Consider the following 140,425-nt stretch of genomic DNA (forward strand, 5'->3'; position numbering starts at 1 on the left):
TGCAAGTGCAGGGCCTCCATGGCCCTTTTTCTTTCTTGCTTGCTTTCTGCAAAAGATTATTATGCAAATTTTCACCACAAACCACCGCACCACGACAGGACTGGAGGGACTGTTTATGGATTAGGAGCTACTATTCGTACTACCCACGTGGGTGGTGAATTTTTTTTTCTAAAATCCAAAAACACTCTTTTAATGGAAATATAATTGTGCAACTAAATCATATTTTGATTGTAATTATATTTTCGTTGTAAAGTATGGGAATAAGAAAAAAATATCAATAGAAATATAATTTCATTACATAGTTGTGCAATGGAAAGGTATTTCTATTGTAAAGTATAGGGGTGGGAAAAAAATAACAACGAAAATATAATTTTGTTGCATAATTATGCAACATAAGCATAGGATGTTGAAAAATTATGCAAAAATTTTTATAATCAGATTTGTATGAAAAAAAATATATGTAGAATATTTGTACACAAGCAATTAATAACAGAGTTTGACTAATTACGTCTATGTCTTCGAGCAGATATTTTATTGTAAAGAGAAAATTATAAACAAATGTTTACAAACACTCACTCAACTTACAACCTTGTTATACTCAAAATAATATTCAAATACATATTTTCTCTCTCTTTTTCTTTTCTCTCTATCTTTCTTTTATTGAAGTTGGAATATTTATGAAGGGAAATAGATAACGTATTTATACAATTTATCCTCCATTTATTTAGCTTTGTTATTTCTTCTATTGCTTTTCTTGAATTTCTCTCAAGCAAAACATTATACGCTTCTCTTTATTTAGTGTTTGATCATTTCCAACAATCTCCCACTTGAAGACTAACTTCAGTTTGTCTTCACACCTTGATCAATATAATAGCCCTATCTAAATTGTTATTCTAGCATGCCAACTGAAGTTGATCACAACTTCAGTTTGTCAATAGTTATGACCTTTGTCAACATATATGTTGGATCCTTACTTCATCGAATCTTCTACAATATTAGCACCTCATCTTCAAGTAGAGATTTGATGAAGGAATAACAAAGTCCAATGTGCTTCATTTTATAATGAAATGCTAAATTCTTTGCCAAATGTATTACACTCTGACTACCATTATGCAAAACACTCTTCCCCTAGATGAACCCAACTTTGTCAACAATCCTTGAAGCCATATCAATTCTTTACTAACTTTTATTATTGCTATGTACTCAACCTCTGTACTCAATAAAACAACTATCTAATGTATCCGCGATATCCAACTAACAGTTGTAGTACCAACAGTGAAAATGTAACTGATAGTACTTCTTCGGTGATTGACTTCACTTGCAAAGTTTGCATCTACATAGCCTTGTACTTTCAATTCTCCTTTGCTAAAGTACAAACACTTCTCTGTAGTGTGTAACATCTCATTTTTCGTAGATTAATTAAAAAGGTTTTCATTTAAAATAAATAGAGTTTTTAAAAAAATGACGAGACTTTTTCAATTAAATAAATAAGGAGAAATAATTTTATTAATTAAAATAATGGTTTGAGAGAAAAAAATATATTTTATTTATTCATTTGATAGGTAATAAAATAGATTTTTTTTATAAAATAATAAAAATAAATAAATAAAGTAAATAATAAGTTGTAAGTACCCTAGCTATAAATATAGATGTGTTAGGTCAATTTTCAACGATGTTTCCTCTTACTCTCAATTTCGTTTTTCCATGTCCTCCTCTCAAAACCCTCTCTTTTTCCAGCATATCACCAAACCCATCTCAGAAAAATGACGATCTCAAACTCATTCATCGTTGGATCGTTGTGAAATTTAAACACCAGGTACGTAACTCAATTCCGAGCCTTTTCACCGTTGGGAATTACAAAAAGATGTCGAAGCTGATAGAAATGCCCTTGACTTTGTAACTTTTTCTTTTCCCCAGAAACCCAGAATTATCTCGGTAAAACTACAATCCTGAACTTGTTAATTGTTGGATTGTCGTGAAATTTTGATATGTGGTTCGTGATTTAATTCCGCACACCTTCAACATTGGGATTTACAAAAGAATACCTGGTAACAGAGAAAGATGCATCACACGTAGGACCATGAAATGGAGGCTTCAATCCTTTCTCCTTGTCTCTAACATATGGGAATCCTAATAGAGCAACCGGAGGAGAAGCTCTAGAGAGCACCAAAAACACCACAATTGATAACAGAGAATGCTTGAGTGACTATATCGAGGTAAGGGACGAGTTATTCACAATTGGGGATTAGTGAGAACATGTGTAGGGATCCTTAGAGTATCAATTGGAATGAGTTTTGGGGTGTTTTTGTAATTTTTTATTTTATCCTTATAATCATAACTATGAATTATATATGTTTGGTGAACCAGTTGATGTCCCAATGAGAAATTGTTGTGAAATTGATGTGCTCTTGTGTTAAGTGTGAACCCTTAAAAAAATGAACTCTTTTTATTAACATGAATTATATTCTAAATAATATTATTCAATGACTTATTTTATACAAATTATTATCTTGTTCTAATTTTTTCCACGACGATGATCAACATGTTATGTGTATATATTTATTGTAATACTAAAATAATAAATTAAAAAAAGTTGTAAGGTTAATGCCTAGTGGTAATTTCTTTTGATGTAATATTAAATTAATTATTATAAAAACTCTTTTACTTAAAAATAATGTAGCTTGATTTACTATATATATATATATATATATATATGTTTTTTGTCATGCAAATATAATTACTGTGTGATGTGTATATGAGTTATGAGGTATTATAATGATATTATAATATTATTATGGAGATTGAGTAGTACAAAGTGAAATGTGTCAATTTGCGAGATACATGTAAACATGAGATGATTGATTGTGACATTATGAGATGTTAAATTGTGGGCATGATATTTGGTTGTGAATAAGTGTGTGTGTGTTTAACACTTACGTAACAATAATTATGTTGTGAACTGTGAATCATACAATAACCCGACCAGTATTGATATTGAGAAACTGTTTATGCGCAGTGTTAAAGATAAAGTATAGGTTTTCTATTTAAGAACCAGTGGTAAATTGTAGCGTAATGTGTTAAACGTGTTTAAAACCCGAGTGTGAGGTCGAGGGTATTGTATAATTCATGAACAACGTCTGCATGCAAAAAATTATTTTAGGGGTTGGACCTGAATCAGGAGGGAGAGACCATGACGGACTTTTCGGAGTGTAGGCCTTGGGGGTAAATACACCCAATTTGAGTGCTTATTTAAGCTTGTGTTGATCCCACATGGTTGGAGCATTCTCGAAAACAGCGTGACCCTAACTGATCTCCCTATGATTTTACTTAATGAGAGTAAGCTGACATACCCATGTTGTAGTGTGCCTTGTTATGTACTCCTAAGCGCCCCAAGGTGGTTTTTTACTGACATGGTACCACATTGCATATAGGCTTGAGTCTTAGCATAACTGTTGCATACGCTTGCTAATTGTCTATTATGAAATTGATGTGTTCTTATGTCTTGATTGAAGTGTGTGATTCATGTGTAATATGATTGATAATTGAAAAGTGAATTTTAAATGACAAAGTGATGGAATTACGTGAGTTATGTTTAAGTAAGTTGTATCTTATTTATATGATATGTATATCTAGTTGTCTTGTTTCTCTATTAGTTAGAAATGTGATAACTCACTCCCTATGTGTTGTTTGTATTTGGATCCTGTGATGATCTTGAACTTTGTGTTCGGGGGAGCAGATGACTAGGAGAATTGCTTTAAGGAACCTTGTACTAAAGGACGTCAGGACTCAATGCTCTGATAGAATGTGACATTGGGGTATATGTTTCTATATTAATTGTATGAAGTCTTAGGCGGCCTTGTTTGAGCCGAGATGACTTTATTATTTATTTGGACAAGTTTGAATATGATTTAAAAGAAAGTGAATGTGAGCCTTTTATCATGTTGAAAGAATTTTATTTAAATGTGTTTTAAAAACTTTTAATTAATTATGATTTCTTTTCCTTTTATTAGTACATATATGTATGGGGTATAGGGTGTCACATAGTGTCTCACAAGTACCTCAAAATCCACTCAAGTGCTTCCCAATAAGCTTTACCTGGATTTGACATAAACCTGCTAACAACACCCACTGCATGGCCAATATCTGGCCTCATACAAACCATTAGATACATAAAACTTCCAATTTCTGAAGCATACGAAACCTTAGCCATGAATTCTTTTTCTTCCTCTGCCTGAGGTAATTGATCCTTGGATAGGAGAAAATGGCTGGCCAAAGGTATGCTCCAGAGTCTAATACCCAAGACTCTTCCTTGCTCTCTAAAGAACATATTAAGGCATCATGTAGCTCTCCTAAGATGGAGGCAACATTTGCCTCTGCCCTCACCTCTTGATTCTTTGGTGTACTCTTGCACTAACTTTTGTAGTGCCTGGTTCTTCCAAAATTCCAACACTTGATAGTCTTCGAGTTGTAGGAACTTCGATTCTTGGATTTGGACCTTCTTTCCTTTGATTTTCCATGCTCATATCCTCTGGTTGAATTTCTTCCTCTTGACTCTGTATGCAAAACTAAAAAGTTTGATGATTCACCTGACTCTCTCAGTTGGATCTCTTTACTGAGAACCAAATCATGAACATCATTGAATTTCAACTTATTATTTCCCAGCGAGCTACTCACAATTGTGATAGTAGCATTCCAACTTTCTAGTAGAGAAGACAAAAGTATCAATGCTCATACTTCTTCTTCGAAATCAATTCCAACAGAACTCACTTGGGTTGTGACTATATTGAGTTCATTAAGATGTTGAGTTGTTGATGCGCCTTTTGTCATCCGCAAATTGAACAATCACTTCATAAAATGAACTTTGTTTGAGGTTGGCAGCTTTTCATACATGCTGAAAAAGCTGCCATAAGACTCGATATTGTAGTTTCTTTTGCAATGTTGAAAGCAACATTGCAGGATAACGTCAAACATATGACTCTGAGGGCTTGTCTGTCGAGTAGAGCCCAATCTTCATCCTTCATACCCTTGGGTTTGTTAAATAATCTTCTATTTGCATCTTCCAAAAGCTAAAGCCCACACCATTGAACTTTTCAATTTTCACCTTTACATCTTCTGCAGCCATTGCTCCCACTTAAATCAAACTTCTTCTAGATTGCTTATAACACCAACGCTCTTATTTGTTGGAAAATTACACAAAATTTTATATAATTAGATTTGTAAGAAACAAAATATATGCAGAATATTTGCACACACGCAATTGATAATGGAGTTCGATCAATTATGTCTACCTCTTCGATTGTTGCAAATATTTTATTGTAGAGAGAAAATTATAAACAAATGTTTACAAACACTCACTTAACTCACAATCCTGTTATACTCATAAAATATTAAAAATAATTTTTTTTTCTCTTTTTCTTTTCTTGAAGTTGTAATATTTATGAAGGGAAATAGATAACTTATTTATACAACTTCTCCTCCACTTATTTAGCTTTGCTATTTCTTCTATTGCTTTCCTTAAATTTCTCTCAAGCAAAACATTATACACTTATCTTTATTTAGCGTTTAACCATTTCCAACATAGGAGTGAGGTAAAAAATAACAATAGGAATGTGATTCTGTTTCCTAGTTATTTCACCATCCTTTTCAAAAGAATCAAATTTTTGTTACCAAATTTGAAAAACCCAAAAATGGTATCAAAGAAACCCGTCTCAACTTTATTTGTTCCACCTTATCCCAAATCGTGGCAAAACTCCGATGCTTGAGGACGATAAAACCCCAACATGACAGTAGAGGACAACCACGATCTCATCATTGGGGCGATGGTGACAACGTGGCATAGGGAGAGACTTATTGGTGGACTTGCGGAGCAGCTAGCAGTAAGGACAGCCACGATCTACTTTGAACCCGACAGTGGAAGTCTGAGGAGAAGATTAATTTAGGGGAGTGCAGGGAAGTCTAAGGAGAAGTGGTGAGGGGACAAAATAGACATTTCGTAAGTTTTGGTAGTGTTAATACAACATTTGGTAGTGTAAATAGTTGCTCCCTTATAGGTTATGCTATTTTAGCCTTTTTGGACGGCCTAAACATATGAATGTAGTTGAGTTGGTCACATGAATCAAACGACTTTTATTATTATTATTATTATTATTGAAGTATGAATTATTGTTCTAACTGCGTCGTGTTGGCAGTAACATCCTTCTGCTGTGCCATCTGGTGTTATGATCTTTCTATTGAAGTTAAATTTGTTTTATATTTATCCACTATTTTAGAAGTCCTTATCAGACTGAAATTTTCTACCGTCCTATTGTAAATTAGAAAGAGTTTTATGAGCTATATCCATCCAACCACAAATGAAACTTGGATATGCATTACAAATGGAACCTATCTAATTCCAAGTCACTTTCAGGAGTCTAAAGCCCACGGAAACATGTTTATGATTTGCGATCATATTTCATAGTTATAATAAGAAATAAATGAAATAGAAAAAAACTACCTAATTAAATCATATATTTTCGACACGTTATTAATTTATTATATGCTTATGTCTGGATTGTATTAAAATTGTTTTTCTTTAATACAATAGCAACGCCACCACGAAATGCAAGAAACGGCAGAGACTCTAGAGTTTTCGACTTTCGTAAAGGTGTTCTTTATTGGGATAGGCTATTAGCTATAAAATTGTTAAGTTAACTTAGACCTTTAAACTTTTTGGCATTTCTGACTTAATGTATATAGATCAGAACAAAAAAATACCCATGGGGATAAAAAAAATTCTATACCTGCATAATCATTGACACGTATGGGCATCATATACACGAATCATGTTATTTTTTCCTACTTTTCTTGCGAGGCACTTCTTTAATATAATGCACCGTATCTATCTCCTCTACAAAATCGAAAGTTGGGCAGTTAGGTGCAGATGCCAGGTTGTCAAATGTTAATTATAACTGATAATTAATATTTGAAAACATCTAGCAGAAATTGTCACATACACTTACAAGATATGAATGTTAAACGTATAGATCAATATAAACATTAAATATTGTGATAGATAATTATTTTATGGGATTTGCACGAACGCGTCTTTGAGATATTAATGAAATTACATAAAAATATTAATGACTGAAAATAGCTAGGTATCTGGGTAAAGGTAATTAGCAACCTATTTAGAGACCAACTTTATTCGGTCTCTAAATCAATCTTCATAATGATGCATGTTTTTGGTATTTAAGTTAATTTATAATTAATTAATAATTTATAATAGTGAGATTTGAGAAATAAAATAAAATTTGAAATTTTTAAACAAAACAAAATAAAAGTGGTTGAAGGACTTAATTACTTGTAGTAATAATAAAAATAAGAAACTTGATTTCGCTAATTTAAAAATTAAGGAACTACATTTAAAATAAAATGAAAATAGAGAAACAAAATTGCACATTAACCATGATGAGGAGAAAACAAACTACACTTAAACTTACTTAAAATTTTAGGTCATGTCACTAAAAAATATTAAATATATTTTGTCAAATATTTTTAATTACATAAAAAAGGTATTACAGAATTTTTTATACTTTTAATATAATAATAATTTTTAATAAAAATATTGTTTTTCTCTAATCAATATCCTAAAAGTATATATATGTTAACATTTGTCAAATTCAATAAATTAAGTGATTATATAGTAGTATCGTCAACCTTAAATGCACACAAGATTAGCTCTACAATTTGTCTGATTCAATAGGAGTATTTGACTAAAAAAAAAAAAACCAAGAAGCTTTGAAGGGTTACTAGTTTCCGGCGTTAAAAAATCATGTATTAAGCCGCACCATGAAATTGAATTGTCTACTACTACACTAACAAATCCGTGTGGGATAATCATAGCTGCTAAAGACTTGAGTCAAATAAATAGAAGGTCAAATTTAAATTGTCAAATTATTACTACAACTTTGAAGACCCTGCTTCGGAGTTTCCTTGATGATTAAAAATAAAAAGAGTGTTTCTCGTTTTTCTATAACACTTCAAAAACTCAAAATTAATTCATCAATCAGCGTGTAAACACTTACATTATCATTGTTTTTACAGCAACTTTGTAATATTATACGTAATGTTTACTATGAATAAGTCCAACTTAATACTCAATGCAAAATTTAATTTTGAAAATAATACATAATATATAATATATACAAGCTTAAATATATTATTTTAATTATGATATTAACTAATTATACATATGTCTTGTTTTTATGGCTTTAATTTGAAACTCAAAACTATATATATAAAATCACACCACATAAGATTGGTATAAAACGAAGACATACTTAAAAAGGAAATATAAGTTATCCATGTCTGCTTAGAAACTTCTAAGCATCTTATATTTGTTTCCTATCTTTGACTTTGAATGAAAGGGGAGACCAAACGGGTGGAGGAAGCAAAGGTGAAAACGTTACTAGCTAGGTTAGCACGAACATTAAGAAAAGAAAGAAAAGAAAACAAAAATGAAATATGAATTGGAAACAGCATATTCCTTTTTATCTCGGTGTATTATATATATATATAAGGAAGCACATGAGGCTACAAAATATACATACATACATTCCAAAGTAACACAACACTAACACAAGCAAGCAATAGAAGCAACAATGAGAGGGAGCTATATCAACCATCAAACTTTTCCAAAGGAGCATGAAAAGGAAGAGAATAAGAAAGAGGCTAATAATTCCCAGAGCCAGAAAAAGAAGCTAGAGAGGATGCCAACAGAAGACATCAATGCTAGTGCTGAGGCCTTCATCAAGAACTTCAGACACCATCTGCTACTTCAGAGGCTCCAATCCATAGAGAATCACAAGCTAATGCTTGCAAGGGAAAAGTAGCTGATAAGTGATGATAACATATATATTCTCAATTATTATTATTATATAAAAATAAATGGTCGCATGCATGCGGCTATATATATGGCTAATGTATAATGTTGTGTTTGTATTATTTCTGTAAGTTGAGTTATTTGTTCTTATATATGCTGAACAGCTGAAGCATATTTTTATACCGAGGAGTAAGAGAAATTAAATAAGCACGTAGATAATTGTAGTCCCTGACCCTCATTTGGCTTAGGGTACATTGCAATTAATATCTTTGTATAGGTTATTTGTTTTAATACGGATTAATACCTTACATTCCTTTCTCTTACATTTTAATTATTTACATTCATTATTCTTTTCATCACACCAATCATCACATATATCTTTCATATTTTCTTTACTTCTTTCCCTTTTTCTCTCTCTCTCTTTTCCACGCTCTTGGAAGATTGAAAGAAAGAATCATCATTCTTCTTCTCATGATTATTCACAAAAAGGAACTTAGATTTATAATAAGTAATTGATTAAGTATTGATTAAATTAACCCAAATTAACTGAAGGATGGGAGATCCCTCTGTTTCAAGTGTTGCAAGGAAATTTCGACCATGGCAACTGCATTGATATGATAGAAAGAGATCGATCACATAAATGTTATGAATTAATTAATTTGTAGATTGTTTTATAATGGAATTTTTTATTTTATATATTTTTGGACGAATAACAGTATGACAATTTTAGAGCGATGATTTTTTGGTTTTCTGGATAAAAGAAGTATTACTGGTTTAATTTAAATTAAATGACTACTCATGTTCCAAATAAAGCAAGATGACTAGTGACTACTACTATGTGTGTCCGTCTGTCTATATTTATATATCCTATAAAAGTGTAGCCATTAAATTATGAGTAGTAATAAAATTCTTTGTTCTTTACATAAAAAAAAAATTCTTCCTCGTTGATCAATGCGACCAGTGGTCCTTCAAAATTATTGTATATATAATTAGATATTCAAAACATACATATTTTAATTTAATACGTGCAATTGAATTTATGTACACATCTGTAAAGTGAGAGAGATAAATAGATATAAATACAGATAATATGTATGTGTGTGTGTATATATATATATATATATATATATATATATATATATATATATATATATATATATATATATATATAAATTAAAATATAACTTATATATTAAAAATATTTATTCATCATTATAAATTTTAATTATATAAATAAACAAATTAAAATGCTATCTAAATAGAAATTTTGAAGCACATTAGAGTTGCTCGCAAGTTTGATTTCTCATCAATGTCACCTGACGCACGTCCAAATTGAAGCAAATTTAGGAGTAGCTTGCTTTTGCGTATTTTTATAAATTTTGACGTAATTTATTTCATGAACGCACGTATTGAACACTTTACCAAACGAAATTTGAACTACATCAAGAAAACTGATGATAAATGAAACTGAAACAACAGCTTTTTTACACTAGACTTGGGATCGTTCCAAATTCTTCACCAATGAGAATGAACCGCGAATACTTTTTGAGGATTTGCAACAAAAAAGGGGAATAAGTGTAGATAGACGATCGGGGTTAGGTTACCTAACTAGCATGCAAGATTTCATAATTCGTTTTGAAAAGTTTTTTAGTTTCCCAGCTGGCAGTTTTGAGTTTTCTAATCATTTGGATTACTATCTTCTTTACAGTTTAAAAGTTATGTCAATAAAAAATTCGATGCCTGCCTGATGTGAATGGACCCAGTATATAGCACACCGAACAGGTTTAGAAAGTGAGTGATAAATCTAATTTAACCTACAAATACGGTTTATAAAGTAAAGTTTATACCCACTTATATATATGTTTTATTTTGATCTTATCATTAATCATTAATTAGTGTGAGATGTTCAATACACTCTCTCATATCAAAGCATATCAAACGTAAAATTTATAAAATTAAACATATGCAGAGAAGGTGAATTAGGATATTAACATATTATATATATATATATATATATATATATATATATATATATATATATATATATATATATATATATATATATATAATTTGGGTATCATCATTGGTCGACATAAGATTTTTAACAAATAATGTTAGTGTTGAATATTTTTACAATTATTAACAACAATTAAACATAAAACTAATACAAAAATTCAATGCTTGTTTGTGAATGGACCAATCAATACACACAGGAAACAATGTTAGCAGTTTAACATTTTATAAAATAACAAAAATATATTTATATAATCATTTTATCAATTAAAAAAGAAAAATAAAAATTGTACTGAAAATGAGTAAAATATTTTACTTGTTTTTAATTATTACTATGTATGATATCCATATTTGTTAAACTCATTAATAAAAAAAGTAAATAAGATATGACCCAGTTATTTAATCTCCATTCTCCAGTTTTAGAGTTCTCCTTACCACATGCAATCATCCCATTGTATATCATGTCAAGTTGAACACAAAAAATGACTAAAAGGAGTACTCAATACTAAAAAAAATCTTTTTAACAACGGTTAAATTGAACTTTCAACAATTAAAAACAGAGAGCAGCAAAGCAAACTCCACTATATGAAACACTCTAATCAAATGGTTGCAAAAGCTCTACGCCGCTACTGATCTATTTGGCAAATTGTTTATTATTATATTATATAACATACAAAACTAAACAAAGGGAACAAAATGATACATTTACAACTCGACCACATTAAAAAAAAAAATGTAATAAGTCCTCGTGATCATGAGGATGCTCTCAAGATCTTCACCACATAACACAAAGCTCATCAAAGTTGTTGGAGCATTTTCTGTATCTGCTGCTGATTCTGCATCTTCTCAAGATTCACAAGAGAACATGATCTTGCCACCTCACCTACTAAGGGAATCACAGTTGCATATCTCGATCATGAAATCATCAGGGTCGTGGAAAAACAGTTGATCCACTTGGATTCTACCTTCCTCTACAGTTGCTCGCACATAATCGATTTCCATTTCTTTCAGCTTCTTCTCCACTGGCTCCATGCTCTCACACTGCTCGACCACAAAAATTATTAATTACATATATAAGTAATGAATTTCCAATCAGAGTGATCTCATCAAAACCAAACTTTCGTGATAACTCAGCGATACGACACTAAAAGACGTGTACAAGTAACTGCATATATAACACTTCTATATATACCAAGTTTGTTTGTGTGTGTGTTTGTCTTTTCTTTATACACTTACGAAAGTGGGAGGGACACAATTCAGAAGTCTGTGTAGACAAACTGTACAAAGTAAGAACTAAAGTGGTAACAGTCAGCAATATTGCACTGAAAACTTGAACTAGTTTGTCACTTCTATGATCTCATGAGAACAAATTTTCACAGTTGATGACAGCTACATAACACTAAAAGACATGTACAAGTAACTGCAAAACGCTCCTACTATAAGTTTTTGTGTACGTGTGTGTGCGTGTTTGTTTGCATTTTTTTTTTCTTTCTCTACAGAGAGGTTAATAATTCACAAGTGTAAGTGTAGACAAATACAAAGTAAAAACTAAAAAGTGATAATGGCCAAAACTGAAAGGGTCACGATTTTGTCTTTTGTCTATCTTTCGAACCTTGTTGTATTATGAGTAAACCACTATTTTAATTTCTAAAAGTATACAACACTGTTATTTTAATAACTTAATATCATTTTAATTCTTTAAACTTAATATTATTATCTGAGTTACACATTTTCTTTAAAATAATATGATTGACGGATTACATTTTCATGAACTTATTTATTTTTTTTATTTATAGAAAATTAACGTGATAGCACTATAAACATTCAAGAATTAATATAATGGTTTAGTCCCATATTTATATTATGGATCTTTATCTCGGGATTGTTCGTGTTCTTTCTTATCCTAAAGAAATTATTAATTAATCAATAAATGTACTTTCTTTAATTTAATTTGGTTCTTCCTAGAAACATATTCAACTGGCCGTGAAGTTTTTCACCAAAAAGAAAAACTGGACGGTAAGTTTAATCACCACAACTGGATGCAAATATTTCTGACCTGGAAAGATATATGATTATCCTTGGGATTGATTTCCTTCTTCTTTGGCAAATTTTCAGGGTTCTCTGCTTCTAGCAAATGAATTCCAATTCCGTAGCCGAATAGCCTGCGAAGTAACCACATAGAAAATGATAACTTGAATAAGCAAGCCCCACCAAAATTATCTACCTAGGAAAAGAAAATAAATATTTGGGGCCGGAAAAAAAACTCTATGCTGTACCATGTTTAATTATTAACCTTTTTATCTCAAAAAAGACATCTAACATGTTTAAAAAGACATCTAACATGTTTGGGATGAGGGGAAGGTAAGTCAAAATCAATTATGAAAGTATGGTAAATATGAAACATATAATTATTTTAGAAAAATCATGATAATGTCATAGTTTTGAGATAGTCACCATGATTTTGAAAGATATCCCAACATGCTAATTAGGACGTTAGTTTTAATTGGGAAAAAAAGATGTTAATGGTTTGTGAAATTAATCACCATGCCCCATCAAAATCTAAAGAGCCAGGCCTCCTGATGGGGTAAAATCCCAGAACGTTCTGGTAGAAATCCATTGATTGTTCCACTGATCTGCATATGAGGGAGATATGGTTCACAGATTGAAGGCGCAAAGGGTTTCCCATGGTACTCTCCTTCATTGTTGTAAAAAAGTAGAAGAAAATGGCAATCTCAAAAACAAAACAGAAAACAGTTAAAGAAGAGAAGTAGCAGGAAAATTGTAAGCAAAAATGGCGATCTAGCTAAGAAAGATTGTCACGGAAGTAGCAAAAGGGTAGTGCTCTATTATATAGAAACAAAGAAGCCGCTATTGTGCGCCATGTGTCCCTACATGTTGTACGTGTCAGATACGTATTTTGTCGATTACATCAACTACACATTGCTGACTAGGATCTTATGTTATGAGTGTTATGTGGGGGTAAAAGTACTGACAGAGGACAATTTTTTTTAAAATTTATTATTTGAGAATAAATTTTAAATTAATATTGAGACAAGTTATAGTGGTTGTTAGAATTTCTTAATTGAGAGTATAACAGTTGTTACGTCTTTTATTTTTTATTTTTTACATTAAAGTGGTTAAAAATTTATAATTTCAATTTTTTTTAAATATGACTTTAAAGTCATAAAATAAATAAATATTTTTATATTAAAATCGTAAATTAGTATATGACTTTAATTTTATTTTTATAAATTATAAATAATTTTACTTTAATTATTTAAACAATTAATGTATGTTTTGTTTTATTTAATATTTTTTGTATTTTTTATATGATTTTATTTAATATATTTATCATATTTAATATTTTTTATATTTTTTAAATTATTTTATTTAATATATTTTTATATTTTTATTATTATTAAGAATTATTATTTATTTTGTAATTTAAAAAATAATATAAAAAATTTAAATTTAAATAAAAATATTAAAATGTACTAGATATTTGTTTAACAAAAATTTGTAATATTTTTTAACAAATATGTAATATTTTTCTTAAACAAATATCTAGTATATTTTAATATTTCTATTTAAAGTTAAGTCTTTTATATTATTTTTTTAATTTACAAAACAAATAATAATCCTTAATAAAAATAAAAAATATAGAAATATTAAATATAAAAAATATATTAAATAAAATAATATAGAAAATATAGAAAATATTAAATATGATAAATATATTAAATAAAATTATATAAAAATATAGAAAATATTAAATAAAACAAAACATACATTAATTCTTTAAATAATTAAAATAAAAAATTATTTATAATTTAAGAAAACAAAATTGAAGTGGTAAACTAATTTATAGTTTTAATATAAAAAAATAATTTATTTTACGACTTTCAAATCGTAAAAAAAAAACTTATAACCTTAAAGTCATATTTGAAAAAAATTAAAATCATAAAATTTTTTATAATTTCAATATAAAAAAAAATCATAACAGGTGTTCTGATTGAGCCGTGTTAATTTAAAATTTACCTAATGGTAAATTTAAAAAAAAAAATGCCTCCTATCAATACTTTTGCATGTGGGGCCGAGACACATGAGATAGTGCCCTAGTACAATATTCATCCTTTTTTTATATAGAAAACATTAATCCTGTTCTATAATTATATTTTTTCTCTTCTTTTCCATACTACAGTTGCCGTACATAAATGCAATTATAAAAAAAAATTAATAAAAAATTCTCATTTTTTTTATTTCAAAGCTCAAACTATTTTTTATTTATATCCCAAAAAACTCGATAAGTAGACCAATTCCGACATATCATTCATCGGTACATCTAATAAAAATTTTATAACTAATAAAACAAAATAAAAAATCGGGTTGTCAAGTAAAAGAAAAGTTTGATATTCTTCCTAATTTCTGTTAATCAAACGTACAATAACCAAATAACAATTTAAAAAAAAATAAATTGATGAGCTTACTGTAGATTCAAGTATTTTTATGAATGAAGAAAATAATTTTCCAAATCGGTATTTCTAATATTGTTGTCGTACTGAAGGTCATAGAAAAAGATGCAGAGAAGAAACAAAAAATAATGAAGAGAAAGTTTTGCTTAAAAAGCTTATTCAGTCAAAATCCATCCCAAGTGTCTAATGATGTTCCTCTTATATATTTATCAGCTCAAAAACAGTTCCTGATTCCGAATATACTTAAATTGATTAATGCAATTCTTTTCTTTTATGTTTACTCGGCAAGGCATAACATTGGAAAATCCTTTTTTTCATTCGCAAAAATACTTTAATATACAGTCAGAGCATCAAAATTATTTTTAATGTGTTAATTATTTGGCTATTCTACATTTGATTAACAGAAATTAGGATTAAAAATAGCAAGAAGATAACCAAAAAATTGAAATATTATCAAATATTTTTTTTACTTGACAACTTGATTTATTTATTTATTTTATTAGTTATAAAATTCTAATTGATAGTTGCACAGAATGATGTATTGGATGTGTATCTATCCAAGAGTTTCTATTATAACCTTCCCGTGTTTACGTGATAATATACCAGCAAAATAATTTGGAATCATTTGATATCCTTTTGAAATGACATAAAAGTTAACTTGCTTAATATTAGTTAGACTTTGAAATGGTGTCATCCACTATGCTTGAGCTGTCTCTTTGAGAACATAATACCTCCAAATATCAACACAAATATTTTTCAATAAAATACTTAATTTTTATAATATTTTATTTAAATTCAAAATTTGATCTCTTTATATTAAATTATTAATCCTAAATACTAAAATAGTATTTTCATTATTAATAATGAAAATGTTTACTCGTCTCTTTAATTTGGTTTATTTATAAATTTAAGGTTGAATTCTATTTTGGTTGATCATAGTTTGAACTAATTAGTTAAGTGTTTTGTTTTTAAAATTTAATAAATTCAGTTCTCCCAATGATTATATTTTACTTACATTTCTTTATTATCATGTTTTATCTAAACATTTGAAGATGATCGAGATTATTTGATATTTAGAGGTCTGTTTTTTTTAAGTTTAAAAAATAATTATTGCACTTTTTAACAGAAGCCCACACATTAAAGTGAAAAAGTAATTCAGACTAATTATTAATACCATCTAATTTTATTAAATAATAAACTGAATGGGTTCAGACTCATCAAAAATTCATGCACGCAAGCACGCATCAATTATCTAGATTAGCTTGTGTTGTGCATACTGATATTTCATAGGCAGCTTAGGTTTTTAATCGCTAAAAAATATGTAATGATAATAATAAAAACTTATCACTTAATGATTGAAATAGACGAGAAGAATAAAAGCCTTGACGAAAAAAAAGTTTGAAGACATTGATCTGACGCCAAAAAGTTTATAGGATCAAAATCATAAATATCAAAGTTTGAAAACTAAAATTACATGTTGTATGTTTTGTTCATTTTTTATTCTTCTAATAAGATATTTAAGCTTTTTTTCTTCTATAAAAGTGTAGCCATTAACTCTTACGAATTGTTTGGTTCAAATGACATAAAGAGGAATAATTTAGAGTATATGAAAATTATAATTTATTATAACTCTTTTATCATTTTTGTCGTGTGGTTTTTGTTACAAAAATAATACATGACCGTGATAATGGTGGTGACGGTGGTAGTTAATAAGGATGGTGACAATTATGATGGTGGATGTAATCGTAATTATGATGGTGACCGCATCCATGATGGTGGATGTAATCATAACGATAATGATGGTTGCGAATGATAATGGTGGTTGTAAAAAGGGAATTCATGCCACCAGTTTGATCATGCAAGCTTCATGAACCTTATCATTCTATAAGTCAGTTAATTACAATAAAATAATCACTAACACGCAATTAACTAATAATCAGAACAATCAATTCCAATTTAGAAGTCAAAGTGATAAAAATTACAATTAACTAACTAACATCAAAGAACTTTATTAAAAAGATGAACTAGAGTATATGGGTATAACTACATCACAATATGTGTTTTAAGGGGTTTAACTAAACAACATACAATATTGCTTTAGAAATAAAAAAATTGAAAACCTTACAAATTTAGACTCCAATTGTTCTTGGTGCGGTTTTCCTCTCAAAAAATTTTGAATCTCCCATGACATATAGGGGTGAAAATGAGTCAAGCCAAGTCAAACTTTACTAGGTGCAAGGTTTGAGCTTGGCTCATTACCTGTCATAAAATTTTTTTAAAGTCTCGGCTCGGCTTACATAAAAGTCTAGTTTGGCCTACAAGCCTATTTAAAAGTCTGCTTAAAAACGTCTTTGACCAATTAATTGTTTTAAAACCTAGTGAAATACTAACTAAAAAAAGAAACTTATAAAATTTTGTATAAGTAATGTACAAATCCAAAAATAATTGATAAACAAAATCATATTAAATTCAAGTTGTTAAAACACAAAGTATCTCAAAAGAAAATGAAAAAAGAGCATAATATTAAAAAAATATATTGATTAGAGATGATTTATACTAATATAGCCAAATAAAAATATTTAAATTGTCTGAAAATGTCTTTACAAAACATTCTTTTCTTTGGAAGTATTAATCTAATTGTATTATCCTTTTAACTTGAGTCTTTTTTTTTTGAAAATTTTTCACATGCAAGTGAATTCTTTAAGTACTTTATGCCACTTCATTATGTCATTCATAATGTCATAAAAATTGTATAAATAATAGTTATTATTATTATTACTTAAACAAGTCGGCTTGTCAAGCTTAACAAGTTTTTTTTTTATAGTTTGACTTTGATCTTTTTATCTAAAAAAACTCTTTAAAAAACTTGAACTTAACCTTTATAGTAAACAAAGTCGAGTCGAGCCTTAAATAGGCCAAGCCAAAAACCCTTGACAAGCGGCTCGACTTATTTCCATCCCTAATGACATACTCCAACTTCTTATTTATAGATTCCTAAATATAATTACTTTGATTAGACACACTATAAATAGATATTATAATATAATCTCTAAAGATAATTATTTTAATTAGGTGCACTATAGATAAATATTCTAATTAGATCTCTAAAGGTAATTACTTCGCCTAGAGATAATTTTCTTAATTAAACTTATTACGGTCATGATGATATCCATCATGGTTGTTACTGAAATCCTAGTATTAAAGTTTGAGATGTTGTAAACTGAAAAAGATCCTCATGATTGACCACAACCGTGATCATGTACCACCGTGTTATCATATGAAATTAACATTAGATTTTCATGAAATTATGTATTTTACAAATTTTCCTTTTGATTGAACGATTGTATTTTTTTAATGTAAAAACTAATATTCAAACGTGAATTCTGCCAATAAAATATATGAAATAGCACAAAAATTTACATAAAGTATTACTCAAATTATGGTTTATTAATCTTATGTTATATACACAATAAAATATTAATTTTATTCATTTTTAACGGTTACCTTTCGTAAAAAAGAATCTAATTTCATTCTTTCAATAAAAACAGAAGTTACATAATATTTAATTTTTTTAAAATAAAATGAATAAAAAATGTAAGAATTTAAGAAAACACCTATTTTTAAAAGATTAAAACGATTTATAAATCTTATAAAATATTTTTTTAAAGGAATTTTATAAAATCATAAACAATAGTAAAAAGTAAAGAAGACCGAGCAGTATTATATTAAGCTTTACTGAGTGATCATGGTTATAAGTGAATTTTGTGGTCAACAGTTATAAAGCAATTTCAGTTTTAATGTAATTACCAAAACTAACAGACCCATCAGGCCCAGGAAAAGCCATGGGCCAGGTGGCCCAATCTCACAGGGCATTTTCATGCAACTCCATCAGAATCAGAACGTAAGAGAAAGAGATTTGGATTTGGGGGAGCATTTGGTTGATTAGGGTTTCTTCGGCTGCGTGCTGATGCTCTTGTTTTCTCACAGTCACACAACAGCAATGGAAGCAATCACAGAGGGAGTGAACAACATCAACATCTCTGATTCTTACAAGAAGAATCGCATTCAGGTCTCCAACACCAAAAAGCCTCTCTTCTTCTACGTCAATCTCGCCAAGGTACTCATTCGTTTCCCTTTCGATATCAAACTCGTGAATATTTTCAGTTATTCGGACTTGTTTAATTTTGTAGGGCATACGGTTGATTTTGTTTAACTTTGTTGTTAATTTGTTTTTATTTTTATTTTTCGCAGAGGTATATGCAACAGCATAATGAGGTTGAGCTCTCAGCACTAGGAATGGGTATCAAATCTTGGAACTAAATCCTTCTTCTTATTTTTTTTTTCTTCACATTTTGTGATGTGGATTTTTCCATTTAATCATTTTGATATTTTAACGTATTTATTTCGTTTATCACTTTAACCTTGTCAATTAAAGATTGTGAGTTGTGACAAACTTAACAGTAGTATAAATTGAAATGTTATTGAACCGTAGACGCTGCTTTTGGAAAACAATGTTGCATATCAGTCTATCTAATTATGACATTCTTATAGGCAGTTTCCATGAATGATCTATGGCCACGGCTGGTTGGATATGTCTATGAATATAAACGTGTATGGCCTCCCAATTTCGTTGAATAGGGCATCCGAGCATCGTAAAATAACCATTCTCTTACATATGTCTATTTGTGTATTCTCTCTCATCGATACACTCTATAGTTTTTCCCTGTCTACAGTCATCCAACACGTTTCCCTCCCAATTACAATTAAGCTCTGTTGGTTTTTGGTCTATGAATATAAACTTGTATGGCCTTTTCCTTACTTGACATATCCATGAGTTGGATCTACAATTCTATCAAATTCAGTATCACAGACATTTGAAAGAGACTTTTAAGTAACTTGTTTGCTATCTGCCTTTTCTGTTTGTATGAAAAGTAGGAATATAAATAATAATGGATAAAATGGAAGGAATCGAATTTAATTCTGAATTTTGACATCATTGATTTGTTTGCTGGATTATCTGTTTCTTTCCTTCTTTACTTAAATCAGACAAGCCCCAGATATCATGTTTCTGATCAAAGAAGGGTTACATTTAAGTATTGTCATTATTGTGGCTAATTGTTGGTGTCTGTTTCAAAATTTACTCTTAATGCTGGATGCAAATATCTCCTTTATGCTCTTTTAAACCCCAAATAAATGGAAGGTTGCATGGTTTTGCTGACACCTAGCATAATTGAGCTAGTAATCAGCATAAACTTGGGAAATCTGCTTAAGAGTTTTGATGAATTGTGTTAGCTATTAGTTGAACCACACTGTATGAACACTTTAGTTGGACATTTCATTGACTAGTTACTACTCTGAAGTATTAAACTCCTCTAAAGTTTTAATCTAGTGTTCAAGTTTAATACATTTATTCCCTGGGATAGTAGAACGATATTCACAGTTATAATGAGGAATAAGATTCAGTTTACTTCATGATGTATATTGAGTCATCCATTTTGTAGTTTGATCTTTCCCAACCTATTTCTGATATCTTTTTTATTTTTTGTCACAGCTATTGCTACAGTGGTTACTGTTGCTGAAATCTTGAAAAACAATGAGCTTGCTATTGAAAAGAGTGAGATATTGTTTTATTTTTTTCTTGGGCGGAAATATTTCCCTTTCTCCTCTCTCTTTTATATCAAATGATTGAACTATCAAATTTGATTAATGATGGAATCTTTTTACAGAAATCACGACATCAACAGTTGACATCAAAGATGATTCTAGAGGCAGACCTGTCCAAAAGGCCAAGGTAAGGATAAACACACAATTCTTGCTAACTTTAAAATATGTTTCTATTAATCCTTCCAACCCTATGGCTTTGGATTCTGCTTTATGACTTTCGATGTAAAATACTTCTCTGATAAATTATGTTTTAGATTGAAATATTACTTGGGAAGACTGAAAAATTTGATGAGTTGATGGCGGCTGCTGCTGCTGCTGCTGAAGATGGTGAAAATGGAGATGTTGAAGAGCACACTGCATAAGTTCATCGAAGGTTATACCTGTCTTGGGTGAAGATATGTACTCTTTAATGAACTGCGCTTGTGTTGTTAGTATGTAGCGGACAAACAAAGCAAAGAATTCGTTATATAGACTGGCCTGCAATGTTGAACTATGCAATTCCTTCATTTCTTTTCCCTATAAATAGAGGCTTTTTGTGTCTTAGCTGTTGCTGTGTTCAGTTTTCGATGGATAAAAAGCATTGGCACATTTAACTTGTTCAGTTTGAATGATAAAATTTTAAGAGTCTTACTGTTTTAATATTTATTGATCAATAACAGTGCTAATTAGGCAGAGCCGGGTATGTCTTGCAAATCTTCGACGGTTCTATATTATTAGATCAATATGAACCTGTTAGAAGAATATTCAATATACATGCTTGACGGTAGTAACTTTAAAATGTAACTTTTCAAAGATCATACCATCATTTTCACTGTCTAAAGGCGAGAATATGTGTGCTAAAAATCCCTGTTTTGGGGGTATTTCAGTTGGGACTCCTCATTTCAGGACCTAATGGAGCGTCTGGTAATATGCTTTTGGAAACAACATTTCATGATGCGAATAATTTGTTTTTTTTATATAAATAGTTTACTATACATTTTCCCCGGAATATACGTTATAATTATCAAATGTCCCTATTGTATATTTATCAAAATGTAGTGACAAAAAAATATTATCAAAATGTCCCAGTTAAATGTTATTTTCGTATAATTCATAGAAATAAATTAAATATCACTCTTGTGTTACAGATATTTTGTTAACAATAATATAACATTTTGTAGGAAGCATATTTTGAAACATTCACATACTACCGTATAAAATAAGTTTATAAACTTTTACAATAATCATCTTAAAAATTATATTAATGATAATTTTTAATTGGATAATAATATAAAATCATATAAAATCATCTTATAAATGAATATATGATCATTAAATTTATATATAATAATAATATATGATGTTAAGGCGCTATTAAATACATAGTATTATATTAGTATTCCATGTAAAGAAAGACACCTCATTGTCAACATTATGCTACACCTTCATTATTTTGTAATAGAGATGATACACTAGACAGATTTATAGCAATGAGTTATGAGTAATCACATAGTGAATCTGACACAAAACTTTAACCCAAAACTTTAAAGTTTAGGTTTGTGAGTCTTGCCTTTACTTATATAATGCTTAACTTTATTATTTCTACACAATGTAAGATTTTAATCTCACTTGTATTCCAACAATCTTCCTACTCAAGTGTGAGTCTCTTCCACATGGTAGTCTAGATATGCCGCTACACCCACGAGACACGCCACCTAAACCCACCACTGTCAGGAAGACTTTCAATACAAGGGATCCCTAGGTTTAGGATCCATCGTTATTATTTTACTCGTCTGAGCCGGTCACCAAGTTGAACCATCAGCTTTGATACCAATTATTGGGAAACCGAGGGGGATAAATCGGGGAGATTTATACCAATGAGTCATGAACAACCACATAAGTAAACCTGACACCAAACTTAAACACAAAACCTTAAGGCTGCGATTTATGGGGTCTTGTCTTCACTTATATGGTGCTTAACCTTCTTATTTCTACATGATGGGAGACTTCACCTTACACTTGTACTCCAACAATCTCCCCCTCAAGTGTGAGTCTCATCCACATGGTAGTCTTTCCCTTGAGCAGAAGTCATTATCATTCACGAGTATTCCATTGTAGTCATTGTCGTCATCTTACTCGTCTGAGCTGATCACCAAGTCGAACTATCGACTCTGATACCAATTGTTAAGTGTCTGAAGTGATAAACATCGGGGAGATTTATACCAATGGGTCATGAGCAACCATGGAAGTGAAGGAATGAAAAGGTTGAATATCATATAAGTGAAGGAAAGACCCATAAACTCAAGTCTTAAGGTTTTGGGTTAAGATATTGCATCAAGTTCACTTATATGATTGCTCATGGTCTATTGGTATAAATCTTCCCTGTGTTCACTCCCTTCAAATGCACAAGAATTGGTATCAGAGTTGATAGTTTGATTTGGTGACCAGCTCGGACGAGTAAGATGACAATGGTGGATCCTTGGCCTAGGGATCCCTTGTATTGAAAGTCTACTTGACAATATGATAGTCAAATGGCGTGTTTCAATAGAGGTAGTTGGCAGTCCAAGTCCAAAAGTGTCGCCATTCAGTAGTCATGGAGTAGATCGGGAAACATACTAGATTTTTTGCAAGCAAAGTGGAAGCGTAACAAGCATCTAACAAGATTGAAGATGAAATTAAATTTTAATCGAGGGAATGATTGTTGGGAAGCAATTCTAATTTGTAATTTCAAATTTCTACGATATTGTTTAGATTTAAAAAAGGATATTGTCTTATTTCTAGGATGCTCTTTAAAATTAAAGATATATTTTATAAATTAGAAATTTGTTTCCTCTTTTAAAATTGTGATGCTAGGTCTATATATATAGATTCTTAAGATGAGAAGAATTATCCAACCTAAAAAGGCAAGTTTACCTTAGGTGAGAAAGGAGGGTCATATTGAGGGAAGGTTTACAAGTTTGTCCAGTTTGTCCTAAAAATTTGTTGTGAGGAGATCATGAAAGTAGGGATAAAGGTTCAAATCACGTTAAACAAATTGGGGTTGAGGTTGTGGATATAGAGGTGAAAGTTTGAATCACGTTAAACAAATTTGTGATCCTCTTCTATTTCATTTATAGTATTATCTCTTGTTTTTTGTTGTGATTTTTGAGTAATAAAAATGAGTATGTTTTTTCTCCAACAATTAGTGACTGACTCAGACAAATGATATAACAAAAGTTTCTTCTTAAATTACTTTAAAATTAGAATATATAATTTCTTGTTAAATTGTGACTCAAGCAATACATAAATAAACCATGCTAGTTTTCATTCATTATCAATCTTTATCCTATCAAAATGATTGTTTAGGGTGATATTATTAATTATTTTTTTTAAAATTATCATAATATTAATATAAAGTATCAATCATAAAAGATGGCTTAAATCAACAACATCATGGTACTATCAAAACAAATTAAAAATTACTTTAGGTATTATATGACATTTAATAAATCACTGAATTACATGAAGTTATTGTATAATTATCATATTATAAATATAAAATATTTTGTTAATGACCTTTTTGTTATAAAACTGGATTGATCATTTAGTAGAATCTTTTCTTTTTTTAATTTACAAAAACTTAACTCAATTTTGCTTAACAAAAAGTCACGCCTATTAAACTTTTAAAGTACTTTATACATAATACTAACAATCTTAATATTAAATAAATAAGTAATAATATAAAAATATTTACTAAATTCTTATTTTAACAAGTTTCATAAATATTACGAAATATAAGGCATAGAATAAATAAATGTATAATGCAATAAATGCATAGCGCAAAGTGAGTTTCCACCGTCATTGCATCGTCGTCGCAATCGCAGGGATCTATCATCAGAAGTTCCGTGAAATCTAATGGTCGTTTTCTCTGTGAAACTTTTCTTCAGCATTCTCGTCGTCTCCCTCTCACTCCTCTTCCTTCTCGCACTGCTATTGCCTTCTTCCCTTTTCTCTCAAATTCACATTTATGGAGAAGCCTCCTTGTATGTTGTTCACAATTTCAAAACCTTCTTCTTCTTCTTTTTTATTTTTATTTTTATGGGTTGAATCTTCCATAAAGCTTTGAACTTCGCAACTGGGCACCTTCAATTTGGAACTTAGTATATTGGGTAGTAACATTTTTTGTTTTTCTGTTGTTGCTGATCCATGAATTGGTTGGTATTTTACAGAGGGGAGGTGGATATATGGAGTGTTCGGAGACTCGTGGAATGGAGACCTTGCAATTGGTGGCTACAAGGCCATCAAACAGGTACTACTTTTTTATTTTTTCCATTGATCTTTGTCTCTACTAAATTTCAACTTTGAAGGTTAAAAATTTGTTATATTGAATGAACTTTTGTGATTACTAGATTCATTTTGTTTTCATTTAAGAATCTCAAGAGTATCATAGGGATAGCTATTTTTTTATTGGCAAATTTTAGTTTTTTAGAAATGTCTGTGTGGGGATTCGAACCCACGACCTCTCCTCCCTTCATCCTTCTCCAACCAATGGACCTTATATCTCCCATAGGGATAGCTATTGGTGTCATAGTAATTGAAGTTTTGGAAATTACATGGATTAGATCTACTTGTGTGTTTAATTTAGTAGTTGGAATTTGGGGCGTAAGCTTGGTTTTTTATTGTTATTTGGACTTGGATTTGCAATGGGTAGGTTTAAATTGTTGAGGGTGGGTGAGGGTTGCTGATTGGCTTTTTATTTTCTGAATCCACCTTAATTGGCTTTCGTTGCAGACAATTGCTTTCGTTTTTTTGTTTATTCTTGAAATGGTGCAGCTCTACCATTACAAACTAATGGATATATCAGAGTGGATTGCTATGGGGGGCTCAATCAGATGCGAAGAGATGTGAGTACTTGAAGAGAACTCTTGAATTTATACTCCAGATCCTTCAAAAATCTTCAATACTCTTTTGCTGCTTTCTTAAAATTGAGAAGAAATCTACAATGGTTTCAGTTCTGTGATGGTGTGGGCATTGCTCGTCTGTTAAATGCAACCCTTGTCTTGCCGAAGTTTGAAGTGGCATCATATTGGAATGAAACAAGGCAATTTACCTTTCCATTTCTTTGGAATTTTTCTTTGCAAATTTTTACTCAAAATTGTATTTATTGGCTGACTAGTAAATTTTGTTTTGTTATCCTATCTCCTGATCTATGTTATTCTAAGTTACAATGTGAAACTTGACATAGTCCTGCTGAAAGACAGGATTTCTGAATACTTGGTTCCATTACAGTGGTTTTGCAGATGTATATGATGTAGACTACTTTATAAAGCATATGAATGGCTTTGTCAAAGTTGTAAAAGAGTTACCACCAGATATTGCTTCAAAAGAACCAGTTCGAATAGACTGTAGCAAACGGAAAGGGCAATTTGATTATTTTGAAAGTGTTCTTCCTTCTCTGTTGAAACACAAGTACATTTCTATCACACCAGCAATGTCTCAAAGAAGGGACAGGTATATCTCACTTCCATCAACTACTATTTGATAACTTAATTTAAGTTCTAAAACCATCAAATGATTGCTTATAAAATATAAGCACCGTCGATATTGTTGATCCCAAATTTCTTGCTCAATGATGTTTTCATTCCAAATATCCCTTTTTTTTCTCTTTACTTTCCCTGTATTTTGGCAGGGATCTCACTTCATTAAGCCGATGGTTTCAATGGGTAAATTCTTAACATTTTAGTATTACTTTACAAGTGAATTTATTCCTGTTAGCCTATGTCTTCATCCATTATCAAAATTTTCAGCAAAGATATTTAGTTTCTACAATGGCTATGAGCTTGTCCAAAGAGTTTGGTCTGCTTAATACTGACGAATTATTCAATTGAGTTGTAATATTATGTCTCATGTGACTAATGACTATGCAAGCAACTTCAATCCTCATGTAGCCAAATAGCTTAAATTAGATTACAAGGTAGAAGGAATTTATTCAAACATCCCGAATGGGGGCTATCAAGAATTAAGATTATGTGCCCCCTTCCCCTTTTATTTTTCACAGTTGTATTGTATTGTAACTAATGTTGTTCTCTGACTTTCTTCTACCCTTGCAGATACCCTTTGTATGCAAAAGCTGCTCTGTGTCAAGCTTGTTACAAGGCATTGCGTCTCACCAGATCCTTGGAAATGAAAGCCTCTCAGCTTCTAGATGCAATACCTAAACCATTTTTGTCTCTTCATCTTCGTTTTGAGCCAGACATGGTTGCTTACAGCCAGTGTGAGTACCCGGACCTGTCTCCTGCTTCCATTAAAGCCATAGAAGCAGCACAAGTGGACAGAAAACCATGGACTGGAGAGTTAGCCCGTGTTTGGAGACTACGTGGGAAATGCCCACTTACACCTAACGAGACAGCTTTAATACTTCAATCTCTTTCCATCCCACTAACGACAAATATATACCTGGCAGCTGGAGATGGTTTGATGGAAATCGAAGGGTTGATAGATACCTATGCCAACATAGTTACTAAATCAAGTCTTCTCAGTAGAGAAGACTTCACAAGCATGCATGGCAACACAAAAGCTGCTTTGGATTATTATGTATCTATTAACAGTGATTCATATATAGCCACATATTTTGGGAATATGGATAAGATGGTTTCAGCAATGAGAGCTTTCAATGGTTTGTACAAGACTCTATTTTTTAGCAGAAGAGGTTTTGCACAATTAACCTCACAGGGTCTTAATGGAAAGGAGTTGAAGCAAGCACTATGGAAGCTTCACAGAGATGATTTTGCAAAGGGAAGAGGCTCTGCTCTGTCTGAGTGTTTTTGCGAATTCAAGTTGTGATTTTGGATCTCGGATTCATCGTTTTTGTAGTTTTGACATTATTAATTTAATTTTGCTTTGTCACTCCTTAGCTTCTGTCAGCTTTTTTATTATTTTGTATTGAATGTGATGCTTTTTACTATCACTAATGAAATTTTTGGCAGACATTTGGTGTAAGAATGATTACCCAATTAGAAATATCCATCCTGTTATTGATCAAGTTTTGGTAAAAGAGTTTCTTTTATCCTGTTGTGTATAACAGCATAAGTAATGAGAATCTGACATACTGGCCTTTTGGTAAATGATTACACAATTAGAACTTGAATCTGGATCTGGCCGAATCTTATGAGCCACACAAAAGTCTGTAGTGGCCATCATTCTGCAACAGGCCGCACGTATTAGTTTTTTCAAGTAGAGCTAACATAAAATAAAATAAAATAAAAGTATAGTAAACTAATATTAAATTAAATTAAATAATTTTCAACCAAACTTTTTCCAAAGCTAATAAGAAGGGCATTGTGTGCAGCCTGCTTGCATAATGTCTCCCTCCTCTCCTATTTTATGCACGTTTAGAACATTCTTCAAAGGTTGCAAATAGTGGCATTTCTATGGACCTTATATCCGTAACAATCAGAAATATCAGCTAATAAGGCCATAGGATAGCTAATCTAGAAATGGACTTAAAATGAGTGTTTCACAGATTTTAATTGTATTTTGTTACTTCATGTACCCTATTTTGAAATTTAAATTAAAAAAAATGATTTTTAAAAAATATTTTGTTTGTAAAAATTAATTTATTTTTCTCTTCTTTCCCATTTTTTTGTTAACTAAAGAAAAGAAATGCATCATTACCCATAATTTCTTTTTTCTCCTATCGAAATACATAGTTTGGAGATCTTCAATTAGAAATTTTTACAATTCATTTTCATTCTCTTCTTTAAATATGCAAGCAATTCACACATTAGTTCTGCAACTAAAAAAATTTCCTCTCAACCATCTCAAATCATCCTTTATATCTTTATAGCTATATATCAATCTCCTTAATTGTCTATCCCTTTCAATTTACCACCTTTTATTATTATTATTATTATTATTATTATTATTATTTCTAAATTGAATTTTTAAAAGAAATTGTCAAGTATTATCACAATTTAAATTATTCGTTATAAATTGGAAATATAATTTATTCTGATATATTTGTTTATTATTCTTTTAAACAATTTATATATATATATACTGTGTGATGAACAGATTAAAATACTAGTTGCTATAAGTATTACCAGAAAAAAAAATGAAAATGTAAACTTTTATGGGTATGTTCCAAACATGGTCTACACTTAGTTTCTAACTTCACAGTCCACCATCTCAACAGGGTTGAATCTCTCTCTGTACTGAAAATTTTCACTAAAAGAGAAAAGAAATACATTTGTGAGATGGTGGGCCCCACAAAATGTATGTATCTTACTCTCTCTTGTTAGAAATTGAAAATTTCCAGCTGGAGGGGATCTTTACGCATTTCGACACTCTGCAACCTCGAACTAAAGGTATGTTGGGTTGATGGCTTCCCACGCAAGAGCCTTCAACCACTAAAGTACTTCCTCTCTAAACAACCCGACTCCAAAGGCAAAGACTGAACTCTAATGCCCCCTAAAGGCAGCAACTCAATGTAGGCTTTAATAGTTAGGATTAAGAAAAGACTTTTTTGTTCAACACAACAGAAATACTGACGATCCGCACATCTGCTATCAGGGTGAAGTTTCCCAATCAAGTTTACTCATCTCCGACTAAAGCCATGAACTGATCTTCTGAGATATTAAAATTCACTTAAGAAATCAACTCCCAACAAACCCTAAACATACGGAACACAAATCTTGTCTTATGCGGTGTTAAATCACTCCTAATCTTTTATTAGCACTCTACTGACCTAACTCGTTTTTAACTGTCACCAAACCAAATTCCCACCTACAATAACAATTAGCAACAGAAATACCGAACCAGACAAAAAGCAATTTCCCCTAAAGATGAAAAGATGGATATGAAAACACACCTCAAACAAAGTTGACACACCTCAAACAACGATACATACATTGAAGGGGGAGAATTACTTCAGCCAAAAAGTGCACGAGAAATCGCACTTCCTCCACGTGCAATCTATCTTAATTCCATCAAAATTAATTCTACCTAACTTTAAAACAAATACTCCAAGGTTGCTAATAGCACTCTTAACCTCATTTTGCACTAGACACCAGATGGATGAGACATTAAAACACTAAAGGGGCATCTTGTCTTATTTCTCTAAAAGGGACATTAAACATAAAGCAATCCTGCAACCATTAGAAGAGCATTTATTCAAGCAGAGTGATACCAATTGCTGCTACTTAAAATGTTAAATGAATCGATGATTTAACACTGCTGCAAATGTTCAACGAACCGATGATTAACAAATAACAATACATTTATAAGCTACACTGACTATGTATTCTACAAATACATCTGCTGAGTCTCAAAAAGGGAGTCATTCAAATAGGGCCAATCTCACAATTTAAACAATAACATCTTTTGTTAAATAGTATCTAAGCACTCAAATTGATGAGTTGCCAACCACACCATTCCCCAATCCGCAAAGATCCTTCGAGATCTGCCTCCTAATAGTTCCAAAGCGTCATCAGTTTGGCACTGCAGGAAATAAAGAAGATGCTACATTATGATCAACTCGACCTGCTCTGCTTCAATCAACTCAAAACGTACTTAAAATAATACATCATACTTCCAGTTCTGATAAAATTTTGTGCATCTACTCGAATATGATTTAAGTCATAAAAACTAGTAAAGCAATAATACCCAATAGGAAAATAATCTTACTATATGTTGAAGTGTCAATTTGTTCAGGAAGCTCCTTTATGTCAACCTCAAACCTAGATTGCACCTGAAATCAGCATATAGAAACTTATCAATAAAAAGCACTGTATGGAGAAAACGTGCCTTGATTACTTCTCCATTTCCCAATGGCAGTACAAAGGAAATGTTCCTAAATCTCCATGGAAGTGGGGTCTAACCTGATTAAGAACCTCAGAGTCAGCAGTAGAGGACACGAAAGTAATTGCAAGTCCCTTCGTGCCAAATCTGCCAGCTCTTCCCACCTATCAATTCACATGTTAATTAAGAGATGGAGGGAACAGAGGTGAGAGGCAAATTACAAGCATGCAAAGATACAACCACATAATAGGAAAAAAAACGTATAGAAAGATAAAAAAAAAATCTAATTATATGTATCCAGCAGTTACCCTGTGCAAGTAAGTATCAGCAGAATCAGGCATGTCATAGTTAATAACTATATTAACACGTTCTATGTCAATCCCCCTTCCAACTAAATCTGTTGCCACGAGAATCCTTTGCTTCCCTTCTTTGAAGCCCTTGTACCGTTTCAATCTGAAACAGGTAAATGTGTTCGAGGGGTAAAAATGAGACAGCAATTACTAGATAAAAGTTCAAATCCCTGCAAAAATATGAAGTAATGTAGATCATAGCCGCCATTCAAGTAAACGGATGACCAGAGCAGCTACAGCAAGAAATGCCAATTGGTCTACACTACTTTGAGATGGAGCTTCTGAGGCCCAGACCAATATTTTACTGAACCAAGGACAGGCACAATTAACAAAGTTTTTTACAGGTATAACAACTGAAAGGATCTAACAGTCCAAAAGTCCAAGTATATAAAAATCAACTTAAAGCATTAAAAACACACAAAGACTGCACATGCCTTCAATTTCAAAATAACAACTTATATATACCTCTCTTCCTGTGACATTGCAGAATGTATGCAGATAGATGGGAAGTTACACTCCACAAGCAACTTGTTCAACTCGGCAGCTCTGCTGACACTTTTGACAAAAATAACTACTTGGTTGAAATCCAGAGCATCAAGAAGATCATTCAGCTTACGATTCTTTTCTGTCTCTTGCAATTTGATATAGTGCTGAAAAAGGTGATAAATGAGTAGAACTAATCTAGTAGACAGACTTTCATTAAAAAAAAAAATAATAACAAGTGGTGAGAATAAAATGTTACAAAACACACCTGGACAAGACCATGAAGAGTCAATTTGGCCTCATCGTCGACATAAATTTCCATGGGCTGAAAGTAAAAGGATCATCAATTAGAGGATGAAGATGACAAAAAACATCTATCAGAGAATGAAGATAACATTAAAAGATCATCAATCAGAGGATAAAGATATCAATCATCACAGAAATAGATATATAGATTTCAGTTATCTTGATTTATAAAACAGAACAATTGCAATTACATTTTAAACAAGAGCAAACATTCAAAATTTATACATAAACCAACAAAAATGCATAAAAAATAATAATCTTGATAAAGTTTATTAAAAGGGCAACGATGTTAGGCAAAAATAACAGCAACATAAACAATAAGAGGAACTACGAAACCATACTATCACATGAAGTAAAATAGATCATCACACAAATAGAACATTACATCTTGCATAAATTTCTTGCAAACTGGTCGGATCTCTTTACTGAGTGTAGCTGAAAACATCATCACTTGCTTATCATGGGGAGTCAGTTTGAAGATCTCTTGCACATCTCTTCTCATATCTGTGAAGATTATACAGAAAAAATCTTAAGAAATATGAAAGGCAGAACAAAATACCAGAGATTGCAAATGCAAAGCCACAAACAAGCAAATTTCCAGAGAGGAGGAAGAAAGAGACCAAGTGATTCGAGCATCTTGTCACACTCATCAAGTATAAAATGCCTCACGTTCTTTAAACCAAGGTCCTTATCTCTAGCCAGAGCAAGAATCCTCCCAGGTGTTCCAACAACAATGTGTGGGCATTCATTCTTGAGCAATTCTTTGTGAACCTTGATGTTGACACCACCATAGAAAACAGCAGCCTTTATATCAGGAAGATATGTGCTGAACCTCTCAAATTCGTGGCAAATCTGGACAAATTCAGCAAATGGATAAAGCTTTTGTAAGTTTACACATGCATACATATGTTTGTCGGTTCTTGGTAACACAAGTAACTTCTTTAGTTATTAGAGACACATAATATTAGCAAACAAATTTCTCTAGAAAAACAGTTCAGATACACTAAAGAAGACATACCTGATAAGCCAGTTCTCTTGTGTGGCAAAGAACAAGAGCTGCAACTTGACCAGGAACAGGATCAACTTGCTGAAGTGTAGACAAAACAAAAACAGCAGTCTTTCCCATCCCAGATTTCGCTTGGCAAATGACATCCATTCCTAAGATTGCTTGAGGGATGCATTCGTGTTGCACTAATGAAGAAGCAAACAAAATTGTAGTGGACGAATCCTCAGTAAGTATATATGATCTGCCAGATCCTTTTAATGTAAAGGTTTACCGACCAATTTTCGTGACATATTAATATACTAGTAGTGATTACCTGATAAATTCAGAAAAGAAAATAAATTAGAGTGAAGGGAAAAATTATAATTGTGAAAAAAAACCAAGATACATATAGGGAGATAATCAAGCAAAATATTCTTTAGTAGAGGAAGTATGATAATGAAAAAAATGTGTCTAGATTATCTTATTTTAAGGCTAAAAAAGCTTTTTTTGGTGGCTTCATGAAAAAGAAAAGCCTTTGAAAGGGGAAAATCATATTTCCTCTACTGAAGAATGAATATCCAAACATGTCCCCAATCATACAATGATCAATAGATCACCCCTTAATAAAAATGGATATCCTTAAGAAACCAATGAAAGCTTAGACCAATGAATTCAACATGGTGTACAATTTATTGAGAAAGGTAACAAAAAATACACAATATCAGGACCAATAGCATTGGCAAATGGCACAGAAATGGCTTAAGAGCACAGATAAGCAGGCCATCTGGTATTGCTAGAAAGAAAAATGCTAATTAATCAAAGTCTAATACATGACAATTGACAAGTTTGTAGATTCAAGCAAAGACAGCATATGCTAAATCTTGCCTTCTGAAGGATGCTCAAATCCTGAATCTACAATGGCTCGAAGAAGCTCTGGTTTCAACAGGAAGTCTCGAAATCCCGAACTATGGATGCCAACATAACCCCTGCACCACAAAAAATGTACATGCGAAATGAGAAGATGTAAAATCAAAGGTTGGCTTGAGAACCTATCAATTTTATTTTTTTAATTATGAAAACATTGAATCAATACACATCACAAACTTTAAAGCCAAACACTAATATGGTATATATCAAACAAGACCTCCAATACTCAGGAAATAAAATAATCTTTTGTTAGGATTCAGCAAGACACTGGCAAGCCTATGAAGCACAAATACATAGTTACATAAGTACTCCATCAACTTCAATATTTTGTTGCATATGGCATCATATAATAATTCCCAAACTAGTATCGTCACAAATTGACATTATTATACCATTTATTCCATCATACTTTTTTTCTAATCAAACTAAGAAAAATATGACCAGGGCTAGGCTTGAACCATATTTATTAACCACGGGTTGTGTGCTATAACACAGTTACAGCAGCATCACAGTTATGGGCTCTGTGGAAGCCCAACATATCACAGGTCACTGTCACAGCTGGAGCAGTGCGAATCAGAGCCACTCTTTCAGTCATTCATCAGAGACAGAGACTTTCTTAGGCCCCTCATTCAACTTTTTTTGGTGCTATTGGGTGGGGGGGATTTTGGATTTTGCTCCCTTTTATTTCATCAGAACACAAACCCTATTGTCCCACTCACTCCTTTCAAAAGCTAAATAAGGCACTACTCTCATTGGTCTCCTCTCTTTGACGCAAGCCACCTAACCCAGAGCTCTTGTCTGCATTTCCGATTAACCCATCATAGCAATCCAGTGAAATTTTTTGTCAACTCACAATTTGTGTGTTACACCAATTGCATGAACAACGTCTTGTTCTCTAGACAACACCCACAAACAAATTATTAAAAACAACAAAATAAATAAACAGTTAAATTTGCATCTACGCTCCCTTAGGCAGGATGAGTTTATTCCAATTGAAGCACATAAGAACCAACAGTGATGCTACTTCTATTAGATGAATCTTACTCTATAAAAACTTCTCAATAATTAACAGTGAAAGTATGACAAACAATGAATGGCACCAAAAAAACTATTAAAAATGCAAATATATCAAATCATTATAAAATATATAGATGAGATAAAGAGGAGAGAAACTAACTTCTTGCCAGATTCAGTAACGGGTTTAGCGGAATCGGGAGCTTTTTCTTCTTCTTCTTCGTAGTCGATGAGCTCTTCCTCGTAAGCCTCAGTGTCCTTCAATTCTCCCATCCTATTTCCTGTTGGTTAGGGTTAGTTTTTTCAGTTTCAGTTTGAGAGATTCAGAGAAAATAAATCGAATTAAATTTGCCGAAGAGAGAGAAAGAGAGGGAGAGTTGAGAGAAGCTGACCTTTGAAGACGCAAAACTTGTTCAAATTCTAAAAGAAAAGGAAAATAAACCCTAGATCTGGTTCTGGGTTTTAGGAAGAGCAACAGCGACTCAGCGAGTGAAGCAGTGACCGAGAACATATAGCGCGTGCAACCACTGAATAGACCAAAGTGCCCTTGCAATTCCGGATATGTACAATTTTTTTTTGGATGAATTGATATGTAATGATACCAATTTAGGAAAGATCCATTTTATCAAAAATTTGTAAATGATTTTTTTAACATAATACACGTCTAATTTATAACAGCTACTGTTTTATATACACTGTATAGGAGAGTATGTCTGCTATGTCCCCAGTTACATAATAATATGATAAAGGATGTGACATAAAATTTTAAGGTTTTGGAAAAAAAAATTGGAAGGAAAGGAAAAATAAAATAAAAATTGAGATGATTTTTTTAAGTTGTTTGATAAAAACTAAAAAGAAATGAGGAGGAAGAGAACTAAAAAAATAATATTTTCTCTTATTTCTTTCGAGAACTTTTCTCTTATTTGATTTATGTAAAAAAAAAATGAAAGAACAAAAAAAATTACGTATATGAAATAACATAAATACCATAAACTAGAATAAAAAATAACCAAAGTAATTATTCATAAATTATAAATTATTAATATGTTAAAGTTAAAATTAAATCGTTTCGTTTCATGAATTCGATTTTTACATGGATAGATTTGATTCTATATTTTCAACTTCTATGAAGCCACATCATAAAATCATGTTATCATTCTCAATTTTTATAAAATCATGTTATTTCTAACAAAAATTAAAAATAAATAAATGGTGAAAACTTTTTCTCCTCTTCTAAAATTGAAAATAACTCTTATCTCGGAGGAAATAAAATGTTATGTAAAATATACATTCTTATATTAAAAATTAAAAAAAAAATTCTTCCCCCATTCACATGTACATTTCACACACTACACTCACAACAAGCTAAAAAAATTGTCTTTCAATTATCTCAAACTAAGGTATTTTATTTTTACTTATATACTTGACTTTCCTAATTGTCTATCAATTTCAATTTATTCTCTTTTATTTCTATCTCTAAATTAAATTTTAATATATTTTTAAATATATCACAATTTAAATTCTTTATTACAAATCCAAAATATAATTTATATATTTGAATTTCATTACATATTTTAATTGTAATATACTAATAGGTTGCTCTTTAACATTATACCCTTGTTTACTTCTTGGGATGCTTTGCCACGAGCAACCATTGAAAACTTGTCCTTAGACCAATAGTTTGAACGTCGTTGAAGAAAACCTGTCCCACCCTTTATTTACATGAACTACACAATCACTATTTGTACAATTTATCCCTGGCATCTACCTCTTAATTGTCTCGCATCAATGTCATAAAGAGATATAATGAGTGTCTCATTAATTTCATAGAGATATTCCATGTGCCCAACAGTGTTTTGAATGCCACTATAATTAAGTTTGGGCTGACCGAATATGACCTACTGTATTAAATAAAGTATAAAGATATTTAATATATAATTTTGTTGAAATTTTTTGTCTTAATTTACAGCGAAATTTATTTAAGATTAAAATAATCATTACCTTCCATACTTCGTGTACTTTCAGGTATGAGTGCTTATGGGAGAAAAGTCCAACATTTGATTCTATAAAAAAATTACATTATATAATTCCATCCTTACATGTCATTTTAATTAATTCATTACTACAACGTATAGCAAATGTTAATGTATGTACTGAAAGTCTAATGTGATTCGTACATCATTCACCGACAGTTCAGTTTTAGTTCTCACATGAAATTAATGTTTCGTCTTAACCTTTACATAAAATCAACATTACTAGAAATTGCTAATGAATAGAATTTTTGAAGCCAACAAGGATGCTGTGGCTGGAGATTGGATGAAGATATGGAGCATTAAAGCCTTTTTATTTTTCTTCTGTGAATCAAGTAAAAAGTGTTGGCAACAAGTACATCATTTTCACAGCTCTTAATCAAATTTCAACAAGCACACCACCCCCTCTTCATCACTCTTCTGTGGGTTTTTTGAAGTGTAACCTTCATGCATCATTCCAGGTTGATGGTAGAGAGTTCAAGCTTTGGGCCTCCTAAAAGCCTTGCAATGGATGGCTTCAAAAGTTGTCTCTCACATCCTTTTTCAAATGGACTCAAAGAGGTAGTAGATAAAGTTAATACCATAGGTATAGACAGACTTGGAATCTATTATTCTTCATTGTAGACTCCTTATTTCCCAAAACCCAAACTATATAATGAAGTTTGTTAGGAGACATGCTAATGTTGTAGCTGATTGTCTAGCAAGGACGACAACAAGTTATGTAAGTCTTAGAGATTTTGGTCGAATTCATACTTGTATTTACACATTTATTTTATAACTTAATTGAAAAGTAATACATTTCTTATTGTTCTTTGTTTTAAAATAATAATTAGAAAATGTTTGTTTCACACGGAATTTTATTGGATTCCGAGTCATATGGAAATAAAAATATTCCTAAGCATAATGCATTCCCATATATTCATATTACATGTTTTTTCATCTTCATAGTCTTACGTAAAGAGATTTTAAAATAATTTCTCATTTTTTTCAATTCTATGTCATTTATCTATTTATTTAATATTTTGCTTTTAAATTTATATAAATTTAGAAACATTCCGAGGAATTAAAAGTAAGATAAATAATTATTTTTGTCTATAAAAAAAATGCGACAAATATCAGTTAACTTTTGTTTGTCACAGCTAATAAAATAGCTTACGTGATACAGATAGACAAATTTGTTATTGAAACGATTGTCAATGTAGTTATGTTAACTAATTTGGATGAAAATGTCCGGAAGATGTCATTTTTGGGTGTAAATATCAACCATTTTTTTATTGGATCTAAATATCAGTATGTTTCTATTGGATTAATTTGTTAGACTGAAAATTTCGTTAAATATAAAGGTAAAATATAATTTTAGGATAAATTTTTGTCATTTTTTATTGTTATAAACATCATATTATAATAATCACTTAAAAAACATATTGGCAAACATAATTTAAAAAACTTACCGATAACGACGATATTAATTATCAATCATAGTTTGTTTGTCACAATAAAAATTATCCAAAATAAATATTGTACCAATCATTATAAAATTTTTCAAATTATAATAATTAGTCATAATCTACTACAAAAAAAAAAGATAAATATATTTCATATTTGACTTCTTTGAATCTAGACTATTTTATTAATGGTGACGGACGAAAATTAATGTTTATCTGTATTTGTCGCACTTTTTATACTTTATGAGACTAAATTTTGAATTTTTCTTTTTCAAATATGCATTTGTCGATAGAATGGAAAGACAAAAAGTTAAGAAGATATTATATGACAAATATGTATCTATGTTTACAATTAGAAATGATCATATTGACAATCATTTCAGTAACAAATTATACTTTTGTATCACATAAGTTATTTTATTAACGATGACGAACAAAAGTTAACGATCGGATATATTTGTCACACTTTTTATGCTTTTGTATACTAAATTTTATATTTTCATTTTTCAATGACACATTTGTCAGCAAATTAGATATTTAGAGATAAAAATGATTATTTACCCTTAAAAGTATTTACCAAACATTCCCGGCAATATAATCAAATTCATGAAACAATCGTTGCCTTAATAATAATTTGAATGGCCTAGAAAATGAAAAGTCAAACACAAATCTTGGTAAAGCTAATAGAAGCATATTAAATAAAGTAATAAATTTTAAATGAACAAATAGAGAAGGTGTATGCGACAATTGTATTATAACTTTAGCATTATTTATAAATAGATATATAGATTCTTTCCTAGTGTTTTTGAAATGGTACTGCACTGAAATGAAATGCGATTTCTTTAACCAAGCATGAAAATCTCTCATTCCATAAAATGGAAACATAAAATGGAAACATGATTGCCATAGCAAACAATAGTAAGGGATAAAAGAGGTGCAAAATACGCAAATGAAATAATGCAGAGTTTGGGAATGCTACAAAATACAAGTGCTAAAATTTAAGAAGATTTTAATGCAAGTATTTTAATACAATCATTGCAGAGCGCATACATCCAGCACAATCTTCGGTTGCTTGCCCATATCCGTTTACAAAATGCCACACTATGACCCACAGGACTCAGACTAATCATTGAACTATGACTGGCTCTGGACTTTTCATTCAAAACTCTGTTGGAGGCTTTAACCTTATCAGTCTTTTGATTCTATCCTTTTCTGTATTTTCCAAATATCCCTTCAAAACATACACACAGAAAATGTCAAGCAAAGCATCAAAAAGAAATTGCTCTGTGCTGTGCAACATTGGAAAATAAGTTAAGATAAATTTGGATTAGTGGTGTATGTGGCAAACTAGTAAAATAGGACTCGAGTTTCTGGCAGTGATGTAAAGTTTTTCCTTGACCGAGTTCAAATAAATTCTTATAAAGCATCATTATTAGAACATGCAGTCGTCTGCATTTGAGAAAAACAGCATCCTCATTGTTCCTCTCAAGTGTAAGGGGATCTAAAAGCCATTTAAGGCATCCATCACGTGCATAGCAGAAGATAATGTCTAACTAATAATGAGCCTAATGTAAAGCAGATGACACCATCATATAGATAAGTAGATGAGCAATGCCTATGATTACATATATCCATGAAAGTCATTAATTGATGAGTTCCAAAGGCAAGCAGATTGAGTAAAATGACAAAAAAAATAATCTGGTTCTTGTTATTTTGCATAACTAAAACTGTTCTGTATGCCTCCTTACCTGCCATACAATTTCATCCAGACACAGACAAATTCTTCCATACTTGTCAAGGAAAAGGCGCTCACTTGGGGGCTTCCCACATACATCCTTCACAGCTGAGGTTATCACAAAGATCACTTCGGACACTAGAGAAAAACCAAAAAAAAAGGTAAATAGCAGCAGATACGTAAATGTAAAGTATTCCACAGCTCTTGAAATATATCCATTTTCCAGTGCTAAGTGAAATAAAGCATAGTGCTTAAAAGGCAGATGCACCCATATCAATTGTCATTAATGATTAATCATTTTCTTGGTAAGCCAAGCAAAAGCATCCACTAAATGGAGAATCCAAGATTTGTCCCTTAGCAGTTCACATGACTGCTAGTTGTTTTAACAACAATTCTAGAAAAGGACAGTTTCCCAGCAATAGTTAATATTTGTATTATCAATTAAATTATTAAAATGCTGAGCAAAAAAAAAAATCAAATTATTAAAATGAAGGGGAAGTTTTTCATCTTTACTGAACTCTTAATTCTGGCATCTACTATTCATTTTTCCTTTTAATCAAAAGATAATCTATTAGTATTTCTTATCATCCTATGCACATGTCTCTGTGTATCCCACTTACTAGTAGCAACCTAAATAAAGAAGCTTAGTTACCAGTGTAATATGTAATCAATTAAGCATATTCATGTCAAGATTCAAAACAAAAATGAGCTAGTAGCTTCATGCGCATTTTCATAATATACCCTTCTCAGTCAGCACTTCCATCAAACTAAAGTGAAAAGCAGGGAGCCTATCCGCTGCAAAGCATCTGAAATTACTCATTTCCATACTTTTATTTTACAATCAAATCAACAAATATAAAATACTGATTCCATAAATACATACAGGCAAGTTCGTCATACTCATCCTTGCCCACGACATAGATGCTGACATCGCCAAGCACTGTGTATACAATATAAACCGATCTGATGCAAAGAAAATGTACAAGTACTTTAGAATCATATAAGAACCAGACAAGCAACTTTCTACACCAAGAAATATGAATGAGGAATAGTTGGTAGTAAAAGAGAATCTTGTTTCAAGTCAAACTTCAGATTGTGATGAATGACGATTCTAGTTTCCCAAAACTGCTATACATCTAACAATGCTGTTTTGCCAAATATCGGGTCTATTCTAATAAACTAGTAAGCAGTAACTAATGCTATTCAGTTTGTTAATCTTTCTGCTTTTAGATGAGACAATTCATATAAGCACACAAACAGATACATAAAATTTCAAGTCATGGAATGAGAGAATAGTATGCTATAACTGACTTGTGGCAAGCAACTAGGAGCTCTTCGTTTTTGACACCCTTAAGATTATCAGCTCCTAGTTTGACTAAGAATGAACGCCAGTGCAGACGCTCCTCTGCAGGAACTCCATGAAAACTGCAACAATGAAAATCAACATGTATGTTATGTGAGCATGACATGAGAGTATGCATCAACAAAGGGATTAAAGTTAATACTACATAATTAATTAAGCTTGATCTCGCACGCACTTGTGAAAATTCGTATTATTGTTTAACATAGACAAATGCCCCTTATTCAAAAGTTTTCAGAAAACAACTACGCTAACCACAACCCTATTACCCCATCAAAATCTAAGCAGAACCCATTTCGGGTCCAATCTAAATAATATATGATTTGATCTGCAAAATCTAAAATTTAGATCGCAGCATGGGAAAATCGAGTTGTTGGAAGGGAATTGGGGAAAATGATGGGGTTCTGGTATAACTTCAAAGATTGAGAATTGGAAATGGGAAGAAGAGATGGATCTAAACGCACCGTTCGATGAGGATATTGCCCTCAGCGTTGGCAAACAGCACCGCAAGGATCATATTCTCTGACGAGTCTCTTTCTCTTGTTGAGGTTCTAATCCACCGTCTTCAAGCATAGAAGGTTATGTCACTTCATTGTTTCTTTTGTTTTGTAAATACTTTTATTTATGAGGGAAAAAAAGGTTATTGAGGCACAGTATAAAAAAATTTACTTGAATGAGAACCATCATGATAAGTTTATTTACTTTATTTACTTGTTTATTATGACTTTCTTTTTAAAGAAAAAAGCAAACAGAGTCATATTGATTCCTCTTTAGGCCAAATCATCTTCTTTAAAACTTTTATTTTATTTTTTTCAGTTTAATATTTTATTTAAAAAAATTACTTTTGTCTTTTTATCTTAATTAAAAGTTTAAAAATAATCCTTTTGTTGGATTAAACCTTAACATCTTAATTACAGGAAGCCTGACAATTTATGTGTTCGCACACCACCAAAGTCGCCACAGGGAAGTATGACAACCAACTTGTGTTTTTTAGATTTGGATTTTTAGATCTTGCATTTTTTTTTTTTATGTAAAATGAGTTCTTTTTTTTCCAATGGCCACAGGGACCTCCAATTTTAGGGTTTTAGGATTTGTGGTTTTACCTGATGGTGGGTTTTCCTTTTTTTTTTAGCTGTGTTAAATATTGAATGTATAAATTTGTGTTTACCAGTGCTTGTTGAAATGCGACCTATCTGTAAATGGTCGGAATTTTGAATGGTTACAACATTGGTACGGGTTTTGGATTGCATATGTTCTTGGTTTTGGATGATTAGATCACATTCTTGCGTTTTTTAATTTATTAAATATTATAGTTGCAATTAAAAACTATAATTATGTATTAATTATATAATGGAGGTGTTTCATGACAAAAAAATTACATTTTATGATAGTTTTTAATCATTTTGAATATTTTAAATAAGATAAAAAATTAAAATATTTTTTTTGAAAGATGAAGACTAAGCTGAACAAAAATAAAGGACCATAAATGTCATTTAGCCTCTTCTTTATTTAGAATGATAATGGGACATCCGTATGATAAAGCCCACCTTACTAGTCTCAAGTATTATTTGTTAAGTAGATATTCACATTTTTATTAATATCTAATATTTGTGGAGACTTTAAAAAATAATTAAATAAATAAAAAATAACAAAATCCAAAATATTATTAGAACAAGTTTGTTTATTATAGAAGAGCAACTAAGTGAATCGATATTATGAGTGTTTACGATCTAATAACAATGTCAATTACGATAGAAAGCTAGAGCAAGACTAGCGTGCACACGTGAAAGAAGTTTGGCATAGTGCCAGAGTTGATCTCTACTGTTAGATATTTTAAGTTTTTTTTTATAATTAATAAATATATATATTAATCTTTCTAATCCAACATGCTACCATTAGTAAAGTCTCACCACCCATAGCCTTATCAAGCCAACAAACACCAAAAAGAATATATGTCAAGTTGTCAACAGATCATAAAAGCTATATATTGTAGATATTTTATGTTTTTAATCAAACGCTATTTTTTTTTCTTTTTTTTCTTTTATTTCCATCTTTCCTAATTTATCCTTTTTTCTTTTTAGAATTAGCCAATCTTCCAAGGAAGGAAACTTAATGACCAAGAATTCCATTTGATTTTCCTTGGTGTCCTCAAGTCAGTCAACTCCTATTGTGTGAACTCCACTTCTTTCTCTTCTACAACTAGACCTTTTTCATATCTTAGAACTCATTTTGGTTACTAACCCCTTATACCACTATCAATATATTTTTTGCTGATGATCTTAAAAGAATATCTTAAGTCATTTGTGTCTCCAACTTTTGAAAGTTGTATCTAATTTCCTACTTAAATTGTTGAGTCATAAATAAGAGCTTTAATTATATTCTCTAGAAACATACCCAAGTTAGAATTTCTTGTGGTAGCAGTTCAGTAGATCTTGGTTAGAAGTATTTGAAGTTTAGGTTTTCCTGCTGTGTATCTCGGATAATTTGTCTCGTAATGGTTAGAGAATCTTCCAATTACTTTTCCTTGCTCCTTGAGTTCTTCTTCAAGTGTTGAGCAAGCATCGAAGGGGTGATTCAAAGCGGCACGAATCCTTTAAATTCTAGCTATTCATTCATAATAAATTGTTGAATAAAATATTAGAATTTTGTGTTTCAAGATTAGAAAAAGGATAAATAGTCTTTCACGTGTCTTTGAATGTGTGATTTGCTAATAAATGTATATTTGAAAGATGAAAATATAAAATTTAATCAATGAAAATGTAAAAAAGTATGATAAATATATTCGACCATTAACTTCCGTCTGTCACCATTAATAAAATAGTTTACGTGGCACAGAGGTATGAATTTGTCAATGAAATGATTATCAATGTGATCATCTCTAATTATCAGCATAGAGACATATTTGTCATCTAATATTTTTTTACTTTTCGTCTTCTCACACCGCTAACAAATGTGTCCCTGAAATATACAAATACAAAATTTAGTTCCCGAAAGTATAAAAAGTACAATAAATATATCCAAACGTTAATAAATTGTGACTAATTATTATAATTTGGAAATTTTTAAAATGATTGCGACAAAATTTTGGAAGAGTTATATTTCATTGATAAGTGTCTATTTCTATTATATAATTTTTAAGCTATCAACACAAAAAAGAAGAAGAAAATTTAATGTTAAACGATAAGAAAATTATTGTTTTTGTTTAATCAAATATTATTTATTTAATTGTTTTTTTATAAATTTTTCATAATAAAATATGAATGTCTATTAGTATATATAATGATATTAGATTAAAAATTATAATAAAAGTTTGTTGGTTTTTGAATTTTTTTTTAAATCATACACAATTATTTTTTTTAGTGACTCATCATTTAAAAAATCACAACCTTAAAAAAAATCATTCAAAAGGATATTAGTGTTTTTTACAAATTAAAAGTGTCATTACAATTACAATTTTTCCTAAAAATTATTCATGGATCTAATTTAACTATAATAACTCGCAATAAGTATTTTTTTTACTTTAACCTTTCTTCAAGCATGGGAATACAAAAAAATTATTTACCAACTTTATAAAACTAGTATTTTTTTTCTTTTATACTCAATTTAATTTACGAGTTTTTATCATTAATAAAGCAAATACAAAAATAATTATATATATATATATATTACTTTCACCTCTTTAACTTTAACTCTATGATTTGAATTTCAGTTAACACCCAAATCAAAATGTTAAATTTACACCAACTTTTATTTGTTATTTGAGATGAGTTAAGTTAAAAAAATATTAAATTACTAATTTGATCCTTTTGTCGTAATCATTATAAATTTTTTCAAATTATAATAATTAGTCATGATTTACTATTAACATCTAGATATATTTGTTGCACTTTTTATACTTTTGGGAATTATTTTTTTAATTTTAGGGACACATTTGTTAATGGAGTGAGAAGACAAAAAGTTAAAAAAATATTATATGACAAATATGTCCCTATACTGACAATTAGAGTTGGTCACATTGGCAATCATTTCAGTGAAAAATTCGTCTCTTTGTGCCACGTAGGCTATTTTATTAACGATGATGGGCGATAGTTAACGGCTGAATATATTTGTCGCACTTTTTACACTTTCGATGATGAAATTTTATATTTTTATTCTTCAAGGATGCATTTGTCAACGAATTATACATTCAAGGATAAAGTGACTATTTACCTTAGAAAAATTATCCTCATTCATCGTTATAAGGAGTATATCTTGGTTTGGTGGAATCTAAATTGCAGTGAATTGGCAATCGTGGTTGAAATTATGCTCTCTAGAACACCTCAACTAATTGCATCTAATGTCTTTCTTTTCACGAGTGGCAGGCATAGTTTTAAAACCCAGTTTGACTTAATCGATCGAACCGGTTCAACCAGGACTCGATGGTATAACCGAGCTAGTTTGGTTATTGGATCGGTCATGCATTTGATCCGGGATAACCCGACCGATTTGGGGTAAACCTAAAAATCCGAACTGGTTTTTAAAACTCGTTTCCTATAAAACAAAACGCTAAAAAAACTCGAGACTTCTGTAATTGTGTTATTGAATTATTATTTGTGAACTTGTGTTATTAACTTTAATACTTCAACTGTTATTTTGAATTTTGGAGTATAAATGAACTTTTTTTAATTAAATAATGTGAGTTATATACTTATATATAATAGATACATATATAATTTTAATTTTTTTTAATATATATCAAACCAATTACTAATTCACCGTGGCAGACCTATAAAAGTATAGTTGAAGGAGGTTGTGGAAATTCCCACATGGGGGCTACAATCACCTCACTACCCATTTTCTTTTAATTTTAAATAAAAGCAGACAAAAATAAATCAAGCAAAACTACACATGCAGTACGCTTTCGTTTTTATTTTATTTTAAAAACTACACAATTAATTGTTACTCACTTACACTAACTAATAATGATAAATAGGTTTGATTTTCATTCACTATTAGTATAAAGATTTGATATTATTAATCAATTGAAAACACTTTTAAATATAATATTTTGAAAATAATTATTATAAAAATAAATAAATCTATTATACATAATCATTTATAATTTGATGACAATATATTTTAATTAGATTTATATATATATATATATATATATATATATATATATATATATATATATATATATATATATATACACATTGTACTTATTAAAATTTGGAACTGACACACATTAAGGTAGACATGATTTTAGTGGGTTCCTGGATTTCATAAGCCTGACGTCTGAGAGTAATCTTTATATTAGGAAAACAAGAGGAGAGACCAACAAAATAAAGAATCCTGACACTCAAATAAGTATATGAATTAGAGGAATAAAAGAGAGTATGAATACAAGTATGCAAACATGTGTGCATGTGTGTTTGGGTGCATCAAGGGCTCAACGAAACTTGTTATTTATAGGAGTGAAATGGAGTTATAGATTCTTGTTTGTGATGATTGTTATAATCTTTGTAAATAATTATCAACTTGTAAATAATAGCTCGTAACTTATTGATAAAGTTAGAGATAATGTTTGCTTAAAGATAATTACTAATAAATAATTGTACCTTACATATAATGTGTGACTTTGTAAATAATTGAGTATCTGTCAAGCGATAAAAGATGACAATATATTCAAATAATTAGATGTTAAAGATAACATTTGGTTGAAGAGTGTTACGACTTAGGATTAAGTGTTTTTGTTTTTGTGCACATAGAGAATTAACATGTGTTTCAAAGTGTCACATAGGATGTGACATATATTTTATACATCATCTATTATATATATATAGTTAGACTCTATATTCAACCCTACATAAACTCAATAATACTTCTTTTACAGAACTTTTTTATAATAATGTCTACGTAAAATAAGAGAGGTAAAAAAAGAAGTATAAAATAAAATAAAAAATATAGTATAGAGATGATGAAAAGTGAACAAAAAATACTGTAAGAATACGTGAACGGTTATCAACTGTTGTTCAAATACCGCTTCTAGATGCTATATGAATATGTACTGAAATATTTCAGTAAGTTATTCGACAACAACTTACAATATATTAAACCAAAAATGAAAACAGTAACAGTATATTGGTAATATAATCGGAGATCTAACATAAAGGTTAAAGCAACATATAGAAGAATCCAAATATCATTTATCGCCGCTGGTACGTCGAAGCTGTAGATAACTAAATATCATCAACGTAGGCTTAGCCTCACTTGTGTACTTTCTTCCCATAAGCTATTAAGCTTCAAAATAAATTTCTAAGTACAAAGTACTAACTATATATCTTTTCAACATTATCTAGTCGTATCAATAACAGCTCACACAATGAGACAAACCAATTAGAATCTGCACAGACACACACTAGTCCTCACTTGACGTCAATTTAATCTTCAATATTGTTCTTGTTAGAGACACAAATGTCGTTACCTAAAGAACCTATAAATCTCTACCACATGGGGTTGTTACTCCAAAATTCATTAACTTACATTCAATGGTGAGATGGGAGATCGATATTTCAGTTATCACACCTTTATAGAATATAGATGAATCGCTTTTCCATTTTCCTTTACCAAGCCTCGATATCTTTCCATAAATTCCATGAGTGAATGAATGACTTTAACTAGCTTGGAAGGAAATTAAACGTGAAAGTCATGTCTTCTCGTGTTTATGTACAATCAATAGAGACATTCAACTTAAACTAGCCATCATTTTTTTCTTGAACTTTTATTTTTTAGCATGGGATCGGTTAAGGATTTTTATTGTACAACTCAAATCATTAACAATTTAAATAATCTCTTCATGCTTAAACTACAACAACATTATTTGCTCATATTTTCCTTTTCCTGGTAGAATTTGGGGAAAATTTTCCGGATGTTATAGAATGCATTTTATAATCAACTAATCATTTTAAAATCTCATATCAGTCATACATAAATGTTGTCTTTTAGCACTAGTTATTAATTAATTATAATTGTCGGCAGGATTGTTAAATTTGAAAACTAATTAATATATCTCTTTCACCCCCGTTTAAGTCCAGATCATGAATCTTTCACCTGTCGGTATCAATTTAAATTCCGCCAATTATGGCTTCATAGTTTATCGATGTCACATAGCCTACGAAATTAGCATGTGTTATACTATTTGTACTTTAATTACCGATGTTTCTTTTATTATGTCAAAGCATATGCCTAAATACCTTGCCATGCTTCAGCCCCTCTTTAGATGTGATAGAGATATAAAACAAGCATTCGTATTCATCTACTTAACAATTTAAATCTATGGCTGTGGGTAACATGTGCCCCCGAAATATATTACGTATAATCATAAAATGAATTCTTTATTGAGAGAATCTACCTTGTTATGTTGTGATATTTATGATTTGAACAAAATTATTTCTTATAGAAGATATATGCAAACTACGTACATTAAAAAAAATGTTAAAATAAAAATATTTATAAAAAAAAAACATATCTAATATTATATATGTCACATTTTATATAGAAATAAAAGTCGAAGAAGTGAGTTAGCTAGAGACAAATTTGATTATCTTCATTCTGGCCTTCATTAAGGGTGTGATGAGTTTGGAAATAGGTAGTTTTAGAAGAAACAAAAATGAAAAATGAATTCATTCCGTTGGAGTTGAAAAAGTTCACAGAATTTTTATTTTTTTTAAAGTTTATTTATATATATTTTTAAATGAGTCATATAATAATTTTTAGTTATATTTTAATTCAAAGAATATACAAAAGTTAATGCACAACAAGAACCATAAACATAAAAACCTTAAGAATTAAATTATATTTTAGTAAATCTTGAAATTTCAATTTTGTTAGTTAATTATTATTATTATTACAATTTAAATTATTTAACTATTACAATAATTAATTTATACTTTTCATAATTATAAGAAATGAGAGTGTGAAAAATATGTTTTTAACTCATGTATATACAGTATTCTCTCCATTTCTTTGTAAGACATATTTTTTAAGAAAAATATTTCTATCTATCTATCTTTTTAATTTTAAGGTTACATTAATTATTTTATGTCAATTATATGCCCTTATCCACATTAATTATCTTACGCATCATTAAATAAATAATTGAATATTTCACAGATGAAATATATAGTTACTCATTGGTCAGTAATTTGATGCATAGAAACATAAATGCAAGCTACAGGTAAAGAGACAAATCAATGTATTTTTTTAATGTATTGGAAAAGTTTCATAGGATTATAATAAGAAAAAGTCTAACAATTTCATCAAACTTAAAAAAAATTATTAGTTTTCTTGATTTGTTCAAATAAATCTTAAACGTCAATTATTAAAAAACAGAGGGAGTATATATATGTTATGTTGAAGCACATATTCTCTATGTATGTAGAGGCTCAAAGAACCAATCTTTCTATTCACAAAATAAATGTCATGTCTTTATAAAATATCTTAATAATATCTTCAACATTTAATAAAAATAATAAATAAAATAAACACATACAACGTCTCTTGCTTTTTATTCCTACTCGATCTACAAAAAAAATACAATATCTCTTGAAACCTAAAATACTATAAAATGTTACTCCTGTGTTTTCTTTTAACTTTTGAAATTTTGGTGTCTTAAATTATTTATCAACTTTCAAATAACAAAAAAAATATTGATGCCTTTTTTCAGTAATACCCTAAAAATTAAATGAAGTAGTAAATCTATTGTTATAACTGTATAATATATATAATTAGTCATTTATAGAATAAGATTATCTTATCATAAGATTTGAAAGTGAATTAATTATCATTGAACTTGTAAAAATGGGCTGAATTAGTTATTGAAATTAGCAAATTGGCAAAATGGTTTCTTAAATTGAAAATCACGAATCTATTTAATCCCTTGATTGGTTGATATCGTCTAAGTAGTTGAAAAATAAAAAGGCTAAGTTGACATGTTAAATGCATGAATGACAATCAACTAGACACACACATGACTGTCACATCAAAGACAAAAATGTTTCTTTCCTTGATTTAATGACCAAAGGAGTAAGAGTAATCTTAACCATTTGAGTGAATAAAATCATGATCATGCATGTATGATATTTCGTAATCAATTTGATTTGTGATTCTTTTTGCCTTTGTTATTTGATTGTGAGTGTCATCTTCGTAATGACGCTAATCTAAGTAAGGTCACATGTTTTTTGTATAATTGAATTGTGTGTGTTTCATATAACTTGATTTGAAGGGTTAATATAGTGACATTTCTTCCAAAAAAAAATTGTACGAATTTAAGAAATGTCATTTTCTTATTTTTTTTTGTAATAATCATTTTTTTATCTATAAGAATAAAAAAAATATCATAAAACTTACAATACTCATATATCATGTTCAATCAATTGAACTATACCTCTTAGTTGATGTAATAATCATATATATAGTTGAATACTTATTAGTAAATCTCATATCATGGAGTGTGGATGGTGGTTCCGACTAATCTCTATGTCACACATATTTTATTTTTTCAATTTACTAGAAAAAAATAATAACACTCAATTACATGTTATATGAAAATTAGTTGGAACTATAATTGCTTCAAACCACCTAATAATAATTTATCGTCTATTAGGTTGTTATTCAGGATATCTTACCATGTCAACTTAGTGCATGTTTGTTTTATTGTTACAAGCATATCTTTGGGATAAAATGAGATTTGCAAAAACATCCAGATTATTTCTTTTGTAAAAATGAGTTTGTGGACCATTAAATGTATCTTAAAATTCGTGCACCGTATTTTGCATGAAAATCCAAAGATAACCTTAACTTTCTAGCAATGTTAGACGACACTAGCTAACACAAATACTAAATCAATTGATGATTTTAGCATGAAATCATTTTGCATTAATTTTATCAATGAATGTGAGTATAGAAACTAAAAGGTGTTGAAAATTTGATTTGATTGATTTAATAATAGAATGATATAAAATTTATGCATGGAGTGGAACACACTCAGAATTCGAAAAGCATCAAGGAATAGTTTTTTTACAGAAGAAATGAAGTTTAACCACATATATAGTGAATGTAGGTAGGTAGTTACACACAGAGGGGGAAACATTCACAGCCACAGACACTAAACATCCTCATTCCTCACGAAATGAATAATAATATAGTAGCACTCTCACTCCCACTCTCCTATCCTATTTTGGACAAACAAAGAAATAAAACGAAGTGCTAGAGAGGGAGAACTTGAACTTGAAACTCCTTGCATGCACCACGTGAAAGTAAAAGCATGTTGGGATGATAGGGCTAATCCAATTCAATTCCTATTGAGAAGTTCCTCTATCATCTGTAGGGCCATTTTCTGTTCCTCATCTAAGCCAGTGCTTTCTTCTTCAGGCTTTACCTTCTCTTGGGCATCAACATCAACAACAACAACAGGAAATTCTGAATCATCAGAAGAAGAAGGACCCTGATGATGATCACCCTCGTTGTCGTTGTTCTTATTTTCCAACTCAACCATCATGATCCAGTTTGAGTCGGAACGAGGCCCCGCTCGCTTCTGCCACACACCAATGTGGGAATTCTCAGTGTCAAGCCTCAGGCAAGTGAGGGAAGGTGAAGGGGACTTGCAACACTTTCTCAGCTTCGCACTCAGAACTGCAGACAATGTTGTAGTGGAGGAAGAGGAAGTGTTTGAACTGTGATTTCCCACTATTTGGTTTTCACCAACTGGGAAGTTTGTTTTTGCATTTCTTCCACTCATCAAAATGGCTGCCTCATCATATGCTCTTGCTGCTTCCTCAGCTGTCTCGAATGTCCCAAGCCACACCCTCCTTTTCCTATTCAACACATCACAAATTGCAAACTAAGACTCTCACATTCAGTGCACATTAATTCAGATGCTACAAAGATCCTTGCAAGGTTTTAATAGTGTCTGGTTAACTAATGTCCTACATGGTTAAGAAATTAACAAATATATTTGTTATAGAAATCATAGAAAAACATAAAAAATATTATGAATAACTCAATTTTACATAATAAAAATATTTTTTTATTTTAATTCCTTAATTAATATTCTAAGAAAACGGATTAACATTTGACTTTAAGAAAAGATTCACAACTACAATTTCGACTGTGACATCAAGGTTTTGAGAGTCTCACAACTGTATTGCAACTGCAATTAAGTCTACATTTGTTTGCACTCCGATGGTGACCGTGGTCACAATTTAAAACCTTGCTTAACTAATATAAGAGGGTAAGTTTCATGGGGAAAAGTGTACAAAAGCATAGTATTAGTATTTAAAAGAAAAGAAAAGGAAATGGTACTAATCTAATTTTTTTTTGAGAAGTGGAACAAATAAATAATTGAAAATGTATGGTGAGATGAGTTTGATGAGAGTACAATAATGGGTGACGAATCTCAGAAACCCAAGAGCCCCAATGGCGTTGCCTCACACCTCTGAATTTCCTTGATTGCACCATGTTGGTCAGAACTATGTTGTCTAACCAAAGCTGGCTAGAGAGAGAGAGAGAGAGAGAGAGAGAAAGAACGAGGGATAGAGTGTTGTATGGAATTTGTGACAAAGAATGTGAAAGTCATGCCCGAGTTATAAAGCACGGGGTCATGATGCAGTAATTTAAGGTTACTTCCACAAAAGGGACACGTGATTTTTGAATTGGTAGGATTTTCACATTGCAAGGGTAAACCAAAGGATCAAATTAATAACCACTGTTGCTGATATTCTATGGAATGTCCTTAATAGTGATAATTCAAATTAGAGTAAGGATTACAATTATAGGAGATAAAAAAGGTCAAAAACACACACTGCTATCTTATTTGGTTGGCTTAAAAGTTAGCCATTTCAGTTTTTCTTTACTATAAGTCTATAATATAATAATTAAGAGACTGAACTTTCAGACTCAAATCTCACTCCACTCCCATTACTCAAGTGGTCCATTATCAAGTTCTATGTGGATGACATTATAATCGCGACTGTGATTGTCAGTGACCTTATAATTAGCTGAGTAGCATTAATTTTCAAATCATGAGATGCTTGGCTCGTTGATAATTAATGGCATTACTATCCAAGTTATAACTTAAGCTCAACCTCCAAAGCATATTATAGTATATATACGATTACTATAGGAAGATGAGTATATAATTCATAACTACAGAAGCTGCAGATCATATCATACTATATAATTATATAAAGAGAGAGACAGAAAATAGTATATACACTGACTGCTTAAATAATGATTTTACACCTATTACATGTATAAAATATTTATTGATTTTTACATTAACTATCTCAAAATCATGTTAACCACAATTTCTGATTAATTGATGAGTTTACACTGTATAAAAATTAAACTCGTGTTGCCTGTCCTTTTACAATACTTGAGTTCAGGAGCATGATCATGACTTGGAAGTGACTGTCAGTTGCATCAAGGTGGCAACCGTTAGTCCTTGCTCTGAAAGTTCCTTTGTTCTTTATAATAGGCTGGCTAAGTGAGGTGGATATAAATCTCATGAAAAATACAAAAATCATTCTGTAATTTTGAATATATATATATACCACAAATCATGTCCAAGTTCCACATATACATAACTCAGCAGCAGTTGGCTCTCATAAATTTAATGTATTGCGGTTTATGAGTACAGATAGGACCATTTTATCTTTTTCAGTTTCAGGGTTAAAGGATATGATTCTAGCAAGGTTTTTACATCCGCTGATCCACTACGAAGCATATTTAACTGAGCTTTAATCTTTTAGAGCATAATGAAGAAGTTTATAAAATAATCATAAACATTTTCAAGGCTGCATTATCTCCCAAAATACTATGGACAAAAGGACACAAAATGATACATTTCAGAACCCATTTTTTTATTGATAAATTTTAGTTTATTAATTTTTATTAAAAATATCAGTTGAGGAATTTGAACGTGCATAACGAAGCATATGCTATGCATATAGCATAGTCCTTCACTTGCGCATTTCGTTTCAGACTTTGTTATTGCCTTTTCCATCTTCTGCCCAATATTAGCTATATAGCGCACACTGATTGGTCTAATTTGAAGGAAAATGCTTCCTTTGAAGGAAAATGAAGTTGAGTCTCCAGAAAGTAAACAGGGGCGTGAGTGCGAGCTTGCTTTTTCTTGGGAAAATGCTATACAAATGCAATGAACTACTTGTAGAACCATTATAACTGCATGTAATATAATAAAAGATAAAAAAATCTGATGTATTCCTTATACGAATTTTAAAGTAATCATGCAGTATGTACCAAAAAATATATGATAAAATGTACCAAAAAAGGTAATCTTGCTGTTATAAGGAATGAGGTGTAGGATTTGTAAAGGAAAAGGCTAGAGTAAATATATTCTATTTCGTTGAGTATTCTGCCTTATAATTTCAAAATCCATTAAACACAAAGACGTTCCTTCCAATTTAGGTAATGCTGCCGCTAAAGAGTTATATCATTAACAATCAGGGTTGAGGAATGCACGTGCATTTAAACTTGTCTATATATTGGCTCTAGAACTTATATTGCTGCATGTATATATGTTGACTTAAAATTATATAAAGAGTACACACGAGGTTAACTGTTAAGGTGTCACTCTATAGGTCCATGTGTATCCAAAAGTATATGTTGAAAAATATCGGTCATTTAAATGAATTTTAGTATGTGAAAAATTATGTTGGAATATATGTTGGGTGATTTTTGAGTGAAATTCACCCAAATTTATATAATGCTCAAATTGCAAAATTGTAATTTTTTTTACATGTTATGATCATTAGAATTCAGTATTCTCACTTTTTGTCTTTTTATTCTAACCTTGCCGTAACAGAAGAGTGGTCCTGTTGCATAAAGTGGCATGTTGTATCAAGGGTACGTGGTGTCTCAAAATGAGTAACTACCTAACTCAATTAGCTCATAGCGTGCGTGTTTTCACTGTAATAGAAAAAGTAACAGCTCATGTGATGTAAACATCGAGTGCCTAGTACGTTGTGGTAGCATTATTTATGGCTTCATAAAGAATCTAGCGGGGTTGAACGCCCACTGTAACGTGCATGGTTCCTCATAGCTACAATGGTGTGTGCGTGCCCTTTATTACGAGGTGGGGGAGTATCACACATTTGCACATGCATATCATTGAACGTTTCAAGTTTAACTACGTGTGATTTTGGTTTTCCTCTCGAGAATTGATTATGGGTCTAAATTAATTTTATATCATTTTTTATATTTAATTTCATGTTCTAGAAGATTTTAAAATTATTTCTGAATCTAGAATTGATTGATTTTAAGTTGAAATAACTTTAATTAACTTTTGTGTTAGAATCATAAAATTTATATGAATTTTACTCCTAATTTAATTTTATAATGAAATCATACAAATATATATCACATAACTTCAAAATCAATTCTATTCAAAATCACCCATATTCATCCAAGTAACCACTACATTCCTTGTGCTAACCACTTTTCATCTCTCTAGTGGAAGGAGATTCACGTTGGGGGGATCAACCACCCTGTCATTTTACCTATTAAGCACAAGTGCAGAGAGGTTGTAACTACAGTGTTTAGGGTCATTGGCTTGGTTGGACAATCTTGGCCTAACGCTTTGCCTTGTCTATATTTTGATGCATGATCCTGACAGCTATCTCCCACTACCCACTTCTTAACCAAATCTCAAGGAAAAATAAATAATTACAAACTATACACTGCCAATTCAAGACTTTGTTTTTGCAACCTTGAGAAATTAAGTTGCAGTCCTGATCTAGGATCCCAAACCTAATGACATTAACTTCCAACTTCAAAGTCTGCCACTTTTTTGCCTACTGTTTCTCTCAACCTAGATTCTGCATGTTTTTTTTTCTTTTATTAATCATGAGGTAATCATGGTCCTATAGCTGTATCTATCAATTAACAAGACACTTATTTTGTGTTTGTCTATAATTAGCTCTAATAGCACTCATTAGTGTTATTATTTTGTGATTGGTATTTGACAATAATACAACAAGCTTAAGACCAGTCTTTGGTGATACTGGCCTTATTCAACAACCGGTATAGGTGACAGATATTTCAACCAGTGAAGATTTTTAAAGTAACTCATTCAAAAATAAATCAATAGAAATTATATTTAAATATATATAGTAGCTAATTGTTTGAGATTTGATTTAATGTAACATAATGTTTAATAAAAATTACGTGGTAATGATTGTGCGGTAATGTTCGACAAAATATAAAATCATTATTCCTTCGCCTCGATCTTGACTACTGTTGTGATACATCCACAACTAATAATCAATTTGAAAACTTTCCATTGGAAATGTAAAAATATGTGACTGACAATTGTGGTACATGTATTTTTCTTTCAGAGAACAGTGAAAATGGCAAAGGCAAATTGAGTTAAGGGCATGTAAGCATGTTACTTCTATTTTTATTTACTTTTTATTTTCTATTTTAATTTTTTAATTGCAAAATTGTCACCTTATTTTTAGTGTGTTTCTATTTCAAACATTTATACCAACAACAGATAAAAAAAATCTCCATTTTGTGTACAAAAATTTACAAATAGAAAACAGGTTAAAAATAAGGTGATATTTTATATTATAAAAGTGAAAATAAAAAATAAAAACAAGAAATGAAAATAGAATTAAATAAACCTTAAAACTCTATATGTTCAGGTAGGTATGACAGCTAAATTCAATTTGTTCACGTGCAAGGGGGAGATTCAAACTTACCCACTCACCCTTAACCTGTTTTATTGACATGCCTAATGATGGGGAGAAATTTATAAAAGAAACAAAATAACCCTTAAAAAATAAATCTCAATCTTACAAGGTGTTTTGTTTTTTGTTTTTGTTGGAAATAGCAACAGCCCTCCCAAGCAAGGGACAGGGCTAAAGAACAAACCCAAGTGAAAAATGCCACATTAGTCAAGAAAGAAAATAAAGAAGGGGGCCTTTTTTTCTCTCAAGAGAAAGAAAGGCTTATAACGATTCACAACATGAAATAGTAGAGGGCAAACTGGGTCAAAACGTTTATTTTTGGGTTTATGGCAAAGTTGGGGTTAGCTATTGGACTTTTTTTCTGATTGGGCTATTGGGCTATGTACCTTTTTCTTTTCTTGTAGATATAAAATTAAATGGGAGTGTGCTCATGTGTATAGATTATTTTATTTTCTTTAAATTAATTATTTTTATTTTTTAAATAAAATAAAAATAAATACTTTTAAATTTAAGGATGTATTTGATAAAACTAACTCATAAACCAGTTAAAAACATTATATGCTAACTAAAACTTAAACTATAAGGTATGAGCTAAAAAACTATAAGCTTACAAACTAACTTATTGAATTAAAAATATTTGATAATATTGTTAATAAGTTAACTAATAAATATAATTTTTTTAATTAGACATATTTAGTAAAAATAAAAAAATAAGACATATTTAGTTATTTGGTAATGAAGAGCTCTTTCATTGCCAAGCCATTGAAGGGCACTTAGGTTGAAGTTTGCAACCTCGTACAACCATTCATGTTTTGGATTGAAAGTTAAAACGATAAAAATTGTCATTGCTAGAGTTGTGATATCAAGTTTGAAAAAATATTTAACATACACTTACCTTTTTTGCTCAGTTTCATCTTTCTAATCATTATTCATCTCATCATTTATGATATTCATTATTCCACCTCTTTTTTTTTTCTCTCAATATTTCTCTTTCTTCCCAGTGTAAGTATACCATTGCTCTAACAATTTTCATTATAAAAAAAGATGGAAGAAAAATGAATCTGTGAGGATTTGTAAAGGTGTCATCTGTCAAGCATCATACGTGCTAACAAATATCTTCATCAATTATGTTAAGGTTATCCATTATCGTACGACTTTCTTTTTTTGTGTTTTTTTTCTTCTGCATTTTGTTTTTACTATATTTTATGCAGACACGCGTAGAGAGAGATGTGCAGCTAGTCGCATACGTACCACCGAATTAATTAATTGATATCCGACCAAATTGAAAAACAGCGGTCGACATAGTATAAGGTTAGAAGAATTTTTTCTTTTTACGGCTGGTTAGAAGAAGTTTATATATCCAAAGTGTTGATTAAATTAATTGTTTAAATTTGAATCAAGATTATTTTTAGAAGAAGCAAACTTATGTCATTTCAACTTGTATAAAATCATAAAATACATGGAGGAATATGATCAAACAATCGGATATTAACATTAAATCAAGATGTTCTTGTAAGAGTATGAACAATTTAGTTGGCTTATCTCCAAGTAAAACTTATCCTAAAGTTTGTGAAATTTCTAAAAATAGAATTGCATTTTCACAGATTAAATTATAAAATTAATATATGCAAGTAGATTAAATTAATTTAATTATACTATATAGTTTTAGTATTATGTATAATTAAATTATAGAATTATATACTACCAAGTCATTGATTCTAGTGACATTGAATTTAATCTTTTAAGTAAAAAAAAAGAAATTTATTCAAAATAATCAATCAATCATATATTTTTCCACATTTTGCATTAATATTACAATGATAATTTTTTTATAAAATTATATACTTATTACTGTATTTATTAAGTTAAGAGTTATTATTAATATATAATTATTTTAAAATGAGAATATTACACAGGATTGAAAATGCTAAGAGTGTAATCTAAATTTATCTTCAAAGTTATTAAATTTATAGTGGTACTATTTTTCAAAACTCATACTCACGGATTTGATCGAGACGAGTCATTGGAGTCAATACTCAGCAAACAAAGAGCGTTGAAAAGTGAGGCATGAAATTGAATTATTTTCCTACCGACATCAAGGATATATTTAATCGTGGTTTCTTGCAATTAACGATACACGGTTTTGCAAATATTTGTTTTGGACAGAGCAAATACTTTTCTTAAGATTCGCAATAACTAATTAATTTAATTTTATACTCCCATTTGTAAACAGTAAACATATATAGTTTCATGTAAAATAATTTTACATAATTATTTACTCACATATTATTATTATGTAAGATAAATTTATTGAATTTTATAATAATTACATTAAAAATTATATAAATAATAAATTGTAATTAGATGGCATGTAAGATTGTCTTACAATATTAATATATGAATATTAAACTATTTAATTTATTATATACTTAATTTTTTTTTAAAATGGTTACTTTTATATTTCTGTATAATAAATATTTTATTTTTTATACATTTTACACTTTTCAAATCTTATAGACAAAGGCATAATAAGAAAAATCATTGCATAATTAATGTTGAATTTTTAGGCTGTGTTCGATTCCAATGACAAAAATAACATGTGAAAGACGAAAATATAACACAACAGTTTGATGGGCACAATTTTTTTAAATGAAAAGATTATTAAAAATTACCAAAAAAAATAGTGTTAATTTTATTTAATTTATCTTTTTAGTCTTTATTTTTTATAATAATATCTATTTTGTATAAGCACATAATATATTTTATGTATGTAAATATTATAGATTAATTTTTTATTCCTACTAAGGAAATTTTTTGAATCCGCCACAACCGTTAATTTCTGTCTTCAGATGTAGGAGGCGAAATTGAGCAAAAGTCATCAGATTTTCAGTAAAGAGATGTTAAAACCCCTTGGATTTACTCCTTCAAGATCACCAACACCATTCTTATAAGGATACAATGATAGTTTTGTACATTTATTTATTTCTCTTATCCATATTTCATTCATACCAAATAATTTTATAATATTATTAATATTATATTTTTCACCTATTTTCTTTTAAACCAAACAACACTTTATTTCTACTCTATTTCTATTTTTTAAATTATCTCTTCCATTTTCATTAATTTTACTTGTCTCCTTTAGACCAAACACGGAGTTAATGACATTTGTTGAGTAATAAAAAAATATTTTATAAAATATTACATTTAATATATTAGGAATGTGTTAAAACATAAAGATTTATATTATGTCTAATAACAACTTTTATTATTTTAAAATAGTTTCATTTTTTAGAAAATTTAATTGTTAACACTCTTTCAAAATATTTATTACTAATTCATCCCTTTTAATAAATTAGATATAACGAACGCATAAAAAAATAGATATAACGAGATATTTGCAAATTATTATTTTTTCAATTAAATTATTTTTGAGAACTTTTGAAATTAAAAGTTCCACACATTTATATCTTCATACGAATTGCCACTTTTCACACACGCACAAAAAAATCGGATGCATGGTGGTCCAAATTTTACCAAAGTTAGTTCATTTGATTGCTATATTGTTTGTCCTGCACCACAAACAAAAAGAGGAATACACAAAAAAAAATAATAATAATTTGTCCTGTATTAATGATTATCGAGCAATATCTTCCTATATTTTCATCATTTTTCATTAGGTTAAAATGTATTTTTGTTTCTTTTATTTTCTCAAATATGTAATTTTATTTTTTTTATTTTTTAATTAAAATATTTTGTTTTTTATTTTTAAAAAATTTATGATTTTTTTTTAATTTAGAAATTTCATCTTTTACTTTTAAAAAAAATTTAATTTTAATTCCCTAATTCAATTTTAGACTTGTTAACAATTAAATAGGTTTATAAAATAATTTGTTACATGTATAATAAATAAACAGTTGTCAATTAAAGAGTATGTAGATTAACATTTCAAATTTGCTACAAGAATTAAAATTATTAATTTTTTAAAAGTAGAGGGTAAAATGTCTCAAAACTAAAATCATAAATTTTTTAAAAGAGAGATAAAATATTTCAATTAAAAAATGGAAAAACTAAAAGTGTATATTTGAAAAAATAAAAAGTCCAAAAAATACATTTTAGCATTTTCATTATTATGTTATAGATGTAAATTATTTATCAACTTTATTTGTGTCCAATATTTGCTAAAAAAATCTTATTAGTCAATTTTAATGAGTAATTTTTTTAAGGCAAAAAATTACAAATTGGATCCCCTAATTTGTCTTCAATTTCAATTTTGGTCCTCCTTTAAAATTATTGACAAAATTTGTCTTTCTATTTTATCCAATCACGCAATCTTGTCTCCAATACAGAGTTGGACGTTGAGTGTTACAAAGAAACATTGACGATCATGTGTCATCTTATTGGATAATAATTAACACGTGTCATGTTCTGATTGAATGTCAATTCCATGAAAGATGAAATATATTGTTGTTGTCATTTGTCAATCAGAACATGACACGTGACAATAAGTATCTAAATACGTGACATTCAACATTTATAGTAAACGTCTAATTTTGGATTGGAGGACCAAAATTGTATGATTGGATAAAATAGAAGGACAAAATTTATCAATAATTTTAAAAGAAAACCAAAATCAAAATTAAAGACAAATTGAGATATCAAATTTACAATTTTTTTTTAAATACATTTTTTCATTCAAATTCAAATCCAAATCCATTCGAATTAATGTAATGTTGGTTTCATCCATTTAAAATATATTTTTCAATATTATATATTCTTAAAATATTTACTCCCTCGATTAAAAAACGATGTAACATTGTTTTGGTAAATGGTAAAGAGATCTGTACTCCTATCAAAAAAGTTATAAGATCTATACAAAACTTTCCTCTTCTCATTCTAATAGAAATTAATAATTTAGTATATTAAATTAATTGAAGAAAAAAGATATGCAAATCTTTTATAATATTAATTTTGAGACCATTAAAAAAATAATTTGAATAATTAGCTCAAAATTTAAGAAAAAGTATATGAAAATCTTTTATTAATTTTAATTCTATTGTAGTCATTGAGCTAAACTATTTTTTTTCTTTTCTTTTTTCTTTCTTTTTAAATCTAAATGATGTTAAAAATACTAACATTCGAATCTTTTAAGTAATATTTTAAGTTTAAATCTTATAAATAAAAAAATATTATTAAAATATATAAAAATATATAATTAAAAAAGAGATTCAATTAAAAATAACCAAACATATTTTTTTAAAATTTAATTATCAACAAAATCAATCATATTTTACCATTTACGTTAATTTACGTTAATAATATGATAAAAAAACAATTATTAAAGATGTTATTGTATAATTTTTTTATGTTAAACTTATCATTTAAATTATTTTTAAATAATTATTTTAAAAAACTACAAACTTATCATAATAAATTATAATTGAATGCCTATATACATATACTCTCAATATATACTTTTTTTATATACTATAAATATAATCTTTGTTTAACTTAGATAAGATTATCAGATTAATTATGTATACTAATTAATCCCTAGTTAAACTAGAACAGTTATGCGATAATTCATCCATGCACTAGGTGTCGTTGGTGACATTTATAAAATTTTAATTTACTCATTTTTTTTCAATTAAGATAAATAAATGAAAAAAATAAAATAAAATAGAGCACATCTTACATCTCGAAGAAGTCAAGTGAACGAGATATTCCCACAAACACGAAGCGATTAGATTGCAATAACGATAAAAAGTTAAATAAATATGCATGCTTTTCATTTCTCAATTTTCCCTTTGTTATAAGGAGAGAGACTCACTCACTCACTCACCTCCATTTCCATTGTCACTGCTCCTTATTCGGATCTATCTCACACCCTTTCTCTCTTTTCTTCTTTTCTTTCGTTTTCCCTTCGCAAGTTAGTATCTTCTCCCTTCTCTCTCTTTCCACGCGCTTTGTTTCTTTTTCTGCCATTTCTGTTCTGAAGCACTCTTGTTTCAATTCTAAGTCGTTTTGATCCACCCCGCGATCTGATCTAACTCTTTCATCTCTCAAAGTTTGTATCTTCGTGTGCCAGACACTTAAATTCCGCTTATTTTTTCTGGGGTGCTTTTGCAATTGCTTTTTTTTTTTACATGTTTGCGTGATCTGATGCGAAGTGGTGTTGTGTGAATTTGTGTTGGCAGGTGAGAGATGGCGCAAATTCTGCTTCATGGGACTCTCCACGCCACCGTCTTCGAGGTTGATAGGCTCAATGCTGGTGGTGGTGGCGGCAATTTTTTCAGCAAGGTATTCGTTTTAGGACTATTTGAATCTGGTGATTTAATTGTTGATTTTGAGTTTTGAGTTGCACCTTTTTTGGATTTTCAAGTGTATGTGTTTCCATTTGTCTTGATAGTTCTTAAATCGAAGAAATCTCTTAGAGGTTTTGGATCAGTGGATTTGAGCTCGAAATGGACGCTGCTTCCTTTGAAGGAACCTTCCTTTGAAGGATCCGGGATTTGTTTGATTATTAGTTTAGTATTGCATATAATAATAAATTATTTATGTAAAAAAACTCCTTTTGATATTGTTTTATGTGATGTATCACAAGTGAAATGAAATTGAAGATGATGCAATTGTGAGATTGTCTGATGTCTTTAAACCTCGGTGTAAATGATTGATCGGTTTAAATTTGTAATCAGGTTTCAACTTTTGTGGCAATGAGTGGTTTTTCTAGTACTGCCAAAATTGTTTACAAACGTGTCTGTGAATTTTATCTGGAAATAAATTGTGCTGGTATTTAAAGAGCTTTTGTTGTTAAAATGCGAACGAGGTTAACCTTATGTTAGTATTCCTAGTCATGGCTTCTGGAAACAAATTTGTGATTTAACTGTTTGCTCAACATGAATCAAATTGTTGGCCTTTAGGCAATTAATTTTATTTTATATAACCTTTATTACACATATGCTTTATTTAATTTAAAAATTGACCATGCTAGAGCTTGTGTTTGGATTTTGCTTTGTGACATAACTTTATACTTCCCAGAGTTGGATTGAGTCTCTTTAAGTGTGAGCCAAAATGTTTCGCATTATCTATTAATTATTTTTTGGCAAGCCACATTCATTCAATTATGGACCTTTGCCCTCATGCCTTCATTTCAATATCACTGCAGGCATATTACTATCATTGACTAATCACGGATATTAACTTACATATGTGCACATTTGAAAAGAAAATATTCAACTGCTTTACATTTGCTCCTTTATTTTCCTATTCACTATTATTGACTCATGTAATTCTTTTTCTGCTACAGCTCAAGCAAAACTTTGAGGAGACTGTTGGCATCGGAAAGGGAGTTACTAAACTCTATGCAACCATTGATCTGGAGAAAGCAAGAGTAGGAAGGACTAGAATCATAGAAAATGAACATACTAATCCCAGATGGTATGAGTCTTTTCACATTTATTGTGCTCATATGGCTTCAAATATCATATTCACTGTGAAAGATGATAATCCTATTGGGGCAACTTTAATTGGAAGAGCTTATGTGCCTGTTTCGGAGGTCTTGGATGGTGAGGAAATAGATAGGTGGGTTGAAATCTTGGACGAGGAAAAAAACCCAATACAAGAGGGTTCAAAGATCCATGTGAAGCTGCAATATTTTGATGTCACAAAAGACCGCAACTGGGCTCGAGGCATTAGAAGTCCCAAATTCCCCGGCGTTCCCTATACTTTCTTCTCACAGAGGCAAGGATGTAAGGTATCTCTGTACCAAGATGCTCATGTACCTGATAATTTTGTACCTAAAATACCTCTTGCTGGAGGCAAGAATTATGAGGCTCATAGGTGTTGGGAGGATATATTTGATGCAATCACTAATGCTAGACACTTCATATACATTACTGGTTGGTCTGTTTATACTGAAATTTCCTTGGTGAGGGATTCTAGGAGGCCAAAGCCTGGGGGAGACCAAACACTTGGTGAGCTTCTCAAGAAAAAGGCAAATGAAGGGGTTAAGGTATTGATGCTTGTTTGGGATGATAGAACATCAGTTGGTTTGTTGAAAAAAGATGGACTAATGGCTACTCACGATGAAGAAACTGCACAGTTCTTTGAAAGGCACTGAGGTGCATTGTGTTTTATGCCCCCGCAATCCTGATGATGGTGGTAGCATTGTTCAGGATTTACAAATTTCTACCATGTTTACTCATCACCAGAAGATCGTGGTGGTTGACGGTGCGATGCCAGGTGAAGGGTCAGATAGGCGAAGAATTGTGAGTTTTGTTGGGGGTATTGACCTCTGCGACGGAAGATATGACACTGCCTTCCACTCACTTTTCAGAACCCTAGACACAGCACACCATGACGATTTTCATCAGCCTAACTTTCCTGGTGCTGCTATCACAAAAGGTGGTCCCAGGGAACCATGGCACGACATCCACTCCCGGCTTGAAGGACCCATAGCTTGGGATGTTTTGTTCAACTTTGAGCAGAGATGGAGAAAGCAAGGTGGGAAGGATGTACTTGTTCCACTGAGAGAGCTTGAAGATGTCATTATTCCCCCATCCCCAGTAACGTTTCCTGAAGATCATGAGACCTGGAATGTTCAGTTGTTTAGATCCATTGATGGTGGGGCTGCTTTTGGGTTCCCGGAGACTCCTGAAGATGCTGCCAGAGCTGGTCTTATTAGTGGGAAGGATAATATCATTGATCGTAGCATTCAAGATGCTTATATTAATGCTATTCGACGTGCAAAGAACTTCATCTATATTGAAAATCAGTATTTCCTTGGAAGCTCTTTTGCCTGGAGTGCTGATGATATTAAGCCTGAAGACATTGGTGCTTTGCATCTAATCCCAAAGGAACTTTCACTCAAGATTGTTAGTAAGATTGAAGCTGGGGAAAGGTTTGCTGTGTATGTTGTAGTCCCAATGTGGCCAGAGGGTGTTCCAGAAAGTGCATCAGTTCAGGCAATATTGGACTGGCAGAAGAGAACAATGGAGATGATGTACAAGGACATTATTCAGGCACTCAGAGCTAAGGGAATCGATGAAGATCCTCGAAACTATTTGACATTCTTCTGCCTTGGCAACCGGGAAGTGAAGAAACCAGGAGAATATGAGCCTTCTGAGCAACCAGATCCTGATTCAGATTATCAGAGAGCCCAAGAGGCCCGACGATTCATGATTTATGTTCATACCAAGATGATGATAGGTAAGTTGGAAAATTATACTGCCATTGTTTTTGAAAAACAATCTTACAAATAATTTACATTTTGAAGCCACAATATTCTATACTTTTATCATTATTGTCAAGATTATACATGTTTCGTTCCCTTGCAGTTGAATATTCTATACTTTTATCATTATTGTCAAGATTATACATGTTTCGTTCCCTTGCAGTTGATGACGAATACATAATCGTTGGATCTGCCAATATCAACCAAAGGTCAATGGATGGTGCTAGGGACTCTGAGATTGCCATGGGTGCTTATCAGCCCTATCATTTGGCTACCAGGCAGCCAGCACGTGGTCAGATTCACGGTTTCCGCATGTCATTGTGGTATGAGCACCTTGGCATGCTTCATGACTCCTTCCTCCAGCCAGAAAGTGATGAATGCATTAACAAGGTGAACCAAGTTGCTGACAAATATTGGGATCTGTATTCTAACGAGTCACTTGAGCATGACCTTCCCGGTCACCTTCTCCGCTACCCCATCGGGGTTGCCAGTGAAGGAGATGTCACCGAGCTGCCAGGATTTGAATTCTTTCCCGACACCAAGGCTCGCATTCTTGGTGGCAAAGCTGACTACCTCCCCCCTATTCTCACTACTTAATTTGATTTTGTACTTTGTTACAAACTTGTTATTGCTTACATCCTAATCTGTGTTTTCATTACTACTTAGTAATAATCTTAATATAGTCTGTGATGTCTTGTGGAGATGTTTTTTCTGCTATTTTTCTGAAGATTTCAGTGACAGATTTTAGTTATCTGATGTTGTTGGTGGGTATGGCTTTGACTGGTTTCTAATCAATGTTTCCTTTTCTCCCACAATGTCGTTGTTATTTTTCTACTTGTTTTCTGGTTTGAATTATTCTAAGCTATTACCTAACAAGAAGATATATCAGATTCTTTTGGGGAATATTTGGGTTGTGAAAGCAAGCCATGCAAATGCAAAATAGAAATATCTTTGAAGTCTTAAAATACGCAATCAATCTTTTAGGTAATTTAGGTGGTAATGGGGACAAATGTCTCAAACTATGGAAACAAGAAGGGAAAATGTTGGGGTCCGCAACTGTGTGGTTCTCTCATATTGCCCTTAGAGCCTTCAACTCGGCATGATGATGGTTATGAGTTAACAATCATTTTGATATTTTAGGATGTGATTTGCTTTAATGAATCCTTTAGAAATTTAATAGTTATATTATATTTTAATTTTAATTTTTAAATATTTTAATCTCAATTATCTATTATTTTTAATCACAATTTAATGATTATTATTAATTGTTTTCAAAGTGCTCTCATAGTCGTATTCTATATTGATTTATATGGGATTAATTGTAAAATTCATTTTCCTATTTTGTTTATTTCACCAACTCAATCCTTTTATATTTTAAAATTCACTATCTTAGTCCACATAGTTAATTTTAACTGTTGATTAATTGTCGACGGTTAAATTTTAAATGTCGATTATACTATAAAGTTGATCAATATTTTCTTAAAAATTAAAAACTTAAAAAATGTTTGAAGAATGACTAAAATTATGGTCTTTGAAGTGAATAACATATTCCTTTATCATTACACTCACATAACCATTTGAATATCTGGTATAAAATATAGTATTAGTATAAATTTTGTGTGAAAATAATTCAAAATTTAAACTTCTTTTTTTAATTTATTATATTTTAAATTTTTTTATATATTATCTTTTAAAATATAATATATGAGATTAAATTTTATTTTTTCAAAAATTAGAATATAAATACTTGTATAAGTTTTATTTTTATTATATATTATATTTTTATAATCTTATGTATTTTTATCACATCATAGAAAACTTATTTTATACAATAAATATATAATATAAATTTTATCTTTTAATGTACATTTTTATATAAATTATAATTTTATAAAATGATAGTATTTTATTATCTTTTAAAATATTTGTATATGTAATTTAATAATAGTATTTTTTATCTATATTAAGATATTCTTGTTATTTATTAGAATAATTTTTATTTATATCTAATTTTATTATATCAGGTACATAATTTTTTAAAAAATTAAATTATATAGTAAAGATATATAATTAAATAAAATAACAGTATTTTTTTAAAAAAATATTTATGTGTGTGATTTATTGATAATATTTTTTATCTATATTACAATAAATAATAATATTATTTTAATACATATAAAAAACATATTATCACTAAATCACAAGTATTATTTTAAAAGATAAATATAATATGTAAAATAAAAGTAAAACTTATATAAATATAAATATTCTAATTTATATGAAAATAGAATTTAATCTTGTATATTATATTTTAAAAGATGATATATAAGATTATAAAAATATAATAAATTAAAAAAAGAATAAAATTTTAATTTTGAATTATTTTTACATAAAACTTATATTAATATTATATTTTGCATCAAATATTCAAATAAGTATTTGAGTGTAGCGGTAAATGAGTGTCTTTTTTATTTCAATGATGGTGATTCTATTTCTTCCTCAATCATTTTTTTTAATTCTTACTTTTTTAAAAAATATTGATCAATTTTTTAATTTAGTCAACATTTAAAATTTAATAGTCAACTATTAAAATAAGCTCTTATGACTAGGATAATGAATTTTAAAATATAAAAAGACTCAAATAATAAATTAAAAAAATAACAAGTCCGATTTAGTAAAATAAACAAAATAAGAATAGAGATTTTGTAATTAAGTCATTTATATAACTATTTAAATTTTAACTATTAACTTTTTAATTACTAATGATTATAACTTCTCACTTCATACTTTTAATATATTTATTTATTTTTGGATACAATTGAAAGAAATAGCCAAATATTTTGACTTTTGACTAATCAGGAAAACATGAAATAGAAGAGGCAAGTACCTATTTACAACCACAAGAACGAAAAACAAATCAGATTTTTTTCTCCCTTCTTCGCACAACAACCTTTCCATCAAACCATAGTTGTAACTTGCAAGTGGTTCAAAACCTGTTAAGATCCTGGTAAAGAAAATAAAATGCACAACACACTGAACATGGCCTGGCCGAGAACATTATCATGTTTGAAGTTTCACGTGATAAAGTTCTTTATCTCTTTTTTAAAGAGTAAATAGTCTGTAAAAGTGTAAAAAGTTTTTACAGTTTAAAGGATTTGATTCAATCACAATTTATTATATGATCATTTTAAATTTGTCATATATAATTAAAAAAGAAAAACTACACTGTCTTAATTATAAATATGTACAAATATTAATAGCCTTGTATGTCAGATTTTATGAAGAAATGATCGTTGCCTGTAACATTAAAATTGAAAAATTAAAAAAAAGAAAGGAAGATGAAAGAGGTTACAGTGGAAAAATCTATCCCCTGTTCCAACTTGGAAAACAGAATCTACATGAAGAAGCATAGGGTGATTAGTGACAGCACGACATCCTATGCACCCGATCCCTCAAAATACCATTATACAGAGCAATTCGATTCGCTGGCATTTCATGTTTTTTCGGAATTTCACTTCTGCACTCGTTGCTTGATAATGATACTCTGTTTTGCCTCCCCTGTTTTTCTCTGTTTTTCTCGTTACTAACTCTTTCTACTTCCTTCACCATCACATTTTCTGCAAATTTCACTTTCTTCTTATTCTTCTTCCTTTCCCGTTTCTTCTCCTCTGAAAATTGAAGTAAATACTCAAAAAATTCTCTTACGCTGCCAGCGCATAATTTTTTTCTCTTATAATAAATAACAAAAAAAAATCCAAGTTTTTAACAAAGTTGCATGTTTAAGACTCGACAACGGAAATATGTTCGAAAAAAAGAGAGGGAGTGGAGCAAAATTTACCTGAGTATATGCAAGAGCGAAGAATTTTTTTGTTAGAGTGGAGAGAATTTGAATTTTGGGAAATTTGGAATGGCGGGGAAGTCTTTTGCCTCGAGAATGCAAGGTAAAGAACAGTGGTGGAGACGAGCATGGCTGTGGTGAACACGAGACCTTGTGAGATCGAAGAAGCCATATTGTGGGAGCAGAGCAACGTTGTCTTTTGAAAAGAACGAGGAGCAGAGAACCAGGGTTGACCATATAAAGGAAGAGACGTATAAATATTGAATAGAGAGAGGGATGGGTGAATGGATGTACCTTTTCACGAAGCTTCTTTGCTAGTAGTTGATGGGAAAATAATATTAAAGAAAAAATAATGAGTAGAAAATAGAAAATTCCAACAACTCTGGTAAAGGGAAAATAAATAAATAATAATAACCAAAATAACACTGGATAATTGGTTGATTATGATATGAGGATAGTTTGGCAGGTAGTGAGCATCTTGGTGGCTTTCATATAAAAGCAATAAGTATAGAGTTTTTTGTTGTTGTTATAACAGTAATAATGGTAATAAGAAAAATGGTAGTGACTCTCAATAACACTTTATTTTGGATTTTTTTAATTAATTAAAATTTATTAAAAATTATCAATTTTAGTAGGTTTTGTTTTTAATTTAATATAAATGAGAAAAGAGAAATATTAATTGAAAAACAAAACTTATTAAAATTGATAATTTTCAATAAATTCTAACAATAAAAAACAATATCTAAAAGAGAATGTCCGCTAGCATTATTCTACTAATAATAATAAAAGTCATTCACACATCTTCAAAGATTTTTAAATTTGTGAATATTAACATAATTATATTAATAATAAGTATACTTTAATTTATATTTATTATGCTAACATATGTTAATATAATTATAACGCCTATGAATTGTCATACAATTTGCCGTTAACCAATCAAAATGCATTATCATTGGTATGACATTTAAAATAGTTTTATTATAAAAGATAATAAATTTATTATATAGTAGGGGTGTTTTTGGTGCAGTTTGGTGCAATTTTCAGTTAAAATTAATTCAAACTAAACAAAAAAAATTAAGTGTGACACAATTTGATTTGTTTTATGTTATTTATGAAAATCAAACCAAACTAAATCAAATTTTTACAATTTGGTTTGATTCAGTTTTTCAGTTTAAAAAATTCTACTAGTAAATTTTTAAAAAATGCTTAAAATTTTTGTCATTCATTGGATAAAACTTAAATAATAACTAATTCAACAATAAAAAAATATAAATGAATAACAAAAGTTTTAACAATTATACTTAAAATAAAACAAGTTGAATAGTACTTGAATAATAACCCTTCATCATAAAAGTAATCATTTAACTTAAAAGTAAAAACAAAACATAATACTTGTTTACAGATTTCAAAAACAAACTTAACAAAACAAAAATCATGTTTATTCCTAGCTATGGAAACTCAATAAGTATATATCCAACAACAAAACACTAGTAATTACAATAATAGTTTCTAGAAGTGTTTATAATACGATTTGGTTTGGTTTAATTTTCACATGTCAAACCATGAACCAACCATACTGTGCAATTTGGAAAATAAAATAAAAATCAAACCAATAACCATTAATTTTTATGCAAATTAAAATTTTTTTGATTAATTTTTTATTTATAGTCAATTTAATTTGATTTTGAACACCTCTATTATACATGATTTATTATTAAATAATAATATAAAATTATTTTAAGTGTATAACAAAAAAAATTATGAAGACATGAAAAATAATTAGAATTTCAAAATAAATAAACATAGATGTTTCCATTGCCAAAAAAAACCATAGATGTTCCCGCATCATAAAATGAGAGCTTTGTTATTGTTTTGGGTTGTTGAGACTTGTGATGGGTCAAAGGTCAAAGAGGAATACTCCTTTCTAGATGCTGAAGATGGTCAGAGTTAGAGAAAAACGTTCCCAACTTGGATTATTAGCTGATAACTGGGAGTCCATAGTCCATATCATGGTAGTATATAAAAATATAATGCAATATTAGGCTTAGGGTTCAACTACTTAATTTTATTGTAATAAAAAAATACTTTTTTATTTTATTTATTGATTTCCTTCAGAGTATTGATAATTTATACTGTATTTTTATAAAATTTAGTTGTGATATATTAACCGTGTAAAATAAATTTATATTCTAGTCCAATAATAAATTAGTGATGATATAATATTTAAGATAATTTTATAAAAAAAATTAACATATATAATGATTTATGATTAAATGATAATTAATATAAAATTATTTTACACTCTTTATTTAATAATTTTTTCTTCTTTTTTATATATTTGATAATATATTATATACTACTGGTTAAAAAAATACAATTTGTTTAAGTATGTTTATTAATTTTTTTTACAAAAACTATTTTTAATGGTTTTTTCATTTATTTTTCTTAATGAGTGTGTTAAGAATACTAACATCTATCTTACGAAACATGTCATAATGATGTGTTTGACATATAATGTAAGTCTCACATGTTACTCTGATTAAATTAGTTTAAAAGATAATTAATGTATTTTATTAAACTATTGAAGTGACTTACTAAATTAGGATATGTTTAGATAATTTTTTTCACAAGTAATTATCAGAAAAAATAAGAACATAAATTAAATTCTTCATTAAATTAAAATTAGTTTATTTATAAATAATTTATAGAAATTTTTTTAGATTAATTCCTGTAAAAAAATTAATTTTGTGTAAGTTAATTTTATTTTATTTTATATTATTTCTTCTTTTTCTTTTAGATGTGTATATATATATATATATATATATATATATATATATATACCCGCATGTGCAAGTAAAAAAATCTGTTGGTCACGTGAAATGTATAAAAAATCTGTTGGAGTATTATATAATTTTCAACCTTATTAATATTGTTGAGTTCAGTTCTCACAGGTGGGTGGCCAGTAATATATGCTCACGGGACCGCATATGCAGATATTTGAGGAATATATTTTAAGAAAAATATTAGGATGAGAGTTTTTTCTTTTTCTTGCGATTTATAGACTATTTTTTAATTTGAAATCAATTTAACATATGTTGTCTAAAAAAAACTCAATTTAAAATAATAAGTAAGATAATTTTTTGAATTCAACTCAATTTAAAATATTGCTTTTATTTTTCTATGATTTTTTTAGTTTCAGTGCTTCACTTGTTTTTCATGAAATAGTTCTCACATATTTTACTTTTTTTTAAATTATGTTTATTTGTATGACCTTCTAATTATTTATTTTAATTTTCAATGTATTTATTATTTTTATTTATTTAATTTTCATTACATATAACAAAAGAACTATATTGAAATGAGTAAATAATATGGTTAACTTAAAATATTTAATTAAAATTATATGTTAAATAATTTAAAATATGTATTAAATACTTTTTATTATATTGACGTTGTTGAATCATGTTTCAATAAATTATTTTTTTTCTTTGAAAAATATCAATAAACAACGATATAATTTTTTAAAATAAATTTTATTTTTTAATTAATACTTCAATTTATTTAATTAATATTATATATAAAATAAATTATATTTAAATTTATTTATTAATTAAAAAAAATTGACACTTTTTTATGTGTATGCCTTTATTAATTTTAAATGCATTTTATTATCATTAAAAATAAATTAATGTTAATTAATTTTTTAAGTTTTTATTTTGAGTTTTAACTTAAATAGCCTTTCAGCCAAAATAAAGCTAGGCCAAACTTAACCTAAATGTTTCAAATTAAGCTTTAGCCCTAATTGTGTAACTATTTATTTTAGTCCAAAGTGTAGGGTAGGTGTTAACTGATGCCAACATCTTCACTTAGGTTCAATGCTTCTATAATGCAATGGTGAATAATGAATCACACCTTGATCCAGAGTAAAATTACCTTTTTTTAGAGACAAAGTAAAGTTAGTTAATTATTATAACATGCAATGTGTTTAATCGTGGCTCGTAACTTAGCTTAGAACTCGACATACTCACCTACCTTAAGCATAACAAGTAGGGGATAATTGTTTTGGAGTGGTGTTAAGGTTAAATCCATGTAACCTTGCTAACGTTGACAAAGGAGGAACACCTTCATTTAGGCATACGGTTATTATAATGCAACTGTGATTAACGAATCACAAATCGAGTTGAAGTAATGTTACTGTGATAATTTTTCTACTCACTTGATGTTTTAATAATTTTTAAAGTATTAATTTCAATTTATGTGAGAGTGCAATGTTGCAAACATCTTAAATCTCAATTAACATAGAAGATACAATAGTCGAAATAGGGATAAACTGATCAAAATTACACTGACATAACAAAGTTTTAATTTGTGGTTGATGTTTAATTACTATAAATAATCAATAACTATTTATTATAATTGGTGATAATTTTATGGTTTCTTAGTAAATCTATGATCAAACTACGAACCTTACCATTTTATTTTATTTTGATTCCAAACCTTTTACTCGTGTTACGTGAACAAGGCCAACAGGTTATCGTAAGGTCATAACCTTTTACATTATTATACTCCAGAAATTAGAACGTGAACGCCTAAAATTCCTACACCATACGAATAATTAGAATAATAAATCAGTAAACTCATTTCATTATTTAAACTAATATCATAATGACGGTATTCTGTTATATGTCAGTGTAAACTAATATCATAATAATGTAAAAGAAAAAAAACTAATGTCATAGTAAACTCCGTCTTTGGATAAAAAAATAAACAAGAAACTCCGTCTATCATAATAGTCAAACATAAAAACAATATTATTTTAATTTTTTAAGATTAAACATTATTAGAATAGTCAAGAAACGCCGAAAATGTCAAGTTACCATCTTGAGCCGAATTTTCGGATTCACGGCTCGTAAGTCGTAAGGCTATGTGCCCTAAACGATACACCTACTATCTAGGGACTTCTAACAAATAAATTCTTAATTTGCAGATAATGTAAATGTAAATGGCCATTCGTTGTTACCATGCATTGTTCACTGAATAATGTTTACGTTTGTTTCGTTCAACAAATAATGTTTTATTTCATTCGAGACAAATAGCTTGCATTGTACTCGTACTGGTAATTAAGAATGAGTTTTGTTAATTAGTGCAAGGAAAAATATATTTTGAGCATCATATGAGACTATAAAAAAATCATAAATAATATTATTTTATGTATTTTAATATTTTTTTTCTTTTAATTCTTTAACCAATGCATTAAACATACTAATTAACATTTCTCATTAATTCCTTCCTTAAAAATATATTTTTCATTAAGAATAATTTAATGTGCATTTGGTTGAAGGGACAATAATTAGACATGACACTAAAATATGTGGATACTCTCTGACAAGTCTTGAGTTTGATAGGGAAAATTCATTTTGATTGGAATTGAATATTGTTCAACTTGGAAAAGTGGAATTGAAAACTTCCTGTTTTATACCTGTCTGATTACGTACATTTTATAATTATTAATAATATATTTATATATAACTCTATTATTATATACATAATATGTAACTATTAATTATGTAATTATTTCATATTTTATTTTTTTTTAATTATTTTAATAGTTAAGTAAATAATATTATAATTATAATATTAATTATAATAAATTAAAAATATACATTTAACTAAAAATATAATTTAATTCTTATGCTATTTATTTTTATTAAATTATATATATTTATTGAATTTAAATGCAATTAATAACTTAATCTATAATTTATCTGAAGTATACGAGCAAATAATTTATTTAAGAAATATGAGATAAGTTTCCCATATATTTTTCCGCGTCCAATGAAAATGGAATTATATTCCATTTTTTCACTCTCATCTTTTATAAACCCAAATCCAAATTCATTTCATCTTTTATATGGATGGAAATAGAAAATCTACCAAGACCAACCTTTCTTGCCATTCCTAATAAATAATCTTGAGTGTAATGTGGTCAATTAATCAGTATTTTAAATTGCTCACGAAATTAGTTTATTATTATTATTATTATCAATTAATACAGTGCGTTAGATAAAAAAATTCTATCTTTGAAACCCCATGGTATCTTTGTCAATAGCCTCTTTGACCAAGGAAACGTCACAAAGAAGATAATAAAAAAAGACAAGCATACAAATATCTAATCTAACAAGTTCAAGAGATCTTTGGTATTACTCCTAAGTTCTAAATCAATATACCCAAGAGCAAACCCAACAACTTTATCTACGTATTCAAATGAGCCATAATTAATTAACATCAAACATGCTTCAATCATTATTTAGTATAGTTATAATTATAATAACGGGGGAATGATAATTCACACACCATTTTTTAATGAGTATATTAGCAATTAATACCATAAATATTTGGAAAAAAAATAATAAAATATTTCGTGTTAATAAATTTAATTTAAGAATGATATAATAATTTATGATTCAGTTTATATCATTTCTCTCTCATTATTCATCTATGTCAGTATTAAATTTTCAGATAATATTCTCTTTCTTATCTCTCATAAATATTAAATTAGACTATATATTTATTTTAAAAATAATAAGTGTGATTGATTCAAATTTATTTTTAAAAAATAATATTTTTTCTATTTAAATGAATTTGAAAAATAACTATTTTTCCAAAAATAATTTATAGTTAAAAATAATGACAAATTATGTTGTTTTTGTAATGTTAATGAAACAATTTATAACATTCTTTTCTTTCAATTATTTTTTTTAATGAAGAACGTTTTTGTAATGTTAATAAGACAATTATTATTTTTTATTTGTTAAAAAAGTAACCATTTCTTCATATCTAGCTGTATGTTTATTGTATATTATATAAAAATCAACCAATTGATATTAATTTGATTTATTTAGGCTTATTATGTTCCTGAAATTATAAAAAAAAGCTATAGATTAATATATATTTATTTTTATAATACAAATTTTCATAATACATTTATATAATGATGAGAGAGGAAAGAGATTGATAATTTAATATTTATGAAAAAATATAATATCTAAGAATTTAGTATTGATATAAATGAAAGAGAAGAGAAATATAATTATTTTCAAATTAAATAATACATTATTATAATATCCTTATATTAAATGACACAGATGAGTTCAAATGATTCTTTTGTCTAAATATTTATAATGTAAATTTCTAATACACTCATACTTTAAAAAAAAAGTCACATTGCTGCATTAACATTCCCCTGTAATAATATAGCAACTTCTTTTATGTGTCATTTTCCCCCCTTTTGCCTCACGATTTTCAATCTTTATCTCACTGTAATCACTTCCTGATTTTTCTCTCTCTCACATATATATATATATATATATATATATATAAGTCATATATTATTCAAGCAATTCGACGAAAACCATTTAGCATCAACTAACAAAGTTCTTGCTTTAATTTTTATATTTTCATTATCATTAAACATTTATTTATCATTCGTTAAACACTATTTTACAAATATTTTTTTCCCCACAACAACGTTTAACGAATTAAAAATGAAAAAAAAATATAATATTTAGTGTTATCAATATATCCTTACTTTATCATTTTTAATTTAATTTCTCAAACATTACCCTGTTGAATTAATAGTTAACTAAAACTAAATTGTATTTTAAATTTATGAATTTATTAAACAACACGATAAATTAAAATAAAAATATTGTTGCTGAAAATAATCCACTCTTGCGTTACGTTATTAATCATTTATTTATTTTTTCAATCGTGAGAGAAGAGAAGAGGACGACGAAGAAGAAGAATCCAAAAGCAATCCCATCTGTGTGTTTGCACATCGGAAGGGAGGGCTATCAAACTCTAAGGTTCTTTTTTTTTCCCTTCCTTTTTTTATGCATTCTCTCTCTCTCTCTCTTTCATTTTTTTTAATCTCTGCGTTTTGATTGAATTCTTAGGATTGCTCTGAATCGGTTTCGTCTTCTTCGTTTTTCTTCAAAATCCTCGTGACAGATCTAATCTAATCAGCCTTTTGGGGGTGTTTCAGACATTGCATGCATATGGGGTATGTTTTATGAATCCAACCATAGCTGGAAAAAAAAAGTTGACTCCTTTTTTTCCCTTTTACCTTCAATTAGCTTTTACACTTTTATGGGTATCTGTGTTTTTCCCTATATTGATTGATAATCATGTGCTAGGATGATGACCCTTGAAAGTTATTCCTTTATCTCTCTTGATTTATACCTTTATCTAGAAAATTGTTGAAAAGGTTTTAAGATAGGTTATGGGTTATATGTTTTTTTGGTTGAATTTATCAACCTATTACCATAGGATTTTTAATTTTCTGAATTAAAGAGACTGGGATTGCTGTGTCTGTAAATCAATTTGCATTTTGTGGCTATTAAATTGAAGTGTATGAATTATGGTGGCTGTTTTAGACAATCATATGATTATAATGTGGTGCATAACCGAAATTAATGTTATTGTAACAGAGCAGTGGTTGTGTTGGATGCTATAAAAGGCCTTCACTGAGTCCCACAGTGGATGTGCCATCAAAAGGGTTGGCAACACAAAGTAACGTAGTGAGGAAACCGAGTTCATCAGAGGATTTTTGGACCACCAGCACGCATGATATGGACAACAGCGCTGTTCAGTCACAAGGGAGCATCTCTTCAGCCAGTCTAACAAACCAAGCTGTGGTTTCTCATGCTGGTTCTTCCAAAAGCAGCACCAACCCCACTGAATTTGTAAATCACGGTATTCTTCATTGTTTTTTCTGTGCAGATATTTTACTAAATTTGCATTTCATGGTTTGACATGGTTCTTTTGTAATTAAACTGAAATGAAAAAAAAATGGTATGGCTTTGCATAGTGGTAGCTGAAAGCATTTGCTGTCTATTTGTGGGTTAAACGAACTCTATTTTCAACAAGACTTATGGTGTTTGTTTTTGTTCATGGTGGGTTTATATAATGATAAATTGATCACATTAAGCTGATGTCTCTGTAATGTAGTTACTTTTACATTGCCCTATTTCCTTCATAGGGCCTTACCATTTTTGGTGTACTATGGCAAAATATATCTGGTGCATGCTGCTGCTCATTTAAGAAATGTGGTTTGAGTGGCATGGTGGTTTGTTTTAGTCTGTTTTGAATTATCAAATGATATGTTCTTTAGGTTTGACTAGCACTGTCCATATACTTTTCTTTTGGGCTGGACACTCATCTATGTAACACTTTAGCCTCTTTTCATACTGTTGATATGCTTTTACCCTATGAATCTTTCCAATCATATCTTAATTTACAAGTGAATTTATGAAAATATTTTTGGTTGCAGGTGTAATTCTTTGGAATCAGACTCGGCAACGTTGGGTTGGAAATAAAAAGCCTGAGAACCAAACACAACAATTACAAGAACCTAAATTGAGGTAACTTACATTGCTGGATTAATTTATTAGCAGCTTCCTAATTTTTTGTAATTGTAATTTTTGTTTGTGTTTGGTTTCTTGCAAATCCATTTTTCTATAAGTTTTTATTACTTCTTCTTCATTGTGTGAGTTTCATATACAAATTGATATTGTGATTGTGGTTATACTGTTATACATTTGCTCTTGGATAATAACATTGGAAGCAGTTTGCTTTTCCACCCTGCCACATGGGAAAAAAAACTCAATTTATTCTATAATAAAGCTCATAGCTAAATAATTAGTATGCCGGTTGTAGCCTTGAAAGAAGAAATGTGTGAATGACTGGAGTAAGTTGAAATCCATGGTGTGTAGCTATGTCCTAGCTGCTACATTATAAGGAGTACCATGTCATAAGGAGCTTAGTTTATCTTTGAACTGTAGGCTTCGTAAGTTCTGGCATGCTAAGTTCTTTCATGTTGGTATGGTGTATAGCAAAACTATTCAAACTGGGCAATAAGATTTCCATACGTGGCCAATGAATTTCTTTTCTGTCAATAATTATGAATTTGTTCTTTTTTTCCCCTATCTTGTCAGAACTTATTGTCTGTGCCTTGCCAAAAATTTTTGGCTTTGCAGTTGGAATGCAACATATGAAAGTTTACTTGGGAGCAACAAGCCATTCCGTCAGCCTATCCCTCTTGCTGTAAGCATCTACTTCTAATTCTAAACAACTGTCATGCATTTTTTATTTTATTTTTATAAAAAATGATGATCTGATGATATTCTTATACCAATACTCAGGAAATGGTAGATTTTCTTGTGGATATATGGGAGCAAGATGGCCTATACGACTGAGATATTGAAGATTGAGGAAGTGCTGAAAATAATTCTAGTTCTTGCTTGTAGGAAGGACTATTGGGCATATACTGCAGTTTGTATATCAATTGTCGCATGCCTATGAATATGATGAGGAAAAATTTGTGTCTTGGGAACATGAGATAACTGTATTATCCTTTTGTTAATTGATTGCCTTGGCTGCCTCTACTATCTCAAGAGGCAAGTTTTGGAAAACTCTTGCCTTTGTTGACAGCCTTTTGCTTGCATGTATGAGTGGCTGCAACTTTTATTTGCTCTGCCTGCTTTTCCGTGAAATTAGACCGAAATTATGTTGTGTAAATAGTCAATAACTGAGATATAGTTTCTGATTTGGTTTCAATGTTTCATATCCATTAAGCTTTTAAAAATCCTGTCTTAGTGGAATCTTTATCTTAATAATGTTAAAAATTGTCAAGAATTTGTCGTTGAATTTTTTTTGGTCAAACGTTGAATGTTATTTCCTAATGGAAGTGGGCTGTTTAACTTTAATTTCAGATTCAGCCATTTTAAATTGGCTATTGCTACTTCCAATTATAAAATTTTCTCGTAGTTCACTATCATTGTCCGTTTTTTCTTCCTCATCAATATCGTTATACCTATAGTTTTTAGCAATGAATCCAATGATATATCCTCTTACAAATTCTCGTATTTTATAAATCTTCCTACAGAAAATATTTAATGAAAAAAGTGAATATATATAATTCTTGAAAATATAAAACATACTAGTATTCAATATTTTTTATTATACAAAGAAAATAAGGGGGTTAGTAGGAGGCTGGTTGGTGGAGGATTTGGTATTTATTATGATGCGAACAGAAACTAGACCGCAAAAGGTGTAGTAATGACAGGATAGGCTTATTTTGGCAAAATTTAAATAGTACCAATCAAATCCTTTGGCCACAATCAACTAACCATAATTTTGGTGTTTTTTGTTTTAGGAATGCTAGTTCTCTCTAACATCCTGGATTTTTTTTTTAATGATTGGTTATAATTTATTGGAAAAACTAATCTTAGAGGAAGTTTTTGAAACTGTCTTTAGTCGTTAGCATTTTTTTTGAACCATGATCCTATATTTTTGTGGTTGGGACTTAAAATTAAGAATTTCATTTCTCACACATTGATGATGTTAAGGCAGTGCCTTTTCTTTTCTTTTTTTTTTTTTTTCATCTTTCCTGGTTTTGAGGTACATTTTAATTAAATTGGATCAAAATCAGTCTGAATTTGGGGCAGGCCCATCATGCCAATATTTCAGGACCGGAAATTCTTCATGGCCAGATCGGGCTACGAATAAAAAAGAACTGAGACATTAAGATACTCACATTATAGTTCTTTCCTGTTCTGGAACACTCTTGTGAAATCATGTAATGTCTGAGAAGGAACAAGAACTCTCCATTCATCTCACTTTTCTCAAATTATTATTACATGTGCATCCATTTTGTGACGTGTCCTTAACATCCTAGAATCTCTAGGACACTTCTCCAAGCATCCAAAGCCAAATAAATAACCAACACCAATTACCCCATGTTATATATATATTTAAGTTGTCTTCAGTTCCTTTCAACCATCAGCAAAAACAAACAGACAAACTAAGGGAAACCATCAATAGTTCAACATCAAGCTCATCCATCATATGGCTTTGGCACGTTTGGCTTTGAAAAACTTGCAACAAAGGGTGTGTGCTTCCTCTTTCTTGAGTGGCAATGTTCACAAGCAGAGGTGGAACAATGAGTTGCTGAGAAGGTTTGGTACTGCAGCTGGGGACAAGGGAAAATCTGAAGGCACTGAAGTTGCTGTCACTGAAGGGAAAAAGTCTAATAGGATGTTCCCAAGGAGGAGGGGCAGAAGATGGGCTTGGAGAAATGAGGATCATGATGACTTCCCTCCTGCTCTTTATGGTACTCTCTCCCTCTATTTTTACCATGCTTTGTTATCCCACTACCTTTACTCATAGCTAGTGATTTAAAATGAGGTTTAGCTTCATTTGCAAAACCAAAGGGAATCAATTTCATAACATTGAAAAACCCAATACTAATCAGTTTGGAAGTAGTACACTTTTTTAGTACTGATAAAAACATTGATCAAATTCAAGAAACATTTATTTGTTAATGTTTTTCATTTGGTGCAAGTCTGAGAGACTAATCTTCAAAATTCAAATCTTTTAAGAACAAATAATACACGCATTAAAAAGTGTAAATATTGCCTTCTTATCCCAAATTGTCACGAACATAAAATTTGTTTAACTTTTATAATAATTATTTTAAAAATTATACTGGATTTACAAGTCACATCATCTTACTATACATTACAGTATTACAGTTTCTAATTGCACACTATTTACTCAAAAACACTTATATTTTAACAATGTAAAAAGTATACAGTATTTACTAAAAAAACTTGTATGTCAGCAATGCATGCCAATTAATTTCATTTTAAAAAATTGATAACTTACTGAATTTAGATATTTGGATTTGAATCTAAGTTTTAAAAAAATTACATTCAAAGATAAGAAGTGGTGAATTGATCATAAAATGGTAGTGATTGTCCAAGTTGTAAATTTTTTGTCATGAAGAGGGAATGATGTGCTTGTTTTGTGTAAGTTGTTAGAGTTGTTTCCTTCAATCAGTACTTGTGAAAGAGAAGCTTACATTGTTGTGTTTGTTTGTTAGAGTTGTTTCCTTCAGGGCTTGGGAGTGCACTGATGCAGGCAAGTAATAACATCAACAGGCTGTTTGAGAACATGAATCTGACACCTTGGTCTCTGACTAGTGGGCGTGTGAAAGAGAAGGATGACCATTACAAACTACGGTACGAGATGCCGGGGATCGCCAAAGAGGACGTGAAGATCACCATTGATGATGATGGGGTGTTGACAATAAAGGGAGAGCACAAGGAAGAGAAAGATGATGATGAGCAATATTGGTCATCAAGTAGCTATGGATACTATAACACAAGCCTGATTTTGCCTGATGATGCTAAAGCTGATGACATTAAGGCAGAGTTGAAGGATGGTGTCCTAACTCTAATCATTCCTAAGACTCAGAACCCCCAAAAGGATGTGAAACAAGTCACAATAGAATGATGTTGGAGATTTTTTTTATTTATTTATAGGACTATGGTGAGGCTATGAACTTTGTGACTCTTGTTGTGTGTGGTTTTTGGACATAATGTAAGAAAACAAATAAATAAAACTTCAGACCTGTTCTGTGAAAATTTTCAGTTGAATAATTCCAATATCTTATCTTTTTTTCTGTTCATGATTTGATGAATATATGTGTTTCTGATTTGATAAATACACAGTGATAAAATTTTCTCCTCAAATTCGTAGGGATCACCTTGTAAGGTTGGCCTAATACAAGCTTTTCCTGCTTAAGATGGGCTCTTGCCAATGGGACTAAAGCCCAGTAGACTTCGTTTTGAAGTGCCTTTAAGAGCAGACTTGGGCTTGGACTGATAAAGAAAGTTGTGCCATTTTCACAAGTACGTTTGTACTCGTTACATAAAACAATTTTTAATGTTTTATAGTCCATTTTTAAATAGTGTCTTTTTTTCTAGTAGAAATCGATGACAAAATTGAAATAACTTTCTGTTCAATCAATTAAACTATTAATTAATGTTTTTTACTGTTATTAAATAGTGTTTAATGTCACATATAAGTATATAACTGATATAGTGTAAAAATAAAACAAAAAAGTACAAGAGAATGTTTCAGAATTAAAAAAAGTATTTTTTTTTATAAAGATTATAACATGAGTACTGTGACATTTTTTTTTTGACGGGATACCCCGATGATAAAGCCCCCAATTGATGTAAGCTACAAATGAAAATATATTATATTTATTTTGATAATTTTAATTAAAAAAATGTTATATGGATACCTAATAGTATAATACTACAAGATTGTTAACATTTTAACCATGTGAGCATTTTTTCAGTAAAAAAAGAAAAATGTGAATTTTTTTTACACTTTTAAATTTTATATGAATGGAAGAATAGATTTGAAAAGCTTTTATTCGAATTTTATTTATTGTTAACATATTTTTTCAATTAGTATGAATCAATTTTTTTTCTTATATTTCAATTTTGAAGGAGTATTTTTCTTTTCTATAATTTTCTATTCAATCGAACTTGAAAAAGAAAAAAAAATATCCTTTTCTTCTTCCAAACAATAAAAAAATCATTTTTACTTTCTATTTCATTTCTTCTCTCACTTTTTTATTTCTTAAACCAAGCATATCATATGTGTTAAATGACATTTACTTTTTCGAATGTTTTTTACCCGGGGCCACATGATTTATTTTTTACGGTCCAAGTACATGAATGTTCAAACTTCCTTTTCATCTACTAAAAGTAAAAAATCTCCTTTTCACAAACTTTCTGAAGAATGGACCCGCCAAGTTAGAGCACAGCCTCGAAATCCGGAATATGTTCAATTGGGGCCAGTGGCCCACTTTCTCCAACGTCTAGGTCGCGACCATAAAGGAAAATGTAGCAAGGCCCTTATTAGTGTCCAAGGAGGGTAAAATAATGCCTACAAGAACAAAGATGAATAGTAAAAGAAACAAATGTCATAAAAATGAAAATTAAAAAAAAGGGAATATGTGAATAAAATTAAATAAAATACTAATATTACAGTAAAATATATATTTACGAATGTAATTTAATTGATTAAGTAAAATATGAATTATTATAAATACCTTTATAAATATTAAGTGAGTCTTCAAACATGTGAAGAGTATGATGAATGTTGGAAATTTAACTCATTTAAATTTCCTATGCCAAAAAACAGTTGTTCCTCCACCCCAAAAAAAATTCACACTTATGCTATGAAAAAGGTAGCTAGAATACTATATTATTAGGTGAAGTGGTGTAGAATGAAAAGACTGGACAATGAAAAGAGGAGGAGAAAGAGGAAGTGAGATAGATGTGTACGGTGATGCAATGACGTGATTATGTTGATCTGAACAGTTACGTGCAGCCCTGCAGGTGCAAGCATGAGAGACCAACTGTTTATGACTCTTCCTCTTTATCCGTACACCATCAGCTTTGTGGGGCCCAAAACAACACCAACCCTTCATCCCATCAGAACCCATAGTAGTCTTCACTCCTGGCCGTTGGATTCCCCCAACGCCTTGTGATTCGTGACCTTGTGGCTCTGTACTTGCTCCTGCTCCCATCTCTTGGGAGATTGTGCATCGCTCTCCTCATAATGCTGTGAATAAAAGTCTTCTAATTGTACACATTAAAAATAACTTTACCATTATTGTAAATTATAATAGTACATCGTGAATTAAACTTTACTTTAATTTGAAAATAGTTATAGTATTTTGCTCACATTTTAAAGACTTTTTTTAGTCTTATTCTATTCTAGGGACAGTATTTTATTGGTTGAGATGTTGTGGCATGAAATCCGATAAATCCAAACACCCACTTACAATTACATATATTGGACATCATAATTTGTTTGCATTTTTCTGTACCAACAACGAGTTGGTATATCACTATACTGGTTAAAAATCAGGTAAAAGTGTAATTAAAACAATTTAAGTGAGATCATCAGCTACATGGAGTCATGATTCAAATAATTCGTGAGCTAGCTGTTGCTTAAACCGCCCTAGTTGTCTACTACCAACTCTAGGTGCCTACAAAAAAAAAAAACTACCAACTCTAGGTGTGTCAGAAGTAAAAGAAAAGGCAAAATTTTCTTCTGGGGCCTGAATTTATTTGGAATATTTACTAATGCCGAATGTAAAATAAACAATAATTAAGATATTATTAACGTATCATTTATTATTAAGTCACGACTTATCTTTACTTTTGAAAATTAATTTCACTTATCAACTAAAATAGTACAAACATAAGTATCAAATAATAAAGTGTTATAAAATGTGTCAGTGAGTACTTGGCAGAGTCAACAGTATACACAAGTCAATATACAAATAACTAAATTCGTTTACGAATGTGTCTTGGAAGGAAAAAAACAACGCTGCCTTCACCATTACCATGCATCACTATTCTGCAATAGTCTAAACCAGTTTCTTTCTTCGGGAAAGGGAGGTTGCTGTTCTCAAAAGTTGTTGAGTTTTCGTTGGTTTGTTCAAGACACTGAAAAGGTTACTTCATCAGCAAAGTGTGGGGTAAAAACTGAATATGGATACTAACCCTATCCCATATTAAGCGAACTCTAAGCCTGCAAAGCTTACATGTCAGCCGCAACAGTAGATCTTAACACCCTGTCAGATCTAGAAGGAAATCGTATTTTGAGTCGAGTTAATTGGTATCATATATATTTCTTTTTAATTATAGTTAATTAAGCATATGATTTACACAAGTTACTACATTAAGGTGACAAAAAGATTCTGTCATACCATGTCATATGTCATTTTTTTTATGTTCAATGATAATATTAAGGATTGACCTTAAATTCTCAAGTATCTATTCCAATTTTTATCACTAGATTGATCCTACTAAGTTATCATTAGGCCATGCACCCAGACCATTAATTAGGAGTGTGTAAAAAACCGATTTGAACTGAATTAGTTTGGAATCGAAGCTACATTAAAACCATTAAATTGTTTTCAAAATAAGTTGAATCTAATTATTTTTTTTAAATCAATTCGGTTACTTTAACTATTTTCTTTTAAATCAAATTTTTTATTAAAAAATAGTTTAAAAATCAACTTGGTTCCTAAATTAATCCAAAACGGTTTAGAACCGGTTCAATTCAACATTGGTTACAACTTGGTTCATAAAAAACAATTCGGTTTCAAATTAGTTCTCTAAAACAAGTTTGTTTAATTCCCCTACCCTAATCGGCTTTTATAATGTAAATTTTTTGTGTAAAATAGATTTATTAAGTTTTTAATAAATACTTAAAAAATCATATCTAGGATAATTCTTAATTCATCAAGCAAATAAAAATCTTTATAGAGCATGAAAATTAAAGTGTATTATTAATATATACTGTGGTGGCATCAATTAATTTGAGGGCAGGTAGGTAAATTGATGGCCAACAGTAGAACCTGTGATCAATCCAAGGGGAGTGGGGGTCATATTCGTTTTAATTTGTTCACCTCATCAGTCAGTCAATATTCACTATGAATCCAAAATCTGTTCCCCAAATTCCCAAAAAGACCGAAGCAACCCACTCCCTCTGTGTGAATTTCATTTTCATTGGTGAACAAGCCATGGAATCAGACCACTGTCTCTCCCATAGGAAACATCCCTCAACTTTGTCCAACACATTTAAATGTCTTCTTTTCCATCACAACAATAATACTATAATTTCACTTTCACTGCTTCTTGGCATGCTAGCCAGCTTCCCCATTCTTTTTTCTTTCTCAACACTTCTTCATTCACTGTGAGTGTGACCAATTGCATCAAATATCCAATATCCAATATCCAATACACGTCAAAGCTCCTTCCTAGATGGCTCCACCTGCTAGATCCTATCCTCTACATGGCCTCAAACTTCCAATCACTGTGCTTTTCATCTTTTTCCTCTCCTTTCTACCTTCCAAATCTGGTAAAAAAGCCTCCACCATCCTTATACCCTATTTAAGTTAATAACTGTTTCAAGCTTCCGTTAAGTTACAATTTACATATTCAAATAGCAAGCTAGGTCTTTCATATATACACGTCACTTTGACATAATATGTGGTTTTTATATTTAAATATTTATCTTTTTTTATTCTTTTTTCTGTGCTTGTCATCTCTTTCTCTTTGGTCTAGCTACCATTCTTAATAGTTAACCCTCTTGTGTGTATAGGGTACCCTTTTAAGTTTTTAATGAACCGTACGTACTTTTTCTTTTGGTTGCGTTGTGTAGGTGGATCAGTGATGGTGGAGAGCACAAGGGAGGGTTTAGAGGAAAGTAAAATGGTGATAGGGTCAAAGCCACCTGCTTGTGTTAACAAGTGCAAGAGTTGTAGGCCATGCATGGCTACTCTGGTCGTTCCAAATCACCAAAAGAGGAAGAAGGGTTTCAAAGTGTCGTCTCGTGGGGACGATGACACCTATTACCTTCTTTCATGGAAATGCAAATGTGGTAATAAGCTGTTTCAACCATGATTCATTCATCAACTACTATCAATTACACTGCTTAGTTACCATTAATTTCTGTATATGTATAAAAAAAGAAGAGGCAGAGAACCCAACTTCTGTTGGAGCCTCCGTTTGGGTATTTGTCATTTAGATGTTAAAAATTAGTGAACTTGTTTTCATCTGTATCCAATTATTATATAGTATTAATTATGAGTATTGGGACTTCTATAGTTCTATGTTTCAAAGACTTTTATTTAATTTAATGCTTAAATTTAACATTTTTCATTATATGAACGAAAATGAGTCGTAATCTCTGCTTATAAAATCAATTTGTTTAATGTCACTCTTGCATAGGAGTATGGCATTAATTATAATGGTAAATTAAAGAGTAGTTAATTGGTTATTGTAGTCATACCTTGAATAACACGAAAGGAGTTTATTAGCTTGTCTGTCTTATTTCTAATTACAAATTACAAAGTACAAGCACACAGGAACACGGTTGAGCGCATGAAAAGAATACAAACTGGGAGAAGGTCAAATCTGTTGTCCACACAGACCACAATGCATGTGTAGTGTGTACATAATACAAGTACAGTGAACGAGTGGGGGCCGGATTTCATAGAAAACACGTCAAATGAATGTTCTGCAATAGAGATTTAATTTTATTGCACATAAACAATTTTCTTTTTTATAACTTTCCTAATGCCTCTTGTTATGTTAAGAATACATTAAATAAAAATAGTATATACATCTATTCAAATTTTAATTTTTTACTTTATTAAACGAAGAACAATTGAATTTAGAATAAGGCCTGTTAATGTGCAATTTGTTTTATTATAGTCCCATTCCAAGCTTTTCCATATGATATGTATAGTAGTAGATTTCTAGCGTTGTAGCAACAATGTCCACGATGGTTGATAGATGGTGGTTGAAAAAATCCAGCATAATTTATATGGGTGATTTTTAAGTTTTGAAATTTAGTCCTATGATTTCTAACTATGAAAACACATTTTTTAGCAAAAGAAAAGTTTTGTAATCAAGATATTTTTTTATGATCAAATTAATCTTATAATTAAGTACAATAATGGAATAATGGATAAGATTTGGATATGATCCTGTAGTATCCGTCTCACAAAGCATAACAACTTTAATCTCTTTTATCGTATATGCACTCACTCATTGTCAAAAAAAAAAAATTACAAATAAATATCGATGTCATTCCTAGTTCCAATAAACGATTAATTATCATTTTGGCCTAAGAATACTTATATTAAACATGAGTGGTAGCACATGGAAATTGAAAGTACTTGGTGTCCCGCAAAGGCGAAAACCGATGGCTGATGATGCAGTCGGATTCCCTGATTCGCGCACTGATGACTGAACCATCCTGATCCTGATGATGCAGACCCTGTCCCTGCTCCTAAATAATAAGTACCAGTAGTAGTATGGATCTATTCAGATTAACTTGTTCCAAATTCATCAAATTATTTTTTTTTCCCACAAGTTCAGTGTTAAACTAACAGATTTTTTTTTTTTTATTAAAAAAAGTTTTCTCAATCGGTGAAATGATATCAATAACAGATTAACTTTTGCCCAAATACACTGATGTGTAAACAGTTTTATTCAGCACAGAATAAATCATCACCTCTAGTCAGGAGTAGTAACTTGACACCACCATTGATGTGCCTCATTGAATAGGATTTTAATTCAATGCATTCAACACGGAAAAGGCAAAGGCAAAAATATTTCCCTAGCTACAACAAGACGTCATCTCGAGGCTTCCAACAACTTTGAACAATCAAAATAATTTCAACTTTGAAGTGTGAATCTCGCATGTATGGATGAAATTCAATCATATATCAACGCTTTTTTTAGCCAACATAACATGTGATATTTGATAGAAAACTTTACTCCTTATACACATGGTCAAGAGTTTCATTTTTTATTCTTATATATGAAAAATATTAGTTAGAAGAGCATAAATTTTCAAGTAGATTTTGTTACTTAAAAAAAATACTCATCGGCATTCGATCAGCAGTAGCTTGGATTAAAAGAAGCACAACACCTTTCAACCATGTTGTTACTTAGTAAGAAAACTGTTTTACCCAAAATTCAAAATGAATTATTTTTTGTAAGAGAAAAAGAAAGTTTAAAAGTGAATACATAACAATCACAATGATAATTTTTTAGTTTAATTTCTATGCGCGCACTGTTATTTTAATTTTTTTTGCATTGTCAAGAAAAATCATAGTTAATATAACTTTTAGATTAATTATTATAAAAACCAACAAACATAGTACAATTTATTATTGGATGCAAGTGTAAGTTGTGCAACACCTCCTCAAATGGTCAGTACATGATCTACTTCTCTATCTCTTTTTTGTTCATTTTCAAATTCACATTCTTATTCTTTAACCATTTTCATTTTACACATTTAACTATCTTTGGATAAAACTAACTAAAAATTAATTGAATAAATTTTTCAAATACTATTTTTTTAAAAAAAAACTAACTTATCATATCCTTTCTTACCTAAGTTTGATGGTCAAGAGTCAAGACTACTAGTTAATCAGTTGAGGAGTGTATCAAATTATCAATCCATATAGATGGGACCACCGAAGCCCAGTTGGTCATGTGAATTGAGGCCAATATTTGATCCATTGGGCTGGGAAGTTAGCCCAAGAAGCCACCCTACGAGAAAATACTATATCAACATAATTTATATGCATATCATTCATTTTGGTTAAACTAGAAAATGAAATGCCTGGAAATGGCTCTTGTCTCAGTCACCACCGCAAATTCCTCGAAGCATATTCTCTTACGCACTCTCTCTCGTTCTCACGCTTTCTCCTTCTCTCTCCACCGTCAATTTCAACCACTCTCCTCTTCCTCCGCCGTGCTCCGCCGTCTTCCCCGGTGCCACGCCGCCTCCCCCGGTCCCCCACTCCCACCTTCCGAAAACGATTCCAGCAGGCACCTTAAAGGTTCTTTCATCCTTCGAACTTTTAAATGTTTAATTGCTTAAGTTAGGTTCCTTTCATGTTTTCGCTTAGATTTATTTATTTATTATATATGAAGTGCATACGTGCATTACTGTTGTTCTCTCACGTGAATTCTTTTTTCCTTATGTTTCGTGTTTGAGTAGTTAGTGTAGTAATTGAAGTCTCTTTTGGTTCGAAATGAAAGGGATAAGAATTACTCGTATGAAATTTAAAGAGAAGTTTAGTTTAGGTCCATGAAATAAGTTGAATTTTTGTTTTGATGGAAGATGGATGATTTCAGTCACATGATAATTCTTACAGCTAGGGATACAATACAACTAAACTTAGCTTTTCATGTATTGTTTAAATTTAACACGTTAATTGATCAATCGAACTCTTTCTAGTTGAATAAACAAGCTCAAACTTGAAGTTAGACTGGTTTTTTTAATCGAGTCAAGCTTATGCTCTGTAGGCTTGAAAATAATAGTTTGTAATCACGCTGTTTTTGTGACGATGCTACAACTACTGTGCTTGGTATTTGATGATCAAATTTGTCTTTATGATTGTGTTACTAATGTGTTATCTTGTTATCATCAATTCTAACTAATTCTTCCATTGTTCCTTTAATATAACATTAATGTCTGTCCCGTACTATCTATCTGTAGTTTTGGGGCTTTTAGACCTCTGTTGCACAACAACAACAACAACGCCTTATCCCACTAGGTGGGCTTTTAGACCTCTGTTGCACAAAAAAAAAAAAAAAACTAAACTAGGTAAGATGAAGTCACTCTATGATGCAAAAAATTGTTTGCAATGATCTGTTGTCTTGTGTAGTATTGAATTATGTAAGATATGGTAGTTTTTCAAGGTCCTCTATCAAAGCAACTTTACATTTTTTCAACTATATATATATATTTGTTGTTGTTGATGTAGTCAACTATATTTGTATTGTGTTGAAAGTATCTTCATTCCTCAGCATTTTGTAGTCTAGACTCAGGACACACATTCTATGTGCTTTGTGTCATAAAAGCTTGTTTCAGTAACTATTGCTCATTTACTCAAATGTTATACTTGCCTTAGAGTATTAATTGGTATAATGATGCCATGTTTTTTTTTTATATTAAATTTATCTTATGCTCAATTTCTATCATTTATGTTTTGATTTGGTGTTTATGCTTCTTGAGCAAGGTGCAGCTTTTGGTATTGACAAGACTTTTTTTATTTTATCAGGAGCAGATGTTGCTACATCTTTATCCAAAATTCAAGATAGAATACAGATCTTCTTTGCTGTTCTTTTCTGGATGTCTCTATTCTTTTGGGCTTCCGCCTGGGATGGGAGGAATAGACCAGACAAGGGATCAAGATTTAGAAGATAAAATAGTAAGCATTTAATTTGTATATATCAATATATATAACTTAGGTGGACGACAGAATTATACAGCAACAGAAAAAAAAAATTATGCAACTGTGTCGTTTAAGAGTATATTATTCTCTGTAAAATTTCTGCTTTAGAACATTCCATGTGCTAAGATTACTCCTGTCAGAAGTAGCTTTTGAGTAATCACTCTGTTTCCCTTTTATTCATGCACAAATTCAACCAATCTATCCAATTATAAAAATAAAATTATTAAATTGGTTGAATTATATAACAATTTGTTATTGGATAGATGTGGGTCATTCAACATATTTTTGTAATCCAAGTTCATAAGTTGGGCATAGGTCCTTTAAGAGACAAGTCCTGAACTCTAATGTGTTCAAGTATAAGAATCTGTATAAATATTAAGCTTTATTTTATAAGCAATATATATATATATATATATATATATATATATATATATATATATATATATATATATATATATATATAAATAAATGGATGGGTTGGATATCCATCCATAAATTTTTTTATGCCAACTAGAAAATTGACGATGGGTGAGTAAAATTAAACTTAAAAATTTTATAACGATTTGACATTATTCTGAAAACTTAGATGAACTTGTAGTCAAGTTTTTAATTCAAGTACAATGAGAAGCAGGGTTTTGCAGATTGCTTTTGCAGTTTTGCTTTCAGTTGTGACAAGTAGGAGGGAGGAGAAGTATTTCCTTTCATTGTGAATGATGTCTTTCCGTTCGACCTTCGGGCCTAAACCATGGACATGGTCCATGAAACCCGGAAAAAAATAATTGAATGGCCGTTGAGATATTTTTTTATTTTGACTTGTTTTGCCTGAGCCAGCTGGTATGGTCTGTGGAAAAGGAAGTGCCTTTTCTAGAGTGAACATTATTATTTATGGATTAAACGTCAGTTTTATGTGTTTCAATAAGTTGATATTTTCGCATAGACTAGCTGATGCGTATTGATTACATGGTTTGCAATCTTTCATTTCATGGATTTACTTCTCAGGAGCAATGGACGAATACGACATATTTTGTTGTTTTTCTTTTCTGACCGTAGCAGTAACACCAGACGGAAATGGAGACGAAACAAGTTGTCACCTATAGTGTCAAAGATGAGTCATTACTTGAAAACTTCATCTTCATTTTCGTAAAAAGCCTCGAAATTTTCTTTGTAGTTTTCGTTGTTTGGATTCTTTTGGAGTTGCTTCTCAGAGCTTTAGGAAATGATCTCACAGGTTCACAGCAGATTTCACCCTCGCACTCTGTTTTTTGGTGTTTCTCTACTTACCGATTACCGTAGTAGTTATATCAAAGTTCGCACATTTCTGTTGCAGTATATGCTTCTCATGAATACCTACCTGAAATGTCGATGTTACAACATTTTTTTACGCAAATATAATCAAAATGGGTCTATGTTTTCTTCCGTTTCTTGTCTTGAATATGTTAAGTTGGTGGAAACGAAAAAAAAAAGACTGAATTTATTAAGGTTTTGAAAACTGTACCGATTGCTAAAAGTAATTTAATGACACTAAATTTTGACTCGACAATGATGGTTGTATCGAATATACAAGTAATCAAGTAATAATAACATAAAAGCAAAAGGAACTAGCTTTCACTCCCATATTAAGTAATGCAGTATGATAGTATTAGTAACAAATAAGTATTTTACTAATTATAAGCGAGAATCTCACGTCCCCTGTCCACAAATGGCAACAAAGTATGCCCATGGTACCCAAAAGCAGGTGTTCATAGATGGTTGGTTGCAGTTGGGGAAGGTTAAGGCGAGATGGCGATGCTAAAGTAATTGGTGTCCGTTCAACTTTTGCAACTTAGAGCAAAACAAAAATGGCGACTTGGGTCCCCCCAATTCGTGTCATGCAATCTACAGTCAAAACGTGCCCATACTGCATAGGTTGTAGTCTCCCACTTGCATTTCACTGATTGCTAACCGGGGATTGGTCATCAGATTCCTCTAAGTAATAATGTCCAGCGTTAATTGTTATATAAAGACTTGCTTGTTTCTTGCATTCTATTCCATGTCTCTTCTTGAGAGAGTTCACTTCTCTCACTCTAAAAGTCTAAATCACCTTGTTTTCAACTGTCTCTCTTTCCTTTTCTAGTCGAGTACTTTTCTTTCACTTTTCACTTAGCTGATAGGTTTCAACTTGCACCATCTTTTCATTAGCATTCTGTATCAGTCCTCATCCCACTGTATGCATTGCTAGCTCTCATATTACCCCAACTCCTTGATTTTCTTTTTGTTTGAGTCGTAGAAGATGTTACTTAGAAGCTCCTCGGCACCGATTCTAACTTCATTGTTACACTATTCAAAGGAGTCCTCCTCCGAACCAGAACACATTCTTAACCTTCCTAAAACAGCATCAGCTTTAAGTCTAAGCCAAAACTTGGTGGAGATAGACCTTAAAAAGTCATCAAGTCCCAAGAGAAAAAATCGTGTGCCACTTAGTAGTGTTCCTAAAAATCAACAGAGTAAAAAGATAAAAGAAAGAGATGAAGGGAAAGATCCACAACAAAAAACTTGCATGAAAGCAAAATCTTCAATTCAAGAACTGTTTTCTAGTTTGGATTTAGATAAGGGACTCCTGGATCATGAAGAGCGTGGTTCGGGGAAGAAAGATAGTTGGTTACAGACTTCAGTGATGGGTGGTGGAATGGGGAGTGATGGTGGTTGGATTTGTGGTGGTTGCAATGGAAGTGGAAGAGGCTCAGGTGGTGGACATGGAAAAAGGTGGGGTTTCCATGAAGGAAATGATCATGGTAGAGATAGGACGGAAGCTTATTACCAGAACATGATTGAAGCAAACCCCAGTGATGCACTTTTGCTAGGAAATTATGCAAAGTTTTTGAAAGAGGTAATAATTTGTTCCTTGGTCATGTTTTATTTCTCTAAATATTGTGAAAAGCAGAAAATGATACTCCGCTCAGTCCTTTTTATAAAAAAACAAGTTTTAGTGTATTTTATACTAAAACTTGTTTCTTATAAAAAGAATTTGGAAGTAGTATTAAATTATCTACCCAATTGGTCAGATCATCCACTATTAAAAAATTATCAGGCTGGCTAGAATGTGTACCTTGTTGGTATATAGAAATGCAAGGAAAACTGTATGTTTCATCTATCTATCTATGGTTGTTATTGTATTGTATATGCAAATAGGTTTGTGACGATTATCCTAAATCAAAAGAGTATCTCGAAAGGGCGATTTTGGCTAATCCTGATGATGGTCATATTCTGTCCCTCTATGCGGAGTTAATATGGCAATTAGAGAAGGATGCTAATCGAGCTGAAGGATATTTTGATCAAGCCATTAAAAGTGCCCCATATGATAGGTAAAATATATGATCAACAATTCTACGTTGATTATGGTTTTCATTCTTTCTGTATATTTTTCTAATTGTTTACAGAAATTGAAGCATGTGTTAATCTGTTTTTTTTATTTTTTTTTATAAAAGAGCATGAAGTTGGTCCCCCTTTCATGTGTTATATTCTTTCTGTTTCTCTAATGCAAAAACATTTTGCCCTCTCTTGTTGAGTTGCTGATAAAACTAATGTATACATTTTAATTTTTGGTAGCTATGTCCTAGCTTCATATGCTAATTTCCTTTGGGATGCCGAAGAAGACGAGGAAGATAAAGACTGTAAAAATAAATCGAATCACAGCCATACATATCCAACTGATCTCTTTCATGGAGCTAACCATCACATTCATTTAACTGCAGCCATAGAAACCTCACCACTGTTTCTTAAGTGAAGGTGTGTGACTTGTATGACAAATGTAAGTAAATAATAGTCTTTTGTCAGCTATTGTGAATAGCAGCTTGGATCATACTAAGAGAAAGCATCTTTAATTTGGTGCCTCTTGTGCTGGTAAAAAGGCTTCCACCATTGTATCTTTTAAGAATAATGTTAGTTTTGTATGCAGAGACTAAGGAGTAAAGAGCAACACTGTATTATATACCTTTAATATAGTATTATTCTACTCTTAATTTAATTGCTTTAAGCAGTAAAATTTATATCCTCAAAGGCTGATTCAAATAACTAAAGTGGTGGTTCAACATATATTTTATAAGTGAGTACAACTTTTGCTACCATATATGGTTTTCATTTGTTCATTCTTTCAACTTTCAGACATGCAGATATTCCAATATTTTTTTTTTTAAGCCAAAAAAGGCTAAGCTAAGGTTCAACGACTGTGATCATCACAACGAGATTGTCACCACCGCAGCCAAAGAGCCAAAAAAGCAAAGCCAGAATATATAGATAATGAAAAAGACAAACAAAATAACAAGAGAGGACAAAACCGAACTCATAGCAAGGGAAAAACAAAACTCGACCTAAACATGTAATTAACATGGGAGACCTTGTCTATCATTTACAAAAAATCTAGTAATAATGGTAGGTACAAAATCACACCAGTAAGAAAAAACTATAGTCGACCCGTGAGACATTGCAATATTAAAATTACTGTACAATTAAAATACAAAATCATCCTTTAAAGCAGTTTCTTAAATCTTTTAACACAAAAAGAAATGGGAAGGAAAGAGACTAGAGCATCTGCATGGAGCCATAGACAACAACAACATTCGTAGTTACATATATTCCAACAGATGATAGTGAATTACATAAACCTATGGCTCCAAATGTACTAGGGCCTTGAAAGGTGAAACATGTGGCTCTTTTGTCAGCTTGTATGTAATGGTTTCTTGTCTTTTTCACTTGTCAGACTCACTGATAAGGTGGTAATTAAGTGTTTTGAGAGTTCGTCCTTTTCTAAGTGTTTGTCATTGTTCGGGATGCAGTTGATGGGAAATAGGGTCGCTATAATTTAGCTACAACTTGTTTAATTTCAATGTGTGAACGGTAGCAACTATCGCATTACTGAAATTAGTAAAGTTTGCATGATTTGACGATACTAATTATTAATTCGTTTTTTGTCCTATTCCTTAAAAAAAGATCTTCTCTATCTTCATCTTAATAATCATAAACTGCACCTTGTTCACTAAGATAAAAATTATATTCTTTAAAATCTTACAGTCTATTTACTAAGGTGAAAATGGAGGAAGGAGGAGGAATAGAAAAGAGGCCAGAAATTCTTGATTTCTTTCCTCTGCTTCTCAGAGTCAAATAAAGTGCGAAGTTCTTGGCTATTGCTATTGCAATTCAATTCTTCTTGTTTTACTTCAATTTTTACTAAATTCATTTCAATCACTATCTATTTTTGTTGTATAAGCGCGTTTATGTTTTTTTTTTTATGTTCCCGGAGTGTTTATATTTGTGTTTGGCAAAATGATCTTAGAATATATAATAAAAAATAAAATAAATATTTTTAAGACTCAAGATTACAGTTTTTTGAAAATTACATTTTATCTTTTTATTTTTACGAAACCAATTTGATCTTGGAGGGATCAATATATTTAGGTTGACGAAAAAATTAGTTTTTTTAAAAACCAAAATCAAATATATAACCCGATGTGATGTAGCTAGTTTAGAACTTTTAGAAATAACCCTAAATCCTAAACTAAACCAATCACTGAACAGTACTACTTGTTAGATGCCCTCTAAAATTTCAAGATAGAAATTGAATAAATTTGTTTCAAGACTGTTATTTATTATTTCAAGCGACACCTTTTTTATAAAAAAAATTGATCGGCACACCTTTTTTTTTAAAATAATTGACCTCGAATTAGTGCTCTAAAATATTAATTTATACGTTAATATATATTACATATTATTAATTGCAGAATTTGTTATCTATTTGTATAGTTTCCCATGTGATGATATGTCTGACCAAACATTCAAATGTTGTGTTGTGCATGGCCAGTGCTCACACCCTTACTCATGAGGCCACGAAAGGTATTGATGACCAATTTACAGATCCTTCGTGTCTAGCTTGATGCCCATGCTAGCTACGTACGCTGCAGACACACCCATTTGATGAAATTTGCAAAAAAGGTATACTTTAAGGACGAGTTAAAGGAAGAATCTATTCTAAGCCGCTGAAAACATCCTTGTTTTATATTTCAATCATCTTTTGTTTAAGGCTAAGAATCATATTCAAATATTTTGCTCATCATCTTTTGACAAAAAGCTAGGAATCTTTAGTTTATGGCATGCCTGGACGAAAAGTTTTGCATCACCCCGAGGATTGCCTTATGATTTCTTCTCCCATCACGTTACCGTTATTGAATTACATATGACAGGGAACCCACACATCATTTTCTACGACTGGAATGCTCTAAACATTCTTAATATTCCCACACTATACGGACCATGTTCTCTTCCTCAACTTCCTTCTTTCTTTGCCTTCTCCTCTTCTCTGTAACCTTTTGTCATGGTGTGTGTTGCTCTTACTAAACTCATCTTTTACCATTTCTTTTTTCCTTCTAAACATTGAAAGTGGCGTTTCATAGTGGATGCTTACTTAATTGTTTGCAATGACCATTTCATTAGAGTTTAATTTCTATGCATTATTAATGTAACTACCAACTAATCAGAAATCATAGAAAATACAACTTTTAAAGTAGTTATTATGAAAGTTAATAAACATATTGTATATAAAAAATTTGTTGTTAGATTTTATACTGCCAATATGCATAGATTATTGTTAAGGGAATTGGGTCTAGTTCAGTTGTATAAACAGAGTGTGAATTATTGTAAGTTTTTTGACATTGATTTCTACTAATAAAAAAATAATATGCATAGATTACTAACTCTTTCTTTGATATCATGCACAAATGTTTGCTTGGTAATGGTTTTACCTTAGTAAGTAGAAAAGTTTATGGAATTTTTATGCATGAGATGGAATTTGAACCGAAGTTTTGACATTAATTCTTGTGTGGTGCAGTTTTGGGGGATAAAGTATTTACAGGAACATATGGAGTAAACTACGGTAGGATAGCAGACAATCTACCTTCTCCTGAGAGTGTGGTTACTCTTCTGAAAGCTGCAAAGATTAGGAACATCAGAATATATGATGCTGATCGTCAAGTCCTGAATGCCTTCAAAGGGTCAGGGATTTCAATTAGTGTTTGTGTACCAAATGAGCTACTTAAAGAGATAAGTGTGGGAGAGGATCGTGCCATGAATTGGATCAAACAAAACGTTGAACCATATCTTCCAGGGACAAAAATCCGTGGCATTTCCATTGGGAATGAGATATTGGGAGGAGGAGATATGGAGCTTTGGGAAGCTTTGGTGCCTGCATCTAAAAATGTGTATTCTGCCCTTGCTAGGCTTAATTTGGCACATCAAATTCAGGTCTCAACTCCACATTCAGAGGCTGTGTTTGCAAATTCATACCCTCCATCTGCATGCACTTTTAGGGAGGATATTCTCCCTGTCATGAAGCCCCTCTTGCAATTCTTCTCACAAATTGGCACTCCTTTCTACATAAATGCATACCCTTTCTTGGCCTATAAGAATGATCCCCAACACATTGACATAAACTATGCTCTTTTCAAGAAAAACCCTGGGATTTATGATGCCAAGACAAAGCTACACTATGATAACATGTTTTTGGCCCAAGTTGATGCAGCATATGCTGCCTTGGACAAACTTGGGTTTGACAAGATGGAGGTCATTGTTTCCGAGACTGGTTGGGCCTCTAAAGGGGATGATAATGAAGCTGGGGCAACAGTGAAAAATGCAAGGACTTACAATAAAAATCTGCGTAAGTTACTGCTCAAGAAAAAGGGTACCCCTTATAGGCCCAAGATGGTAGTCAGGGCTTATATATTTGCTTTATTTAATGAGAATTTGAAGCCTGGCCCAACATCTGAGAGAAACTTTGGATTGTTCAAGCCAGATGGAAGCATTTCATATGATATAGGCTTTACTGGCCTTGTACCTTCCTCAGCAACCTCCCCTTTTCTTTCCTTCAAGGTATGGATACTCGTATGTTTTGCATTATTAATTTATGGCTTAAATATTTTTTTCCCTTCATATAATTTTGTGTTGTTTATTTTTATTTTAATTTTTGAAAATATATTTATTTTATTTTTTATCTTTAAAACACTTTAAATAGTGAAATAAATGCTATATAAAACGCTTTAAGGATGAAAAATTAAAAAAATACATTTTACAAGTACTGAAATAATTTCTTTTACAATAAGAAAAATAAAAAATGTATTTAAACCTTAATTCGTCAATACCAAAAATGCTAATCTGATACACAATCTACTATTGATCAAAATTTATGACAGATCGCAAATTTTGGTGGGTATTACTTTTCTTTTATTGAGCCTCTCGTGATTTTGTGGTATACAATAAATTTTAAGCAATAGTGTAACATGGGTTAAGAATAGTGTTATTAATGTTGAACATAATTAATTTCTAGCACGTCAATGCTGATGCTGTAGCATTTGTGCATTTCAGGGTATTGGATCTTTATATGCAGTGGTTTCTACAAGTTGTGCGGCTTTTCTTATTCTTGTAGCATTATAAGCGGTCATAAGAATGAATGCATACAAGTGATTTCAATTATTCTTTGGATGTAACAATTTTCAGAACTCACATGCAATTCCAATTGTGGAAATTCCAAAGTACAGATGCCACGTCTCGATATGTCTAGCTAATTAATCTTTTTTTTATTCATCTTTATTAATACTCAGCAATTTACCATAGGCTTAAGTATCCACTCGATGCCTAGTTGATGATCAAGTATTGATGTTGTTTTTTTTCTCTCCCAAGATTATAGTGAATTTAAATAACCTATCATCATTTCTCATTATTTTCTTTTTCTTAGCCCTTAACATGATTTTATAAAATTATTTCTTTTAAATACTAATTTTCTCTCCCCTTCTCATGTTTTACTTATTATTAATTTCCTTCATTTTATACTTCTTAAAAAAGTATCAATTAAACAAATCATCATATGATCAAATGAGTTTTCTTGCAAAAAATACTTTTTACAAGAGTTATAATATAACTATAAATTTATTCAAATATTTTGGTGAGATATCAATACATCATATTTAATAATTTTTTCCAATTTTATAATTTTCGTTAAATTTCATCGTGTTATTATTTATCTCATCGTATTTTCACGCTCAAAGGATATAGAGAACTTGTTCAATTACTGGTATAAAACAAGTGCTGTACTTTTGCTTGACGACAATCACAAATAACGTGCTGGTTCCTCTACCAAAAAAATAGAATGTTTTAGTTCTTTCAGGATCACAATCACAAATAACGTGCTAGTTCTTCTTCCAAAAAAAGAAAAAAAATGTTTTTGTTTTTTTATAAGACAAAAGAAATTATTACTAATAAGCATTCCAATCTTAACACAAGGTGTCCAAAATTGAAAAAACAAAAACCAAGTACACATGTCACTGAAAACATCTTATAGTTATAGCACCTTCTAAGTTCACTCAGTAGCTTCACCACGCGCAACTTCACATACTCTCATATGCACCATAATACCCACCTTAAGGGATATTTAATTAGATGTAAAATTTGAAAGCACATTTTCAGTTTCAATTAAATGCAAAAGGAAGACAAAAAAAGATGAAAATTAAGAAAAAGTCAATTAAGAGCTAAAAGAATTAAATATTGGTGGTTGGTATATCAAAAATGGTAAGGCTAAGGCCACCGGTGTGGCTAACACCATGAACACGCTAACTCGACAAAGGACGTGTTGAAAACTTGAAGCATATACTTATACTTAATTAATTGTCCATGCATTGAAATTTCCCTACTGATTTTAATCTCATCCCTTATTTATATATAGTTTCACTCTCCAGTTTCATTTGTGGCACCCATCTCTTCTTCATTTTCCAAAAACATATTTTGCTAGAATTGAACATGAACAAGATGACTGGTCTTGCTCTTGGTGGAGTGGTGGCGGCTATTTTAATGGTTCTACAGTACGCAGAGGCACAGACAAGTTACGTTGTTGGAGATGGCACGGGTTGGAGAGTTCCACAAGATGCTTCCACATACCAAAATTGGGCTTCTGACAAGAATTTCACAGTTGGAGATACTCTATGTAAATATTAATATATCATACCCATATATAATTTATTTTTTTAATTACATACTAACATTTTGAAGATGTCATCCAAATTACAAATGATTTTAAAATAATTATTATAGATTATAATCGAATGATTATGTGAAACTTTTTATACTATAATATTTTTTCTCTTATTGTTTCAATTGGCCGGGTTAATTAATTAATTGAATTGAATTTGTTTGGGTTTGTAGCATTCATTTTCCAGACAGGGTTGCATAACGTAATTGAAGTGTCGGAAGAGTCATACAATTCGTGCAGTTCAGCGAATCCTATAGGTACAACCTACAACACGGGCCCTGCCAACGTTACACTGAACAGAGGTGGTGAACATTACTACATTTGTAGCTTTGGTAATCACTGCAACAATGGGCAGAGGTTAGCCATCACTGTCTCTGGCTCTTCCACCGCCTTTCCACCAGCCACCACCACCGCTCCGCCACCACCTTCGTCTTCCGCGCCCTCTTCTTTCCATACTACTGTCCTTCCCTTCCTCTTCCTCTCCGCATTTGTCTTTATAGCGTTTTAGATTTATGGACCTTAGATTCAATACCATTTATCCATGTCACCTTATAATAATTACATACTTTAATTTGTGATTCATATATGTATCTTTCTTTTTTACCTTGATATGTTTGTGTGCACGATCGAGCATGTAGTAATATTCTTCGGGACCGGTTGGTTGATCAATAAAGAGATTCTGTTTTCTAAATTTAATTCAAAAGAAATAAGCATTAGTTAGAACTTTAATGGAATTCGCATCTGCTACAAGCAAACTACATACTGATAAATGATATGATCAATTTGTCAAAGTTTGCATTTAATTTTCGTAGTTTACAAATGCCTGTCACGACCTCAACTTTGTAGGCTACAATAGGAAAAGTAGATAGATTTTAAGTGTAAAACTCTAATCAAACGAGGATCGTTTTGATTAAATAAATAATATTTATTGGTTAAATACTTATGAACACCTTTTTTTGTGGCAAACCTTAACTCAATTCGGCCAACAAGCCCACTATCGAGGCGTTGTAATTTATTGCCCCAAAAAATTCCTCTAGTTATGAACATACTGAACTAGAAACACTACAATCCCATGAACATTAAAAATTAGAGGCAAAATTATTCTCTTTTATCATGTGTTTGTTGGATAAGTGACCTCAATAACTTAAGAGCGAGAGTGAATTAAGTCTTATCAAATTTTTCACTAACAAACTTTTAATCCCCTTTTAAATGATAGGCTTAGAATGTAGAAGAAGAAATAACAATCAATTTAATAATATTTTTTAAACGTACAAGACAAAATTGATTGCAGTAAAATAAATAAGATAAAGGAAGAGAAAATTACAAACTCAATTTATACTGGTTCGGCCACTTCTCATCCTTACGTCCAGTCCTTAAACAATTCACTTGAGATTTTCCACTATGTAAATCCTTTACAGAACACACCTTGGAATTTCTCACCCTTGTGTTTAATATTTTCACAATCTAAGAGACAACTAGTCTCTTGATTACAATTGAGTTCCTGAGATGAACAGAAATATTTCTCTCATTTAGAGTAGATGATACAAATTAAAGTTCCTAAATGAATTCTTAATAGATTTGCAAGTGTTGGACCAAGAGTTGTTTAGAAAGCATTTGATAATTAAATTCTCTTAGAACATTTGTCTCTTGCTTTTCGAAGTCAGACACACATATATATAGGCTCATTACGTCTTTTCAAGATGATTTGAAGAAATGTGTCTTTTTAAAAAGGTTTTCTGAAATTTTTCACTGGTAATCAATTACAGGATTCTGTTAATCGATTACACAGTTATATTTTGAAAGCTCATGACTTTTTAAAGTGTTTTCTAAAATATCGTAACTAGTAATCGATTACAAACAACGGGTAATCGATTACAAGATTCAAAATTCAAATTTTAAAACCCTTTTTGAAAAGCCCATTTACAATCTGTCTCTGATAATCAATTACAATGTCTGGTAATCGATTACCCGTGCCTTTGATATCTTGGAAAGAATTTGTTTGAGACAAAAACTAATCAACCAGTGAGATTATTTTAATCTTATTTGCTTGACCTTGAATTAATCTTGAAGCAATCTCTATTTGCTTAATCTTAAATGTTTGTTGAAACAACCTTGTTTGATTATACTTTGACATCATCAAAAATCTGTATTCATACATTTACATTCTCCCCTTTTTGATGATGACAATTATTATCAAGTAAATTTTTTTCGACATCATCAAAACCTACATGATTCACAATTTTTGTAGTGTCTGGTCATCATAAAGATACATTGCCACACTATTTTATGTTTAAAATAAAATAAAGAAACAATTAATCAGTCTAAACTTTGTTACGCTTCAATTTCAAGTAACATGATGTCAATTTATTATATCTGGAAAATCAAGTTATGTAGAGTATTGGCAAACTGGACGCACTACATGAGTGTTAGCATTAAACAATGTTCGCAAGACTCATTTCATAAATTGCAATTACTTACAGACAAGCTGTTCATAATTTTCACAATAAACGGTGTATTGAGAAATATAAAATACTAAAATATAAAAAAATTGCCTGTGGGTTAAATTTTCAATTCAATAAGAAACAATTAAACCTTATGATAGAATAATCAAATTACTTGCTCAATATTCATGCTTTACGGGTACAACATGAAAATAATTTAATTTCTATCATAAATATTTACTTTATGATAAAATTGACAAATTATACATACATCATGATGCCTGTGGGTAAATCATGAAAAATAATACGTCATTTTATCCCAATTAATTATACAGATATAATAAAAATTCTTGTGAGATAAAATTCATTATATAAGTATAATTAATTACAATATTATGTCTAATTCCTTATATGATCTTTAACCAACTTAATATATAATTTTAATCAAATATAGATGTTGTGGATAATCCATAATTAATCAAAATTATAAAGATCACTTAGACATAAAACTTTATTATATGAGAATAAATGGTATTTTGCATTTCAAAATCAAGATACAATATCGTAACTAGTAATCGATTACAAACATCTGGTAATCGATTACAAGATTCAAAATTCAAATTTCAAAACCCTTTTTAAAAAGCTTATTTGTAATATGTCTTTGATAATCAATTACAATGTTTGATAATCGATTACCAGTGCCTTTGATATCTTGAAAACAATTTGTTTGAGGCAAAAACTGATCAACCAGTGAGATTCTTTTAATCTTATTTGCTTGACCTTGAATTAATCTTGAAGCAATCTCTATTTGCTTAACCTTGAATGTTTGTTGAAACAACCTTATTTATGTATTCATACATTTACATTCTTTCTCTTTTTGATGATGACAATCATTATTAAGTAAATTCTTTTTGACATTATCTAGACCTGTATTTGTAGAATCGGGTCACCATGAAGATACTTGCTATACTATTTTATGTTTAAAATAAAATAAAGAAACAATTAATCAGTCTAAACTTTGTTACGCTTCAGTTTCAAGTAACATGACGTCAATTTATTGTATCTGGAAAATCAAATTATGTAGAGTATTGGCAAACTGGACGCACTACATGAGTGTTAGCATTAAACAATGTTCGCAAGACTCATTTCATAAATTGCAATTACTTACAGACAAGCTGTTCATAAATTTCACAATAAACGGTGTATTGAGAAATATAAAAAACTAAATATATAAAAAAAATCATTATTTTTTATACAAGATATTTTATTTAAATTTTAATTAACATCGACAGCTAGGCTGGTAACAACGTTAGTAATTGCTTCGTTTTTGGAAATGTTTTTCAAGAGCCAAGATAAAACCCACACAAAAAAAAAAAGATTTGGACTTCAAATGCAGGGTATCAATGGGCTTTTCTTCCTGCACGGTGGCTTTTTCTTCTACACTCAACACGTTTTGAAAATTTCCAAAATTATCCCTGCGAATAAACATAGGATTCACAATCCGTATGATGCATATCTGTATCCCCTAAATTTTTTATAAAAATATTTTTAATGTTTTTAAATAAATTTAATTATAGTTTTTTTTATAATTATTACATTATGTAGATTTTTTATTTCGGCCTTATTACAATTAATTTTGATCTAATACTGTATTTTTTACATATATAAATTTTAAATAAAAATCATTAGTTTAATAAAAATTTATATATGTAAAAAAATTAGTTATTAGATCAAAATTAATTATCATAAAATTTATTATGTAAACTTATATATGCATTAAATATACACTAAAAAATTTAGTATTATATATAGTGACATTAATTATTTTAGATCCGTAATCCGTATATATAGATTGACAATCCATATGAACCTTATGGAAGGGTGTTTTTGGAATTTCTCTCTCACCACTAGGTGTAGAAGAAAAAGCCACGTGCAGGAAGAAAAGCCCGGTATCAATTCTAAATAGGGCTTCATATTATAATGGTCCAATTAGCTTGTGAATTATCATGGACTAATTACGATACCATATAAAAAATAATAATTGCTCAATTAGAAGGCAAACTATCAAAATTAAGTTAATTCTGCTAACTAACTCCCAGCTTACTATCTATGTAACCCACCGACAATTCCTTATATATAGTATCGTAAGAGGTAATCTTGACAATCAACTACACCTTAACCCACTGAGAATGACAACTTTTTAAGCTAGGTCGTATATCAAAGCATTTAGGGCATGGATATGTATCATATACTTCGCAGACGAGGAATGGTTCCTAATCTCATGTACTTTTGTCTTTTGTCTTTTGCTTTAGCATGCATAAGTGTCTTTATTATAAACCTATAGCAAAATATGGTCCTCGCATGCAGGAATATGATTCTGTTAATATGGTCCTCACATATGGTTCCGTCCTCTAGTCTAAAAGTGGTTATCGACCTTGTAATAGAAAAAAAAAGAAAGAAGATAAATATCGGTTTTGGTCTATTTTGCGTCTGAGTGCGGGGTTGGCAGGGACACATATTATCCCGAGTTTACTTTAATGAAGCATTATCATCAAATAAAATAGTAAGTTTAATTAACTGAATTGTCATAATTTTTTTATATTTCTCCTAGTCATATACATCATGTCAATTTCCTAAGCAGTCAAACTCCAATGACACTAATTCAATGAGAATTATATGCGCAAGTAAATAAGAAAATCACCAAAGTTTCAACATGAGAAGGTGTTTGCTTCTAGTATTTATATACACATAAAGGGTGAAAAAGTTTGGTGACAGGGTGTTCTTTTACCATAGAAAGAATGCCCATGCCATGGCCCGCTCCAAGAAGAGGAGGTGTGTGTATATATATCATGCAAGTAAGACTATTTCCAATTGTATCTGCTTCATGAGTTACTCATTATTGGTGCAGATGATTTGATACTGTGTTCCTGATTCAAGCTTATCAATTAAATCATTATTTTTTAATTATCAAATTTAATGTTAGTGAAATTAAACACTTATTCTAAGTAACTTTAACATTAGAGGAAATTTTTGTATAAATTTTTTTAAAATTTATGTGACAGAATTCATAAATTTTAGATAAATAACTCATTTAAACAATTATATATTATACATGTTGTAAGTGGATATGTACCTTAGACATTTTGTCTTTGAAAGATACATTTTGGATACAAAGACCAAAAAGCATGATGAGACAGTAAACCAACGTGAAAGACGAATTAATTAGCTTGGGTTGATCCTAAGTTATCAGATTCTTATTAGGCCTCAACACAATCAACAACAATGTTCACATTCAAAATTAACCAAAAGGTCATTTAATTAGTTTTCATATTATCAGTTTTTAAAACTCTAATCGAGCAATTTGGATTAAACTTGTATATATTTCACAGTTTAAAATAATTATGTCCTAGCTTAAATGAGAGAAAATTAATAGATAATCCTCTATGGAAAGCATTAATTCATATTTGAATATCATATTATATATATATATATATATATATATATATATATATATATATATATATATATATATATATATATATATATTATAAAATAAAATCCAAACCTTTTTCTTTTGAAGTTAATATAAAATCCAAAGTTAATGATGTTTCCTTCGTAATTACTTAAAATTACTAAGAATTACATTTACATTGAAATGTATTACATTTTATGTCTCAAGAGAGGGGTGTAGGTTTTCAAAGTATATGGACGACGTAATTTAAACATTTTTTGTAAAGTGCAATTTGCCCTTTGAACAAACGTTTTTCATTTTAACTTTAAAATTCAAAATTAACAAATGTAATAAATTCTAGTAAGTGGTATTTTTTTTCCAAAAGTGATTATAGAGAAAGAAGTATACTAAAAATGAAAAAAATACAGAATTCTTGAAGTATAATTAATATACATCTTTAAAATCATAAAAAAAATGTTGAATAATATTTTGATACGTGTTTTTATGTACTTTATCACTAAATTAATAATTACAAATGTATTAATTTAGCAATATCAAGAGATAGTAAATATTATACATTTATAAGAAAAAAATATCATAACATTTATTCTTATGACATATCTTATAAGATGAAACATCTTATATAAAAATGAGATGCTTAAATTTGAATAGTATAATAATAAATATATGATTAATATTTAATTTTAAAAAATCACATAATTTTTTAAATGATCACATGACATCTTGACTGTCTATATTTAATTATATGATTCAGATTTAATCATTTTATCCTCATTAGAATAACTTTCTCTCCTATGATAAGTCCTTTATATATATATATATATATATTAAATCTGAATTATATAATTATAAATCATATAATCATAAATGAATAATTAAGATTTAATGTCTAAAAATTACATGATTTTTTAAGTGGTCACTTAACGTTAAATTTTAATAGTTTATATTTGATTATACGATCTAAATTTAATCATCATATTTTTACGTAGAATGAATTCCTGTCGTATGATAGGTATAGAAGCAAACAATGATATGTAGTCCCTTGAACTCGTGATACCTTACTCAAAATATCATAGTAATAATATAATAAAAGATAATATTACAATAATATTATCTTATGAGAATAATAATATCATCATGCTGTAAGACACATGGATCTAATATCCATTAATATATATATCAGGATGGCATATCTATGACTATATATTGCATACATGATATGAATATGGATCCTTAAATTAATTAACGATGGGATTCATTCTGTATACGCGATTGCGGTGGACTACCAACCGACAAGTGGACAAATTTCATTTGTTAATAGTGAAATATGAACAGGGAATTTGACTCCCTTTACAGTTCTGCAGATTCTCACACCACTTTGATCTTCTCTTTAATTTGATTGCATTAATTTGTGTGTTTATGGTTGGTCTATTAAGCTAGATGTGTAGCATTCTTTATTCCAAATTATACAAAATAAGACTATCGAAACGGAAATTCAATGATATATACGGCTAAGGTTCTTCCCTTTTGTTTTCTTTGCTTTTTCTAATTCTATTTTTTTTATTTCTTACCTTTCTTGGGGCATGTTACGAACAAATTATTCTGCATAGAGGAGGAAAGATGGACCATACTGTCTGCCCGCTTAATATCATCTCCACAGAATTTATTCGCTATGCGAGTAAGAATGCATGAAATTAGAGAATAAGATGTCACTTATATTATTCAAGATAGCTTTTGATCAGTAAGGTCGGCACTTTATTCAAGACTCTCATGTAGTCAGCTTTGACCAACCAACTACCACCACGTGCACACGTGTGATAAGAAACACTTAATCCAAGACCTTAAGTTAGTAAAAATAAATTATAAAAAATAAAAATAATGGATTCAATTATATAAATATAAATAAAATAAAATATAAAAATATAAAATTTTGTATAAATTAAATAAATTTTAAAAAATGAGGGAATAAAAAAACACCCCTAAAACCCATATAGGTCCACCAATAAATTTAGTCCTTGTCATTATTTATAAGACAATTTGTAGCAAAAAATTAAGAAGGTAAGTTACATTCATTTCAATATACACACTTTATCCGGACAATGACTTTATCATAAGTTTCTTTTTGGATTCTTCATCCTACTCCAGAGATGAAACTCGGACTAAGGAAAATGTAATCTTTGATAGATCATAAAGTGGATAACTTGTAAGATAAAAAACCATATAAGATATAAAGCTTAAAAAATGACAACTGCTTTTTTATATGTTAGCTACATATATATAGTATGCATTTTTCTTCTATTCAAATAAGTCACCCCTTAGCTGATCATTTGAGCGAGCCTGCTATTACTTTTTGTTATTTGATTTTAAGTAATTACAAACTAAAAGATGAAAAACAATTTTGCTCATTTTCCTCAAGATTAATAGATGTACAATTATATTGGAAATAAGGTCAAAAACTAAATTCAGAGTTGTTTTATTGTTGTTGATGCTTGGGGACAAGTAGTAGTTTAAGTTTGAAGTAAAGTAGGTGAAATAGATTAGCTAAATGTTAGAAAATAAATGTTTTTCAAGTCCAAGATGTCAGCGTGCTTAGAATGCTAATATCCTTTGCTTTGCTTCTCAGATAGTAGATTAGTGGAAGGACTAAAATCGCTATAAATTAATATTTTATAGGAATATCATGACAAATTGTCTTAAACTGCTAATGGTTAGAAATAGCTAGTCTGTCACCATTCACAAATTCCCTGACATATGATCTAAATTTAAGATACTTGCAAATTGTTGTGAAAATGGTAAAAGGAACTTTATTTAATTGAACCATAACTCAGGTTTGGAAGGTGTTGTTGTACAGCATTAAACCATTTAATTGAAATCATCCATTCAGCCAATGATCAAGACATGGGAAATTCATGAGTTTATCTTTATCTTCTATGCATATAAAATGTACAAGATCGAATAGTGATTATGATCCAGAACATCATCATTATTTTTTTTTTTTTACACAAAAAAAAAAAACAACGAGACGAGCCAGAAAAAAAAGAGAGAGAAGAAAACCCTTTCAGAGGGAACACTCGAACGATCAGTGAGTAAAACGTCAGAATCAGAAAACACAAATCTCATCTCAAACTGGAACCGGTGAAACAAACCCCGGATCTTCTGTAGCAGGGTGCACCGCTGGCTCCACGATTCTATCATCAAAGTAATTCTCACCGTTGATCTGATCAAGTACCAAGACAATTCCCATGGCAAAGGCCGCATCAAAAGCAGGCTTCACGCAAAGCCAAAAGACTTCCTTCCCGAGCATAACGCTGGTGGTGGGGTCCACTTTGCGACGAATCTCTGCCACAAGTTCCTTAGCGGCATTGAAAACCTTGCAGCACCGCTGCGGGAAGCACCCTTCAATGAGGTACTCCACACCGGGGCTATCATACACCTCCACGGCCACGCTCGTCCTCGACCGTCCGATGATCGACGATCTCTTCACGCTGAATACGGGTTTGTCACCGTCCTTTCTCTCCCCTTTGAACCCTTCCCACCGTTGATGAAGACTCGGTTTCTGCCGTACAAAATCAATGTCCCAGTTTATCAATTAAAAAGAAGATTTTGATTTAAAAAGAATTCACAAGAGACTGAATAGACATGAATTCTTCGACTTAATCGGTGTTGTCGAGTTGAAATCCTAGTACATGTTACCTCGAGAGGGAAAGAAATTGTACCTTTCGACGGAGGGTGAGAAGAGAACGGCCATGGGGATCCATGAGAACAAGCTCGTCCTTGTCACGTGCGAGGGGACCATAGGAGTCGAAGCGGAAGACGAGGTTGCCCTTGGAATCGTAGACAGCGAAGCCATCACCGCTGAAGAAGAGGGATGTTTTGAGCACTGTGAGCTTCGTCTCTTCTTTGAAAAGGTACCCTTCTTGCACCACCAACTCCTCCTTCATTCTTCTCTGCTTTCTACCCCAACAGAATACGTGAGTTGAGGAAATGGAAGCTTGAGAGGGATATATATATATGTGTGTGACTCAAGAGTGGAGAAAAGGAATTAACTCGGAATTCACCTTTTGGAATTATGGAAAGGTATAAGTATCAATCATCATCATCAATGTTGTGTGCTGTGCTTTCTTTCTTCTTCTCTTTTTTTTTTTAAAAAAAATTATTTTATTCACTACTAGAAAACTATTTGCTGCTATTATTAGGTTCGTATTTTACTTGTGGACAGCAAAAAAAAAAAAAAAATTAAAAAAAAATACTAAGGTTCCATTTGCGTGCGTGTGTTCATCTCGTGTTGATCCAATGTAGATATTTACGTCATTTTTCATATAAACGATAAACCACCCCACGTTTATATACTTTTTATTATCTAATATCTAATTATAAGTAATCTCATATTTAATTTTTTCATTATGATCTCAAGCACATTGATTAATATATGAATATGAAAAGTTAATAAAATTACTTCTCATTTAAGAATGTAAGGCTCATTCAATAATAATTTTAAGTAACTGCAAATGTTTTATATTTAGTAGTACTTTTTAGATAATAATTATTAAAATTGTTATATTTTATTATTTGAATAAAATATGACCACATGTGCCCAAAGCATTTTTAGTATAGTGATATTATATACGTCTATTCATACACATGTTTATTTATATTTGTCCAATTTTTATTCTTCAATTATTATGATATTATATTTGGCTATTTATGCGCATGTTTATTTTATATATTTATTTATAAAAGGCACATGCTTATTTATATTTGTATAATATATATTCTTCAATTGTGTTTATTTTTATATTACATACCTCTATTTATATTATACACATGTTTATTAAGATACTATCCCGTTGCTTTTGACCTGACACTTTTTAAAGAAAATTTGTTTTTATTTATTTTGAAATTTTAATGTAATATTAATTAGCATTATTTTTTAATTAAAATTTAATAGTTATATGCTCTCAGTGTAAATAATTTTTATATTATTAATTAATTAAAAACACTATACACTGAACTTGATTCTTGAAAAATGTTAGTAATATACACTTTAATTTATTATTTTAATACACTCTTTGTTAGTAATTTAATTTCTGTCTCTAATTAATCGTCCGAGATTTTTTATGTTACCTTTTGTAAATTGACATTAGGTTTTTACTTGGCACCAATAAAACAATTTTAATTGGTTGAGTTAGTTTTTATCTGAATCTTTAAACAACTCACTGATTTCAGTATTTTACTAATTTACTGATTTTCAGGTCGGCAGACAGGTCGATCTTTTTTTCCAACTATGAAGTGCATACAGTTATGTATGCAGAAGATTTTTTCAAAATAAATAAATAAATAAAATTCATAGGTGTTGTGACTGAGTTAAAGTTTAATATATAGTCTATATAGTGTCTAGTTAAATTTGTTGTTTCAATGTATAAATCATCATACAAAAAAATAATTCTGTTTGAGGATTTCTACAGGGGATCAAATATTTACGGAAAAATTATGTAAAAAAATTATAAAATTTTGGAGATCAGAAAGTAAGGTTTTGGTTGTCATACGAGTGTAGCTGAGTTGTTTGATTTTGGCCAACTGCGTGACACTTGTGGGTTGTCTACAGCACTAGTCCAGATATTTGGAAGAAATACAAGTATCGGAAAAATTCCACCATTATGTATTAGATGGAGATTGGATTCTCAGCAAAAGAATTTTTGTACGTAGTTTTCTATCTTAATGCAAAAAAGAGACAAAAAGAAACTAATGCGTGTGGCTTATGTTTTATATTCCAAACAGTGTGATTTCCAGCTGAATTTTACAAACTACAAATGATTTTTGTTTACAAATATAGGTTAAAATATAATTTTTATTTCCTTTTTTTTTTAAATTTGTGATTATAATCTTTTTATTTTTTAATTTAGACATTTAGTCTCTCATTATTAAATTTTTTTTTTATGATTTTAATCTTCCTATTTTTAATTGAGATATTTTGTCCCACTTTTAAAAAATATGTGATTTTAATTCTTTTGTCAATTTTTAACATAATTAAGTATTAAACTTGTTAGCAGCTAAAATATTTAAATGAAAAAAGTTATAATGTGAATAATAAATAAATATGCATCAGTGAACATTTATAGAGTATATAAGTAAATATTTGAAATTGATTACAAGGATTAAATTGTCGATTTTTTAAAAATAAAGTATGAAATGTTTCAAATAAAAAACTAAAATCGTAAATTTTTTATAAGTAAAAGAAGAAATGTATCCATAAAAAAGTAGGAGAATTAAAATCATAAATTTAAAAAATAGAAAGATAAAAATTAGATAAAAGATAAATTGAGAGGGTCTTGGGGCTTAGGCCCTCCTTAATATTAAAAAAAGAAGTTAGAGGAAAATATCAATTGATCACAACATTTATTAATCTTATTTAATCCCGTTTGGATGTGGTCCGGATTCCGTTTGGATTTGGGTTTTCATCAGTTATTTTAATAGAACTTCAAACTAAAAAACACCAATGGAACTTGAGTAGCACCTTGACTACCTATATTTTTTTAAGCTAAATAAAATATATTATTTAAGAAGCTTCAGTAAAAAAAAAAGAAAAGAAATACTAACTAAGAACTTGTTAAGTGTTTACGTTTACTACTTTACTCAATTAAGTTAGTCAACTATTTGGGACCCAGTAATGGATAATAAATATTAGGTAAGTAAGTAGGTGAAGTTTGGTCAACTTAAATTAATTTCCTAACTTCACCAAAACTGGAGATGTATCTTAACCTTAGTTACTTGAATTAGAATAGAATCTAAATACTCGAAATGATAAAGACTTCAGTTATTTTTTTAAGATTTCGTGAACTTTTTCACTTGAGAAAACATCCGTTTAATGGTGGGGCGAAAATAATATTAATCAAAATAATATTTTAGAATGAGTGGTGCTCTCTAGAAATAAAAATATAAAAGTTATAATTGTTAAATTAAAAATATATATTGGATGAATTTTAATAATTTGTTTGTGTGTGTATATATATATATATATATATATATATATATAATATCAGAAATTCACAATTAAAAATCTTAATCACTATAAACGCGTGAATCATCAATTAGTGAGAAATGATTCTAGTTATTAGGAGTGTCAATTTAGTTGAAATCACTTGCGTTATGATAAGGTTTGCAAGCCATGATTTATATAAAAAAAGCAACGATTATTGATCATACCACATTTTTATTCTCTTTCTTATAAAAAAAAATCAATAAATTAATCTAAGCTAATCAATGAACAATAAAATGCACAGTGAAGAATATAATCCGATTCATTTTGACTCTTTAAAATATAGAGTTGAATTTAAAACAATAAAATCTAATGAATGAAGAATATAGTAGCATAGACAAAATGGGCACTAAGTAGATGAAAGAAGTGCCAATGGCTACCTTTCTTTCCTAGGTCGGCAAGTTCCCACTTCCCACCACCCATATCTATCAAATATTCAAATCCGACCCACAAATTTCAAATTCTAAGCTACGATTGAAAAGTAACATGGAATCGAGCAAGAACGACTATGATTCATTTATTCGATTTCCTATATACACGCTATCTTTGTGGGATAGAGTGGACCTCTACCGCCCTCACTCCCTCATCCACACAACTTGTTTTGACCTTCTTCTGTTTTTGTTTAAATTACAACAAATAAACCCACATGATTTTATGATAGATTATATTTCTAATGTTTCTTTAAGACTTCATATTAACCAAGTTATCCCATACATTACTACAAATATTTCCATATATTAATAAATTGAATTTTTATCAGTCTTATTGATATAACTTTTGTTTCACAAAAATGAAGCAATTGATATAAACTTTATAAATTTAAACTAACACTATAACGAATTTCAATAAAATATTATGACTTATATGGCGAGTTATATTATCAGGCCGATCAGACTCATGATATTTATACTAACAATTTAATTTCTGTTAAAGGACTATGCCGACAAAAACAACCACAATGCTTAACATTTTTTAGTTAATATATAACTTTTTTACTAAAAAAGTATTCGATATATTTTAATTTTTTGAATCTTAAATATTGTTCCGTCTAAGTTCCTACTAATTGTTTATCTTTCTCCTTTCGTCCCTTGTCTCAGTATAATTTTTAACCTCTTAGTCCGATGTTAGGTGAAGTACCTACAAAAATGACTTCGATTATCAATTCAATATTCAATTGAGCCTGATGTATTTTTTCATCTATATATGAAATGATTGATAATATACTTGATGGATTTTCCACTAGGTCTATATATATATACGTTTAATCAGAAAATTACATATTTCGAGAAGTGATAGTGACTAATTACTTCTATGAGTGTCATGCTTGATCGCGAGAAATTAAAAATTATTATAATTCGAGTATCAATCGAATTTGTAGGATATATGGTACAAATACTATTATTCTAATTTATAACAAAGTTTTTATATATTGAGCTATTATAAATGTACATTATATTAGCACTTATCTAGTTGAATAATATCACATTAAAACACATATGCATTAATATTAATTAGTGACTCAATTAAATGCACATATTTAATTTAGCATGTCGTCTTGCCAAGCAATGACGGACCTATGTGTAATTCGATTTCAATTTTTTAATACTATTTCCCATTTAACTTTACCTTTAACTATGCCTTCATCATCTGTAAAAAAAAAAAACTATGCCTTCATCATGTGAAATGTTTATATTATTTCTTCTCATAAAAATAAGATATATACCCCTGCCATCCACCAAATTTATGTCGACCTTAAATGTTTTGACTTTATTCAACCACCTGTAGATCACTTATTTTAAGTATTTGAGTTTGTTTCAAAATATTTATCATTTTAGAAAATAAGAAAATACTAACAGTTTTTATAATATTTTCATTTATTGATATTTTATCTAAATACTTAAATGAAGTCACGATTATATTTTAATTCTTTCTTTATATAAGTAAGCCCATTATCAACCTCACATACAGTCACATTACCTGTAAATTAGCTTCACATGATTTTTCTTTTCACTCATCTTACCAGATCATGATTTTTCTTTTAACATCAGGATAGTCAACATAGTACTGCATTTTGGTGTGGCAAAATTTCGTCCACAATGCATGAAATATTTTAGCCGGTGATGACTTGCCTCGAAGTGACTTGTTTGCATGGTACTCGCAAAAGACAATGGAATAATAATACATAAATATTTTGTTATTTTTAATATTTTTTTCTTTTCATATCATAAATCTTATATATATATATATTCTTCTTTCTAAGTGTTAAATAATATAATGAAGGTACATGTAACATTTTTTAAGGCAAAATTATGCTACATTAGGAATCTAGCATAATAATTACACAATGGACTTTGGGAAAAAATCCATTAGAATTAGAGATTCTCATAGTCCTCCAAACAAAGCCTTCGGGCGGAGTCAATCAATATTCAATCATTACAATATTGAAAACAACTTATGATGCGTGTGGTTACGTTAATCAAGCCACCTCCACAAAAAGAAGGATCATTGTTCAAAACTTTGGAACTAGCACGTGTGTGGACAACCCTCTTGATTATTACTAATTGCTATAGTATTTTGAAATACAGACGACACAAAATCTTGGTTCCAGCATCTGCAAATCACATTATAACAATCAGAGTTAAAATTCAAATCCAAATCCAATTTCTTTACAAGTCATTTCAATTAATTTATGATTAGTTTAGTTTACCAACTTATAAATTTATTTTTTATCAAAATGTGTTGGTAGTTTTTTTAACCATCTTTTAGTATTTTTGAAATGTTACTTATGTTCGAGCTTATAGCTTATAAAAATAGATCATGGTCTTACGAACTATAGATTCAAATAATTTGAATTCACATGAATTTGGTACATATCTCCCATGCTATATTTTGTTTACCTCTCTTTTCTGTAACAATATTTCTTAGTGGGATGATTTTGTTGATTAACGTTATAGGTGCCCACTTTAGTTGGGATCTCTAGTGTTAATCTAATGCATTAGCTGGTTGTTTTTTGAATAAAAAAATACCTTATAGTTTAATGTATTTTTTATTTTATTTTCACTCTCAATGCTTTAATAGAATTTGTCACCAAGGGAGTATTGCAAACTAAGGTAGGTATTTGCATTCGTGGACACCAAGGGAATTTTATTCAAGCAATAACCATCTTTTCCTATGGGGTTCCAGAACCAAGAGCAGCTGAAGCTTGGGCTTTATTGAAAGCAATGGAATGGATAGCAGAACTTAACATGATGAATGTTGTTTTTGAAGTGGACTGCAGCAAGGTAGAAGCAGATGGAGTTCTACATGGATGCAAAGGTGTTTTAGATTTTATTGTACTATCACTAAATGTAAAGTCAGCCTATCTCATTATCTAAACTTTTTGGTGAGTTTTGCGAGGCCACTAACAAATTATGTTGTTGACACCTCCTTGTTAGGACATCAAGATTTTATGCTAGTAGTCATACTTCTTTATTAGGGCATCAAGATTTTATGATAGTAGTCATACTTTTAATCATATATTAAGTATGGTATTTCTTCTCTTATTTTGAATGAAATTAGTTAAGTCTTTTACTTTTTAAAAAAAAAGTAGAAATTGAATGCATATAATTTAAAATTGATTAATTAATCATGCCTATTTTTTTTTTTTTGTAATATCTACAGTAGTACTTGGACATATATAAGAATATTCAATTTGATAAAGATCTTTTAGGATAATAACAGCGACAAATGAAAATAAAAGTTTTGAAATTTGATAATGTGGAATAAATTAAATTTGGAAACAGTCTTTGCAATTTAATAAAATCAATATTAGTAATATGCACAGATTCAATTTATAATTAGAAAAAAATATCAGAAATCTTGTAGGAATCTTGTATATTTTTATTTTCAAACACATTTATCAATTCCTTTATTCGAGCATATGACTGTGTCATGAAATGGAAATAACATCAACTTTGTCACAAATAATATAGATGATATTCTAAAATTACGTACGATCGAAACCAACGTACCAAAGCCTGCGCTTTCTACAAACATGAAACCTACATTTCCTACCAAAAGCACTTTCAAGCCAAAAACAAAGTGCTTAAAACTTACTTAGAGTTAAAAGAAACTCCACGTAATAAACTAAATAATAGCATAAAAACCCAAATTTTACTCAAGAGTTAGCCATTTAAAAAAAAAAGTATATTACGGTAATCTGTTTGAAGTCCATCTAGTGATGGTGGCAAGGTAGGCAAAACTACTCCTTGATGATCATTCTGAGATTGAATGAGAATTTTATTCTACAAGATTTATTTATCACGTTGACTGGTCCAATCCACAATATCACCATTTAGTGGATGGGTGTTGCTAGGTGCACCCAGCACTTAAGGTAAAATGATAAAAATATCTTTGATCCGTAAGCCATTTAAGTTGATCCGTAAAAGACTTACAGATCAACTTGATCCATAGAAACCTTACGGATCAACTTGATCCGTAAGCCTTTTACGGAACAATACGGATCAACATGATCCGTAAGCTTTTTACGGATCAACTTGATCCGTAAGACTTTTACGAATCATGTTGATCCGTATTATTCCGTAAAAGGCTTACAGATCAAGTTGATCCGTATCGATCTTACGGATTAACTTGATCCGTACAATTTACGGATCATCCTTACACACATCCATCACAAATACGAAAAAAGTGTAGGGACAATTTTGGTATTTTAATTAAATGTTGGGTGCACCTAACAACACTCTTAGTGGATTAGACCAATCCTCAACCCCAATGAGTCCATTGGCCCACTCAAATTCACCATGATGATTAGTCCAATCCAAAGACTCACCAAGTTGATTAATTGAATCTTGAGGAACAACAACTTGATTAGTAAAATCTACCATCTTATTTTTTGCTTTGAGTGACCTCAAAGTTTGAAGTGTGATCAGTTGGCTCTGAGAGTTGTTCTGCAAGCAATTAAGTTTGCTTTGAGCCATGCTTGGCATATAACTAGAGCAATTAGCATCATCTTGTTGAATGTTTCTCAACATATTAATTCCATGACTAGAAGCTCCACCAACCTGATTTGTTGAATTTGCAAAATTCAATACCCTCCCATTATTATCATTAAGTACTAGTGGCTCTGCAGGAGTAGGGATGATTTGGCTTTGAGAAATGTTTTGCATGAAATTTAGTTGGCGTGAACCATGCATATTTTGCATGGAGTTGATGTTGTTGGCTTCATCTTGGTTCGTATTTTTCAACATGTCAATTCTCTGGTCACAAGCTTCAATCTTGGCATTCACATTAGCAATGAATGCCCTCAATTGTTCGTCTCCCATATTGCTCAAACTCGGATCCCAACTTGGATACTTGATCTCTCTAGCCTGTTTATGCAATTTGGAAATCTCAGATTCAATCATGTTATTCCTATTCTCGAAAAAGTCATCAATAACAAAGGTATTGGGAGGTTTCTCAGCCCTTTGACTCTCATAGTTTTCAATGATGGGACGTACTAGTGTGGGGTCTTTGGGCCAAGTCATTGTTCCAACATCATCATTCATTTCATCATACACAATCAAGCAGGCTTCAACTCGACACATGGTGGAAAGTTGAGAAATTTTTGTAATTAGTCCTTCCTTTCTTTGCTTGAAAGTACTCTTACGAGATCTCTCATTCGAAATAGGTTTCAATGTTATTCTTTTACGACCCATTTTCTATATATATATATATATATAAAATTAAAAAAAAAAAAACACAAGATCATCCACGGTGAACTGTACCAAAAAAACTAATAAATTTATAATTACATTATCATTAAAACTTTCTATGTATAAAAAAAACAAATTTTCTATGGGATGGACAAAGTGAAATGAAAGAAAGAACCTTGAATGCTAGGCCACGGTTCTTCAATCTCCAAAAATTGAGAATTCAAGAAACCAGACGAATGCGCTTCTCTTTGTTGCTGCTATAGCTGCCCTATCCTTTTACTTATATATACACGACAATTTATTAATCTAGCTGCGCCATTTTTTTTTTTTATCTCAATCGAATCTTAAATTGTAAGTTTCCAATGAGTATATATGTTTTTTTCCTCTAAAAAAATATTATTTTGTTTTAATTACTACAATTATGGTTTTGTGATTTATTTACTTCCTAAATCTTATTTATTAATGTGAATTTTTTTAAAAAAAATTATTGCAAAATGTGATTTTTTTTCTAGACCACATATATTTTTTACTTGAGGCAATCCTCAAGGCATTTGCCACATTCCTCTATAAATTCATCATGAACAAAGGTTAATAAATGACTGGCTTTTTTATACAAGAAACCAGAATAGCTTCAGTTTTGCAAACAAATTACAACACAATGCTATAAAATAAAACACAGCCTATCTGCTAAGGTTTAATGAGCTCAATCCATCTCCATTGGTAAATTATTACCCAAAAGAATAAAATAACAAATTCAGGAAAATTTATAGCAGCAGTGCAGCACTGAGCTGTACCCAACAGCTAGCTAGCTAGCTTTGTAAGAAATCTAAAGCACGGCTGGCTCTAAAGGATTGAGAGCATTTTTGGACAAGAAAAACACTCTGCTAGTGTTCCAGCCGTCAACCACCTTTTTGCAAATTAATTAACCTACAAGTTGTAATTTATAGGAGGACTATATTGCAAAATTTTAAAAATGATACTACTGTTTCCGGCCATCAATCTCACCCTTCCAATATTTAATTCATATATCTGACGGTGTACCCAAAAAAAGAAGCTTCAACGTAGATATTTTAAAATAAATGGCAGATAGTTAATCACTGATAGTCTCCTGGTGTGTATGGCAATTATTGTATGATAATTTTATATTGCACCGGTTCGAATCTTGGTAAGCAAGAAAAAAAAAAGATAGACCCTTGGATTGAGGTATTCTATAATACCTTTCTTTTATTTTCATATAATTCTTATCTGGTAACGAGTATTTTGGTCATTAAAAACATTAATTTTTTTTATTAAATGCTGTCATAATATCATTACCAATAAAAACATCATATCTAAGTTTAAACCAAGCAATTAATGCTTGGTGTTACTAGAAAAACAGGTTTAATCTTTAGAAAAATGACAATTTTAATACCCCAAGCAAAGATATCTGTGTAAAAAGTAAAAAACAGTTAAATTTTAGAAAACTATTTTAATTTTTGTCATACAATTATGCATGATATATTAAATACTTAGAAGAATAATTTTATAATCTATATCAATTAACAACTGAATCTAACTTTAATTGATTAAGTAGAATATGTGGATTATTACAAACCTTCTGGTATAATTTTTAATTTCTACGAATCAAACCAAAATAACTTATAATAATCTTATTTAATTTTAGTATAATAAACCTTCAAAGGAGATATTTATAATTTCATTGTAAAATATTATAAAATGAAATGTAAGTCAATTGTTTGGTTACAAATTTTTCTACCCTGAAGTTTTTTTATTTTGTTTTTTAAATACATAGTCAGTTCAAGATTAAACTACTAAAGATTGAGTTTTAAATCTACCAACATGTGTTTTTATTTTTTAAAGTAAAAAAAATGACATATAGATTAAAAGGCCTCAAATATTACTCTATTGTTTAAAATAAAAAAGTTTCTCTCAACTTTTTATTTTAAGTCTCACTTTTTATTTTTTTATTGGACCAATCTTATTTCAACAGCAGGTGACCAGGCTCCTATAATGTCACACCTTATCACCTTAATTTCTTTTCTTTCTTCGTTTATTCCAACTTTTCACATTATTTTTTAAAATTTATATCTATATATTGCGCAGCTAAAAAAATAGTAGATTTTTTTTTTGCTAGTCTCCATTTTGTTTCGTTGATTGCTATTTGGATTAGGGCCCATCATCCACTCAATTTATTACACTCCATAAGTGGCCTAAAATTATCAATGGAAACATCATAAGAGAATAAGAGATACATGTGAACCTATCAAAGAGATACATTCGGCGTTAAACAAAGCTTGGATCTCAAATCTTCAAGAGCCTCCTATATATTCAGCTACTTGTATTTAAAATACAAGGTGCAAAATGAGAATGCCATTTTTTCCGGTTTGTATGGATATTGTTGTCAGACAGTGTCATCGCGGACCCGGTTCGAATGCTGGTAAAGAAAAGAAAGAAAAAGCCAATAGAGTACCCTTGGATGTATAATACCTCTCTTTTACTTTTATATTGTTCATGTCGAGTAATATTATTTTAAATTTTGTGATACAATCATGTATGATATAGCATTATATATCTCAACACGTAATTTAATCAAAAGAATATCTAAAAATATGTGCGTATTTGAAGGAAAAACTGAATACAGGGATTGAATGACCAAAGTTGTGTATTTTCACTATCACTTTGATTCACATACACAACACATATTCCCTATCCCGTTTGATGGCAAAAGAAATTCCTCTGGCGTCAAACAAAGTCAGGGACTAATTTAATGTTCAATATTTATTGGTAAAGATGCACAAACTCAACACCGGATTCCCTATCCCGTTTGGCAATTGTTGATCAACAATTCCAAAATGACTGTGGTTCGAATCCCAGTCGTGGATGGTGGTGGTGGTGTTATTATTGTTTGGTGATGATGAGGAAAAGATGATGATGCTGTTGAACCCAAATGAGGTATTATATAATACCTCTCTTTTTTAGCTATCAGTAACATTTTTTTGTTATCTTCTGGATAGAGATTCTAATGCTTCTAACAAGGATGATTTTTCTCGTCGAGAATAATGTTGTATTTTTCAATAATATATTTTTTAATCTTCTTGTTGCATTATAGAAAATATTAAATAAAATAAAAATGTTTTTAATATAGTAAAAAGGTAAAAATATTTAATACTTTTATTCAACATTTAAAGAGGATTGGGAGAAAAATATTATGGTAGAATTTATAATCATTCTGTTGTCATACTAATATTACTTTATTAAATATTTTAAAATTTAAATAAATTAAATGCTTGAATTTAATTTAATTTAATTACTTAAAGGTAATTGCCACTAAGTATTCCATAAATATTTTGCTGTTTTATTATAAAATAAGGATATTTTCTCTTCATCGATTTTCCCTACATACTTTTACTGATAACAAAATCATTAAATTGTTATAAATGTAGGTTTACTTTTATTTTTGTTTACAGGTGCATATTATAAATATATTAAGTTTACCTTTTAGTTAAAGTTATATATAGACTCAAAATAGATTGCAGCTGTACTTATAAATTTAATACCTTTATTGTTAGATTATAACATGAAAAACAAACTATCTTTCTAAAACTACAATATTTTATATATTAATATTTACCAAAACATAATATTTTCTATATTAATAATAAAAAATGCCTACCAATATATATATATATATATATATATATATATATATATATATATATATATATATATAATACTAATTAAATTATATGATGTACTATTTTTTTCAGTTTCTATTTTGTTATTGTTATTGGGGTTAGGGCCCGTCTTGGTTTCAACGTTAGTAGCCCAAAATTTTGAATGCAGCACCATAAGAGATGCATATGGAACATTTTACATTAAAACAAAAGAGATACATGCAAGATCCACATTTTTTTAGCAAGACTCGTAGATTTTGCTGTTTATATTATAAAATAACAGATTCATAAAAGGGTTACTGGCATTCCTGGTACGTATGGTAGCCGATGAAAGTCACTTCCATAATCCATAATGAATCGGGTTCAAATGCTGGTATGGAAAAGACAAGGAAATTAAATATATGTTCTCTGCATGAGGTATCCTATAATACCTCTTTTGATTATTTTTTTGATATAAAAATGCATGTAAAGTCACCACAAAAAGAAAAGAAACCCCAATTATGTTAACCCCTCATCCTTAACATATGCAATATTAGATAAATGTTCTTTATTAAATACTTTTAGATTTTTTTATTATGTGATGTAGTCATACAATTTATCACGCCAGCACCTAATCAAGAAATCATATTGGGATGTCCACTCCTAATTATATTTTTTTCATTGATAAATTCAAATTCGAATTCTAAAACATACTTAAAAAACTTAAACTCAATTTCACTCAAATTAATGATGTCTATGTATAGATTATAAAATGCTTGTGGTCTGAAATATGGAAAACTAATATAAATAATATATGATTAATATTACATTAAGTCTCTCTTTACACTATCAATACACTATTTACTTTAAAACTTTTGCAATAAACCTTAGAATTTTTACAAATGTTACATTTTTTTTTGTTTTTTAATTATTATTTGTGATTGCGTCATTGATACAAAATAGTCAAACCTAAGAACTTACTAAAGGACCTAAGCCCAATTCCATGTAGACCTAACTATATGTTGGTATATATGTCCCATTTCTTTGATATTGTTTATTATGTAATTTATAGGGTTGTGACTTGTTTATACTTTTTTGGTAAATATACATTGTGATTTAAATTGAAATATATATAAAAGAGAAAAGAAAGTTGACCACTTGAACTGAATGATGATAGTGTGTAGGATGTGTTCATTTGCAATAATAATAAAAAAAGAGAGAATAAAAAATGAGATAAATGAAGAGTAAAATGATGGGTAAGACTCACATTTTTACACTTTATTTTAATACCAATTTACTATTGGTAAAATGGCAAGAGATGTACTTAGGTTGTTGTTGTTGGAAAATGCAATACATTTTTTACAGTGTTGAGCTAAAAATGAAATCTAGTGGTCCATTTGGACTGAACTAGCTAGGCAGGTATTCTTAATTAAGCAGTCAAGTTAGTTGGCATCACTTGGGTAAACGATTTGACTAAAAACTAACATAACACCGATCAAAGTTCGATCAGTGTTCGGTCCACTGACTCCATTCAATAGTTTGTCAAATGCTTTCATGTGGCTAGCTAGTACCGAAAACGATAAGAGTCACGTCTTTACTCAGCTCCTAAGTCCTATCTGACCCAATGAACCAATTATACGTAACAACGTCACCATATATTTAAATTGGTATGTGTATATGTAGAGACAGTGCAGTGGCTTTGGACTTTTGGCCTAATAGATTCTCTTGCAGAGTGGCATTCTCGAACTGTTTGATAGAAAGAAGCGAAAAGGGCTTTGGGAAGCCACGAAATACAATCACAATGCAATGCAACCTATTGCATCTCACTTGCCTTGTTTGGTACTTGAACCTATCCCTCTCTTACGAGCTAGAGAGAGAGAGAGAGAGGAAAAAAAAGAATAGAAAAGAACAAGTTCTATTCCTATCCTAGCTTCCTGCGGTACATACCTTTGGCCTTTTGTACCCAACTGCAACTGGGATTGGTGTGACCAGAGTTCTCGCATCTCGTGTAGATAGATAGATAAAGATGTAAATTCTTAGTTTCTTTGCATCAGACCGGATTCAATTCCCAAACTTTTTTTTTTTTTTTTTTTACAAAACTAATAATAATAATAATATGTATGTGAGGTGTTTATCTTGCAAAGATTGTTTCGGTCGCATGAGATGCAGGAGATACTTTCCTGAATGATATTTTATATTTAGTTATTTCTGTCTAATAACAGAAAATGTCATCCCCAGTATTATTTTTTGTGAACTTCATACGTTTTTAAATCAATTATAAATATAATTAATATAATTTTTTTTTACATATCAATTATAAATATAATTGATGTCAAAAGTTATTACAAAAAATATTCACATAGTATCATTTAGGTTGACGTATCCTACATCCTATCTCAATGAAACAATCCCTGCGTGTTAAATACTTGTCATGCTGCACCATCTAGCTAAATTGTTTTTTTTTTTTTAATGTTTGTTTCCTAAAAAAAATCCAATTCCCCAAACGAACTACACATCTCATATCTTGTATTTCAAATTTATTGCCTATGGAACTAACCAAGAATATATATACTAACTATCTACTCAAGGAAAAAGGAGGAAGAGTTTGACCTAGGTGGAGAGATTTCAAGAAAAGTTTAGCAAGAGACTAAATTCTTTTATGAAGGAAAAAAAGAAGTAAAATTTATTTATTTTAATCAACTTTTAGAATAAGATTTATTTTTGTTTTTAATTATATTTTTGGACCTACTTTTAGACTTGTATTGGGCTACTACTTTTTTATTGTTATTTTCAAACCTTTTAATTATTAGATTAGTTATTGGATCTTGGTCCTAATTTAGGATTATTAGTAGGAGTTATAAAGAGACTCCTTAAACACTTTGTTAACATTATCTATCATTTTTGTTTTCTATTTCAGGTGTATTGTCCTTTGTTTGTTTTTGTTTAATTATATATTATTATTTTATTTTCCTTTGTTTTGTTTCTTTGAGTCTATTTTCTTTTCTGAACTATATCTAATATCAATATCTTTCTAACTTCTTTTTTTTATATATAAATATAGTCATAAAATTCGTGTAAAAAAAGGAAAGCAAGAAGTAAAAAAAAAATCCAGTTTTCAGATTTGGAGGCAAAATTCTGATACAATCTAGATTTGGATTTTCCCAATCACATATTTGCATTCAAATTTGAATTGTGTGCCAAAAAAAGTGTAGAGTTAAAAAAAAACACAAAAAACAAAATCTACATTTAGAGTCTTTCTTGTTTTTGCATACTTCTATTTCCAAAAAAAATGTATCTTGTTGATTATTTACATCTAGTATAGTTCAATTCTTGGACAATTCTTTTATTCATTATGGAGTCTTTTAGTTTGTCTTTCTTGACATTCCTTTTGAGCATTCCTTTCATTATTTTTGTTTGTCTTTAAAATTCCTTAGTTTTGTCTTAGAGTATTTCTTTTCTTGGCTTCTTGAGTTGATTTTTGATTTGTGACATATTTCATATTGAATACTTCTTGATTTTGAGCTTGAAGGTTCTGCATAAGAACTGAAAAGAAGCAAGAGTGGTAAAAGGTAATAGTGCATATTATAAAAGAATAAAAAGCCTTGAAAGTGTGATACACGAGTGAACTTAAGTGAAACACTAAGTTAAGTGGTGAGGTCCTATTCTATTTTTTACTTGTGCACTAACTTTTCTTGTAGGTATGACTTCTACAAGTGGAGATGCTACTCCACCATCTCTAAAAATCGCAAGGCTCATGGCGGAGATGATTAAACTTGATGAGCAAATGAGAAGAATGAGTTATGAAGATGAAGAAAGGATGGAGAGAATGAGAAAGGAGAATGAAGAAAGTTTGGGAAGAATACACAAAAGTATTAAAGCTTTTAGTGTGAGGATTGAAAATATAGAGCGAAGAAGAGTGGTAAGATCATCTAATTCTTCTCATAGAAAAGATGAGGGGTATGAAGAGGATGAAGGAGGAAGGAGGAACGAGATGTATAGAGAGAGAATAAATCATAAAAGATATGGAGGTAGACTAAGAAAGGAAGGGATTGAGGGAGTGAAGGTGAAGATCCCTACTTTTAAAGGGATTTATGATCCAGAAGTGTATCTTGAGTGGAAAATGAAGGTCGAGTATGTCTTTGCTTGCTACAACTACAATGAAGAGAAAAAGATCAAATTGGCCTCCCTGGAGTTTGAGGGATATGCCTTAGTGTGGTGGAATCAAGTGAGGAGTGATGTTGAGAGAATGAAAAGGTTGTTAATTGATACTTGGCAATACATGAAAAGAGTTTTGAGAGAGAGATTTGTGTTGTCTTATTATGGGAGAGACCTTCACAACAAGCTCCAAAGACTAATTCAAGGAAATAGGAGTGTGGTTGAGTATTACAAAGAGATGGAGATTTCCTTGATTAGGGCTCAAATTGAGAGGTCTCAAGAGGCCACCATGGCAAGGTTTTTGCATGGTCTTAATAGGGAGATCCAAGACATTATAGAGTTGCACCACTATGCCTCTTTGGAGGATCTCATTCATTAAGCTATCAAGGTGGAACAACAATTAAAGAGGAAGCAAACATACAAGAAGTCCCCCTATGGCTCTTCAACTTGGAAAGATAAGGAGACATTCAAGAAGGAGGGAGGGTCTTCATTCAAATCTCATGAAAAAGGTGTTGCCCTTGGTAAAAATAATTCTAACCCTACTTCCACTTCTTCAAAGGCGAGTTCTATTAAATGTTTTAAGTGTTTGGGAAAGGGTCATATTACCTCCCAATGTCCTAACAAAAGGACTATGGTTGTGCTGGGTAATAAGGATATCACTAGTGCATCTTCTTCTAGTTCTTATAGTGAGAGTAAAAGTGAATGTGATGTACAACCCCTTGAAAGTTATCTTTTGATGGTTAGGAGGTTAATGGGGAGTGTGTGTAAGGATAGGGATGAAACTCAAAGGGAGAACATTTTTCATGGTAGGTGCATGGTCATGAGGAAAATATGTTCTTTGATTATTGATGAGGTTAGTTGTACTAATGTAGCTAGCCAAAGATTGATCGAAAAACTTGCTTTGGAAACTTTCCCTCACCCTAAGCCTTACAAACTACAATGGTTGAGTGAGAATGAGGAGCTAGCTGTAGATAGACAAGTTTTGATATGCTTTTCCATTGGAAAATATGTTGATGAAATACTATTTCATGTAGTCCCTATGGAGCTAGTCATCTCTTACTTGGAATGTCTTGGTAGTACGATAGGGATGTTGTCCACAATGATGTCACAAACAAATTTTCATTTGTACATAAAGGGCAAAAGGTTACCCTTAAACCTTTGTCTCCAAGTGAGGTTTGTGAGGATCAAATAAAAATGAGAGTGAAAAGAGAACAAAGAGAGAAAATAAGAGAAAAATAAAATTGATGAAAAGAGAGAGAAACATGAACTGAGAGAAAAGAAAAAAAAAGAGTAAAACTAAAAAAAAGATGAAAATCAAGAGAGAAAAATACAGAGCTTGTTCGTGAGAAAAAAAGAGGTGAAGAGAGTGATGCTAGCTAGGCAACCTATGTATTTACTAATGCCCCATGATTATTGTTTGTTTTCTGTTGCTAGTTCTTTGCTTATAGGTGTGGAAGAATTACTAAAGGAGTTTGGGGATGCCTTTTCCAAAGACACCCCTTATGGGTTACCTTCTTTGAGAGGGATAGAGCACCAAATTGATCTCATTCCAGGAGCTTCCTTACCAAATAAGCCAACATATAGAAGCAATCTGAAAGGGACAAAAGAGATCCAAAGGCAAGTGGAGAGCTTGATGGAAAAAGGTTGGGTGAGAGAAATCTTGAGCCCATGTGCTATGCCTGTCATCTGGTAAATCAAACTTTATTTCAACTTCTAAGGTACATGGTAGGTAAGAATTTGAAAGCTTGGGAGGAATGCCTACCCCATGCTAAATTTTCTTATAATAGGACACTAAACTCTACTACTTATTCTCCTTTTGAGGTACTTTACTGTTCTAGTCCATTGTTTCCTCTTAATTTGTTACCTTTGCATAATACTTCTGCTATGATGAATAGGGATGAGCTTTCTAAAGCCAATTTTGTTAAGAGTTTGCATGAAAAGGGAAAAACACAAATTGAGAAAAAAATTGAACAATATGCTAGATATTCCAATAAGGGGAGAAAGAAAATGATTATCAAACCGGGTGATTGAGTTTTGATTCACTCGAGGAAAAATAGGTTTACTTTCAAAAGAAAATCTAAACTTCAAGAAGAGGGAGATGGTCCCTTTTAAGTTTTAAAGCGCATCAACTATAGGGCATGTAAAATTGTTTTACCACTAGACTATAGTGTGAGCAACACTTTTAATGTTACTAACTTGACTCTTTGTGACGTAGATATCTTTGACATCAACTCGAGGGCAAATTCTTTCCAAGAAAGAGGGTATGATAGATGACTATACAAGGAGGAAGAGTTTGACTTAGGTGGGCTCAACATAGATAGACCAATCACTTGAGTAAAGAGTAAAAAATTTCAACAAGAGCTTAACAAAGAGACTAAATTCTCTAATGGAGGAAAGAAGGAGAAGAAGAAGTGAAGTTCATTTATTTTAGCCAACTTTTAGAATAAAATTTATTTTCGTTTTTAATTATATTTTTGGGCTTTTGTAATGAATTGCTATCTTTTTATTGTTATTTTTAAGTCTTTTAATCATTAGATTACTTATTGGGCCTTGGGCCTAATCTATGATCATTAATAGGAGTTATATATAGATTCGTTCCTTAAATAATTTTGTTGACAATTTTTATTAAATTTTCATATTAGACATAGTTAAGAGAGTGCCTCTCTTGATTCTTGTGTGAAACCTTGGATTCTTATCAAAAAATTTTATTATTTGTGACAAATCATCCTTAACTCATCAATAGATTTCTCAGTTTGTTGATGCTAAAAATTGGATCCACTCGTACATTAAAAATAAAATAAAAACCAATATGAGGTTGGTATATGAGCTGAAATTACATTCAAATGTTTTAAGATCTTAAGTTTAAGTGTTATAAATGAAATAAATGTAGTAAAAAAAAAAAACTTTGGGCATGCATCTTTATCCGTATTTAAATTTGAATGCATAACTTTTTTGTTCAATTTTTACGAACTTAAAAGAGTCAAACTATATTCGAATGTAGCCTTTATTTGGAATGCGCAGGGAAATTATTGGTGCATGAAGTTCGTTTCTTGTTTGTTTCCTTGTTCTTCCATTCTAACGAGGCTCATTATATATTTGTATAAAAAAAATCAGGTAAAACTTAAAAGAAGAGAGGCATTTTTTTATTTGATGATAATGAACAAGAAAAGTCACGATTCTTTCTACTTCTCCTGTCATTCTTTTACCTTTCGTATGTGGTTCATTTTCCTCACGAAAATGGTAAAAAGTTCCAAAATTACTTTTACTTTACAAAAGTTACACACATGTATTGAAAAGTAATGTATTTAAAATCATGTTTATTCCAACCCACTCTTAAAAGTTATGCGTAATTAGTTTGCTAGTTGAACAGTTGGTTGAAATTAAACTTGTCTTACACCAAGTTACAAAAAATAGGTTACTCTTCAAATAAATGTATTTTATAGTCTAACCGAATTTAATTTAAATGTACCAGAAAAACAGTCCAATTCAATTTCTTGTCCAAGTTAAAAAAAATTCCAACTCTCTGTTCTCTTTCTACATTACCAATTAAAACATGCATTTTTTTTATTAACCCTTTATTTTCATGTTTTCCACCGATTAACTTGGTCTTGATTCTTAATGGGATTAGGATCTCCAATTTTTTTCTTCTTATAATCAACAAGTACCTGATTAAGGAATTAATAAATAATATTTTTACTAAGCATTACATTAAAAATGTATTGAGAATAACAATACATTAATAATATTTTTTAAATAAATTCCCCTTTGAATTCTTTATTTGGCGCCCTTAAAATAATGGTTAGTACTTGTTTTGTTCCATGCATTTCCTTCCCAACCTTTTATCATTCCTATTCGAATTCCAATTCCATTTCTCTAACTCTAGCTAAAATACAAAGACGACATAATTTCTGCGAATAGTAAAAATCGAAACACCACCAACTTTTAATAGATTTGATCCACTTTAGTTAAAAAAAGTGAACAGGGTTACAGCGAAGCATACTGTAAGGAAGAGCATGATGGCACTACGTAGTACACTAGAGAATCCACAAAGCCAGAGGCGTTGATCCCTTTTTTCTATTCCCTACACAACAAAGCACAAAAGCTGGGTATCGCTTGGCTTGTCTATAACCGGAGATACGTGCCCTTAGCCTTACGAAACCAGAAATGAACACAAAGCAAAATAGCAAACAAATCCTAAAAATATTTTTTCATCATCATTTCATTTCCTTGCATTGCATTGCTTTGTTAATTCTGCACCGGGTACCTTACTCCTGCGGCCAAAGCACGTTGCTGTTCAATCTGCTCATTACCAAATAATAAGCATAATTAATTAAGGTCTCAAAAATTGACTCCTAGCTATATATCTTTCATAATACTAGTATATATCTAAAAAAATAGAACATTTTCATTTAAAAATTATCATATAGAAGTATTTAGAATTTGTTTTTAAGTAATTGAAACTATTTAGGATACGCATTTAATTTTCTTTTACTGAGTATCTTTATCCTTTATTACGCCCGTTAACAAAATCAGTATGAATTTAATAAAGCTCGGAATATAGCCAGCTACTCTAACATGGTACAGTGCAACTTTACTTGGAACAATTCGTGCAATTTGTTCTTGAGATAGCAATATTCATGCTCCAGCATCTCCAACGCTCGCAAGCAACTGCAATCGGATCAAAGATTAAATATATATAATAGCTGTTAGGTAGAACTTGGCAATAACAATGAACAAATAGAAACAAAATATAAACACAATGCTACTTAAATACTACAAGTATCATTTTTTCACTACATAATGGCTGAGTTTGTTTAATATTATAATAAGTAATTTTAAAATAAATGCTTTTTTAAAAATAACACTTATTTAATAAGTAGATAGGGTTTATTAATCAAAATAAATAAATAAAGACTGTTTTTTTAAGTCAAACAATTTAGACAAACAGATTAAAAAAATAAAAAATTACTTATTTTATTAAAATAAATAAATTTAAATAAACTAGACCATTAATTATGATAGTGGTCTTTCAAAATCAGATATGCATCATGTAACTAGAAATATAATATTTTAAATATGATGGAGGAATTATAATAAAGACAAGTTTCCAAGTATTAGAACGTGAGAATATAAACATACAGTAGCAACAAGGAATATTTGCAATAAATGGATAAAGTATGACATGATTAGGAGAAATGGAAAAAAGGGTAGTGGCGTTGGAGGGTTAGGGAGTAAAAAAAGATGCATGAATTTAGAGGGAGTTTGGCAAATGGAACTTACCCAGCACGGTTATTCTGTTCAGTAGCGGCACGAAAGGCAACGCAAACATTTCTAACTCTCTTGGCGCCAATACTGGAACTGCTACCCATGAACTGATTCAAATGGATCCCCATTTTCTTATAGTCCGAAAACTCCTTCTCCATCCTGCATTCATTATAGTAGCATCAGTCAAACCAAACCCATCATCATTTATTAATTTGTAATAATAATAATAATAATAATAGCTACAAAATAGTACTAGCTAGCTAGTAGTAACGTAACACAATGATACTAGTGGGCGTAACACAATGATACTAGTGGATCCTTCCTCACAATAACACTTAGAAGTAAGTGAATCCTTCCTCATAATAGTAATATAGTATATGATGAAAGAGAATTCAAAATGCTAATTATTAATGAAGGAAAATATAGGAAGAAGAAGAAGAAGAGAGTGATTACAGCAAAGCTCTGAGATTTCTGAGAAGCTTTTCGGATTCGTGGAAATAAATGTTGACAACCTCGGAGACGAAGTTTGGGGAGGTCTCATCCTGCAGCTGCTGAAGCTGCAAGAATTGCTCATCCAACACTCCCTAAGCAAAGAAAAATAAACAAATAAATATAAAGAAGCTAGTTAGCATACATGATGTTTTGCCAATTAAGATAGGTTACTACCAGTTATAACTTGTGCGTCTCAAACGTGATTCTTTCATTTTCAACGAGTTTCCAAACACATAATTACCTGGTGGAAGAGAAAGGCGAGGAGACGGTTCATGTCGGCCCACAAGAGGTCCGCACCCAAACCAAGCATCCACAGAGGGAGACCCGTTTTGGCAGATTCAACCAATTCACTTAAATGGATTTGATGATCAAAGTGTTTGATGAGAGTGGCCCTTAATGGAGCACCCTCTTCTCAGCTAACTCAAACCACTTCAACTTTCTTTCTTCTTCTTTTTCTTGTGGGGTTATAGGTTTACAGTTTTGTGTTCCACTTCCTCCCTCTCTTATATTGTACATGTACCACTATTTAAAGCCTTGGACCACATTAATTATTAATTCTTGTTCATCCTCCCATTAATGCATACCTTTACCCCTAAGCTTCAATTAAAATATAGTAAAATTGTTTAAATAAAACTTATAGTTTTAATGTATTCTTATATTTTAAATTTAAAATAAAATAAAACTAATTAGAAATTTAATATTTTTCTGATAGCTTAAATAAATTACTATAATAATATTATTAATCTTTGACTTATATGCTTTCAACACAATCGAACGCCTCATTAATTTTGATTCTACAGAATAATTTATTTTAATGGTTTTATTTTAAATGGTCAATTTAATTTTTTCAAAGAGAAAGAAAAATATTTAATTAAAAAGTTTTCAAGTAATTAAATAGCATAGTTTTGTATATGAAACTATTTTTATTTTTACCGTAATTATTGTTAATGTATTTTTTCACAATGTTATTCTAAATAATTGTCTGTAAATATGGTAACAACTAAGAAAAAAAAGTTATACATCTTCGTCCAATGTCAATTTATTATATATAATAAATTTATTAATTTTTATAATAATAATCTTAAAAATAAATAATAATAGGGTAGTATTTTACATTAAACTCAACAAATTAATAAAAGCAACTTTATTAAAATCTAGCTACAACAAATGCAAAAAGGAAAAATGGGGTAGGGCGTGCAGGTTTTGATTGTTATCGAGGTGAATGTGTGTTATCTCCCGGACCATCCTACATACTCGCAGACGAATTGGAAGTGTTGGGAGTGGAGGTATGGAACCAACCTGCTGTCCCCGTTACCGGTCACTTAGCATGCGCCTGTCCTCTGCAAAATGCTGCCTCTCTTCCCACCCGACACCACCTGCACCGGTAACCTGTCAGTCACCACCACTCCCCTCATATACTTTATAGAATATTTTATTTGTGCACCTCATCATTTTTTTTACATATAGTAGTGCTTAATACAGGTAAATTTAATTTATACATTTAGTACTAGTTAATTGTTCACGTTCAATTTTGCATAATAATGTAGTTGGTCACTTATTGAGAAAATAATTAGTTACAATGATGCAGTACATGTATATATAATTTGGCATGACATGATAAAGCAAGCTAGGGTTGAAAGTTCAAAGCCATGCAGTTTCACAAAAGATGTTGATGTCCGGGCGTGGCTTTTTTTCTTTTATGGTTATATATTTGTGGTGGTGACAAAGGCTATTAACCTCTATGAAGATGATTCACCTTTCTCATATATCTGTGTTTTTTGAAACCTTTTCCCACTTTCCCGAGGAAAAAAAGGGTGTGGTAAAAAGAAGAAGAAAAAGAAGGCTTGGTTGAGGATGCTGCTAGGGTCAGTAGTGACCGTGATGGTGCATCGAAATCAGGGCCCTTTGAACAAGGTTGGTTCTCAGTGCACACTGCACAGTACACAGGTGAGTGAGGGTGCTGAAAAGTTTAGACCATGCTCTGGACACGTGGTGCATTATGGGTAACTTGGATTTTTTGTCTCTAGTGTATTGTGTGCACAAGTGCAATTTTTGAATGTGAAAAACTATCAAGTCTGAACTCTGAATTTGAAGATCCACTTTTCTATACGATTTCCATCGGTGATGATGGAGCAATCCAATTAAGTGAATTAACAACTATTTATTTTTATTATATAATATTCATATAAAATATTTTTCTATTTTATAATAATTAATTAATTATATTTTTGTCGAAAACTAAATTCAACACGATAAAATATTTTTCTCATCACAACTTTTATTATCTACAATGTAAAATTTTACTTCAAAAAGTCAAGTTGAATACCGTTTAAACCGATAAAACAATGATAAGAAAGGAACTAGTATTTTCTTCACCATTAAATTAAATAATTAAAATAATTTGGATCAGGAATTTATTTTTTTATAAAAACACTTATTAAGAGGATAAGGGTTGTTTTGATCATTTTTTAACACACCTCGCATGAATGCGGATTTTTTTTTCAAATAAAAGAGTTTTAATCAAGAAATAAAGTATGCTCTAGGAGCTTTACATATAATGATATAAATCACAAAATCAAAATTCCAATTGTATTTTTAATTTTTAGATAAAGTTTAGGTGAGTTTGTTGAGAGAAATTTTAGTTGAAGTAGGTCTTAGAAAGTTGTGAAGATCCAAGTAGATCTTTAAATTCAAAGAGTATATGTATGTAAAAAATACTTACAAATCATATAGGTTTAAATATATTTTTTTATCTTTCTGTAATTTAATTTATTTATTTATTTTTGTTCCTGTAATTTCTTTTTTATTTTAATTCTTATAAAATGTGTTTTTTATTTTTTATCTTTAAAGTATTTTATATAACACTTTGAATAGTAAAAGCTACTTTAAAGAGTAAAAAATATTATCTAAAATACTTTAAGGATAAAAAATAAAACAAACACATTTTACATAAATTAAAATGATTTATTTAGAAGAAACAAATATATTTCAGCCAACTATATATAAAAAAAAAAGTGCTTGTATTGAAAGTGGAATATACGAGTTTATGCTTTGCAACCCGACTATTTTTTATTGATAAATGGTAACCGCTTAAAATAACTAGAAAAGTTGAAATAACATATTTTTTTACAGTTTTTTTAGTCCTTTGTTCAATTTTGAGCCAATCAGTATAATAATGTAGGAGACTGTGAGTGTATTTTTGCTGAGGTGTTTTGTGGATGGAGAAGAAAGGGAGTTTGGGAGAGGGCTGCACTCATTTTATCTCATAATGTATGGAATTAAGAGAACAAGATATATTGATGCATTTTTTGTGGGTTTACATTTTGCATTGCATCTTTACAAGAGCGAGATTATTAGAAGAAAATTAAATGAAATGGTTGGCGTACGTGGTTTGACATTTTTTTTCTTCATTTATTCATTGTATAAATTTGAAGTGCAACATTTTTATTAAATTAATAACAATAAAGTAGTTTGATATTTATTTAATATTTTTTAATAAATGATAAAAATTAAGGATAAAAGTTCCCTTTCTTTTTAGTTAAATATCAAACAAGCAAAATATAATTCCTTCCAATACTATATAATACTACTACATTCTTTTTTATTTATCTCTCTTTATCTTCTTTTATATTTTTCTTTTATTTTATAAATTGTTATTATATGTATTGTACGAATATAATTAATTTGTCTAATGTATTATTATAAATAAACAACTATTACATAAATCATGGCATATACAGTAACAAATTTGTTTATACATTGATTTTCTTTAAATACTATTTTATATATTTTGATATGTCTAGTTGCACTCACACATGCAACCGTTAAATATGCACTTTAACCGTACAGAGGTTTAAAACGCGCAGCCCAATCTAGGTTATGGGTTTACGCATACTTTATCTTAACTTTGTTTTATGAATCAAAACGAGCATATTATTTTATTTTATTAATAATAATAACCTCGATGTGTTTGCTGAAGGCATGCTTTGTCTCGACGTAATCACATTGATTAATCTACAAATAAATAAGATTAATGATATAAATACTTCACACCTATAATTATCTTTTATCCAATTGCAAACTACGGCTGAATCAATTGGCGTATCAAATAAAAGTACCTGATAAATTAATCCAAACCATTAATTTCATACGAATGATTAAAATTCGATTTATACATATTGTTAGCCAGTTAACAGCACTATACATGAACCTCATTAGATTATACCCACAGAAAGCATATTAAGTAAAGATTTTTTATTTTTTATTTATATATCACACACATGTTTTACAAGAAACAGTTATGTTCAAAGTTAGATATAACTATTATGTAGCATTCTTGAATTTGAAATTAACATGTTAAGTTAAAATATGTCAATATATTGATCTACGGGCTCTATGATTATTAAGTAGTCCCCCTCCACTCCTATATAGGTTTTGAATACCGAGCTTAAGTTGCCTTCTCTGGTAAAATATTATCATTGTACTTTGGGTCACCGTAGCAATACATGTACTATATACTTATTTTGGTGCGAATGTGTAAATGGAAGCATGCTTTATGTTGACGTAACCAGGTGCAGATTCATCAAACTAAAATTATTTTACTTGAAATACTTCTGAAGGCGATCATACCGATGTTTCAATTAAACTTGTTAATCTTAATCATAGTCCATAGGCTTCATAATCGTGCATTTTGCTCTCCCGTGCTATATGAAGTCTATTATTCAATTCCTGCAAACAATGCCTTTGGTCTGTCTTCGTATGATTATTATTTCATTCCCTTTATGGCCTCGAAATTCCAAATAACATGAATAGCAATATTCTAGCTTCTGTTCTTGTTCCATAGAAGGCAAAAGTTGAAATCATGCTGTTCTTGTATTCTGTTCATTTTCATATAATTGACACAACCATGAGGTCATTAAGGTATGGTGATTAACTGATTATATATGTTGTAAAGGTAATGATGAAAAATTGGTGGCTTCAATGCTCGAGGCTGTTACTGTTATTCTTACTTTTTTAGTAATACCTACTCTCCTCTGTTTGATGCATCGGAGAACTTCGAGTTCCAGCCACATTCCAACAACAACAATTGATAACATATGTATGAAATTGACATAGAAAACACAATATATATATACTCTCTGTGTATTATTCACTATGTAAATATTTTCTTTTTTTTTCACTATGTATGCTTTATAGTAGGGCAACCCACACCCATATGGAGTACACAAAAATTATCATAAAGTGTACGTAAT

At 30.2% G+C, this 140,425-nt stretch overlaps 18 protein-coding genes across 29 annotated transcripts in view; 9 read left to right on the forward strand and 9 right to left on the reverse strand.

Moving 5' to 3' along the window:
• The window catches only part of LOC100784292 (peptide deformylase 1A, chloroplastic), a 3,029-nt gene extending 2,911 nt beyond the window's left edge, over positions 1 to 118 (reverse strand). For all 3 annotated transcript variants that reach the window (XM_006585575.4, XM_006585573.4, XM_006585574.4), the window contains exon 1: positions 1 to 118. This exon is cut by the window's left edge and continues 340 nt beyond it. In XM_006585575.4, the coding sequence (XP_006585638.1) occupies positions 1 to 20 (20 nt within the window). In that variant the 5' untranslated portion in view covers positions 21 to 118.
• An 11,278-nt stretch (positions 119 to 11,396) lies between these two features.
• On the reverse strand, positions 11,397 to 13,691 carry GLYI-9 (putative lactoylglutathione lyase). Its single transcript, NM_001353854.1, has 3 exons — positions 13,417 to 13,691; positions 12,930 to 13,035; positions 11,397 to 11,914 (listed from the first exon to the last, which is right to left on the reverse strand). Exons 1-3 carry the CDS (start codon positions 13,572 to 13,574, stop codon positions 11,753 to 11,755), a joined length of 426 nt encoding a protein of 141 aa, NP_001340783.1. The 5' UTR covers positions 13,575 to 13,691; the 3' UTR covers positions 11,397 to 11,752.
• Positions 13,692 to 19,248: 5,557 nt separating this feature from the next.
• On the forward strand, positions 19,249 to 21,500 carry LOC100305539 (uncharacterized). The gene is given in 5 exon segments (NM_001249860.2): positions 19,249 to 19,462; positions 19,597 to 19,645; positions 20,897 to 20,959; positions 21,072 to 21,136; positions 21,264 to 21,500. Coding segments are annotated over 5 exon segments (435 nt in total). The 5' UTR covers positions 19,249 to 19,312; the 3' UTR covers positions 21,372 to 21,500.
• Positions 21,501 to 24,787: 3,287 nt separating this feature from the next.
• Positions 24,788 to 27,954, forward strand: LOC100798423 (O-fucosyltransferase 13). Of its 3 annotated transcripts, none has more exons than XM_003533016.5 (6): positions 24,788 to 25,010; positions 25,197 to 25,276; positions 25,801 to 25,871; positions 25,980 to 26,068; positions 26,257 to 26,478; positions 27,078 to 27,954. In XM_003533016.5, the coding sequence occupies exons 1-6, from the start codon at positions 24,883 to 24,885 to the stop codon at positions 27,808 to 27,810; spliced, it is 1,323 nt and encodes a 440-aa protein (XP_003533064.1). In that variant the 5' UTR covers positions 24,788 to 24,882; the 3' UTR covers positions 27,811 to 27,954. The 3 variants fall into 3 exon arrangements, with proteins under 3 accessions (XP_003533064.1, XP_006585635.1, XP_014634633.1); XM_006585572.4 differs by having other exon boundaries at positions 24,867 to 24,885; positions 25,759 to 25,871; XM_014779147.3 differs by having other exon boundaries at positions 24,870 to 24,885.
• A 2,272-nt stretch (positions 27,955 to 30,226) lies between these two features.
• Positions 30,227 to 35,369, reverse strand: LOC100785358 (DEAD-box ATP-dependent RNA helicase 15). The gene is made up of 12 exons (XM_003531660.5): positions 35,223 to 35,369; positions 34,994 to 35,111; positions 33,775 to 33,875; positions 32,923 to 33,095; positions 32,525 to 32,756; positions 32,290 to 32,408; positions 31,867 to 31,923; positions 31,581 to 31,765; positions 31,074 to 31,218; positions 30,846 to 30,929; positions 30,652 to 30,715; positions 30,227 to 30,465 (listed from the first exon to the last, which is right to left on the reverse strand). The coding sequence occupies exons 2-12, from the start codon at positions 35,101 to 35,103 to the stop codon at positions 30,455 to 30,457; spliced, it is 1,281 nt and encodes a 426-aa protein (XP_003531708.1). The 5' UTR covers positions 35,104 to 35,111; positions 35,223 to 35,369; the 3' UTR covers positions 30,227 to 30,454.
• A 3,814-nt stretch (positions 35,370 to 39,183) lies between these two features.
• On the reverse strand, positions 39,184 to 41,989 carry LOC100305755 (uncharacterized). 2 transcript variants are annotated; one of them, NM_001249323.2, is made up of 5 exons: positions 41,865 to 41,989; positions 41,352 to 41,465; positions 40,924 to 41,003; positions 40,054 to 40,178; positions 39,184 to 39,536 (listed from the first exon to the last, which is right to left on the reverse strand). In NM_001249323.2, the coding sequence occupies exons 1-5, from the start codon at positions 41,915 to 41,917 to the stop codon at positions 39,465 to 39,467; spliced, it is 444 nt and encodes a 147-aa protein (NP_001236252.1). In that variant the 5' UTR covers positions 41,918 to 41,989; the 3' UTR covers positions 39,184 to 39,464. The 2 variants fall into 2 exon arrangements, with proteins under 2 accessions (NP_001236252.1, XP_014633801.1); XM_014778315.3 differs by lacking the exon at positions 41,865 to 41,989 and adding an exon at positions 41,579 to 41,813 and having other exon boundaries at positions 39,279 to 39,536.
• A 9,465-nt stretch (positions 41,990 to 51,454) lies between these two features.
• Positions 51,455 to 52,977, reverse strand: LOC100785898 (ethylene-responsive transcription factor WIN1). The gene is made up of 2 exons (XM_006585568.3): positions 52,820 to 52,977; positions 51,455 to 52,256 (listed from the first exon to the last, which is right to left on the reverse strand). Exons 1-2 carry the CDS (start codon positions 52,897 to 52,899, stop codon positions 51,734 to 51,736), a joined length of 603 nt encoding a protein of 200 aa, XP_006585631.1. The 5' UTR covers positions 52,900 to 52,977; the 3' UTR covers positions 51,455 to 51,733.
• Positions 52,978 to 62,961: 9,984 nt separating this feature from the next.
• LOC100786410 (phospholipase D alpha 1) lies at positions 62,962 to 67,196 on the forward strand. Its single transcript, NM_001353410.1, is given in 5 exon segments — positions 62,962 to 63,081; positions 63,350 to 63,452; positions 64,459 to 65,262; positions 65,264 to 66,359; positions 66,548 to 67,196. Coding segments are annotated over 4 exon segments (2,430 nt in total). The 5' UTR covers positions 62,962 to 63,081; positions 63,350 to 63,356; the 3' UTR covers positions 66,982 to 67,196.
• A 2,462-nt stretch (positions 67,197 to 69,658) lies between these two features.
• Positions 69,659 to 70,468, reverse strand: LOC100786942 (uncharacterized). The gene is made up of 2 exons (XM_003531663.5): positions 70,223 to 70,468; positions 69,659 to 70,052 (listed from the first exon to the last, which is right to left on the reverse strand). The coding sequence occupies exons 1-2, from the start codon at positions 70,392 to 70,394 to the stop codon at positions 69,802 to 69,804; spliced, it is 423 nt and encodes a 140-aa protein (XP_003531711.1). The 5' UTR covers positions 70,395 to 70,468; the 3' UTR covers positions 69,659 to 69,801.
• Positions 70,469 to 77,937: 7,469 nt separating this feature from the next.
• Positions 77,938 to 80,697, forward strand: LOC100499770 (uncharacterized). Of its 5 annotated transcripts, none has more exons than XM_006584438.3 (6): positions 77,938 to 78,090; positions 78,181 to 78,287; positions 78,720 to 78,979; positions 79,557 to 79,647; positions 80,263 to 80,329; positions 80,428 to 80,697. In XM_006584438.3, exons 2-6 carry the CDS (start codon positions 78,277 to 78,279, stop codon positions 80,479 to 80,481), a joined length of 483 nt encoding a protein of 160 aa, XP_006584501.1. In that variant the 5' UTR covers positions 77,938 to 78,090; positions 78,181 to 78,276; the 3' UTR covers positions 80,482 to 80,697. The 5 variants fall into 5 exon arrangements, with proteins under 5 accessions (XP_006584501.1, XP_006584503.1, XP_006584504.1 ...); NM_001248852.2 differs by having other exon boundaries at positions 78,010 to 78,090; positions 80,221 to 80,329; positions 80,428 to 80,529; XM_006584440.3 differs by lacking the exon at positions 78,181 to 78,287 and having other exon boundaries at positions 78,715 to 78,979.
• Positions 80,698 to 82,032: 1,335 nt separating this feature from the next.
• Positions 82,033 to 83,725, forward strand: LOC100787482 (26.5 kDa heat shock protein, mitochondrial). The gene is made up of 2 exons (NM_001317447.2): positions 82,033 to 82,397; positions 83,169 to 83,725. Exons 1-2 carry the CDS (start codon positions 82,133 to 82,135, stop codon positions 83,579 to 83,581), a joined length of 678 nt encoding a protein of 225 aa, NP_001304376.2. The 5' UTR covers positions 82,033 to 82,132; the 3' UTR covers positions 83,582 to 83,725.
• Positions 83,726 to 87,652: 3,927 nt separating this feature from the next.
• LOC102659819 (EPIDERMAL PATTERNING FACTOR-like protein 8) lies at positions 87,653 to 88,778 on the forward strand. The gene is made up of 2 exons (XM_006585566.4): positions 87,653 to 88,024; positions 88,328 to 88,778. The coding sequence occupies exons 1-2, from the start codon at positions 87,928 to 87,930 to the stop codon at positions 88,567 to 88,569; spliced, it is 339 nt and encodes a 112-aa protein (XP_006585629.1). The 5' UTR covers positions 87,653 to 87,927; the 3' UTR covers positions 88,570 to 88,778.
• A 2,500-nt stretch (positions 88,779 to 91,278) lies between these two features.
• LOC100788011 (uncharacterized) lies at positions 91,279 to 96,925 on the forward strand. Of its 3 annotated transcripts, XM_006585565.3 has the most exons (6): positions 91,279 to 91,526; positions 92,189 to 92,296; positions 92,754 to 92,903; positions 93,927 to 95,793; positions 96,096 to 96,268; positions 96,513 to 96,925. In XM_006585565.3, exons 4-6 carry the CDS (start codon positions 95,197 to 95,199, stop codon positions 96,688 to 96,690), a joined length of 948 nt encoding a protein of 315 aa, XP_006585628.2. In that variant the 5' UTR covers positions 91,279 to 91,526; positions 92,189 to 92,296; positions 92,754 to 92,903; positions 93,927 to 95,196; the 3' UTR covers positions 96,691 to 96,925. The 3 variants fall into 3 exon arrangements, with proteins under 3 accessions (XP_006585628.2, XP_003531714.1, XP_040874249.1); XM_003531666.4 differs by lacking the exon at positions 92,189 to 92,296; XM_041018315.1 differs by lacking the exon at positions 92,189 to 92,296 and having other exon boundaries at positions 91,285 to 91,526; positions 93,559 to 95,793.
• Positions 96,926 to 99,083: 2,158 nt separating this feature from the next.
• On the forward strand, positions 99,084 to 101,484 carry LOC113002394 (glucan endo-1,3-beta-glucosidase 14). The gene is made up of 3 exons (XM_026129677.2): positions 99,084 to 99,273; positions 99,784 to 100,820; positions 101,313 to 101,484. The coding sequence occupies exons 1-3, from the start codon at positions 99,210 to 99,212 to the stop codon at positions 101,379 to 101,381; spliced, it is 1,170 nt and encodes a 389-aa protein (XP_025985462.1). The 5' UTR covers positions 99,084 to 99,209; the 3' UTR covers positions 101,382 to 101,484.
• Positions 101,485 to 102,687: 1,203 nt separating this feature from the next.
• On the forward strand, positions 102,688 to 103,660 carry LOC100305545 (putative stellacyanin). The gene is made up of 2 exons (NM_001249950.2): positions 102,688 to 102,924; positions 103,143 to 103,660. Exons 1-2 carry the CDS (start codon positions 102,741 to 102,743, stop codon positions 103,475 to 103,477), a joined length of 519 nt encoding a protein of 172 aa, NP_001236879.2. The 5' UTR covers positions 102,688 to 102,740; the 3' UTR covers positions 103,478 to 103,660.
• Positions 103,661 to 111,942: 8,282 nt separating this feature from the next.
• Positions 111,943 to 112,860, reverse strand: LOC100789078 (protein LURP-one-related). The gene is made up of 2 exons (NM_001317519.2): positions 112,599 to 112,860; positions 111,943 to 112,438 (listed from the first exon to the last, which is right to left on the reverse strand). Exons 1-2 carry the CDS (start codon positions 112,821 to 112,823, stop codon positions 112,004 to 112,006), a joined length of 660 nt encoding a protein of 219 aa, NP_001304448.2. The 5' UTR covers positions 112,824 to 112,860; the 3' UTR covers positions 111,943 to 112,003.
• Positions 112,861 to 120,630: 7,770 nt separating this feature from the next.
• Positions 120,631 to 121,500, reverse strand: LOC100799473 (agamous-like MADS-box protein AGL103). Its single transcript, XM_003533018.2, has one exon. It carries the CDS (start codon positions 121,498 to 121,500, stop codon positions 120,631 to 120,633), a length of 870 nt encoding a protein of 289 aa, XP_003533066.2.
• Positions 121,501 to 133,336: 11,836 nt separating this feature from the next.
• Positions 133,337 to 135,674, reverse strand: LOC100789608 (pseudo histidine-containing phosphotransfer protein 6). Its single transcript, XM_003531668.3, has 5 exons — positions 135,415 to 135,674; positions 135,135 to 135,265; positions 134,697 to 134,840; positions 134,012 to 134,084; positions 133,337 to 133,715 (listed from the first exon to the last, which is right to left on the reverse strand). The coding sequence occupies exons 1-5, from the start codon at positions 135,481 to 135,483 to the stop codon at positions 133,662 to 133,664; spliced, it is 471 nt and encodes a 156-aa protein (XP_003531716.1). The 5' UTR covers positions 135,484 to 135,674; the 3' UTR covers positions 133,337 to 133,661.
• Positions 135,675 to 140,425: the final 4,751 nt, after the last annotated feature.

Source organism: Glycine max, chromosome 8 (assembly GCF_000004515.6).
Source record: "Glycine max cultivar Williams 82 chromosome 8, Glycine_max_v4.0, whole genome shotgun sequence".
Classification (NCBI taxonomy): Eukaryota; Viridiplantae; Streptophyta; class Magnoliopsida; order Fabales; family Fabaceae; genus Glycine; species Glycine max.

Coding starts and splice junctions, on each gene's coding strand:
- GLYI-9 (NM_001353854.1), bottom strand. CDS start 13,574: ATGAAGGAGAGTACCATGGGAAACCCTTTGCGCCTTCAATCTGTGAAC. Junction 13,036..13,416: donor TTAGATTTTGATGGGGCATG/GTGATTAATTTC, acceptor GTTACTTCGCAG/GCTATTCGGCTACGGAATTG. Junction 11,915..12,929: donor ATAATCATATATCTTTCCAG/GTCAGAAATATT, acceptor GTGGTCGAGCAG/TGTGAGAGCATGGAGCCAGT.
- LOC100798423 (XM_003533016.5), top strand. CDS start 24,883: ATGGTCGTTTTCTCTGTGAAACTTTTCTTCAGCATTCTCGTCGTCTCC. Junction 25,011..25,196: donor ATTTATGGAGAAGCCTCCTT/GTATGTTGTTCA, acceptor GGTATTTTACAG/AGGGGAGGTGGATATATGGA. Junction 25,277..25,800: donor GCTACAAGGCCATCAAACAG/GTACTACTTTTT, acceptor GAAATGGTGCAG/CTCTACCATTACAAACTAAT.
- LOC100785358 (XM_003531660.5), bottom strand. CDS start 35,103: ATGGGAGAATTGAAGGACACTGAGGCTTACGAGGAAGAGCTCATCGAC. Junction 31,766..31,866: donor CTCTTCATGGTCTTGTCCAG/GTGTGTTTTGTA, acceptor CACCTTTTTCAG/CACTATATCAAATTGCAAGA. Junction 30,930..31,073: donor CTGATACTTACTTGCACAGG/GTAACTGCTGGA, acceptor GTGAATTGATAG/GTGGGAAGAGCTGGCAGATT.
- LOC100305755 (NM_001249323.2), bottom strand. CDS start 41,917: ATGATCCTTGCGGTGCTGTTTGCCAACGCTGAGGGCAATATCCTCATC. Junction 40,179..40,923: donor TGAGTATGACGAACTTGCCT/GTATGTATTTAT, acceptor GTTTTTCTCTAG/TGTCCGAAGTGATCTTTGTG. Junction 39,537..40,053: donor TGGATGAAATTGTATGGCAG/GTAAGGAGGCAT, acceptor TATGTTTTGAAG/GGATATTTGGAAAATACAGA.
- LOC100785898 (XM_006585568.3), bottom strand. CDS start 52,899: ATGGTGCAATCAAGGAAATTCAGAGGTGTGAGGCAACGCCATTGGGGC. Junction 52,257..52,819: donor GAGATTCGTCACCCATTATT/GTACTCTCATCA, acceptor TGTGTTGAATAG/GAAAAGGAGGGTGTGGCTTG.
- LOC100786942 (XM_003531663.5), bottom strand. CDS start 70,394: ATGGCTTCTTCGATCTCACAAGGTCTCGTGTTCACCACAGCCATGCTC. Junction 70,053..70,222: donor TCGCTCTTGCATATACTCAG/GTAAATTTTGCT, acceptor TTCAATTTTCAG/AGGAGAAGAAACGGGAAAGG.
- LOC100499770 (NM_001248852.2), top strand. Junction 79,648..80,220: donor TTACAAGAACCTAAATTGAG/GTAACTTACATT, acceptor CTATCTTGTCAG/AACTTATTGTCTGTGCCTTG. Junction 80,330..80,427: donor GTCAGCCTATCCCTCTTGCT/GTAAGCATCTAC, acceptor ACCAATACTCAG/GAAATGGTAGATTTTCTTGT.
- LOC100787482 (NM_001317447.2), top strand. CDS start 82,133: ATGGCTTTGGCACGTTTGGCTTTGAAAAACTTGCAACAAAGGGTGTGT. Junction 82,398..83,168: donor CTTCCCTCCTGCTCTTTATG/GTACTCTCTCCC, acceptor TTTGTTTGTTAG/AGTTGTTTCCTTCAGGGCTT.
- LOC102659819 (XM_006585566.4), top strand. CDS start 87,928: ATGGCTCCACCTGCTAGATCCTATCCTCTACATGGCCTCAAACTTCCA. Junction 88,025..88,327: donor CTTTCTACCTTCCAAATCTG/GTAAAAAAGCCT, acceptor TGCGTTGTGTAG/GTGGATCAGTGATGGTGGAG.
- LOC100788011 (XM_006585565.3), top strand. CDS start 95,197: ATGTTACTTAGAAGCTCCTCGGCACCGATTCTAACTTCATTGTTACAC. Junction 95,794..96,095: donor ATGCAAAGTTTTTGAAAGAG/GTAATAATTTGT, acceptor ATATGCAAATAG/GTTTGTGACGATTATCCTAA. Junction 96,269..96,512: donor AAAAGTGCCCCATATGATAG/GTAAAATATATG, acceptor AATTTTTGGTAG/CTATGTCCTAGCTTCATATG.
- LOC113002394 (XM_026129677.2), top strand. CDS start 99,210: ATGTTCTCTTCCTCAACTTCCTTCTTTCTTTGCCTTCTCCTCTTCTCT. Junction 99,274..99,783: donor CTCTGTAACCTTTTGTCATG/GTGTGTGTTGCT, acceptor TGTGTGGTGCAG/TTTTGGGGGATAAAGTATTT. Junction 100,821..101,312: donor CCCCTTTTCTTTCCTTCAAG/GTATGGATACTC, acceptor TGTGCATTTCAG/GGTATTGGATCTTTATATGC.
- LOC100305545 (NM_001249950.2), top strand. CDS start 102,741: ATGAACAAGATGACTGGTCTTGCTCTTGGTGGAGTGGTGGCGGCTATT. Junction 102,925..103,142: donor CACAGTTGGAGATACTCTAT/GTAAATATTAAT, acceptor TTGGGTTTGTAG/CATTCATTTTCCAGACAGGG.
- LOC100789078 (NM_001317519.2), bottom strand. CDS start 112,823: ATGAAGGAGGAGTTGGTGGTGCAAGAAGGGTACCTTTTCAAAGAAGAG. Junction 112,439..112,598: donor TTCTCACCCTCCGTCGAAAG/GTACAATTTCTT, acceptor TTTGTACGGCAG/AAACCGAGTCTTCATCAACG.
- LOC100799473 (XM_003533018.2), bottom strand. CDS start 121,500: ATGTGTCGAGTTGAAGCCTGCTTGATTGTGTATGATGAAATGAATGAT.
- LOC100789608 (XM_003531668.3), bottom strand. CDS start 135,483: ATGCTTGGTTTGGGTGCGGACCTCTTGTGGGCCGACATGAACCGTCTC. Junction 135,266..135,414: donor TCGCCTTTCTCTTCCACCAG/GTAATTATGTGT, acceptor TTCTTTGCTTAG/GGAGTGTTGGATGAGCAATT. Junction 134,841..135,134: donor AGAAATCTCAGAGCTTTGCT/GTAATCACTCTC, acceptor TAATGAATGCAG/GATGGAGAAGGAGTTTTCGG.